We start from the raw sequence: 135,940 nt of genomic DNA on the forward strand, positions 1-135,940 counted from the left end.
GACGGGCAATAAAAGAAAAAAAGAAAATCTCATTTTTAGTTTGAATTTATTTAATTATGAAAGCTAGTTATCATTTCATGTATTTGTGAATTTTATTTCTTAAGAATAGCCTATTTGTAAGTTTTTATTTTTATAACCTTTATTCTGTTCCTCCCAGGCCATTGTCTTTTCATGTACAGTATCTTTTGGTCTATCTCTTTTCATATAGAAGTTTTAATTTTTTATGTATACCAATCTAGCTTGCTTTAAAAAAAATTATCCAGGACCAGCCCAGTGGCTCAGGCGGTTGAAGCTCTGTGCTCCTAACGCCGAAGGCTGCTGGTTCGATTCCCACATGGGCCAGTGGGCTCTCAACCACAAGGTTGCCAGTTCGATTCCTTGACTCCCGCAAGGGATGATGGGCTGTGCCCCCTGCAACTAGCAACGGCAACTGGACCTGGAGCTGAGCTGCACCTTCCACAACTAAGACTGAAAGGACAACCACTTGAAGCTGAACGGCACCCTCCACAACTAAGATTGAAAGGACAACAACTTGACTTGGAAAAAAGCCCTGGAAATACACACTGTTCCCCAATAAAGTCCTGTTCCCCTCCCCCAATAAAATCTTAAAAAAAAAATCCATATATCATTAATTACTTTCCATGACATTAAACATTCCCTTATATTACCATTTCTATTGTCTGAATATTATCTTTGGACCATGATTTACCTTCTTAGATACTATTTCCAGTTTTTCCTTTATTAAAAACTGTGATGAATATCCTTAAAAGTATTATCTTTGATTACATCTGTATCCTTTGGATCCATTCTTAGAAATGGAATTGCTGTTACTAAAAAGAGTATAAAAATTTTTAAGGCTTTTGGTTTTTATTGTGAAACTGCCCTTCAGAAAAGTTGTATTTTCATATTACTAATGTCAAGCTTTGAGACCGCTCAAGAATCTTTTTCCTTTGTCTTCAAATTACAACAGTAATATCCCCCCAATGTAAACAGATGGAAACGTGCTCCATCCCCACACACACTCAGCATTCAACTTCCTAGTGTGTATGTTCTTCCAAAACATGAACACACTGGGAAGGATCTTAACAGCCAAGATGTTGCGTGTTTCTTTGTTCATGCTGGTCCCCTTTTTCTACTCTCTGCTAGAGTTCTACCTCAGGTAGAACTCCTTCATTTTTTGATGACTGTCTCTTCCATCTGTTTTCCTCCATTTCTACTATTGAGTGAAGAATTCTTGAATCAGTAAATGGTCCTGTTTCCTAGAGCATCCTCTCTCCTACGGTATTAGGCTCTTTGAGGGCAGGATGAAAACTAGGACCATCTGTACCATGCCTCACATAGAGTTGGGCACTCAGGTCTCAGTAAAAGCCACCTGAGTAGGGGCTCCGTCAACTGACCCAGATGCTTCCTAGAGGTTCTCAAGTCTCCTTAGTTTTTTAGTGTTTACCTGAGGGAAAGTGGCAGTTCCCCCTCCACCTGCACCTGCAGGAGTCAAGGGACTTTCCCAGAGGTTGGGGTTAGGAATTGAGGGGCATAAGTATGGATTTAGGCTGACTGCAGGTAAGGGTGGCCTGTGGAGGAAGGTGGGCGTAGGTCCTGCTGTGACACTATTTCCTAGCTGTGTCACTTGGAGCAAATTTCCTGATCTGAGTGGTCTCGTCCCCTCTGGTTGTGAGAATTAGTTAGGTAATGTGTATAATGTCCAGAGCACATGGAATGACTCTATAAACATGAGTTGCTGCTACTATACCGATCTGGACTTTTCTAAGAAAAGAGCACACATTGGGAGGTAGACTCCCCCCATCATACATACCAAGGGCGACCAAAGCCCCCCCAACAGACACCTCTCCAGCAATGATCCAGCTTCTTCCAGCACAGACAACTCTACTCCAACAATCAGCATTTTAATGGGGCCCTCCTGTGGCACTGTCCCCTGCCCCCTCTGAGGTTCGCATGCCATGGGCTCGGACTCGATACAAGCACGTGAAACGGGGATGGCCCCAGTTGCTTAGAATCTGGATCTTCACCTTGGGAAAGGCAGTTGGGGGGTCATTCTGGGGAGACAAATGGATCATGACAAGGCCTGCTCTCCCAAGGGATGCCTTCCTTCCCAATCTTCCCTTACTGTCCCACACCCTTAGCACCCTCACCCCTAAAGACAAACACACCTGTAGGTGGAAAGTCTGAATCTCAGATTTCTCCACATCAAAGGTGAATTTCCCCAAGAAAACTTCAGTCTTATCATCAACCTGGAGGCCCTGGTAGGTGAAGAGTGAATGGAGGAACAGTGAGGCACAGGTGAAGGAGGGAGAAATCTTTGTTGAGGACCCACTATGTATTCAATAGCTATACGCATGGTCTCTCATTTATTTTTTGGTGTTAAAATAATGCGGAATGTGGGCTCGAAGAAACCAGGCTGTGAATTTTAGTCTAGCCAATTGTTAGCTATGTGACCTTGGGCAAGTAAGGTCCACTTTCCTCATCTGTGAAGGGGAGATAATAAGGATGTCATAGGTTGTATGGATGCAAGGAGATAAAAAACCATATGCTCAAGAAGCCATAAGTAATATTTGGATATGGTTATAGTTATTTATGAGGTCTGACAATTAAGTTCGTGAACTTGCCACCGTGCACTTCCATTGGCAGCACTGTACAAACAGCTTGCTAAGGTTTCATAACCTTGGTATATCAGTGTCTCATAGCTGTGTTTGTGTCGACATGTGGTGGTGTCTTGCTGAGTGGAGTTCATTATTGTTGTTGCCGTTTTTTGTGTGCCATTGCAAGAATGTCTGAGCTTGAATTAGAGCCACAAACAAACATTAAATTTCTTGTTAAACTTGGCAAGAGTGGAAGTGAAATCAGGGACATGTTAGTCCAAGTTTATGGGGATAATGCCATGAAGAAAATGCAGTGTACAAATAGATTAAACGTTTTTCTGAGGGGAGAGAACGCATCACTGATGAAGAGAGGTCAGGGTGGCCAGTAACGAGCAGAACTGACAAAAACGTTGCAAAAATTTGCCGAATTGTGTGTCAAATTCATTGGCTGACTGTGAAAGGATAGCAAACCAAGTAAACATCGATAAACAGGAAAATCTTAACTGAAAATATTGGCATGAAAAAGGTGTGTGCAGAAATGGTCCCAAAGGAGCTCACTGACGAACAAAAGCAAAGAAGAGTCGAAGTTTGTCAAGACCTTTTGCAGAGGCAAGACGATGTTTTGGGCCATGTTATCAGTGGTGATGAAACGTGGGTGTACCAGTACAACCCTGAAACAAGCATCAAAGTACACAATGGAAGTCAGCCAATTCTCCATGACCAAAACTGTTCTGTCAGTCCAAACATAGAGTCAAAATGATGTTGCTAACCTTTTTTGATATCAGGGGGATTATTCATTATGAATTTGTACCAATTGGACAAACAGTTAACTAAGTTTACTATTTGGAAGTGCTGAAAAGGCTGCGTGAAAAAGTTAGACGACCTGAACTTTTCGCCAACAATTCATAGCTCTTGCATCACAATGCACCAGCTCACACGGCACTGTCTGTGAGGGTTTTTAGCCGGTAAACAACTATATTGGAACACCCTCGCTATTCACCTGCTCTGGCCCCCAATGAATTCTTTCTTTACCTGACGATAAAAGGAAATATTGAAAGGAGGACATTTTGATGACATTCAGGACATCAAGGGTAATACCAGGACAGCTCTGATGGCCATTCCAGAAAGAATTCCAAAATTGCTCTGAAGGGTGGACTAGGCGCTGGCATTGGTGCACAGCTTCCCAAGGGGAGTACTTTGAAGGTGACCATAGTGAAATTCAGCAATGAGGTATGTAGCACTTTTTCTAGGATGAGTTCCCGAACTTAATTGTCAGACCTCATATAACCTACAGCAGCCCTGAGGCAAATGGTAGTATCTCCATTTTATAGATAAGCAAGCGAAGACTCAGATGGTAGCATCAGTTTTCATGACTGCCTGGTGCTTTCTAGGCAAAATCTCCCACCTCCTAGGCCTCCGGTCCACTCACATAGACTACGAAATCGCGGGGGGCGCTGTTGGCTCCCCCAGTGTGTGCCACACTGGCTGGTGGATGCTGCAGGGTGATGTCGCTCAGCTGCACACGACCTGGCAGCCGAATCACCACCTGGCCCTGGTCGCCTTCAAAAGCCCAGCAATTCCCAGGGAACACATCTGGCTGCAGGGGGAAAGTTGGACCATCAGAACCCATGAACCGACAGAGACTGTAGACCTTCCCCACCTTGTGCATTGATTCAGGTAGGCCCCGCCCTCGGCTGGACCTCATCACCGCCACACTCAGTCCTTCACCCCAGCCAGAGTCCCTACCCAGCCAGATCCTACCTGGGGCCCCAATCCCTAGACCTGCCAGCTTTCCCCTTCAGCTCACCGCTGTCCTAGGCCTCGCCCAGCGCCTCACCAGCCAACCCAGACCTGGTCTCCAACCGGACTCATTCTCGGCCCAGCAGGGACCGCTTAGCGCCACATCCTCAGCTCAGCTAGGTCCTACTTCCAAGGAGCTGCTGGGTCCTTTCCCCAGCGTCCCTCCCCTGGTCCCATTCTGGGATCCAGGTTCCAGGCCCACCTCCAGGATAACCGTGGGCGGCCGCGCATAGTTCCAGAAGCTGAAGCGATTCCAGAAGTAGGCAGTGTTTGCATCCTGGTAGTCGTGGGATGTCTTCTCTAGGTCGATGGAGGCTCCTGGAGCAGGGAGAAGCAACCACTGAGGGGGCTCTCAGGTCTGACTGACAACTGGAGCAGGGTCTGTCTGAGGTCGGACTCCTTGGGCTGGTCATGTGCATAGGTCTATATCCGTGTCAATGTCTCCTCAGTCTCTTTCCCTGTCTCTGAGTCTGTCTCTTAGTGTCTCTGGGTCTTACCTACAGAGCTCAGCGCATAATCAGGTTTCTGCACAAAGTCCTCATTCAACCTCTGGAATACAAGCTTGGCCACTCTCTGAAAAGAGGGAGGGTGGAACTTGCCGGCCGGATTTATAGGGGGGTAGAGTTCTCTGGAACTAGGTTCTCTGGGATGGACTTTGTGGGTCCCAAGAGAAATCCCGAAGTTGGAGCTCTAGGGCAGGGCTTTAAGGCTCAGGACCCAGGGAGCAGGGCTCTGCAAAGGGTTTCCAAGCTGGGCCGGGACTTCAGCAGGCTGGGCTCCTGGACACCCCTGGGGAAAGGATGTGAGAGCAGGATGCCCCTGCAGGGCTCACCTCGCTGTTGGCTACACGAACGCTGGACACCTCCCGGTGCAGTTTGTTCAGCTCAGCCTGGAGCTGCTGCAGCTGCTGCCCCTGGGAGCGCACACGCTCGTGGTACTCACTGCAGGAGGGAGGTTGGCACGGTGTGGTTGGCCCCTGTCCCTGGGACACTTCCTGTGAGGCCCCCCACAGAAGCACCTTTGAGTCCCCCAATTCCCCACGCCATCTTTCACCTTACAGTCAGCATCTCCTTAGGTTCCTATTGGAGGGAGGGAGGTACAAGATATAAAGATTGCTCATCACCCACCCAGCCCCTTGCCTACTTCAGTCTGGAAGCAGCCAGAAGCAAAGGGCTTTCTTTTTGAGGACTGCCCCACCTTCCCTGACCTTCCAGGACCCCTCAGAGACCCTCGAGCACCTCTGGACACAGTCTCTCAGAAATTCCCTGTTTAGGTCTAGCCCTTCCAGCAGCCCAGGGGATCCCCCACAACCTCTAGGCTCGTAGGCTTCCTGCCAACCACCCACCCCAGGACACAGTCTCCCTTACTTACATTCTCCAAAGGAGGAACCAGACACAGGAGGCCCCACCAGAGTGCTGGAGAAAGAGGAAGGTAGTTTCAGGGGAAGGGAAGGGAGAGAGTTTCCGTGGCATAAAGGGACAGTGAGGGAGAAGAGGCTTGAGGGTGTTGAGTCTGGGCCGGGACTACTGGGCTCTGAAAGGGACGGTGGGGAGCTGAAGGGCAGAGTGGGCTGAGGGATACAGGAAAAATATACCCAGTTTGGCTCCAAAGCATCCAGGGCTGTGGCCCCAGGGTATTCACCACGTCCTTACCTGTCACAAAGAGGCTCAGCAGTGAAACAGCCGTGAGCAGGAAGCGGATGGAACAGACCTCCCTGAAGAACCGGAGGGAAGCTGAGGCCCCAGGACCCTAGGGAACCCCGCAGCCCCCACCCCAAGCTCCTAGACCCAGCTCTGTGAACACGACTTAACCAGGTCTGAATCGGCTCAGCTGGGTACTGCCCTGCTCCCCACCTCCTCCAAAGAGCAGCCCCTGGGGCTCCCCCTTTCCTCCCTCTGACCTGTACACAATGACAAGCACGTCTCCTAGCCGGGATAACAACGCGCTCAACACCTGAAAAAGTAGACCTGAAGAGAAGAGAGGAAGCTCAGAGACGGGCCTACGGCTTAGAAATGGGGAGATGCAGAGGGGTGAGCTAGGAGAATTAGACCGGGGCAAGGAGCATGAGTTGAGGCTCAGAGACGGTGGATCGGGCTCAGGGAAGCGGCTGGAGACGCAAGCATGGGCCGGGGTTGAGAACGGAGAACAGTGTCTCAGAGATGAGAACTGGAATTCGGGGAGGGAAGCCGGAGGGTCAGAGGGGATCTGGACTGGCCTGGCCATACTTAGGAAGCTCTTGGACACTCGCAGGGGAGGCATCTCCTGCCTCCGGTCCAGGGTCGAGAGAAGGTCGAACTGCTCCTCAGAGACAACGGGAGAGCCAGCCGGTTCTGCAGGAGCCCAAGGGCTCCATTGGGGCCTTGCGTACCCCAAGCCCACTCTTTTCCCGGGGCCCGGCCTCAGGTTCCCCAGCCCAGAAGCGGGGCAGCCTCTCACAGGCTTTGGTTCCGCAGCATCCTAAACCTGGTCTCTCAGCACTCTGAGGCCCCGCCCCTCAGGGCTCAAGATTAGTCCCACCTCCAAACGGAGGCTCCGCCCCCAGCCTTAGGTCTTGATGCTGCCCCAAGTCCCAGGTAGCCACATGCTAAGATGGAGGCCGCGCCTCCTCAGTGATGCTCAATAGTAGGATTTTTCCCTCCCCAGGATTTTCCATCACACTGAGGTCCCGCCCCTAAGAGGATCTTATTTAGTGCCGCCCCTCTTCACCCTATAGGGCCCGCCCCTTGCGAGGTGCCCATATGTAGTTCCATCCCGGTTCCGGGCCCCGCCCCGCCCCTTATGCCCCGCCCCCTCCCTCGGCTTACCCGGGTTCGACCCCGCCCGCACCCGAGGCCCCGCCCCTCACGGTTGCCGCTCCACAGGCGGTCCGCCCATTGTGGCTCCGAGGCGCTGGCTTCTGCCGAGAGCTTCCAGCCCGTGCGGTTCCTCCGGGCACTCCTGAGCTCAAGGCGGGCTCACCGCAGCTCGAGCCCTGGGCTCTTCCGCCCTCGGGCTCCCCGGGCCCCGGCCCAGCTGACCGGTGGCCGCTACTGTCCCCCGACGTGGCGCTCCCTGAGCTGTTGCTGTTGCCGCTGTAGAAGTTGGGCGTGTGCTTGTGCGGGGACGCGACTGAGCCTGGGCGGGGACTCCGCCGCATCCTGACTCCCGGCGGGCCACTCACGGACGCCAAAGTCGCCGCCGCAGCCGCCAAGGCCCTCGGCCCTCCCTCAGCCGATGCGCGCCGCCGAGACCACACAAAGCCTGCGTGCAGCCGGTGGGCCCCGCGGCTGGACCCAACCCTCTCCCCTGTTTCTTGGCCCGGCTGCAGACGTCATAGAGGAGACCACGGTCGCCGCGGAACGCCCTGACGGGGTGTCACAGAGCTGTCGTGACATCATTGGGAGGCATGGAGGTCTCTCTTACTCTTTCTCAGGTTAAAGCAAGCAATGACATCACCGCACTTCCCAGAACACCCTATCTAAAACTGCACTCGGCTTAAAAGAATTTCCACCCCCCTCGGGCTTTGTTTTTCTCCTCGGCACTTATCACTAACATGCTATTCGTTTTATTTCTTCATTGCCTGTCACCCCACCAGCACGAAAACTTTATGATGACAGGGATTTTTGTTTTGTTCACTGCTGTATCCTTTCGCACCTAGACAGGCTTAGCATATAATAGGTTCTCAAAATATTTGTGAATGAATGAATGTTAAGAAGGGGCAGGGGATCACCCAGGGCACTTCTAAATAAACATTTAGTCTCTTTTGCTCTGCAAACGCTTCAGGCCCCTCCTCTCATCCCAGTCATCAAGCCGGAGAACTCTGACCTCGGGATCTGTGGGTCCCCTCTCAGGCCCATATTCACCAAGAGTCTGTGGGGTGAGGATTTAGTACTCACCAATCACCACCGACACTCAGACCAACCCATGTGAGACACTGAGGACAGAGTGAAGAATCACAGATGGTCATAGCCAAGAGACCAGAGGTCCACAGACTCCCAACTGATAGAAATCAGGCATACCTTGAGATTCCACTCCAGCATTTCTGGAGTGGGTGCAGGGGTGTGCATTTTTGACAACCACAGGTGTGATCCTGATTAAGGACCACACTTTGAAAGGCAATGCAGAACATTCTGTGCACATTGCACAGCTAGGCAAACAGGTGCACAGAGGGGAAAGGACGGTCCTAAAACCATACAGTGTGTGATAGAGATTAGAATTCCAAAATCCTGCCCTTGAGACCAGTACTCTTTCTGCCACATAACATCTTCTTTGGAATGTTAGCAAGGGGAAGTGGCAGTTCTTAGAGGTATTGAGGCCCAGGGAGAACCTTCCAGGCTGTGTTCCAGCCCAGAGAGGAGGTGCCAGCGTTAGGTTCCAGATGGGTGGCATCAATACTTTGCTCGATTAGATGCCACAGAGCTCAGGGTAGGAAGAGAGGGAAAGGCCAAGGCACTGCAAGCTAAGAATTCTGGTTCCCCCTCTGCCTTCCTTTGTCCCTGTCTATCAACATCTGGGGGCCTTGAAGTCTAACCTGGACCTTGCTTAGAAACAGAACAACCCATGCCTCTTGTCTGATGTTTTATAGACCCCCAAAACACAGTTGAGTGCCAAATACCTGGGAAATAAGTAGAACAGGGCTTTGTAACCCCGGTATTGACATGGAGAAGCTGAAGCACAAGAAGGCACCATGTCTGGCTCAAGGCCACACAGCAAGGCCCACCTCCTCTGATGGTCTAATCTTATCTGCTGCTGCCGTCCGATACGTTTCTTGCACGCAGGCCAAACTTCACAAATCAGTTTCCAGAACACACCCTGCATTCTTCCCCAGTGCCTGGATATCTATATCTGCTCAGTGCCTTTCCTCAAAGCCCATTTTAAACACTCCCTCCTCAGGGAAGCCCCTCTAGCGTCCCTCCTCTGAGCAACCCAGCCTGACCCTTTCCTGTTCTGATGGGGACTGCAATCCTTCCAGGCTTCGTTTGATGTTGTAGTCCATGAACCTACCGGAAGACAGAGAACATTTCTGATTCATCTCTGTGGCTGCACTCCCTTCCTCCCAGAGGGCATAGCACAAGTCCTGCACATAGGAGGTGTCATTAAATAGAATGATTAAGGGGATGGTCGTGAAATACACTCAACGTAGTTATTGTCACCCATGGGTTCAGACTGAGAGATACATTCATTCCTTCATACATTCAGTAAAAGCGCATCTGTTTAAGGGTAATTAACCTAAGCTAGAAGTTTTATGTCCAGAAAAATGTACAGGTGCTCAGTATTTTACAGAGAATTTCAAGGATTTGCTGACTCCCTGAAGCCCAGAGATAGTCCCATTAGTAAACCCCAAGTTAAGGACCTCTGGATTCTGGTTAAGAAGTGTTTTGAACACCTGTTATGTATAAACTAGGGACACACATTCAGTCACTCGCTAATTTAATAAATGTGTTGAATGCTTATAACCACTAATGCTGGGGGCTAAGGGATTCATTTATTAACCCATCCATTTATTCGGCCAGTGTTTTGAGGGTCTACAGTGTAGCCACACCCTGAGCTGGGCATGAAGACAGAGAGACGAATAGGAACAACGTGAGGCACCGTAAGCTAGCTGGACCAGACTAGGGTGCTGTCCTCTCCCTTCGCCTCCATCCCCACACTGTCCCAATCTCCCCTCCACCCCAGGATCCAGGATGCAGGATGGAGGCTGAAGCTGGTGCAGGCCAGGGGGTCTGAGCTGACCACTGAGTTCTTACCCCACCTCTCAATCCTTGGGCTTCTTTCCCTCCTATGACCCCCCAGGCCTGCTCTCTTGTGTGTTTGACTAAAGGGCAGGGATTGCTGAACCTGCTGGGTGAGTCCAGTGAGTCAGAGGCGATTCAGATGTTCTGAAAGGTGGGCAAAAGGGCAGGCGGGCAGAAGCAGAGCCAGTGGCCCAGGGACAATGGCTCTGACTGTGTGTGTACGGCGATTAACAGGGCTGCCAGGCACCCATGACCGACAAGTGAGGCTCAGCTTTCGAGGTGAGGCTCGCAGGGGTGCTTTAAGGATTTTTGGAATTGAGGGGAGGTCCGTTTTCTCCATTCCCAAGGCTCCCTACCCCATTCCTAGGCATCTCTACAGCGTGTCCCCTTTCTCTCCCTGCTCAGTATCTCCGACTCTCTGCCTCCTCTCCCCATCTTCTACTTTGCTTTAAGGGTGAGTCCAGGAGGACTAGACTCTGGGCTAAGGATTTGGGGGGGGTGATATTTTGGGGGAGGGAGTGATAAACGACTAGATTCTATTCTGAGCAGGATTTACCCAGAAAACGAGGAGAATTCATTGTGGTCAAGAAGCAGATATCGGTGAGGTCAGTGGGGTTGGGTCCTGGATGGGGAGAAGCTGATCTGTGCCTCATCTAAGCCCATGCTGGGGTTAAGGGGCTCATTCTTGGGATTTGAGAGGTATAGTCTTAGGAGGTGGGGTCTGTCTTAGGCTTGAGAGGTCAGACCCAGTTTGGGACAAGTCAGAATGAAGATGGGGGACTGATTCTTGACTGGTAGTTATCCCAGATCAGCCCTAGTATGGAGTCAAACCAGTGTTGGGGGCGTTGGCTCCAGGTTTGGAAAATTAGTCACAGAATTAGCTCCAAGTCTGGATGGTTAGCTCTTGTTTCAGGGTTGGGAATAGGTTCTGGACTGGGGTTCAGGGTTAGCCCAGCATTGGGTGTCACAAAGTTCTTCCCACCCCCAGCTGTTCCGTTGGCCACACTATGGGGCTGCGCTGGCTGGGGAGTGTCTTTCTGTGCAGGTGGTCAACTGCAGCCGTGTGTTCAGCCCCAGGTGAGTAGGCCTAGGGGAGCAAAGGATGCAGGTGGGGCAAGGGGTGGCTTAGGGCATTCCCCTGGGTCATTCTTCTGTTCCATGCCACACTTCCAGGTCTCTGGGGACTCTGGTGATATCCCTGCAGCATCTACAGAGCGCTGGGCATTTGGTGCTGCGGGAGGCCCTAGTGGATAAGAATCTGCGAGCATCTCCGGTGAGTCCCTCCAGCCTCCCACCTGCCACCCCCAAGCCTGAGAGTCCCTCTAAGTAAAGGGTTCTACTTCTCAGAGGAGAAATCCCAGCCCCACATAGGAGTCACAACAAGGCCCCTGGCCAAGGCACCTATGTCTATCATTGCAGCCTCTGCTGAAATCCCACAGAGGCCAAGAACCAGGTTCAGTCCTAAGGGTCAGGGGTGTGTCAATGGGGGCAGGTAAGGAGTTCTGTGCTACTCCCTGACCCTGTACTAGGCTCAATTCTCATAGGAGACAAAGGTAAACCTGGCTGGATTTTCCTGGTGTTTATGGAGGGTCAGTATAGCCTGGGTTAAAACCTCAGATCCACCGTTTCCCAGATGAGAACTTGGACAAGTGATTTAGTCTCTCTAGGCTGTATCCTCATTTATATTGTGTGGAGTCATACAAAATGAGCTTTTCATTCAGTCTGTCATAACTTGTTGTGCTCTCATTATATTGATCCAAGTGCTGTGTGGATCAATGAGGATGGAGTGGTGGGCAAAGCCAGATAAGGGTTTGCCCTCTTACAGCTCCATATCTAAAGAGAGAGGCAAACATTAAACAAATATTTATACAAATAAATGTAAAATTGCCACTGATGAGTCTTACAAAAGAGTTGGTAGGGGGCTGGGAGAGTGTATCACAGAGGAATCTGATCTATTTGGGGGTCAGAAAAGGTTCCCTGAGGAAGTAGTGCCTGAGTTTGGGATTGAAGAATGATAGGAATTAACTAAGTAGAATGTTCCAGGCAGAAGAACCAGCATAGGCAAAAGCCCAGTGTCCTGAGAGAGTATAACTGGGGTGCAGGACAGAAGCAGAGCCCGTAAGAAATGGGGCTGGAAAGGTTGGTAGGGGCCAGACCATGCAGAGCTGTGAAGGCCACTGTAATGGATTTCCAAGAGCAATGAGAGAATTTTGGAGTCCTGTTGGGCCTCTTCAAGAGGTAACCCACACATGGTAAGTTCTTAATAGGTTGTGGGTAATCAATATCTCTAACGATCAGAGAAGAACCACATGTCACCACAGATGCAGGGCAGGAGGGTCTCTGTTTATAGGCGGAGTAAAAGGCAGTCTCCCTGGGCTTCTCTTCGGCCCAGGGCGGTTTGAGTGGCCTGTGGGCACACTGCGTATGAGTACCTGGTTTCAGATCCAAGTGGAGCTTGACCTGAAGTACCTGCCCCCAGAGGGTGCAACTGGAGCCTGGGCAGAGGAGGACTTTGGGGCACCTATCCGGGACAGGTAACCACCCCCCAGCCTAAGCAAGGCCTGGTGGTCCCAGCCCAGACATGCACTGAAAAGGGAGAAGTGGTACCCAGTGCCACTTGGACCCATGCTGCCCAACTTGCAGCTTTGCCGTCAGGCCTGGCCTTCTCATTCCTTTCGTTTTTCTTCCTCCCAGCTTGGAGCTGATCATTCCCAATGTGGGCTTCCAGGAGCTGGAGTAAGTATGTGGGGATGACCTGGGGTTACCTGGTCAGTCTTTAGAGTAAGAGCCAGTGATGTGGGGTCAGTCCCAGGGTCTGGAATCAGTACCGGATCAATTCCAGGGTTAGAAGTCAGTCCTGGAATCAGGGGTCAATTCTGGAAATTGAGGGGTCCCAGGTGAGGGGTCAGTTCTGGGATTAGTGAGGTCAGTCCAAGGGTCAGGAAAGTCAAGGGGTACCCAGAGATGGGTGATGGGTCCCAGACATGTCCTTTGAAGGCCTTTCCTATCAGGCCTGGGGAGGGCCGGTTGGAACGGCGGGCAGTGGCGTTGGGCCGCAGGCTAGCTCAAGGCCGAGCTCAGCAGGACGGTGAGGACGAGCTGGAGCTGGAGCTCGAGCTGGAGGACGAGCCTGATGTGGAGCTTTCCGGTGTTGTGTTCAGCCCACTCAAGAGGTAACTAATACCCACTGTACACCTGCTCCCACACCCCACCAGTGTGTCAACCTCACTCACTCATACACACCGGCCCCGTGCCCATCCACCCTCACAAGCACATGGTCCCGGGTATGGGTGAGGATTGGATATCCTGGGGTCAAGGGTCACTCACTCCTGGGCATAGACACTGCCACATTGACACACGGTTACACTGGCTCACACATAATTTTTGGAACCCATGTAGGTGATGAAAACTTGATGAGGGCAAAGAATTTTGTCTCTTTTTTTCACTGCCATTTCCCAGTGCCTAGAACAGTGTTGGCACATACTAGGTGCTCAATAAATCTTTGTTGAGTGAAAGAATTAATGAATAGTTTTAGGGTTCCAGGAATGAGTCAAATTCTGGGTGTAGAGTTGAGATGGAGGCAAGACAAGATCAGAAGGACTCAGAATCCAAATATTCAGAGGGAGAGATCTTATCCCCAGAACCAAGCAAGAGTATGTGTGGTAGGGGGAAAAAATAAAGTGAGAGCTGACCTTAACCCTCTCCGGCAGCCGAGCTCGGGGTCTGGTCCGCAGGGATCCCTTCCAGGTATCCAGAGCCCAGGACTTCCAGGTACCGTTCTCCCTCCAGGCCCTAACCCTTGGAAATACCACATGCCCTCCACCATGTCAGGTTCTGCCCTCCCTACTTTGGCAGGCTTGGCTTCCTTTTCTCCTTCTTCTGCACCCTTCAGGTGGGGGTCACAGTTCTGGAGGCCCAGAAGTTGGTGGGAGTCAACATTAACCCCTATGTGGCCGTGCGAGTAGGGGAGCAGCGCCGAGTGACTGCCACGCAGCGTGGGACTAATTGCCCCTTCTACAATGAGGTGCGTGTGACCAAGATGGAGCGAGATCCAGGGTAACAACTGTCCGCCGTGGGGGCATGGCCTCGGTGGACAAAGAGGCGCCATGGAGGAGGGGTGAAGAAGAAGGGCATTTTCTTTATATGTGAAACCTTCATATATAATCTTCTCTCAACCTTTCTTGTTTCCCCACTTCAACCCAGTACTTCTTGTTCGAATTTCATGAGACCCGGCTTCACCTCCAAGATTTACTGCTGGAGATCACGGTGAGTGGGGTTGGGGGTGAGAAGTTTCTGTCAGAGAAGGGAGTATGCCTAAACTCCAGGACCAACACCACCTTTCCCAGGCTTTCCATTCTCAGACTCTCCCCTTTATGGCCACCCGGATCGGCAGCTTCAGGATGGACCTGGGCATTATCTGTGACCAGCCAGGTACCGAACCTGCCCCACACTGAGACTCATCTGCACAGACAAGGACAATTGAATCTCTGGGCACTGATACCTACGTGGGAACTTGCGAGACGTCAATCTCTTCCGAAGGCTGACCTCCACGCACTCCGGCTCCCCCCTATTGAGCAGGATATGAACCCCGGCCATTGTCCACCACTCGGATTGTAGCCCCACGACCGCCCCGTGCATCCCGTGGGTCTCTCCTGACCGCTGGTCTGCCCCTCTGCCCCCAGATGGCCACTTCTACCAGAAATGGGCTCCGCTGCACGACCCCCGGGACACTCGCGCCGGGACCAAAGGCTTCATCAAGGTCACTTTGTCTGTGAGGGCGCGCGGGGATCTACCCCCTCCACTGCCACCCCCGTGCCCGGGGCACAGTTCGGACATTGAGAAGTGAGCTGGGGTGAGGTCGGAGGAGGGAGTAGGACCGGGAGTGGCCTCCCGGACGCAAGAAGGGGGAGGGGCCGAGAGTCGGGTTTCTCGGCCCTTCAGCGTCTCCCCGACCCCACCCTAGGAACCTGCTGCTGCCACGCAGGGTGCCGGCTCAGAGACCGTGGGCGCGACTGCGCGTGCGCGTGTACCGCGCTGAGGGGCTTCCCGCCCTGCGCCTCGGGTTGCTGGGCAGCCTGGCCCGCGCCCTGCACGACCAACGCGTCCTCGTGGACCCCTATGTGCGGGTGTCTTTCCTGGGGCAGCAGGTAAGTCCTTTCCGTCCTCGCTTGGCAGAGGCTTAGGCCCTGATCCCGCGCTGACCCCTCTCCGCCTGTCCTCGCCGCCGCGTTCAGGGCGAGACGTCGGTGCGTGGAGAGGCGGCGGCGCCGGAGTGGAACGAGCAACTGAGCTTCGTGGAGCTCTTCCCGCCGCTCACGCGCGGCCTTCGTCTGCAGTTGCGGGACGAGGCTCCCCTGGTCGATGTGGCCCTCGCCACACACGTGCTGGACCTGAGGCAGATCTCACACCCGGGCCGCGCGGGTGAGCGCATCTGGTGTGCAGCCTTCGCTTGGGCCCTGTCTGCCCTGGATCCCGCCCCCGACGGCAAACCCCATCTCGTGATCCAGCTCCGCTAAGAAAATCAGCCCCACCCCACAGGACAAACTGTGCCCCAAGCCGACCCCTCCCTTTGTAGCCTCACCTGTCTGTCACCCCCAGACTACAGACCCCACCCTCGGTTTGGCACCGTTGACAGAATCCTAACTACAGCTGCACATCCAGTAACCACTCCAGCCCTGTGCTCCCCACAGATTTACACGTACATCAACAAGCCCACTGCACATCACCCATTTACCCCAGCCCCTAACGGGATCACCTGTAGCTCCGCTCCAATCCTGACTCCACCTCCCAGGCTCTGGCTCCGCCCCTAGAGCCCTGACTCCAACTGTCCGCAGCGCCTTTGGAGCTGAGCTGGTTCAGAAATGCTTCCATGTCCTCATTCACAGCTGTCCATCTGCAGCTGTAAAAAGACTTCCCAGAGCAGCGAAGGCCCAATCGGACACCCCACCTCTCAAACATGCAGGAAATAAGGGTGTAGTGCATAGACTGACCTAGCACTCACCTGCTCCATGTTCCCCTCCAATACAGTGTTCTTGTCCCCACAGCGGGGTTTAACCCCACCTTCGGCCCGGCCTGGGTGTCTCTCTATGGCTCGCCCCCCAGTGGGGGACTCCGGGATGGTCTTCAAAGTCTCAACGAAGGCCTTGGCCAGGGCATTTGGTACCGTGGTCGCCTGCTGGTGGCTGTGTCCATGGAGGTGTTGGAAGGGAGAGCTGAACCTGAGCCTCTCCAGGCCTCACAGGAGTCCAGGTTGTCCCGGCTCAAGGGAAAGAAGAAGAAAGCCAGGCGGGGCAAGACCCCACCGGGGATTCAGCAGCATCTAGACGCCAGCTCCAGCGCTGATGGGCCTGAGATTCCTAGTGCGATGGACGTGGAGGTGGAGGAGTTGCTGCCGCTGCCAGAGGTGGGGCTGGGGTTTAGCAAAGGGGCAGGATTGCTCTCAGCTCTGGAGTGTGTGACGGGCTCCCAGGCATTAAACACAGGAGTGAGGGTGTGTGTGTCTCAGTTTAGGGGCCTAGGTGAAAACTGCAGTGCGTGTCCGCATGTGTTCTTGTGCATGTGGGGGGCAGGGGACTGACAAATCAGAGGTGGGCCAGAGAGGACTAAGCCCCAAGTCTAGTGGGTTGGTGCTGCAAGTGACAGAAAGGGAGGTAGGATACCTGCAGTGACTCTTCCAGGCTTCGGTTGCAGTGTCTTTCTGTGGGCATTGTGGCCAAGCATAGTGTGGGCTATAGCCTGGGAGGGTGGGGGCTGACTCCAGCCTGACCCACCTTCCCCAGAGCACCCTGGCACCCTGCGAAGACTTCCTGCTTTTTGGTGTGCTCTTCGAGGCTACCATGATTGACCCCACTGTGGCCTCCCAGCCCATCAGCTTGGAGATCTCCATTGGTGTGTGGCTTAGCGGAATCCCTGAGGGTCGTGGGTTTGAGGGTGGCCACCCTTGTTCCAGACTTAGGCCCCCGGAACGCACAGTTGACCTTCAGTAAGGGGTGGGCTCAGATTTCTTTTGAAGCAGAGGAGGTTGAGGGAGGGGTCAGCCCCTCAGCCTGGTGCCCGCTGACTCTTGCTGCTCTGGGCAGGTCGCGCAGGCCGCCAGGAGGAGCAATTGGGCCGAGGGTCCAGGGCTGGGGAGGGAACTGAGGGCGCCGCGGGGGAGGCACAGCTTCTGCTGGAGTCCGATGTGGGAATCAGGCTGGAGGAGGAAGAGGAGAGGAAGCTGGGAACCCCTGCTCAGCGGCCTGAGCCCATGGACGGCAGCGGGTGAGTGTTCCTGGTGGATGGAAGGAGGGCTTTGGGGGATCCCAGCGGCCCAGGACTGCCCCTCGCAGCCTCTTCTCCTCTCCACCGGGACCAGGTCATACCTCTGTCTGCCCCTGCGTCACCGAAAGCCATGCATGCACGTGTGGAGCCGCTGGGAGAATCACACATGGCGCCTGCATAGCAGTAACTGCGTGCGGAAAGTGGCTGAAAGGCTGGTGAGAGAAAGGCGGGCGCCCACAGGGAGAGGCCAGGACGCTGGGGCGTCCGGGAGACCGCAGCCTTTGAAGGGAGCTATGGAGCAGGACTAACGGGTAGAACACCAGGGAACCAGCACCTGATTGGTGCAAGGCCTGAGGGCCAAAGAGCACAGCTCATGGGCGCACTGAGGAGGCCAGAATTGTGGGAGGACGGAGATCCAACATTGTTGGACCCAGGAAGGGGCCGGAGAAGGACATGGGTAGAGCTACTAGGAGCCGGAATCCAGAGGAACGGAGGCAGTGAGGTTCTAGAAAATCGGGTCCACCAACCATTTGGAGCCAAAGACAGGCAGGGCCAAGAGGTGCTGTCGTGAGTGGGGGCGTCCTGGGTGAGAGTGTGGTTTAAAAGAGGTCGGATTCTGGTCCTCTCATGACTCTGACCCTCTCCCTCCGTTGTGCAGGACCAGGGGCTCCAGGAGGTTGAGACTCTGCAGCGCAGGCCGGGGCTTGGCGCCTGCACACGGCTCAAACAGGCGCTGGAAGAGCTGGTGGCTGGGAGCAGGTGAGCTGAGAACCTGTCTCTGGGCCAACTCCAGGGTGAGGGAGACTCGTGTTGGCGGTTTGGATCCAAGGGCGGTTGGAAGCTTCATTTACCTTAGCTTTACCCAAGAATGAGAAGGAGATGATTGTCCAGATGGAGGGAGCTTGATGGGAATTTTGGGGGGTTAGGCCAGTCCCCTCCAATAAACTCCCTTTCCCCATGCTCCTAGAATCTTATGCCTTTTCACCTCTCCTCAAATCTTCCTTGTTCCTTTTCTCCAGATTTGTTGCAGCTAATGATCTCCTCTCTTACTTCATGGAGAAAACAGAAGCCTCACCTTCTTCCATCCATTCTACCACCTTTGCCAATTTGTATCCATCTACTCTCCTTCCTTCTTGCTATAGCTCAGGAAGTATCCCTGCTCCCATAGGCACAGCTGTGGTCTTGATTTCATCTCCTCTCACCTACTGCAGGAATTAGCTCTGCAATTATCCACTTTCTCTCCTGCAGTATCAACTGGTCTCTAGTTACCAGGTCCTTATATAACCATATAAACTTGTTCTAGTCACTTCCGTCTTTGACGTTCACTGACCTGAATTCCATAACCTGCTCCACTTAGGTTCAGTGTTTTTCTGATCCTCTTTGCTCGAAGAACAAAGAGGAACCTAGGAACAAAGAATTATTAATCCATTTATTCAGTAAATATTTATGACACTTACTATGCTAGACACTGTTTTAGGCATAGGAATAGCAGTGAAAAAGCATTCTTGCCCATAAAAATTCCTGAAACTTACATTCTGGTGGTAGAGGCTGGATGGGGACACAGATTAAAAACAGGTATACAAAAAGGTAGAAGTTTAAGAAGTATGATAAGGATAAATGTTAAAGAGAGAGAATAAAGCAAGGAAATAGGAAAGAGAGAGGTGTTGCAATTTTAGAAAGGGTGGCAAGGGGAGGCCACTGTGAAGTTAACATGAAGAAGAGGAAGGAGGAAGCCATGTCTGTAAGAGTGTTCCAAGCAACAGGGACAGCATGTGCAAAGGCCCTGAGGTGAAGCATGCTTTATGTGTTTGAGGAAGACCAAGGGAAACAGTGTGACTACAGCAGAGTGAGCAGAGTAGATGAGACTGGAGGGTGAGGGGAAAGGAGGATGATGATGGGAGAGGCATGTAGGAACCTTGTCGTAATGACCTTGGCTTCTTCTGTGCTTGAGATGAGGAGTCACTGAAGGTTTTGAAAAGAGCAGGGATATGCTCTAAGTTATCCTTTAAAAGGATCAGTGTTGGGGGGGGTGATGATATAAGAGAGGAACCCGAGAGATTACTAAAGAGGGCATTGTAATAATCCAGGTGACCAATGATGATGAATTGAATCTAGGGTGGTTGCAGTGGACGTAGAGTGACATGAATGGATTCAAGAGCAATTTTGGACTTTGGAGGTGACACCTCAGGACTTGCTAATGGATAGGTACAGAGGAATGAGGAAAACATGGTAAGAAGAATCATGAATGACTCCCAAGCTATTGGCTTGCACAACTGTGTAGATTGTGCTATTTACTGAGCTATGGAAAATAAGGTCTGATGGGAGTGAAAGGAATATCAGAAGCTCATTTTTGGATGTGTTAACTTTTAGATAAATATCTGTTAGACTTATAAGTAGACACATCTGCTAGGCAGTTATCTGTATCAGTTGAGTTCTGAGGAGAGTTCTAGGCTGGACTCTCCAAGTTTGGATGGCTCCAAACTTGGGAGCCATCGATATATAGATGGAACTGGATAAGATCATCTAGGGAGCAGAGAAAAGAGAAATATGAGGACCTGGAGAGCTCCAGCCTTTAGAGGCAGAGTGGGGGACTCAGCCAAGGAGCTGGTCGGTGTATGTGATCCCTTTTCTGTCCTCACCTCAGTCAATCTTTCGGTGTCAGGGGACACTGCAGTCCCCACCCTCCTTCTTGAAAAGCTCTGTTATTGACTTCCATGCCCTTGGTTTTCCTTCTGCTTCCCTGCCCATTTCTTCTCATCAGTTTTGCTGCCTTCCTCTCTTCTTCTTCACCTCTAAATGTTCCAAATGTCTGTGTATATATGTCCCAGGGCATCATTGTAAGGCTCTCTTCTCTGTCTATGTTGTCTATGTCTCCTAAAGAGCAACCACCTTTAATCCAATTTAATTCCTTGCTTGATTTTCTATATTTTACAATCAAACTATTTACACTTTCACTTTACTGAACTTATTTTATTACTGAAATTATTCTTTGGCAGCAGGGAAATATCAATAAAAGTTTTGCCCATATCATATTTCACTATTTATAGCTTTGGCCAATGTGGTTTTCTTTTGTGGCTATTATTTCTACCAGATCCAGTTTCCCTGAATCTAGTTTTGTGGATCTGAATCTTGTCAAGATTGGATTCTCCTGTCAATTTTCAATCAATAGCAAATGTTCCTAGGTTCCTCTTTGTTCTTGGAGCAAAGAGCATTAATTGGCTAAAAGTATAACCTCTGGGAGCAGTATCAGGTGGAAAATCCTTGGAGTCATTTATTTTATATATTTTGAAAATTCCCATGACAGAAACTTAAGAAATCATTGGGGGTCAAAACGGGCCTACAATATCATGTCTCAAAAATCATTTTACTTTATCCAACAACTTATTTTGAGCCTCTAGTAGATGCCAGGCCCTGAGGATACAGTGGTAATCAATAGGAAGTCCCTGCTCTGATTTACTTTCTATTTAGAGAGACAGATAAAGCAGGATGTGAGGACAGAGAGAGCAGCAGGGGCTGTTTAGACCAGATGACCAGGGAGGGCCTGTAAGGAGGTAACATTTGAGCAAAGACCTGAATGAAGAAGGAGAGTGAACCATGCAAAGATCTAGGGGTAGAACATTCTAGCAGAGGGAGTGGCTAACCCAAAGGCCCTAAGGTAGTAATGGGCTTGGTGTATTCATGGAGGAGCAAAACGTCTGTAGGGCTGTGCATGAGAGGAGAGTAATGTTTGATGAGGACAAGGAGATAAAGGGAGCCAGATCATGTAGGGCCTTTCAGGCTGTTTTGAAAGCTTTGTTTTGTATTCTGAGATGAGAAACCTCTGGAGAGGAGTGAAATGGTCAGGAGAGCATTGTGGTTGTTGTATTGAGAATATTCTGTAGGAGAGGGAGTAAGAGTGGAAATAGGTAGAGCAGCGAGGAGGCTGTTACAAGAATCCTAGATGAGAAATGATGGTGGCTTGGACAACGGTGGTCCTGGAAAAGGAGAAAAGTGGTCGATTTCAGAAATATTTTGAAGGTAGAGCCTAAATATCATGCTGATGGATTGATGTGGAATGTGAGAGAAAGAAAAAGCAGTAAAGGGTGACTATGAGGTTTTGGAGTAAACCAGGGTTTTTTTTTGGGGGGGTGGGTTGGTGGGGGAGTGTGGGCAGTCATTGGAAATCATGCGTTTGATTAGGGCAGCTAATGTTTGGCTGTATTTAGTCAATGTGTTTGAAATGTCCAGCACAGCCCATCAGAGCCTTTAGTGTGCATATGAGTCCCCCAGGGTGTAAACATTCTGATTCTGACAACAGGTCGGGGATGGGGCTGAAAGTCTGCATTTCTAACTGGGTGCTGCCATGTTGTTGGTCCTGGGCCACACTTTCAGTAGCCACGGTAGGAGATAGTTCAATACTAATGAGTTCTGGGGCTCAAAGGTGAGGCCGGCCTCAATGAATTAGGAGTGGTCTAAACACAGAAGCCATCCTTGGTTGAGGAAGAGTGCCCTTTGAGAGCAAGACTGAGAGGGGCTATGTGGGACTCTGGGTGGGGGAGACCTCCTCTGGGGGAGGTAGCACTAAGGGTCAGTGTTCCCTCCTTTGACTCCCACCTGCCTCTGATGCTGCAGACAGTTTTGCCATGGTGCTGAGCGCAGAACAATGACCCGACCCAACGCCCTGGATCGATGCCGAGGGAAACTGCTGGTGCATAGCCTGGTACGGGCCACCAGGGAGGGACGGGGGATCAAGGGCAGCCAACAGGGCCCTCCACTCATGTTCTTTCCATGCCCTTCCAGAACCTGTTGGCAAAACAAGGACTGCGCCTTTTACGGGGCCTGAGACGGGGCAATGTACAAGAGAAGGTGGCACTGGCCAAGAAGCTCCTGGCAAAACTGCACTTCCTGGCCCAGGAGGTAATGCCTCACCCACTGATTTCCCCACCCTGAATACCCTTTCCCCTAAGCTTTTCAGAGGCCTCTGGGCAGGGGTGACCTAATATTTGTCCTGTGGATTGAAACTAGGCCATGGGACGCCTTGCTCTGGGCATAGGACCAAGTTCCATTTGGAGCAGCTGAGCATGAAGAGTGTTCTAGGGCCCAGCAGGAATGCAGGGAACATGAAGGATCTCTTTGGATGAAGATAGGAGAGTCCGTTTCCTTGGCATGACTTCTCTGGTCTAAAGCTCTGAACACTAAGTGTGTGAAGGGTGAAGGGAGATCACATTTTTGAAATGTTTCCTCTGCTAAGCATTTGCATATGTCATCTTGTGTGATCGTTCCAACAACTTTGGAAAGACATTACTCCTTTTGACAGGTGCAGAAACTGAGGCTTAGAGAGGAAAAATGACTGGTCCACCATGTAGCTGGTTAAGTAGCAGAGCTGGAGTTTAAAGCCAGTTCTGCCTCACTTTGAAGCACAGTGCTTCCAAAGGCACAAGAAGTTTTGACCCCTGGGTCTACTAATGATTATTTCTTCTCTTGACCATGAGTCAGGTGTTTTTATTTTTTATTTTCCTATGCCTTGTAATTTTTTATTATGTACCTAGATTTTTGTATAAAAATAGTAGAGGCTAAAATAAATAACATATTTCCAGAAAGTTTTGATGAAGTCTAAGTTATCTAATATTTCTCTTATATTTGTTTATTGCTTTCTGTTACCTGTATAAGAAAACTTTGCTACCTCTAAGTCTCAAAGATCTAGTGGGAAAAGTACACAGAATTAAAAGATGGGTAACTTCAGCTGGAGCTGGATATTTGGTCCATCCATTCAGTGGAAGCTGTGGAAGCAGGTGGTCTCAGCTCCAAAGCCACCTCAGTGATCCAATTCTCTGCTTGCAGCCCCAGCCTCCCCTCCCAGACGTGCTGGTTTGGATGCTCAGTGGGCAGCGCCGTGTAGCCTGGGCCCGCATCCCAGCCCAGGATGTGCTGTTCTCTGTGGTCGAAGAAGAACGAGGTCAGGACTGTGGGAAGATCCAGACTTTGCTACTCACAGTGAGTGGGGCCTGGCATATGAGGGTGCTGGGATCTGAAGTGGGGGGAAGCTCACAGGGCAGGTGGTCATGAGGTAAAGGCCTGTGGCTCCCAACTGAGAGTTCCCCAAACTCTTTTGCTTTAATTTAGAAATACTTAAAAAAAATTTAATTAAAATTTTTTAATTAAAAAAATTACATTAAAAATTTTTCATTTAAAAAATATGTACAATTTTTAATTATTTTAGAGTTATTATTCTTAATGTATACCCAAACTCTTTTCAATTATCCAAATGCCAAAAGGAGATTGTGCCTTTACCTAGATCAGCTTTGACATGAGATAAATACCAAATTTTGTTAGCTCTGGCCCTGAACTGGCCCTTTTGCTGACTAGGCTCTGACAGATGGGCAGGGTAATGAAAGTGGGCAAGTGATTGGTTAGTTCCTTATTAAGTACAACTGATTTGGGGGCAAAATATTCCTGAATGAGGTGTCCCTGGAAAAGACACCAACAGGGATTCCTAGTGGTGAGAAGCCATGATCACTGGGATAAGGGACAGGGCATCTAAATGTGTTGAGGATGAGGGGACAGAGTGGGTAGAGTGTGGGGTATAGGAGTGCAGAGCTCAGGGTATAGTTTGGGGGTATGGGTTTTGGAGTATAGGAAGTATCAGTGTTAGGCAGGACATATACATAATAGGAGCATCAGGGCAATGGGTATTGGATGGAGAGCATGAAGTGGGGTACAAGGGTGAGGTACAGGGAATGCTCTTTGGATTAGGGAGCTGCGCTGCAGTCTGGCAGTACAGAGAGTAGGGGTACACCCCAGAGGACCAGGGCTATTGGTCTAGCTGGGGTAATAAGAGGTGGGCCCTAACATTGCCTCTTTCTCACAACAGGCACCTGGGGCAGCCCCTGGTGAGGTCTCTGCCAAGCTGGAGCTCTTCCTATGGCTGGGGCTGGGCAAGCAAGCGAAGGCCTGTACCTCAGAGCTCCCTCTGGACCTGCTGCCTGAGCCCTCTGTGGGGCTGCCGCACAGCCTGCACCGGGATGGTGAGAATGGGGGTGGGGCCAGTGCGCCCAGGCTGGGGTCTGGGTAAGGCACTCCAGTGGTCCCCTGAGCAAACATGCCCCTTCCTTCCCGCACCCCAGACTTCAGCTACTTCCAGCTCCGGGCTCACTTGTACCAGGCCCGAGGTGTATTGGCAGCAGATGACAGTGGGCTCTCGGATCCCTTTGCTCGAGTCATCATCTCTACCCAGTGCCAGATGACACGGGTGAGGGCTGGGCTGGGGTGTGAGCAGAGGGGTGCTAGGAGACAAGGTGGGGTAGGTACCGTGCTTTTTTCCACAAGCCCCATATCTCTCTTCCTGCCCTGGATTTTCAGGACAGGAGATTGAATCGGACTGCCCTGATTTAGGGTGTAGTGTAGACCTGGTGGGTCTTTAGGGGTGAAGAGTTGTTCTCTGGGGTTGACTTTAAGACTAGCTCTGAGGTTGGCAGATTACAGGAAGGAGAGACCGGGGCTGGGAGGGCAGGCTCCAACACCAATCTGAAAGATGCTGTCATCTTCACCACATTCTTGTGCTTTTTGTGATAAACAGTTATTTGAAGCATTACTTTAGGGCAGTGCTGTTCACTGCGCTGTGTGTTGGGAGCCTTCTTCGGAGGCCTGCCATTGCCTCTTTCCCTGCATGACCCCCAAGGTCCTGGAGCAGACACTGAGCCCCCTGTGGGATGAGCTCCTGGTGTTCGATCAGTTGATCGTGGACGGGAGAAGGGAGCACCTGCAGCAAGAGCCTCCATTAGTGGTCGTCAATGTCTTTGACCACAATAAGTTTGTGAGTGTGGCCTGGACCCTACCTGGTCCCCGTTCCAGTGCGCCCCCATTCCTTGTCTTGATGCCCCCTCCCTTGGCTCCTGAGCCTCTTCCACTTTTGTCTTCACTGTCTTGCTCCCTGTAGGGCCCCCCTGTGTTTCTAGGCCGGGCATTGGCTGCTCCTAAGGTCAAGCTGATGGAGGATCCTTATCAATGCCCTGAGCTGCAGTTCTTCCCCCTGAGGAAGGGGCCCCGGGCAGCTGGAGAGCTCATCGCCACCTTTGAACTCATTGAACTGGACTACAGTGGCCAGCTGGAGGTCAGAGGGCCGTAACCTAGCTGGTACAGGCTATTCCTCCTGTTATTCAATCAAGTCATCCAACCCCAGGGACTACAGAACATGGGCGTGTTCCAGGGTTATCCCTCCGATTCCCTGACCCCTAAAGAATGCAGGCTGCAAATCTGTCCTGGGGTCACCTCATTGGACCTCCTGACTCCAGATAACACTAGCAGTAGACATTCCCTGGGTTCACCTTGCCAGGCCTCCAACCCTAGAGAACCCAGGCTGTAGTTTGATCCTCATGCCTCCGATACCCACCCACCCTTCCTGTACATGGCTGTTTCCTAGACACCCCCCTCCTGCCAATCCAGCCTGGCCCGGGCCCACTGGAGTTATAGTTCACCAGCAGCTCTTCATTTTTCTTTCCTGAGCCCAGGATTTCCCTGCTTTGGTCTGCTTCCTCTTTCACCTCTGACCTCTTGCCCCTGCAGCCCTCAGTGCCCAGTGATGTGGAGCCTCAGGACCTGACGCCCCTGGTTGAGCCCCTCTCCGGACGCCTGTCCCTGCCACTCCATGTGCGCCCAGTGCTCAGGGAGTTCCGTGTTGAGGTAGCACCAGGCACTCACATCCCCTACCTTCCCCCACATCTGGGGGCCCCTCTGTCGGGTGCAAGCCCCTGAATATCCCACTTCCTGAACCTAGGTGCTGTTCTGGGGTTTGAGGGGCCTCGGCCGCGTGCATCTGTTCGAGGTAGAGCAGCCCCAGGTTGTGCTGGAGGTGGCAGGGCACCGTGTGGAATCCGAGATCCTGGCCAGTTACCGTGAGAACCCCAATTTCACTGAGCTCGTGAGGCATCTGACGGTGGTGAGGACATGAACTGGGGGCAAGAAATGTTGGGCTGAGAAATGAAAGCGGACAGTGGGATAGTGAATTCCAGGCTGGATGTCTTAGATTCAGAAGTCACCACACTTTTTATAAAGGGCCAGATGGTAAATATTTTAGGCTATATGAGCCATACAGTTTCAGCTGCGATTACTTAACTCTGTCATTGTAGCATGTAAACATCGATAGACAACAAGTAAATGAATAAATATGACTCTGTTGCAATAAAACTTTATTTACAAAAACTGGCAGTGAGCCAGATTTGGCTTATAGGTTATAGTTTGCTGATCCCTGGATGAATCCCTGAACTGGTAGTGCTCTCTTGGCTCTGTTGAGTTAGTGGATTAGCCAAGTGTCATGAAGTATGAGTCTGAACGAATGTACCTAGTCTCAGAGACACCAGGGGATGAGAATTAAAATACATTCTTTGTGTGTTCTTTGTAATTTTTGTAGTATTGACCAATTCTGGCATTGTCACTCAGGAACTTGTCAAATCACTTGTCTAATTTAAGCTTCAAGTTTTTTTTGTGTTTTTTTTTTAATTTATAAAAGGGAATAACAAGTACAAAAGGAAAAACGTTGAAGGAAATACACCAAATGCCTCCTTTGAGGGAGAGCTATGAGGAGGCAATGACAGAAAGAATCTTAGCGAAAGGGTTTTGTAAGGGGGTGACGAGGCCAAAACACTGGTACCAGACAGCAAGGAGGCAAACAACAACACAACAATAATAACAGCAGCGATAAGCCCAACACGATTTCATGATTCTGTTCCACATGTAGCAGTTCTCAGTTTGAAAATTTCATTGTGTTATAAGATGATGAAACTGAAAGCAGTTTGCTCATTGAACTTTCATGGCGCATTTCCCCTCATTTCCCATTTTATAGTTCAAATTGGGGAACATGCATCCCTTTTTCCATTGTGTACTTGAAAAAAAAATGTGCTGTCTTCTATAGATGTCAGTGAGGTCAAGATGGTTGACAGTGTTATTCAGCCTTCTTGATGATATTCTGTCTATTTCTTCTATCCATTATTGAGAATATGGTACTGAAGTCTCCAACCGTTGTTGTTGAATGATTTGTTTCTCCCTTTATTTTTGTCACTTTAAAAAAAAAAGTATTGGGGTGACAATTGTTAGTAAAATTACATAGATTTCAGGTGTACAATTCTGTATTACATCATCTATAAATCCCGTTGTGTGTTCACCACCCAGAGTCAGTTCTCCTTCCATCACCATATATTTGATTTTGTCACTTTTTAGTTCTTGTATTTTGAGGTTCTATTATTAGGTACATACATGTTTAAAATCGTTGTAGCTTCCTGATGAATTGACCTGTTTATAAAATGTCCCTCTTTAGTAAACTTTTTTTGTCTTAATTTCTATTTTGTCTAATAGGATAGACAGCTACTGTAGTTCTCTATGGCTATTGTTTGCATGACGTATCTTTCCCCATCCTTTTACTTTCAACCTCTATGTGTCTTTCTAAAGAGTGTCTCTTGGACAGCATGCAGTTGCATCTTGTTTTTTAAATCCAGTAAATAATCTCTGCCTTTCAATTGAAGTGTTTAATATGGGTCACGTTTGATGTTATTTTTTTAATTTATTTTTTTAATTGGGGAATATTGGGGAACAGTATGTTTTTCCAGGACCCATCAGCTTCAACATTGTCCTTCAATCTAGTTGTGGAGGGCGCGGCTCAGCTCCAGGTCCAGTCACCGTTTTCAATCTTAGTTGCAGGGGGCGCAGCCCATCATCCCATGTGGGAATTGAACCGGCAACCTTGTTGTTGAGAGCTCGTGCTCTAACCAACTGAGCCATCCGGCCGCCCCTCCAGCAGCTCAGCGGCAGCTCGTTGTCTTCAATCTAGTTGTGGAGGGCGCAGCTCACTGGCCCATGTGGGAATTGAATCAGCAACCCTGTTGTTAAGGGCTCGCGCTGTAACCATCTGAGTCATCCAGCCGCCCTGATGTTATTTTTTTTATATGGTTGGATTTACATCTGCCATTTTGCTATATGTTTTCTATATGATTCATATTTTTGTTCCTCCTTTGCCACCTTCTTTTGTATTAAATAGATATTTATTAGTGTACTCTTTAATTCCTTTGTTGATCTTTACTTAGTTGTGGTTCTGGGGATTACAATATGCATACTGATTTTTCACAATATACTTCAGATTAATACTAATTTAGTTCCAGTAAAATCATAGAAACTTTTCTCCATTCTAGCTCCATTCTTTTCTGCCTCCTTTGTGCTATAATTGTCACATATATGTAAAATAAGCCCAGCAATACAGTATTACGATTATTGTTCCCCCTTAGGATCCATTGATAGAAATGGAATTCCTGGGTTAAAGGGCATACATAAATTTGTATTAACACATTGAGCGTTGGTCCTTTCCATAATAACAATAACAACACCCACTTCACGTTTCTGATAGCGCGTTGAAGGTGCCAGAGTACTTTTGTATCTATTATATCATTTGATACTTACAACAGTTTTTCAAATCCAGGATTGTGTCTCTTTTTTAGCTGGGAAACAGACTGAGAAGGCAATGGCTAATCAGGGATGACGCAATGAGTTGGGGATAGACCTGGGCTGAGAATGCAGATTTAAATGTATGGTTTTCCATCTGTCTTTGCTGGAGCCTCGCCCACCTCCCCAGGTCTTCAGAGACACAGGCAATCCCTCCTCCCCTAGGATTTGCCAGAGCAGACTTATCTGCAGCCCCCACTCAGCATCCTGGTGATTGAGCGCCGGGCCTTTGGGCGTACAGTGCTCGTGGGTTCCCACATTGTCCCCCACATGCTGCGATTCACACTCCGGGGTCATGAGGATCCCCTCGAGGAGGAAGGAGAGGAGGAGACAGGAGACCTGGTGCCCAAGGGACTTCAAGGTGAGGGCATTTCTCTGGTTTCTGGCCGAGAGGGCTCCAGGGGACCCGCAGGTAGGGCATGGAGTCTGACTTCTACTCACCGACCACCTCCTGTTCTCATTTCCCCTCTCTCAGGACAGAAGGCCCTGCATCCCTTAGTGGCTGAAGCAGGAATGCCCAGCCAGCTCCTGAAGGTGATGACGTGATGGCATATGGGAGATGGGTGGAGGAGGGGCTGGCAGGGCTGGAGGTGGTGCTGGGTTATGGGTGCTGAGTTCACTCTCCCGCAGGCTCCTCTGCAGAAGCTGCCCTTGAGAGGCCTTCTGGATCAAGGCCCAGAGCTGGAGCAGGACATCCCAGATCCTGAAGAGCTCGACTGGTGGTCCAAATACTATGCATCGCTACAGGAGCTCCAGGGGCAGGTGGGGGAGAGGAGGGTCTCAGGGTGAGGGCTGGAGGCAGAGCAGGCTAAATGGCAAGAAGGATCTCTTCAAATGTGGAGCTCTACAGTTTTTCAGAGCTCTACATTACAGTTGTTTTTTTTTATCATCACAACAATTCTAAAAGCTGGGGATTATCAACTTCGTGATCTAAAGCTGTGTTGTCCAACAGAAATATCATGAGAGCACATATGTAATTAACATTTGGCGTAGCCATCTTTAAAAAAAGTAAACAGGCAAAATTAATTTTAATAATATATTTTATTTAACCTAATGTATCTGAGAGAAAAAGATGTATCATATCTGAAAAAATCATTTCCATAAGTAACCATTATAGAAATTAATGAGATGTTGTACATTCTTATTTTATACTGTATTTTTTAAAAAAAATTTTATTAAATAGCTAACATACAATATTACAGTTAGTTTCAGGTGTATACCATAGTTATTCAGCATTGATATATGTGAGGAAGTGATCTCCATGATAAGTTCAGCAACCATCTGACACCATACCAGGCTACCACAATATAATTGACTATATTCAATATAGTTACATTATATTGAATTTACATTATATTATATTATATTATATTATAGTTACATTACATCCCCATGACTTATTTGTTTTACACCTGGAAATTTGAACCTCTTATTCCCCTTCACCTTTTCCCCCCCCTTTTAAATTTTTCAATTACAGTTGACCATCAACATTATTTTGTATTAATTTCAGGTGTACAGCATAGTGGTTGGACATTTATATAATTTAAGAAGAGATTCCCCTGACTAGTCTAGGATCCACCTGGCACTATACATAGTTATTACCATACTATCAACTACATTCCCATACTTCACTTTACATCTCCATGACTATTTTGTAACTACCAATTCATACTTCTTAATCCCTTCCCTTTTTTCACCTTTCCCCCAAACCCCTCCCATCTGGCAACTATCAAACTGTTCTCTATCTATGAGATTTTTTCTGTTTTGTTGGTTTGTTTATTTTGTTCTTTAGATTCCACATACAAGCAAAATCACATTGCATCTGACTTTCTCTGTCTGACAAACTCCACTCAGCACAATACCCTGCAGGTCCATCCATGCTGCTGAAGATGCCAAGAACACGTTCCCTTCCACGGCTGCGTAATATTCCATTGTATATATATACCACCTCCTTTTGTCCATTCATTCTATGGACACCCAGGCTGCCTATACTAAGTCTTTAAAATGTGTATTTTATACTTATAGCACATCTCAGTTTGGACTAACCACATTCCAAGTGTTCAACGGACACACGTAGCCAGAGGTTACCATCTTGATCAGTGCAGGAGTAGATGATAAGCTGATGCTTTGAAAATGCAAGTGGCTTACCCAGCTAGAACTTGAACTAGGGTTTCCCAACTCCCTATCCTGGAAAAGGGGTAGACTAAGGAGGTGAGGGGAGGGAAAGAATCTCTGACCTGGCCTTTGATTTCAGCCCAACTTTGATGAGGATGAAATAGATGATCCTGGGGATTCAGGTAAGAATTCTTGCTCTTTCTTGCTCTTGTTCCATGTCTCCCCTCTGCCCCCCACACACGTATTTCTAACTGGGACATTTCTGCTGTTCCCAGATGGAGTCACCCTCACTTCTGTGGATGGGGAAGCCCAAGGCCAGGGTGAGACTGAAGTCAAAGGCTCCACGCCCCAGAAAAAAGCAATTGCCACTCTGAAGGTGACTAGAGGTCAGGGAGAGGGGATTCTGCGTGGATTCTGGACATCAGGCTATCACTGAGGACCGTGCCTTTCAGATCTACAACAGCTCTCTGGAGGAAGAGTTTAACCACTTTGAAGACTGGCTGAACGTGTTTGCCCTGTACCGAGGGCAAGGGGGTCAGGATGGAGATGGAGAGGAAGAAGGGTCTGGGCACCTTGTGGGCAAATTCAAGGTGTGTTTGGGAAAGGAAGGAAGGGAGGACCAGGGAGCACAGGTGGAGATTTGAGAGGATTATCTTACCAGGGCCTTGTCTGTCCTCCCCCCACTCCAGGGCTCCTTCCTCATTTACCCTGAATCAGAGGCAGTATCATTCTCTGAGCCCCAAATCTCCCGAGGGATCCCACAGAACCGGCCCATCAAGCTCTTGGTCAGAGTCTATGTCGTAAAGGTGAGCGTCCCTCATCCCAGCACACCTCCAACTCCCGCAAAGGAAATGTACGTGAAACCTATAGACTGAAGATTTGGAGGGAACTTCAGCGATCCGTGACCACCTTCTTCATTTTGCAGGGAGGAAATCTTAAGCACTAAGTTAACAGACGCCCCAGGGTTACAAAGCTTGCTCATGGCAGCACCAGAATTTAGAGATGAGGTCTTCTGACTTCTTGTTCCTAGTTCTAGTCTCCCAGAGTGGGGAGTATAATTCCAGGAAGAGCACAACTCTGAGTCTCAAGCTTCACGATGGCTTGTAGTCACACACCTTTGTACAGGTCCTTCCATTGCTGCACTTTTCAGGCAGCACTTAGCTGAAGGGCTCTGAAGTTTCCTTAAAGGCGTCTCAGAGAGTAGAGCAATGAGTGGGTTGCTCTGCCCCTTCACTCCCAGCACCAGAACAGATGCTGTACTTCTATCTGGTTTACATATAGGTATTCTAAGATGTCTTTTAAAGAAACGTTCTATGGCACTATTCTACTAAACTCCAAGAATCCTAGCGCGTAATTCCATAGCAGGAGTCATGTTGACCTTCTGCTTCTTACAGACTAGATGGTCTGACATATCTTCCTGATATAATACACCTCGAAATGCTAGATCAACAGTCTTAAATGAACGCTAAGCTCATGAGAAAGGGAATTCTCAATGGGCCCCAGATGAAGCGGGAAGCCCAAGACAAGCCCTGAAGTTCAGGTTGTCTCCAGAGGTTTTGTCCACACGTGGGCCTCGAGCCTTGGGTTCTTACAGCCAATCCAAGGTGGGAGCCACAACCAAGACCCTCACAGGGACTCTGCTTTCAGTGAAAGTGGGTAAGAGGAAGCCCACCCACTGGGAGAAGAGCCTGTAAGCTAAATGGTCTGTCTCAACCTCTGTTTCAATTGGGAGAAATAGAGAAAAATGTCTTTCCTGAGAATTTGTTATTAGAATTTTGCCCTCACATTGATTTAAGACTTGAATTGGTATTATCTGCTTAATCCAGAAAACTCAAAGATCAGAGGTTGGCATAAAGAGATCCCAAATCAGGCCTCACAGGTTCCATACATTGAGATAACCAAATTCACAAACTCCAAATTATAAAATATATAGGAAAACAATCTATCAGGAAAAAAGTCAGGAAAAAAAAATAACACAAAGGAGAATTAGACCCCTAAGGGTTTTGAGGCTAGAATTTTCAAATATTAGAGATATAAAACAACTATTTAAAATATTTCACAAGCAGAGAACAAGAGGCTATCAAATGTGACTGGGAAGTCTTGAAAATAATCAAATAAAATTTCTAAAACTGGAAGGCCATTAAAAATGAAATCTTATTAGATGCCCACACAAAGCAGAATGATATGTCTACACAACAGAGTACTGTGTGGCTATAAAAAAGAATGAGGAAGATTTTTATGAACTGATAGGGAGTGATTTCCAGGACATAGTATTATGTGAAAAAAGCAAAGTGTAAGATTACCTATAGTATACTACTCTCCATGTAGGAAAAGAAGATACAGGAAAATACACGTTTGCTCTTTTGTACACCAGAAACACATGAAATATAAACTATAAAGTAAAGAGACTGGTTCTAGAAAGTAAAGAGGGTGAATGGTAAAGGGGTAGAAAGGAAGGGAGAAAGGGAACAGGGTAGCATTCAAATAGTATAGTGTCTGCCATAAACCAGGCATGAGGCTAAGAACTGCTACCCTGGAATTAACAAGGTACGTAATTCTAAAATTTCTATAAAAGAACAAACTGCCAAGAATAGCCAAGACAATTTTGAAGAACAATGTAGGGAGACAAGAGTTGTTATAAAGCTATAGTAATTAAGATAGTGTGGTTCTGGCTCGGGAATAGATAACTAGACCAATGAGATAGGGTAGAGATTTAACAAAACAGACACAGATATAGATGGAAACTTACACCAGAGTTGGCACTGCTGATTAGTGGGGGAGGAAATGGAACTGTCCTATAAGTGGTCCCATGAAAATTGATTATCCATGTGGAAAAAATAAAATTAGACTCCTAACTTATGGCATCCACAAAAAATTCAGCCAAACCAAATATTTGATTATGAAAAAGCAAAACTCTAAGGAAATATTAATATATCTTTGTGATTTTGGGGTTGGGGGAAGTTTTCTTAATATGTAAAAGAGTGAAAACTATAAATTAGGATGCAAATAACACAAGTTGAGATTAAACCTCTGAGCATCCATTAGCACTTTAAAATAAGTGACCAGACTGGCCACAGATGGGGGTAAGGGGCTTACCATATGCATTATCAATAAAGGGTTAATGTCCACAATATGAATAAGTAACTCCCACAAATCTGCAAGAAGCAGACAAAAGAGAAAAATTGAGAAAAATATGAAAATTTAGAAAAAAAAGAGGAAAATTGGCCAAAGAAGAAACTCCAATGGCCAATAAACATATAAAAAATCCTAAATCTTAATAGTAATCAGGATATTCAAATAATTGAAACCATGAGAAAGTAATTCCTACTCCCTACCTTCAGGTGAAGCCAAGATTAGAAGTGCTGCCAAACGAGAGCTGGGAGGCTGTGGAAGCCTGCCGCAGCGCTGGTGGAAAGGTGGATTAGTTTCCTACTGCTGCTGTAACAAATGCCACAAACTTAAACAACAAACATTTTCCTGCAGGTTTTGGGGTACAGGGGCTGTCTTGCTATCTCCAGTTGTCTGGTACCTGGTCCTGGGGATGATGAGGGCAGGGGAATATTACTTCCTGGAGTATAAGAGCCAGATAAAGGAGGTGGGTCGGAGTATGGGCTCTGAATTGGTTGGTTTGCAGATGAAGGGTGCTCTGGCAGGTGCCCTGTTTGTTAACTTTAGGAATAAGCGAGCCCTGGGAGGGGCGGTCTCTCCAGGATCACGTAAGGCCATAGATAGCAAAGCATCAATACAGACTATTAGAAAATATAGCTTATACAGGAGCCTAGGGAGATAAGTGAGGGCTAAAGCTGACTTTCTCTCAATAGTTACTGCTTCCCTTGGATGGCTGGCCGACAGGCAGTGGGGACGGAGGATGAAGCCTGGGGGTCACCTAGGGGAGGAGTCTGACTGGAAGGTCTCATATGAAGTGGAGCCCCAAAAGCTATACCCTCAGCATAAAGATGAACAAAAACCCGAACTGCAAGGCAGAAGGGGACACTGAGGAAACTTGCCTGCCTTAACCTTGGCACTGGTTAGAGGGGAAACAATTTCCACTAAGCATTCATGTCCACAAGTTGGTTCTCATGCAGTTCTGGGCCCACGTTCCCACCATCTGAGTGATCCCCAAAACCTCAACTGGAATATTTCATTTAAAGTGGTTGCAGGTTTGGTACTTTGCCCAAGAAGCTGGCGGAAGTGAAAGCAAGCCCTCTCCAGCAAGCCCTCTATAATTTAGGATGAGTTCAACCAAACATGAGTCCTGATCAAAAGTACCAAACTACAAAGAAATAAGCCACTGTGAATAAGAATTAGCAAAAATAACAGATTCAGATCCCCAGGGTTGTTGAAATTGGAATGAGTAAACAGAGACTGTTTACTATAAAATAACTATATGTGAAATTTTTAAAGAAATAAAAGAATGTATGTAAAACGAGCAAGGAACAAGAGACTATTAAAAATAAACAGCAAGTTTAAAGGACTGGATAGAATTTTTAGAAATTAAAAATAACGTGTAAAATGAAAAACTCAGTGGAGCAAAATATGTGTACAGTCACTTCACAAAAGAAAATCTACATAAGGCCAATAAGACATGCAAAAATGGTTAACGTGCTTAGTTATCAGCGAAATGCAAATAAAAGCCACAATGAACCAGCAGTTTCACATACATTAGAATAATTAAAATAGAAAGATTAATAATGCCAAGTGTTGATAAAAGTGTGGAGCATCTGGAACTCCCATACATTGCAGCTAGGAGTGTAAAAAAAACACTAAAAATATATTGCTATATATAAATTATACAGCAATAATTTATGCATGTTACATATTTACTAAATTATATACTTATCAAAACAGAAAAAGTAAGTTTAATACATACAGTTTAAAAACATGCAAAGTGGTGCTATGTATTGCTTAGGGATTCGTACATATATAGTAAAAGTATTTTTACTTTTTTTGTGAGTGCTAAACCCCAAATAAAGGGTTTTGGCTACTTTAGGGATAGAAAGGGAATTAAATTAAGTAAAGGGACTCAGCGGGCTTCCATTTGATGGTAGTGTTTTATTTATTAAACTGGGCACATATGTTCATTGTATTATTCTTTTATTTAGTTAAAATATTATTAATTTAAAAAGCAAAATATACTCATCATAAAAAAGAAAAGTCAAACCATACAGAAAGTTACAAATTGATTAGTAAGGTCTTATACATCTTTCCACATATTTTCTGTTTCATTATGTTTTTTGTTATATCTATTTGTATGTCTTAAGTATTTCACAATTAATTTAAAAGAAAAGAAAAGTCATCTTGTCCAAACTCTCAGTTAACTCCTTGTGGTGGGAGATCTCTCCTTGGTAACTTCCTGCTTACACTCAATCTGAGATTAGGGCCAGCTAGGGTACCCTTGGGTTATGACAATGACACTTCTCTCAGTTCCACTCCATATCACCCCTCTAGGCTACCAACCTGGCTCCCGCGGACCCCAATGGCAAAGCAGACCCCTATGTGGTGGTGAGCGCTGGCCGGGAGCGGCGGGACACCAAGGAGCGCTACATCCCCAAGCAGTTGAACCCCATCTTTGGAGAGTGAGGCTGGGCCCTGGGGTTTGGGAATGGGGAGCAACTTTGCCATCCAGCCCTGTGGCCCAAGGGCACTCACTCAGACAGCTGGCATGCTGGTGGTGGGGGAATGGACAGAGGCTGCTGAGACCCCTGGAGCCCCTCCCCGCACAAGACCACCTCCTAGGGCAAGGAGATATCCTCAGCCATTCTCCCTCCTGGCCAGGGTCCTGGAGCTCAGCATCTCTCTCCCTGCCGAGCCAGAGCTGACGGTGGCTGTATTTGATCATGACCTTGTGGGTTCTGATGACCTCATCGGGGAGACCCACATTGATCTGGAGAACCGATTCTATAGCCACCACAGGGCGAACTGTGGACTGGCCTCTCAGTATGATGTGTGAGTCTGACAGGGCCCTCAAGGAGCCATCCTGAGTCTGACCAAAGACATTCAAGTTCACATGCCCATTGGGGTGTCCACAGCCTTTGATTTCATAGAAGGGGACCTCCCCATGACCAAGACCTTATAGCTTAGTGGTCAAGACCTAGGTAGGCTTGGGCGTTGGGATCCTGTAACTAATGAGTCACACTCAACCTCTCTGAGTCTCAGTTTCCTCATCTGCAAAATGGAAGTAATACTACCAGTATCTCCTTCATAGGAGCCCCTGGCATACATCTTTGATTTTCATAGTTACCGTAAGTGATGAGGAGGCTGCCTTCCATTGGAGTTATGAACCCGGATCCCATGTCTTCACGGGTTCTCATCCCTGCCCCTGTGTCCAGCTGTGTCCAGCTGTGTCCATTGCTGGCCCCAACTGAGGCATCTTCCTTTTCTGCCTACAGGGACGGGTACAATGCCTGGCGAGACGCATTCCGGCCTTCTCAGATCCTGGCAGGGCTGTGCCAACGCTGTGGCCTCCCCGCCCCTGAATACCGAGCCGGGGCTGTCAAGGTGGGCAGCAAAGTCTTTCTGACACCGCCTGAGATCCTGCCTCCAGGTAACAGCCCCTCTCTGCTGGACAGTCCAGAGGGAGCAAGATGGTAGAACAAAGGCCAGGGGGCCCCTGGTGCCCAGTCTAATGTGCCCCGCAAGGAGCCTGCCTCCTTCTGCAAACAGAGGAGGTGAGTTTGGCTGAGTAAAGAGGAGGTTCTTGGATGGTGGGGAGAAAAATGGTCTTTGTGTGAGACCCCAAAGGAGCCAAAATGGATCCCTCAGGGCTATAGCTAATCGAGTTCCCAGAACACAGGGTGGCCCATGGCGGGTCCCCTACAACAGAATGTGGTTGCCGAATGGAGCTCAGGACTCATAAATGGCTGGTGGTCCGTCTCTAAACAGGGTCGGCACAAAGGCCACCACCCCTCCAATCCCACTGTTCTCCTGACTGCTGGCTTTTTACTGGCAAAAGTTGTTACAGCAGCAGCCCCCCATTTTCTGTCATTGTGGACTTGCTCTCCCAGCCCACGGACTTTGTCCCTCCCAGCAGCTGCCTCCGCTTAGAGCTTCTATTGAAGGGCAGAAGGAGGAAGAGAGGAGAGTTGGGAGCAGTGAGGAACCCAAACTCACACACCTCTTGTTGCAGATAGTGGGGGGCCCAAGGTGGCAAGTGAGGTCCTTGAGGAAGCCCAGGCATTGCTGGTGCTGTGGCAGTGGCAGGAGATGCCAGGTCTTGGGATCCAGCTGGTACCTGAGCACGTAGAAACGCGGCCCCTCTACCATCCCCGCAGCCCGGGGCTGCTGCAGGTGAGGGAGGGCTCAGCACCCAACTCCAGAAGCCCAGGACTCCCACCCAGTCCTGGATCCCAGGAGCCCTGTTCGCCAAGACCTCCACCTGGCTATGCTGCTGCTTCTCATCCTGCTCCCCAGCCATCCCCACTCCAGTCTTGGACCTCCATCCTGGACCCCGGACCCTTTCCTTCACTCTGGTCCTGCAGGATTTCCACCCTTGGGCCACCAAGGCTCAGACTTGGCACTCCCAACTGGACACCAGTTCCCTAGGATCTGGATCTCAGGAACACCAGATCTTATTTCTGCTCTCAACCTCTCACTTCTGAGGCCTCCTCCCCAAAACCCTAACCTCAACCCTGGAACCTCCCTTTCAGACTCCACCTTCCTCCTCATCCAGCTGGATCTGCCTAACCATGCTCTCTTGACCCCAGCTCTTCTTTCCGCCTCTGGCAAGGCACAGCCTCTGGCCACGGGGCTGTTAGGGGATTTGGGGACCCCAGCAAGACCCTTCAGCCTGGTCCTATTTTGCATGTGTCCCCAGGGATCCCTTCACATGTGGATTGACATCTTCCCCCGCGATATGCCTGCGCCACCCCCAGTTGACATCAAGCCTCGGCAGCCAATCAGGTGAGAGAGAGAGTCCTGGCTCCTCCTCCCATGGGGCGGGCACATCTTGGACTACCATACCAAGGCCCTCTGAAAACCTGGGCCCCCAGTGAAGCAGGAAGAGGCTGCTTGCTGATTCAGGCTTTTCAGTTAGGTGAGCCATTAAATCCCCCCCCCCCTTTTTTTTTATAAGCCGTTATAGGTTGGGTGTCTGTCACTTGCAACTGAAAGAGTCCAAATACCAATAAGCCCCCTTCCTCCCTGAACTACTCAGAGTAGAGGTCTGTGTAGGGTTTATGCACATCAAATGTTGTCAGCAATCTGTCATTTTCCACCTCTGGACTCTGTTTTCCTTGGTGTCATTCTCAGGGAGACTTTCAAAGTCTGGGGGCAAGGTGGCTTCTAATGGTGCCAGGTTTACATCTAACCAACTAGACTACTTGAGCAGAAAAATTCACACCTCTTTCCCAGTTGGAGCAAAAGTCTCAGGGCAGATTCTCATTGGACCAGCTTAGGTCAACTGCTGATCCTTGAACCAATCAGTGTGGTCAGGGGGCTGTAATAGGTTGATCAGCCAGTCCTGGATGATGTTCTAGGTGATGTACTCACCTCCAGAGCCAGGTAGAGGTCTGTCTGTCCCACCAGAATCACATAGATTGACAGTAGTGGGAGTTGGGGGGGGGTCACCAACAGAAAATCAGGGTGCTGTCAATGAATGAGGGGAAATTGATACTGGGCAAGAGAAAACAGATGTACACCATGACAGCCGAGGACAGGGCGATTTAGGGTAGGATCAAGAATGTTGCAACCCCTCGTTTTGTCCCTCAGGGGCTGTATGCTGTCATGGCCACTCTGTCTCTCCTCCCACTTCTCTCTTCACACTGGCTTTCTCTGTTCACCTGCCACTCCTCTGCACCCCAGAACTTCAGCTGGGATGTCACTTTGGCTTACAGTGGCTCCATCTCTGCATCTGAGGCTACATGACTTAACTTTTCAGGGTCCTGATTCCAAATGTATGGGAGGGAGAACCTTGCTGACCGAGGTGGGTCAGCAGACCATTCCTGGTGTCATCTGCTGTGGCTGGGGTGCTTTTCAAGGGACCATGGACATCCTGATCACTCAGCTGGGCACACAGGTGTTCAGTGAATGTCAGTGGCTCTGGCCCAGGTCCTTCCTGCTTCCTGCAGCCCCTCCCAGCACTTCTGTCAAGAGTCTGAAACCCCTCCCCTGATACATCCCCCAGCTATGAGCTCAGAGTCATCATCTGGAACACGGAGGATGTGGTTCTGGATGATGTGAACCCGCTCACTGGAGAGATGTCGAGTGACATCTATGTGAAAAGGTAGGCCTGCTGGCTGGGCTGGACAAATGGCCATATACTGAGGTGAGATTGCCAACGGGGCTTTGGGCCCTCGGGCTGAGTCAGAGCCCTGTCCCCTAAACCCTCAAAGGTGCCTGGACCTGGATAGAGGGACTGGCCTGGTGGGGGAGCTGAGAGGCAAGCTGGGTAAGGAGCCAGGTTCTGGGCTTGGTCTCAACTGAGGCCCAGTCAGCCTGCACCTTTCTCCCGGCTCCAGCTGGGTGAAGGGGCTGGAGCACGACAAGCAGGAGACAGATGTTCACTTCAACTCCCTGACCGGGGAAGGGAACTTCAACTGGCGCTTCGTGTTCCACTTTGACTACCTGCCCACTGAGCGGGAGGTGAGCGTCCGGCGCCGGCCTGGACCCTTCGCCCTGGAGGAAGCCGAGTTCCGGCAGCCGGCAGTGCTGGTCCTGCAGGTCTGGGACTATGACCGCATCTCTGCCAACGACTTCCTGGGTACAAGGACTTCCTTGGTATCGTGTAGCTTTCCTCTGACCTCATCCTAGCTCTGATTTCTGTTCTCATTGGCCTTCCCCCCACCTGTCACCCGGAGGGCCCTTGGTTCCCTACCCTAATGCAGCCCTGGATCCTGGATTTCAGACCCTAGGTCACTAACCTTTGCTCTCTGGCCTAATTACTGAACTTAGCCCCGAGAACCATGACCTCCATTGCCCCCCAAAATTCCTGACTCAGTCCTCTGACTTGATCCCAGCTCAGGTCGCTCTGGACTCCAAGTCCATGGCCTTGGTCCTTGCTTTGGCAATCTGGTCCTGCCCTTGGCCCTGTTTCTTCTGGGGCTGTGGTGTGTGGTCCATAACTGTGGCCTGACCACCACATTCTAACTTCTGATGCCCGATTTAAAATCCAAAATCCGGCTGTGCTGCTTCCTCCCCCCGCCCCCGTGGCCCAGATAGACCTTGATCTCCTGCCTAACCCAGAGGGTTCTGGTCTTACAGGGTCCCTGGAGCTGCAGCTACCAGACATGGTGCGGGGGGTCCGGGGCCCTGAGCTCTGTTCGGTGCGTCTGGCCCGCGACGGGGCCGGGCCGCGGTGCAATCTGTTTCGCTGCCGCCGCTTGCGCGGCTGGTGGCCTGTAGTGAAGCTGCGGGAGCCTGAGGACGAGGAGCGGGAGCAGCGGGAGGGTCAGGCTGGCAAAAAGCGGCGGCGGCGGCGGGGCCGGCCAGAAGACTTAGAGTTCACAGACCCGGGAGGCAACGTCTACATCCTCACGGTGGGTGTAGCCAGGGCAGGGACCCGGGCCATGGAGCCAGGCCTGAGCCACCTAACAGCTCAGCCTCTGTTCCTCCCTTTTCTAGGGGAAGGTGGAGGCAGAGTTTGAACTGCTGACTGTGGAGGAGGCCGAGAAACGGCCAGTGGGGAAGGGGCGGAAGGAGCCTGAGCCCTTGGAGAAGCCCAGGTGAGTGGGCGGCAGGGAGGCGGCCCGCGCCGGAGGACAGGGCGTGGGCTGGCCCAGGGCTTCCTCCTCATTCTGACACCACCTTCTCCCTCCCACCCCCACAGTCGCCCCAGAACCTCCTTCAACTGGTTTGTGAACCCGCTGAAGACCTTTGTCTTCTTCATCTGGCGCCGGTACTGGCGCATCCTGGTGCTCCTGCTGCTGCTGGCGTTGATCACCATCTTTCTCCTCCTGGTCTTCTACACCATGCCGGGCCAGATCAGCCAGGTCATCTTCCGCCCCCTCCACCACCCGCCCCCGGACTCCAACTGACCTCGGACACTCATCCCATAGCGCCCTGGACGTCCTTACCGTTACCAATATGAGCTATTCGAGTTCACTGCTTTCTTTGAATAAACCTTAGCACCAACCACTCTGATGCCTGAACACAGGCTGTGCATAGACCAGGGGGCAGAGAACAGACGTTCTTGGGTGACCTCAGGTGCTGGGGACTCACTGGACGACTGGAGCCACAGGGATGGGAGGCTGCCCACATGGACCTGGCAGGAGGTTCAGGGCCAAGGAGACCTGGCTGAGGAGACCTGACCACAGGGGTGACATGCCATCTGAGCAGCCCACCTGTTGCTCCTGCCAATGCTTGGGACCCCTCTCACCTAAGCTGCTTACGGCTTGTGCTATTCCATGAGTGCTAAGCACCAAGTCAAATTGTTGTTTTCAGTCTAATTGTGGAGGACGCAGCTCACTGGCCCATGGGGGAATCGAACCGGTGACATTGGTGTTAGCACAGCGCTCCAACCACCTGAGCCACCTGGCAGCCCACAAATTTCATTGTTTATTCTTCACTAACTCTGAGAGTGGGCATACCAGTTAGGACACTTTGGATTGCAAGTAATAATCCCAACCCAAACTGGTTTAAGGAAAAGGAATATCTTGGCTTGCTGAGAGTCTGCTGAGATGCTGTCAGCAGAAAGGGGAGAAGGGGGCTTAGGAAGGATTAGGCCCCAGCCCAGGGCGGACAAGAGACCCTGTAATTCCCAGGGTTTAGCTGGCTGGCTACAGGTGTAGTTTGTCACAGGGTCCAAATGATGTCACCAAGACAAGTTCTCTGCCACTGGGCTCAGCTCTGCTGTCCTCTGGGAGCAGCTCATTCACCGATAGGTCTCTCCTTGGAACTGCAAGACGACTGCAGCAACTTGTCTCCCCATAGTTACATCCGTAAGGAAAGCCTTCCTACTCCTGATAGAGCCTGGCTAGTACTGGGTCATTGTGGCCTGGGGGGTGGGATGTGCTGATGGGGTCCTCCCCTGGAGCTCAGGGTGGGAGACTGACCCTCCTCCCCAACCACTAAGCTGACAGGGTGGACAGGGAGGTTCCCAGAGGAATTTCAGGACACTGTTAACAAGCAGGAATGGTTCTTGGCACTTGCAATTTATAGACGAGACTGGTGCCACCACAGGGATTAAAATAACAGCTCGCAGTGATCACATCAGAGCTGGAGCTCAGGTCTGTCTGCCTGCCTCCAAGGCTTTCGCTATCGCTGCCCTACTTCGCTTTCTGTCCTCTCTCCGCTTCTACTGTCTTACCCTGAAACTCCCTGAGAAATGAGCGGATCATTTGACCAGCTGTTAATGTCCCTGGTTCCCTGGACTGGGGAGTTTTGAGGTCTTAGAGCTTGGTGCTCCACAGGTATTAAGGGCTGTATGGGGAGCCCTGACAAAGTCCAGAGCTGGGGTCTGATGCTAGCCCTGCTCCAGAATGGCCACTGCTCCCGCCCCTCTGTTCTTCAGTTCTGCCTCCACCAAGGACACTGGCTGGACCTGTCTTGGCACCAGAAGCCAGCAAGAGCTTGGCACAGAGCAGGGTCGGAGATCCAGATGACTGGGCCCCAGGTGGCAGGGACCCCCGCTTTAGCCATCACTGCAGAGGTGGCAAGCCCTGGCCTGCACCCAGGAAACAGCCTGGAAAGGTTGGTCTCAGCCCTGGGGCTGAAACCAGAAGGCCCAAAGACCACAGCGGAAGAGGAGACATCAGTATGGTTTGAGTAAAGCCCTATTAACCAGGCGATGTCCACGTAGGGCTTGCAGAGGGCATCTGGCCTGATGTCGTCCTGACGGCCTTCAATAAGTGGCTGTGATAAGGGGTTTTCCCAGGCTCCGGCCAGACCCAAGAACCACACAGAGATCAGCGAGTATTATCACAACCAGTAGATTTATTAACCTGGGTTGTGCCGGACTCTGAATAAGGGGTGGGGGAAGGTTGAGAAAACCGTGAAGCCAGAGGAACAGGAGAAAGAGGGAACGGGGTGGGGGATGAACAACTACGTTGTCTTCCCTAGATCAATTTTCTTCTGGATGGCGCGTGCCGAGTGGTAGATGAGTGAATCGATGAGTCCCGCCACTGGGGAGAGAGACAGGGGCTGGCAATGGCCCAGTTCGGCCCTGGGCTTGATCTCCAGAGCCTTACTGGCCAGGCCAGCATCTCCCTTTGGTCCTTGACATGCCCCTCTTCCCCCAGTCAAAACCGGGAGGGGGCGGGGGAGCCCAGGTGTTACACTCCCCATCCCGCCCCAGCCTCCAACAGACGCCCTTGAGCTTCTACCTGTGAACATGCCCCCGATGATAGCGCACACGCCCGTCAGGAAGTGCGTGAAGGACCTGGCAGAGGGGCACAGGGATCAGCAGGCACCCCGACCCCTGCCAGGCCCCGGCCCCTCCCGTTCCCCACCCTCACCTGTGCTTCTCTGTCAGCTTCACCATCATGGGCGAGAGTTCGTAGAGCACAAAGACTCCAGGAAGCCCCTGGTCGCCCAGCAGCCCGTTGGCAACCTTCTCATGTCTGGTCACAGAGAACTGATTTGTCCTCAGCACCTGGGCCGGGAGGGGAGACTGAGCCAGGGCCAGACCTACAGCCTGACTCCCAACCCCCGTCCATCCTATCCCTGCTCCTGCCCTGTGTCTTGTGGCACCTTGAGTGTCGTGGAGAAAACGAGGCCCCATGTTGGTAACGAACACTGAAAGGTCTGGGGACCCCCAAAATGCCCTCTCCCAGCCTAACCACCCCAGCTTCCCCTCCGGTCACCAGCTCTTTACGGTGTACAAGTCCCCGCTATATTTGGTGTATCTCTAAACGGAGGTCCATGGATGAGAAGCAACTCTCCGCGGCTACCCCGTGAGCTCTGGCAAAGCTGGGCCTGACTTCCTGTGCTCCTCAGTCCCATGCATTCTACCAGTCTGCTGAGATGCTGTTCCACAGCAGAAAGGGGAGGAGGGGGTTCAGGAAGGGTTAGGCCCCAGCCCAGGGCGGACGACGAGGGACAGTGAGGCAGACAGACAATGGGCACTGGAGGAATGGATGGACGCAGTTTGAGCAAGTAGAAGGAGCAAGGGCTTTGAAATCCAACAGCCCAGGGCTGCCCAGGGCTGAGGGCAAATCACCCACCCTCACTGAGCCTCAGCTTGTCGCCCGTCACATGGGATAAGAGCAGCACTTCACTTCCCAGGCTGAAGGGACTCGAGTGCTTGGCACCAAGAGGGGCTCTGCTTTCTGCTCAGAAAGCGGACTCACCTCGCCATCGAGCTTCATGTACACTGTGGGTACCACCTTCACAAAGTACTGGAACATCATGGAAGCTGCAGGGAGAAGAGAGCACTGGGCATGGGTGCCGGGCAGGGCTTTGGGAGCTGGGGGCTACCTCCCAGGGGGGTACCTTGAGGGGCAGTGACGTTGGTGCGGTCCAGGGGGTTCACAATGCCCGGGTAGTCCTCCCCAAACGACAGGTGCCGGATGTAGTGGGTCATGTTGATCTGTAAGCAACACCAGGGCCCGGGCCTCAGAGCATGAGGCCCCAGCAGGCCCCACGCCACCAGAAGCTCCACAGGACAGTAGCACACAGGGACGCCTGGGTCTAGGGAGCAGATGTATGGAGCTGGGGGGGAGGGAGGGAAAGAGGGAGGGTCCCTGTCTGGGAGCATCTGACCGGGACAGGCATCTCTTTCTTTACAGAGTCTGTGCGTTCCTGGGGCTCTGGAGTTTGAGGTTCCGGAGCTGCGTCCATACCTCAGGCAAACGGACTGGGCAAGGGCCCTTTGTGGCAGGTGCCAGCTTCCCCTGAGGTCTCAAGCCAGGGAAGCCTAGGCTGGAGGAGCCACAGATTGCCCAGCTCTGGCCCCCGTCTTGCTCCAGTCTGTATCAAACTCAGCCACTGGAGGGATGTTTAACACTATGCAAATCTGATTACGTCACGACCCTGGCTAAAGCAGGCTAGCAGCCTGAAACGGCTATCTCCAGCCTGCACAGATCTCAGTTCAACGGTCACTCCCAGTTACTCAACCCTCAGGCTAGATCCCGTCAGAATGGGGTATAGTTCTCTTTCTCTGCGCCCCCACCCCAGGATGTCCCTACAGAGAAACGAAGGCAGCACCCATCTCCCACCCCATCCGCCCTCCATGGTTTCCAGCTAGTACGTACGTTGTCAAGGCCGAAGCTCTGCAAGTCGTGGACTAGGAGAGAAAGGGGAAGTGTCACCAGGCAGAGCAGGAGAGGCTACCTGGCTCTCCAGAGCCCTCACTCGGGCCTCCTCACTCCTCCGGCTGAAGTGTGACCTGCCCGACTCTTTTCTGACCCCTCGTCAGCCCCCTGCCCTCCTCCCTCCCACCAAGGCCTTGCTGGAGGGCAGCAAGAAAGGGCCTGCCTTAGGCCTGGGGATCGTAAAAACACAGACCCCAGTTCTTCCCTGACGTACAGGAGCCTTTTACGGGCATCAATCCAGGCCTTCACTCCCACCGAGGCCCTGCTTGCACCTCAGGAAACAAAACCCACTGACTTCGGTCTCTCGTTAAATAGAGCCGATAGCCCATCATCGAACCCCAAAGTGAGGCGGGACCTGAGAATGCTATCCAAGCTTTTTCCCTGACTCCCCTACCCCCACCTGCAGAGCCCCTGCAAAGGAAATCCTATGGGTTCCCTGTACCGTCTGTCCCACAGTAAGTTCTTCCAGCCCTCTGACCTTGACCCTCCTGCTGCGAGGAACCCCATGTCAAAGATATGTCCCAGTGCTTTTCAGTCACCCAGCAGCCAGGCCAGGGAAGGTGTCAAACCTAGGCCCACCCAAACCTCCCCCCATCCTGGGAGGTAGGCTGCCCCCCAGGGGGCAGGGCCACTTACTCTCCACAGCATGTACTGCAGCATGGGGGAGGGAAGGGGAGAGAAGGGAGGGAGAGAAAAGAGGTTCAGAGCTTCACAATGAGAACTATGGAGCAAGATAAGTGGTAGAAGGGAAGACTGGAATATTCTTGCCTCAGGAGCAGGGTCTGGACCCAGCTAACAAGGCCTCTTCCTAGTTGAACGGAGCCCTTCCCTGGCCAGGAAAGAGGGCAAGAGGGCTTGGGGGTAGAAGTATGGTGGCCTAGGAAGACCAACAGACGAGAGCCCAAACAGCCCCTTTCCTAGTTGTGACCTTCGTCAAATCACTCGCCCTGCCTGGCTCAGTGATCTCCTCTGCACCTGGCTGTCCTGAGGACCAGGTAGAATCTAAGACGGAAAAGGACTTGGTAAAACTTTATAATCTTTCCTCCTCCCCTGTCCAAATCAACCAAGATGTCAGGAACTCGCTCCCTGGCCTTCGACTCAGCCAGATCTCTGGCCTTGGGCAACCATGGCTTTGTGCTTTGAACATCCTTCCAGGAGACAGAACACCCTTTGTCTTGGGCGCCCGACTGACAAAAGCCCAGGAGGTGAAGCACAGACGCTGCTGCCATCCCCAGCCCACCTCCTGTTGAGCGCCCTGTGCCCACAGCTCCACACTGACCACGTCCCCTCAATCCCAGTGAGTGAGTGCACCCTTCCCCGGCCCCCTCCAGAGTAAAGGGGGGACCCACCTACCTGCCCCTCTCCCATACTGTGCTGACGACTAGCAGGTCTGTCTCCGCTGGGCCTGTACTCCTGCTCCCCGTGGTCACTGGGCAGCTCAGGACTGCCAGGTCATTTCTCAGGCTCTGCACTCTTGTCACCACGTGGTTCTGTATGTCCCCTAAGGTGATCCCGACTCCCATCCCTCCTAGACCTTCTGTGGGTCCTGCTACTCATCAGCAAAAACCCCACATGTTCAACCTCCAAATAGTCCTCTCATCTCCTTGCTCCAACCAGAGCCTGGCTCTCCCCAGAAGGCACTATTTCCCTTGCAGCGCCGAACGGGTGACTACTCTCCCACACACGTCCTCCTCCTCATTCCTGAAGGCCCCTCCCAGATCACTACCCCTCGATCTTCTCGAACAATCCCCAGCTTTGCAGCTCATAGCCAACTGTACCACCACCACGCAGCCCTACTTGTTTTAGTTACTCAGAGCTCCACACAGGTCAGCCCTCCCACACCGCTTCTCAAAGGTGTAGCCTTTGGCCTACACTGGCCACCAGTGTACACCTAAAGCCACTGGCCACCACTCTGTCTTATACGATCCTGTCACAATTTCTGCTGATTTCCATGTCACCCCTGGTGATATCTGTATCACCCCGCTGCGCGGTCTGCCTTTCCTCCTGTTGCCAAGTTTGAGCTTTCTACACTTTCGAGGGACTAGATTCTGTTTTCGTTTTCCTTCTTAAGGTCCTCACTCCAATAATTGCCCCTCTCATCTCTGGGGCATCACTTTTTCTCTGTTTAGTAGATCATTTCTGACAGGATCACATGCTGCCACATCACACATCTTACAAAACCGTCCCTTGAGCTCTCTTCTTCTCCATCTACCCTCACCTCCAGGGTGATTTCATCAGTCCTATGGGTTTAAAGATGCTGATGACTCTAACATTTGATTCCCCAGGCCAGGTCACTTCCCTGAACTCCAGACTTAAACAGCTAATTGCTAACTTGGTATCTGGAATCTGATTTAGGCGTCTGGCTCCTCAGCCTGTGCTCTTAACTGTTGTACTAACCTGCTGCCCTGAGATGAGGGGCCAGGGACAAAAAAACAGGCAGGTAAAGGGGCACGCAAACTTGCCAAGGTGTCCAGGGCCCAAGCCTCCCGGCTGATGCATCACTCACCATGCACATGGGACTGCTGGAAGCTCTTCCCGGGGGCAAAGTGGAAGTTTCCAGCCACCTGTAGGAGATATTCCCTCTCATTCTCCAATTCTCCCCTCCCTTGGTCTCCTGAAGGCCCAATGGACCCTCGATTCACAGAGTGGGGCCCGCCCACAGCCCAGCGGGCCGTGCGCGGCCTCAGTGCCCCCGGTACCTTGTTGACTTCCAAGAAGCCATACACCTGGCAGCCTTCATTCTTCTGCTCCTGCATCTTCTGGCTGAAGCCCTCTCGCCGGCACTGCTCGATAGTGTCTGGGTTCTTGAAGGCCCAGCCTCGACGGCGATACGCCTCTCGCACATCCTCACAGGTGTTACAGCACCTGGAGGAGAGGGGCAGCAGGGGAGACTGTCAAGGAGACACGAAAACCGTGCTGGCACCGTGGGAAATAAAGACTGAGCAGGTCTGCCCGCTCATGTAGCCTCCGCCAGCCTCATCCCTGACCACCAAATGTTCTCAAAGGGCGTTTCCTCAGTGGCAGCAGAACTGTTAAAAATACATACTCCCATTCTGTTTGGGGTGATGAAAAGTTTTAGGACAGCGGTAATGGTTGCAATGCTATGGATGTAGTTAGTGCCACTGAACTGTACACCTGAAATGGTTAAAATAGGAGATTTTATGTCACATATATTTTACCACGATAAAAAATATGTGAAAATACATACTCCTAGGACCCAGCCCAGACCTGCTGAATCAGCCTCTCAGGGATCAGGGCCTGGGAAACGTAATACAGGTCCCATCTATCGAGGGCTTAATAATCTGAGCTGGGTCTTCCATCTCCGTGCTTTACATACAGTCTACATTCAACCCTGAGAGGCTCGTACAAGAACGGTGTTATAATCATCCCCCTTTACAAGAGCAGAACTTGTGGGGCTCGGCCCAAGGACACCTGGGTGGAACTAGGTAGTTGGTCTCCAGAGACCACTCTGAACCAGATCAGGGACCATTTCAGCCTCGTCCGCAGCTTTGCAGGCCTCAGGTAGGGCCTGGGCACAGAGCTTCAATCACTCACACCAATGATCGAGGCACGTACCCCATGCCCTCTAAATTCTTGGTCCAATCTCCCCACCTGACGGAGAGTCCGCCAGAGGCTAAGGATGGCTGACAAACACCCGGAGCCACGCTCCCCTCAAGCCCCGGCCCCGGCCCCAGGGTCTGGCTCACTTGATGTCTTCTGTCTCAGCACCATAGCAGCTCTCACAGCGATCAGGGTCCAGGGAGTCAGGGTCAAACACTTTCACCTCGACTTTCCCGAGCTCTAAGGAGAGGGCGGAGGCGGGGCATCAGCTGGGGGCAGACACACTGAAGTCTACACTCCCAAGCCCTGCACAGGTCTTTGGGCCTGTGACTTGGGACTAATAAGAGTTATAATAATAGCTAACATTTATATAGGGCATACTGTGTCAGGCACTAAGCACTTCTACACATTATTTCGTTTAATAATAGTAGTAGTAATAAAACAATGACAGTAAATTCTAAATGTCAGCTGGGTGCAGGGTGCTGTACTTTATGTGCAGCATCATCTCCTTTCATCCCACAGTGACTCTACGGACGTGAGGTTATTATCCTCCTCATACGTGAGAATATGCTGAGGCTCAGAGAGGAGGAGTGATTTTGCTCAATACAACATAGTAAGTGGCAGATTTCAGCTCTAATTCCAAAGTGTATGCTCTGAAGCGCTTTGCTATTGTGCTTCTCAGACCTCTCTTCCCGCCTGGCTCCCTGCCTCTCTACCTGTCCAACACTAAGTGGGGATTTCAGTATTCAACACCCTGACATCCCGGCAGTCTGTCAGCCCACCTCAGCCACCCCTTTCCATGCTCATACCTAGCCTCTGTCACCACCAATGACTTCAAACTTTCTAAAACTCGGTTTCAAGTATCCCAGCCTTCCACTGGGATTCCTTATTCTCCCAGTTCACTATCTCTGGTGCACAGACTACACCAATTCTTTGACACCACTGACACTATCACCGCTTCACGTCCTCATTTCCCTACGTCAAGTCCATGGTCCAACTGGGGAAAGGACAGTCTCTTCAACAAATGGTGCTGGGAAAACTGGATATTCACATGCAAAAGCACGAAACAGGACCCCTGTCTACACCATGAACAAATAATGGATTAACGACTTAAATGGAAGACTTGATACCATAAAACTCCTAGAAGAAAACACAGGGAAAAAGCTCCTGGACATTGGTCTTGGCAATGATTTTTGGGATATGACACCAAAAGCACAGGCAACAAAAGCAAAAATAACACAAGTGGGACTACATCAAAATAAAGTTTCTGCACAGCAAAAACAATGAACAAAATGAAAAGGTAACCTACAGAATGGGAGAAAATATTTGCAAATGATGTATCTGATAAGGGGTTAATCTTCAAAATATATAAGGAACTCATATAACTCAACAGCAAAAACCCAAATAATCCAATTAAAAATGGGTAAAGGACCTGAATCGACATTTTAAAAAAAAATACATACGAGTACAGACGGTTAATAGGTACATGAAAAGGCACTTAACATCATTCATCATCAGGGAAATGCAAATCAAAATCAGGAGATATCACCTCATACCTGTTAGAGTTGCTATTAATAAACAAAGATACAAAAAATAACAAGTATGGGCGAGGAGGTGGAAAAAAGGGAACGCTGTGCACTGCTGATGGGAATATAAATTGGTACAGTTATTATGGAAAACACTATGGAAGTTCCTCAAAAAATTAAAAATGGAACTACCATATGTTCCAGCAATTCCATTTCTGGTTATATATCCAAAAAAATTAAATCAGTATTTCAAAGAGATTATCTGTAATGCCACGTTCTTTGCAGTATTGTCAGAATAGCCGAGACATGGAAACAACCTGTCTATCAACAGATGAATGGGTAAAGAAAATCTGGTATATGTAAACGGAACATTATTCAGCCATTAAAAAGTAGAAAATTCTATTTGCAACAACCTGGAGAAACCTTGAGGACATTATGCTAAGTGAAATAAGTCAGAGAAAGACAAATATTGTATGATCTCACTTATGTGTGGATTCCAAAAAAGCCAAACTCATAGAAACACAGAGTAGACGGGTGGGTGCCAGGGGCTGGGGGAAAGGAGCGATGAGTTTGTCAGAGTACAAACTTCCAGTTACAAGATAAGTGAGTTCTGGGGATCTACTGGTGACGACCGTTAACAATGCTGTATTGTACATTTGTATTACAAGTTGCTAAGAGAGTAGATCTTAAAAGTTCTCATTTTACACAGAAAAATGGCAACTATATGAGGTGATAAATGTGTTAGTTAACATTGTGGGAATCATTTCACAATATATACGTACATCAAATCACACATTAAACTTACATAATTTATATTTCAACTGTATCTCCACAAAGCTGGGAAATAAATTCCACGGTCCACTGTTGTTAATTATTCTCTTGTACATAACCATGACTCATTAGTTCCTCTTTCTCGTCATTGTACAAGCCTAACAAACCTCAAACCTGTTAAATTCAACTCTGACTGCTTGCCTGTGCCTCCCTTACGAATCCCTGGCCATCAGACTTCATTTCACTAATCAGTTCGCTCTCCCATTCTTTGAGATGACCAATTTATATATTTTCCTCTCTCCTTAAGGCTTCCAAAATCCCTTCCTCTTTCTTCATTCTTAGCTAATACCTTGCTCTCAATTTCCACTAAGAAAAGAGAAGCAACAGAATCTCAGTTAATCTCAACACTAAACCCACCCCCACTTCCTCACTCTCCTCCAGCCCTCCCCCACCTCTCTGCTCTCTTCCAGCAAAACTCCTGAAAGGGTCATCTATATTTGTGTCTCCACATCCTTTTCTGCTCTTTGATTAGATTTTCATTCCTAAAAGTATCAAAACAATTCCTTTCAAAGTTTCCAGTGACCAGGGTTGCCAATTGCAATGGTCAATTCTCACTCATTTTACTGGACTATCAGTAGCTTTTGACACAGTTGCTCACTCTCTCTTCTTGAAACTCTTCCTCTAGTTGGTTTTTGGTACATCTCTTGGTTCTCTTCTACCTTAATGGTAATCCCTCTCAGTCTTCCTTCCTGGGTCCTCATTTCCTGACTTTTAAATATTGGAGGAGCTCAGGGTACCATCCCTCAACTTCTCCTCTACCTACTTTCCCTTCCTAGGTTTTATCATTTAGTCCAATGGCTTTAAATACCATCTACATTCTGATAACAGCTATTTATTTCTCCAGCCCTCCTCTAAAGTCTAGACTAGTACATCTAAGTACCTCTTTGATATCACTAAGATATAAAATGGGCATGCCAAATTTAACATGCCTCAAACCTGAAATCTCCCCCCAAATCCTGACCCTCCCCTGTGGAACCACTCTCCACGATGTTCCCAATGATGCCCACCTCCTGGTACTCACACCCTTATGTATTCCCCTTCCACAATGAATAGGGCTGACCTGTGTAACCATTAGTGTATTGCAGAAATATTCTGCAACTTCTGAGGCTAATTCATAAAAGAAGTGTGGTTGCCACCTCTTTCCTGGCTCCCTTGCACAGGGCGAAGCCAGCTGCTATGTTGTGAGGACGTTCAAGCAGCCCTACTGAGATGAGAGGCTCATGTGGTGAAGGCACTGAGGCATCTTGCCAACAGGCATATCCGTGAGCCCTTTTAGATGCAGATCCTCCAGCCCCGGTCAAGCCTTCAGATGACTACAGCCCCAGCCAACAGCTTGACTGCAATCTCACAAGACCTGAAGCCAGAACCACCCAATCAAGCCACTCTTAAATTCCAGACCTACAGAATTGAAAAACCAAATGTTTGCTGTATTAAGTCACAACTTTTGGGGCAATTTGCTGCACAGTAGTGAATATATAATATTTTCCCACCTCTCCCCCTCAAAATCCTCTTCCCCCTCTGTGGTCATTCCTATCTCAAGTCATTCATTTGCTCAGGTCAAAAGCCTTGGAATTAAAGCCTTGACTGCTCTCTTACACCACATCCAAATCCTACAGCAAATTCTATTGGTTTTACTGGTGTTCAACACTTAAATGGATGATAAAGCTCACCAACACAGCAATGCCTAAGGTATGAAAAGTCATAGCTTTGAAGAGGGTTTAGTATAGTGGGAAACTGAGTCAATGGAGGCATTGGGAGGCTGCCTAGAGAGAGGAAAAGACACTAAAAGTGAACAGCCACTCTACTCTACTAGACATTGTACACATATTATTTCATTTGATCCTACAATTCCCATGTGGTGGGTACTATTGTTTGTCACCCCTTTATAGCCGAGGTCACAGACTGCGAGAGACAAAGCTACATCTGAACTCAGGTAGTCTAACTTGAGAATGTAAACTCTGAAACCACCCGACATTCCAAAAGGGAACAGCATTAAGGGCTGAATTCAGCCAATGAAATGGGAAAGCAAACACCCAGAGAAGCTTGGGTCCACCTAGAAGAGTTCTGCCAAGGCAACAGCACATAGATCCTATCCTCAAACTTAGGACTCACACCATGATAGGCAAGGATTGGGGACCTCTGAGAATGATAGACAGGCAGAGTACTCTGCTCAATACAGAGAAGTTAGAAGCTGAATGTCAGCCTACTCTGATTAATAGCTCAGGGACTCTAGGCAAGCCACTTGACTTCTCTGGGTCTTAGCTCTTCACTGGTCACTGGGCCAGCCACAGCCTACTTGCCAGAAGGAAGAGCTTGGGCATGTCCCGCTCTCATGTCCAGATCTCATCTGAGATCTGGCCCCCTCCCCCAATTACCATGCCGCTCAGCCTCTGAGCTCACGGGGATGCCATCCTTATCAAGCCTTTGCTTGAACAGGTTGTGTTCCACATCCAGCTGCTGCTCCCCAGCCACATCCATGGCATCGATGCTCAGATCTGAAAGCAGGAAGTCAGGGTTAAGGTACTGGGATCCTAGAGGCAAAGGAACCTGGGTTTTGGAGGGTAAGGGCATGCTGGGTGTGTCTTGGGGCAGCAGTGGGTTGGGGGAAGCAGGTTGTCCTGGGGTCCAGTCCAGAACCTAAAGGCTGGAGTTGTGAATCTGGAAGCCCACCTGAGAATCCAGGACTTCCAGCTCCCACCTACGGTAAGGTACTCACAGGCACAAGGCATGTGCGGGAAGAATACATCGATGTTGATCTTCAGTTTATCTCCCCGTGACTTGTCCACGTAGAGTTCAGGATGCACCTGGGGCAGCACTACCTCAGTAAGATGTGACCTTATGCCTCTTTTCCCCACTCCCATCCCTGAAGATCCTTTTCCTAGAAAGTAAGGCCCCCCCACGCACGTCCTGGGCCCCACCACTGACCTCTGTAGTTAGGTAATACTGCAGCTCGGACAGGAACAGTAGCAGCATGAGAAGGCCACTGACAATGGTCACTGCAGGGCAGGGAGCGAGGGTCAGAATGGCTTCTGTTCAGCGCCCTCAGCCCCTGGCAGGCCAGACACTCTAGGAGCCTCGGCCAAGCTCCAGGGCACCCCTCTCCCCGAGACCCGGTCCCGGCCGCCACCTACCCGTGGCGCCCCCGCAGGTCTTGACACGGAAGTCCTCCAAAGTCTTAGGATAGGCATCGAACTGCTTCAGCTTCCCCAGCGCCTCCATAGGTACCAGCCGGAAAGGGGATGCCAGCCAACCCGCCCCTGCGGCCTCCCGTTTCCGATCCGGAGCTTGAACCACGCCCCCCCCTCTCTTACGCACGCAGGCGCAGCAATGCGCACGCTTGGCCCCACCCCTTAGCCGCGTTCTCACTCTGTCCGCCCCGCCCACAGGTGTTTCCGGCCGCAGTGTTTGGACGCCGAGCGCCGGCAAAGGCTCTCTCAGTAAGGGTGGACCTGTGTGGACCACGGTTCCTGGAGGAAGTGTCTGCGGGGTAGAAACAATAATAGCAGCATTCGCTTGCCTACCTTATGCTAGGGACTGCACCAAGAGTTTCACATCAGACTCTTGGAACAATCAGCAGCCTCATTATCACCTGGAAACTTCAGGAATCCAAATTGTGAGCCCCACCACAGACCTGCTGAATCAGAAACTCTAGGAATGGCTCCCAGGTGATTTCCGGCGGTTACAGTGTGACAATCACCGCTGTAACAAGTAGGTGTGACTTTCTATTTCCATTTTCTGGAGAAACTGTGGCCTGGAGAAGCTAGGTAACTTGCCCAGCCGATTAATTAATGCCAGAGTCTGACTGATCCAACCTATTTCTTCTGGACACAGGGCCTTTGGGTTAGTTTCCTCAAACAGCATCTCAGTGCATGTGCTGAGCATGGCTCATGGTAGTGCATAGCCTAAATCATTTCAGTGATGTAAGACCAGGGCTTTAATAAGAGGTGGCACAGGGCACTGTGGGAGTCTGTTGGAGAAAGTGACTGACACGCTGAGTTAGAAGGCTTCCAGGAAGTGGAGGAAGAACACGAGCTGGGTGCCTCGTGGCAGTCTGACTCAAGAGAAGCTGGACAATGCCAGAGTTCCCTCTCTGCCCTCAGGTTGTAGTTTGCTAGGGAGGGGGAGAAGGAAAGGACTAACTCATACTAGCTGAAAATCGACAATATTTCAATTTCAGCCAACTGCGGAAATCCGTTCTACCATCAGAACAACCCTGGAAAGGAGGTGCTATTTCAAACCCCATTTTATAGATGAGCAAGCCAGGAAGTGAATTGACTTTACTCAAGGTTGCAGGTGTAGTTAATGGGGCAAAGCTGGGATCCAGGGCCTGTTTTTTTCTGGCCTGGGGTGTTTAACACGCATTAGCCACCACCTCCAAGTGTGAGAGTCATCTCTTCTCAGATGGATGCCCAGGAACTACATGAGCAGAAATTGTCCTCCTCTCTGACCTGTCTCCATTCTGTGCCCTTCCCTGTTTGACTTCCTAGCCCTACTTTCTCAGTGGGGCTCCAGACTAAATGACTTACTCCTTCCACACGTATTTATCAAGCTTTTTCTATTTCTCAGTTCTCTTCTGGGTTTTGGGAATACCGTGGTGAATAAGGGTATGTCAGGGGGTGTCTCAGGGCTCAATTAGGAGAGCCTCTTAGGGACTTCAATAATACAGGGGTCAGGGAAGGAACCCCAAAATGAGTGACATTAAAAGTGAGATTTTAAGAAAGGGAAGGAATTAGGGAGGTGAAGTGTTGAGGGTAGGAGTGGGAGGGAGTAATGTATTCTAGGAAGAGAAACTGCAAGTGCAAAGGTCCTGGGGCAAGATGGAACTTGGAAAGTTCTAGGAACAGAAAAAAGCCAGAATGGCTGGAAAATGTGTGAGATGAGTGATTTTGGATTTTATTCTGAGTACCATGGGATGCCATTTTAAGGATCCAAGCAGGAAGTTAGTTTAAGATCACGTCAGTTTCTGGGTGAAGAATGGATGAGGGATGAATAGAACAAAAGCTGAGACCAGTTAGGAAGCTGTTGTAGGCTGTGGAAGGAAAACATTATAAGCCCCTTTTTAGAAAGGAAAAATATAATTAGAACGTGAACTTCCATCTTAATAAAGAAATCAGTTTTTCTCTGCAAAATACTTTGCTGGCTGGATATGTTAAGCTAAGGCCGTTGTTTCTCAAAGTGTGGTCCCTGGACCAGGAGTATTGGTACCACCTGGAAACTTGTTAGAAATGCAAATTCTCAGTCCCCACCCCAGAAAAATTGAATCAGAAACTCTGGGGATGAGACCCAGCACTCTGTGTTTTTATTAAACCTTGTTTAAAGATAGTTTCACAAAGTAATTTTTAATTAGTGTAGCCTGAACTTCCTATGACTATGTTGTATTTGCTTTATAATCACTGTCAAATAGATGGTGGTGGTGGAGGGGTCTTCTTTGGGTATTGGATATTAATGCTTATATGGGAAATGGAGATGACACCCTGAGGCCTCAATAAAAAGATGGGATCTTGACAGAGATAGACCCATAGGAAAACGGTAGGCTAGAAACAAAATTATCCACTGGTACAGAGAAAGAGAATGCTTGAGATTGTCTGTCTTAACTTGTGTCCTGGATGGAAAGACAAAAACATAAAAAGAAAACATTGCTGAGACATCATAATCATACTATGTAATTCCATTTATTTATTTATGAATTTTTATGAGTGTATTTGAGCCAAACTGATGACATATACCGGGGAGCAAGATCTCAAATGCTCCCGTATGACTCTATATGAAATGATCGAACAAGGCAAACCTGTAGAGAAAATAATTTAGTAGTTGCTTAAAATGAGGAGTGGGATTAACTGCAAATGTGAATAAGGGATCTCTGATAGAAAAGTTCTAAAACTGGAGTGTGCTGATGTGTGCACAACTGTCTACATTTACTAAAAATCATTGAATCATACACTTAAAATGTGTGACTTTTCTGGTACGTATACGTAAATTGTGCCTCGATAAAGTTGTTGAAAAGCAAAGCTAACATTTTCAGATGTTTTAACTTTTAAAAAGATCCTGTCTTTCCAAGGGGTAAAGAAGAGAAAAATGGGGAATGAGTACTTAATGGATATGGGGTTTCCTTTTGGGGTAATCATTATATTCTGGAACTAGATAGTGTGATGTTGTATAACATTGTAAATATACGAAGTGTCACTGAATTGTCCACTTTAAAATAGTTAAAATGGTAAAGTTTTTTTATTATTTTACAACAATAAAAAAAATTATACCAGTTGATATAAATAAAACAGAAATAAAGCTTACTATGCATCCTTTTCTAAGTGATTTTTAAAACCTTTTTATTTTGAAATAACTATAGGCACATAAGAAATTGTGAAAATAGTAAAGAGAGGCCCCATGTACCCATCATCCAGTTTCTCTTAATGGTAGCATCTTACCATCTAGTAGCAATAGTACTTTATCCAAAGGAAATTGACAGGGGTACAATACATTCAACTGGACTACAGACTTTATTCAGATTTTTTTTGGTGAGTTGTTTTAAAAGCTATAAAATACCCAGTGCAGATTTTCGCTAGTTAAGATGAACTATTTCACTGTTCTCATCCCATGGAAGAAAACATTTTGATTAAAAAAAAAAAGGGGGTTTCTGACTCTTTTCTTCCCCGGAAACAAAAACAACTTAAAGTTTTTCATTTTAAAAAAAAAGTATCTTCCACAGGCTAGGATTGAATTAAGGAGTGAGAGTGGAGATGAAAAGTAGGTGATTTGGAGATTGAAGCAAATGGATTCAAAACTGGATCTGGAAATCATAGGAGAGGGAGAAATCAAGGATAGCATGTGGGCTCCTGGCTTTTGCAGCTGGGTGAATGGTGGGACCACTTATTGAGATTGAGAAGTCTTGGGAAGGAATTGGTTTAAAGGAAAAATCATGAGGTCAGTCTCAGGCTTGTTCAGCATGAGAAGTCTCTGAGACACCTTAGTGGAAGTCCTAGAGACATAGGGTATGGGGTGTAGAGAATAGAAGAAAGGTCTGAGCCAAAGTTATACAATTGGAGAAGGGACATCACACATAAATAGTATTTAAGTTCCCTCTCAACTCTGTTCATGTATCTCATAAATATTTATTAAATGATTCTGAGTCTTGGGTGGCTGGATGGTTCAGTTGGTTAGAGCACAAGTTCTGAACAACAGGGTTGCCGGTTCGATTCCCTCATGGGTCAGTGAGCTGCGCCCTCCACAACTAGATTGAAAGACAACAACTTGGAGCTGATGTGCCCTGGAGAAACACACTGTTCCCCAATATTCCCCAATTAAAAAAAAAATGAACAAGGTTGGTCCCTGTCCTTGGGGAGCTTACATTCCGTGTAGGCACTTTGTACATTATACACAGGCGAGGCTGGTGGCTTTGTGCAGGCAGGCTAAAGGAAGGAGGTCACAATGTGTACTTTGTGATGAGATCTGTGATATAACTGGGTGGTATGAGGACCCCCATGAGAGCCTAGCTTTCCTCCTGTGGGAGGATACAGGACACATTATGTATTATTCTTTTTCTGCTCTCACACCTTCCATCCCAGGCCCAGCCAGATTCTTCTTTGGAGGTAAGAAAATAGATAGGGAGGCAGGAGATGAGGATTTGGGAGGAGGTGTGGTGTGGAGAATTGGGGAGCCATGGAAGCCAACAGAACAGAGTGCTGCGGGGTTGTTTGTGGCCTCATACCTCTTCCTTCCCGGTCCCAGGTAAAGAATCCAGTCTGCTGCCTGCCACGGAAACCATTGCCTGGACCAGACATGAAGCGCTTATGGCAGATTTTTGTCCTGTGTGTATTCTGGGGTTTCATCTTGTGGCTGATGGCCCCTTGCCTAGATCGGAAACCTGAATTGGAACCCCAGGAAAAGCTGACATACTTAGTACCAAGGCGTTGCAGCTGTCTTTGGTTGAAATTCAGAAAGTGTGGCTGCTTCTCTGGGACCCTCAACTACACCCTGTGCCATCCCACAGTCAGAGAACAGAACTGGTTTGCCGCATGCTATGAGAAGACGATGGGGTACCTGATGGGGGCAACAGACTCCGTGACTCCCGATGCTGTGCTCTGGTGGTTGGTCAGTGGTCAACACTGGGCCCAATCCCATCCCCTGTCTTTTCTAGGCCTGGCCCATGTCCCACTTTCGGGCCCAAACCCCTGCCTTTGGCCCTGGCTTAGTTCACCTCCCATCTTCACAGCTTCAGCCCCTGACCTCCCGACAGAGATCTCACCCACCCAGGTCTTCCTTCCTTCCATCGGGTGCTGAAACCTGGGTCCCAGCACCCAGTCTCCTCCCTTCGGCTGTTTCTAGGGCATGAACTCAGCAAGCGAGCTGGGCAAACTGTGGAAGAAGCTGTGGAAGGTGATTCCCAGACCCTCGGTGAGACATTTTGAGCTCTACTGTGGGACTTGTATGCTGGGGGGGAACTTGAAGATCCTGCGGGCCTCCAGCCTCGGGAACGTCACTCAACATGGCACGGTCTTCAGGTGGGCGCTGAGGAGCAGGCAGAGAGCAGGAAGGTCCAGGCCCGTCCCCAGAGTTCTGTCAGTTCCTGCTCTCCTTCCCAGGATGAACCAGGCCCCTGTTCAGGGATTCAAGATGGTAGGGAACCAAACCATGGGACTCTTCACGTGCCGCAGGAAGGCTAGGGTCCAGGGTTCCTGGAGACAGCTGCTGCTACTTCTGCTGAACCTTTCCAGTCTGGCATGGACTTCAGATGCTCTGAGCGAAGAGGTGATGGTCTGGGAACCCAGACATTCTTAGTATGGGAGTGAGAGGAGGTCACTGCAAAGACAGAGGGGGCTCCAGGGAGACCCTCTGCTGGCCTATTGGGGCACCTGTAGGACCTTCCCAGGTCTCAGGGGCTGCTGAAACACCCCCAATTCGTTCTTAGATTTCAGAAGATGATCCACTTCCCTCGTGGAATGGAAGATAGCAAAGACCAGGTAAGGGGATGGGAGGGAGTAAGATGTGGCTGTGGGTTGCTGTGGGTAGGACCCCACGTAGGCCACCTCCCTCTTCTTCCCAGGCTCTGGTGACCAGCCCAGCCTTCCTCAGATACAACCAGGGCAACAGGCTGGATAACCAGGGTCAGTATCTATCTCTGGGGCTCGTGGCCTGTCCATCTGTGACCCAATTAAGATTCTTATCCTTTCCTCACTTAAAACTCTTCCCCCATACCTTCAGCACAGAGTCTAAAAATTTCTGCCAGGTTTCAAGACCCTGCATGCTCTGACCCCCCTCCCCTCCCCTCCTCTTCCCCAGGCTCACATACTGGTCTTCTTGGCATTCCCCAAATATACCAGCTGCCTCGTGCCTTCTCACGTTCTGCTGCCTCTGCCTGGAATGCCCTTGGCTCCCTCGGGAATCCTCTCTCTTCCTCTAATAGGAGTAGGAGTAGGAGGAGTAGATGATGCTCTTTTTTGGGCTTCTGGGTCACTGTGTGTTCAGAGTCTGTCTTCCTTAGAGAAAGTGAGCTCTGTTCTCCCAGTTCCAGGAGGGAGGCAGCCTGTCTCACTGGATGTTCAGTGAGTGTTGCTCAAAGAATGGTAGATAGGCACGGAGGCAAGAAAGGATCCAGCCTGCTACCCTTTGGCCCTTTCCTGTCTTACCCATCTCCCAGCTGTCTTTGTTTGGTTTGGGACAGACTGGTTTATGAAGTGGTCCCATTACTGGGATGATAAATATTGGTTCATGAGCAACATGCATGGTTTCAAAAGAGAGCAATAATAGGTCATCTCTAAGCTGCAGTGTGAAGGGAAGGTTGTTATCTACAGCTGAGCTAGTTCCCAGCCTGTTCTTCCCTCTGGAGGCTGCAGGAGGCTGATAGGTAGTCAAGGGGACCTTGGAGTGTCAGAGAGGCACTGGGGCTTCAACAGACCCTGGAAAGAGATCACTCACCTGCTGAGTAAAACCACAGCTTTCTCTCCTTCGATTGCTGGTGGCGTTAGAGGGCTACGTTCTATTCCAGCTTTTCAACAACAAACATATCACTATGTGATTCATTATATATTTACCGTATCACAAAATAAAATTAAATGAAAAAGGGTAGAATCAAACCCTAAATTTGAAGAGCAATCAAATAGACCTAACTATATATCAAATTGATAGCATAACCACCAGAGAAAGAATTATTTCAAGTTCCTTTAGAACTCCATATACTATCCTTCGTAGGAGATATTCTCAGACAAAAAGTACTACAAAGAAATTTTAAACTTCGTTCAGTAGATTTATTATAATATTGGTATTTTTTGAAACTATATAATATGGAATAAAGTAAATAAGTTATTATGTTAATATTATTAGGAGCCAAACACACAATCAGACAGATACAGTAAAAGCCCTGTGACATTAAATTCAAACTGGAAATACCAGTATGTACTCAATTTTAAAATTATTTTTCTTGTGGTAAAAATATACATAAAATTTACCATTTTGACCATTTTTTTTCTTCTTTTACCCATCCTCCACCTCCTCCCCTTTGGCAACCAACCATCAGCTTGTTCTTTGTATCAATGGGCCTATTTCTATGGGTTTATTTTTTGATTCCATGGTATTTCCAAGTGAAATCATATGGTATTTGTCTATCTCTGTCTGACTTATTTCACTTAGCATAATACCCTATAAGGTCCATCCATGTTGTAAATGGCAAGATTTCGTTCTTTTTTTATGGCTAAGTAATATTCCATTGTAAAGATGTGCCACATCTTTATTCAATCATCTATTGAGGGACACTTAGATTGCTTCCATATCTTGGCTATTGCAAATAATGCTGCAATCAACATAAAGGGTGCACATATCTTTTCTAATTAGTGTTTTTGTTTTCTTTGGAAAAATACCCAGAAGTAGTATTGCTGGGTCTGTATGGCAGCTCTATTTTATTTTTTTTGAGGAATATCCATACTGTTTACCGTAGAGGCTGCACCAGTTTACATTCCCACTAATGGTGCACAAGGGTTCCCTTTTCTCCACATCCTAGTCAGCACTTGTTATTTGTTGATTTTTTTAAAAAAAAATTTATTGGGGAACTGTGTTTCTCCAGGGCTCATCAGCTCCATGCTGTTGTCTTTCAATCTAGTTGTGGAGGGTGCAGCTGAGCTCCAAGTCCAGTCGCCGTTTTCAGTCTTTAGTTGCAGGGGGCACAGGCTTCCACCCCATGTGGGAATTGAACTGGCAACCCTCCTGTTGAGAGCTCGCGCTCTAACCAACTGAGCCATCCGGCTGCCCCTCTGAAAGCTCAGCGGCAGCTCATTGTCTTCAATCTAGTTGTGGAGGGCGCAGCTCACTGGCCCATGTGGGAATTGAACCGGTGACCCTGTTGTTAAGAGCTCATGCTCTAACTGAGCCACCCGGCCACCCTTATTTGTTGATTTTTTTGATGATAGCCATTCTGACAGTGTGAGGTGATATCTCATTGTGGTTTTAATTTGCATTTCCCTGATGATTAGTGACGTTGAGCATCTTTTCATATGTCGGTTGGCCATCTGTATGTCTTCTTTGGGGAAATAGCTATCCAGGTCTTCTGCCCATTTTTTAAATTGGATTACTTGGTGTGTGTGTGTGTGTGTGTGTGTGTAAATTGTAGGAGTTCCTTATATATTTTGGATATTAACCACTTATCAGATATATCATTTGTGAGTAACTTCCATTCATTGGTGGTTTCCTTTGCTGTACAAAACCTTTTAAATCTGATGTAGTTGCATTATTTTTGCTTTGTTGCCCTTGCCTGAGGAAACATATCAAAAAACATATTGCTAAAGATCAATCAATATTAAAGGGTTTACAGCCTATGTTTTTTCTAGAACTTTTATGGTTTCAGGTCTTACATTTAAGTCTTTAATCCATTTTGAGTTTAATTTTTGTATGGTGTAAGAAAGTGGTCCAGTTTCTTTCTTTCTTCTTCCTTTTTTTTTTCCATGTGTCTGTCCAGTTTCCCCAACTCCACTTATTGAAAAGTCTGTCTTCACCCCACTGTATATTCTTGCCTCCTTTATCATAGAGTAATGAACCATATAAATGAGGATTTATTTCTGGGCATTCTGTTCCCATGATCTATATATCTGTTTTGATTATTGTAGGTTTGTAGTGTAGTTTGAAATCAGGAAGCATGATACCTCCCACTTTGTTCTTTTTCAAGATTTCTTTGGCTATTTGGGGGACTTCTGTGGTTCCATTTAAATTTCAGGATTAGTTTTTCTAGCCATTTGAACCATTTTAAAATAAGTGTATAGTTCAGTGGCATTAAGTATCACATTGTTATGCAAGCATCACCACCTTGAACCCACAATTTTCAAAGTACATTTTCTGTTTTGTCATCTGCATGGTCTAAAAGTCATAACAACCCAGTAGCAATGATCAACCCCAGAACTCACATTTTGTTTTCTAAACATTTTTTTCCCACTAAAAGATTCCAGGTTTGGACAAGAAAAGTACAAGAATAACCTGGACATCAAATTTGGGACAATACGAGCATCAAAAATGTCAGTTGTCATGATTGTGTCATAGTAAATATATAAAAATCCTCGAGTCCATAATGATACTTAAAGAGAAATAAAAACTTTCCATTGGAGGAACTGGAAGGTTTCCAACGTCAACTGGAAGGTGGACCGTTTATCCTGCTTTTTTTGGTAGAAACAATAGTTCAAGGTAATCAAATAGCCTCACTTAATGAGGGTTTTCAGTGGCTGGGTATCCACTGAAGTATCCACTATATGCAACAAACACATGCAATCTAAGAAAATGCAAACATCCCTTATACAACTGAGAGCACATTACTGCTTTCCCAAGGACACTGAGGTGTACTGGGTGTCTGGTTCAGAGCCAGATTCCAAGAATCCCCAAAGGTTTGGCCTGTGCAGCTACCCATCACCGTCTTGTTCCAGAAACTGAAGCCATATGGCTTCATATACACATATTATTTAGAGGAATAAAGTTACCCACTACAAAAAATCGAAGAGTTTTAAAAAATTGGTTGCTCCTGGAGAGAGGTTGGAAAAGAATGGAGTGGGAGATTGCTGCCTTCTTTTCTATTTAATAATGTAACCATGTACACGCATTTGTTTCATTTTAAATAAATGAAATCTACCAAAAAAAAAAAGTTTGATTGGATAGAAATTTACTTTTAACCATATGACAAAATTTTCCTGTAAGTTTTCTTTTCTCAAGAGGGGCCCAAAGGCTTTCTTTCTCCTCTCCGCCTCATGCTTAACCACCTGCATTGGGAACAGGTGGCTCCCCTCTCAAGACAGATGCACAACACCAGCCTCGGCACGTATCCTTGCCCTTTTCATTTGTCTCCATTACCCTTGATTTCCACGCCCTCCCTTTGCCAGCTGGACCCTGGGCTGAATGCCAAGGTGAAGGCAGTCTTATCCACGAAGCCGACATACAGGAACTCACAATGTGACTTGTGTGGTGGGGTCCCCGATATAACGGCTGGCATGAAGAACCCCACGGCGCATCAACCCCCTTCACAGGACACACCGGGTGTCCCCTCTCTCCTCCTTCCTCTCAGCCTCCAGCAGAGCACCTCGTAGGGCTTACCAGGTGGCTGTGGAGGTAAGAGGTGAAGTGCTGGAAGGAAGTGTGGTGAGAAGGGTTGAAGAAGCGGTGGTATCTCTGACTATAGCTTCCGACTTTCCCCAGTGCTTTGTACTTCAGTCATCCTGCCACTTGTCCCGTGCCTTGTCCCTTAGGACAGGAATAAAGCCTTAATGCTGGGTTTTAGGCTTGTGGGTTGCCCCGATGCTCGCCTGAGGCTGATGTTTCTGCTCTTTGGTCAGAAAGGTCTAACCTGAGTGGGCAGCTGGTACAACTCCCAGAGGCAGCCATTGCTCCCTGGACCCACAGGTACACCCCTGGACTCCATGTACCCAGGGTATCCAATTGACAACCACTTTGAAAGGGCCCTCAAACCTCCTGTTCCTCTAAGATGTTCTGTGACACTCCCTGGTCTCATCCTGAGCGGCCAGTGAGTCTTCTGGGCATCCGGGTTATTCTGCAAGTGTCTGTGTATGTCCAGGCTCTGTGGCCCCTGGAGGTGAGCTAGTCTTTTCAGTGCCTATTGTGGAGCATTGTGACACAGCTGAGCTCTATTAATGAGTATTTACTAGATGAATGAAAAGCCGGATTAGAGACCAGCAACCAGCCCATCTTATCCACAATGCTTTTCTACTTGGGGTTGGGCAGACAAGCTGAAGATGGGGGTTAACATCCAAAGGCTCCAGCATGACTCGAGTCCTAAAGCAACAGCAAAAGGTGAGGTAATCAACCAGCTCGAAGGTAAGACTACTCTTGGCCAGTAACAAGCATTAGACTCCTGGATCTGACTGGTAGGGCTGGAATATTCAGATACAGAAATGATGACAGGAAACCAAGATAGGAGGTGCGGGAGCAATGTACGGATTATCAGGCACTGAATAGGAGGCTTCCCTGATTCTATCACCTCAACAGCTAGTCCTAATTAAGGTAGAAGCAAATCTGAATACCAATTTGCATCCCCCTCCCTGCCTCACCAAACGGCCATGTGCTGGGAACATCACACAGCTTTCACAGAGACTCTGCATCTCTCCACTGACCTCTGACCCGTTCAACTTTTTACGTCCAAGGTCTCCCATGGTGTTGAAACTTCAGGTCCTATGAAGGCATGGAAAGAGCTGGTGGCGTTGGTAACAAAGGACTCTGTGACAGGCTGCTGATGTCAATGAATTGAGTCAGATCAGCAGGGCCAGGAGCATGTTCCTGCTCCGGAGAAGCCTCCCTTCCCATCTTCACCTCCTTTAGGGTCTAGGCAAACTCCCATTCCAGGAGGATAGAGGCAGTCAAATCCAGGCCCCCAGGGCCACGAGACCCCATGTTCTTGTTCCTCCCCCTGCCTTGCCCACTCTGTGGTGAGCCCAGCTGAGCCTACGCCAGTCCTTACTGCACTCCTGGATCACACGGGGATAACACTGCTTGGAGCACAGTGACCGCCCCCGCTTTCTCCCCTCCCTGGCCTTGACCACCATTCCCCCTGCTCTTCAGGACTTAGTGTTTGCATAGAGCTCAGCTACTCCTTTCCTTGCCTCCCGTATTGCAGGAAGGGGACAGCTGCAAGTAGCATCTGTCCTAAGGCCAAACTAAACCAACCAACTGCCTGATAAAGGACCTGTCCTATGGGCTGAGATGACGCCTGCATGTAGTCTTACATTGAAAGATTGCTTTGCTGCTTTTGTGGGTGAGGTATCCCCCTCTCCATAGGTACTTTTGTTGGTTCTGCTGCTGGCTCCAGAGTTACAGAGGCTCTGGGGTTTCTTACCAGGTGCCATAGCTACCTAGCTTGCCTCCACCTGTAGGGTGTCTGTTTGGTTTTACCAGCGTGTCCAGATGGGCCCTGAAGCTCCTCATGGTGGGAGACCATCGCGTCTCCAGAGGTCCTGGGCCCTGGGCTGCATCCCCTCCCTGACTGCTTTCTCTGCTACAATGGGGTTCAGCCTCCTCTCTGTGCTAGAACATGGGAGCCAGGTGAGAAGTGGTCTGTGCTCCTCTGCATAGGCAGCGATGCAAGGAAACCTAACCCAATTCCAGCTGACCAAGGAGGACCATGCCAGCTGATCCCCAGGCCACAGCCAGACCTTGAGACCCATGCATGTCAATCCTTTGCTATCCAGTAGGGGAACTCAGGGAATCTAAAGTCTTTGGAATATGGGCTAACCATTGATGAGGCCCACATTGTGCTCCGGTGAGGGCAGGAGGGGGAGGGTGGTGAGCAGTGCCAGGCTGTGAGCCCCAGTACCTTCCTGACTTCCTTTCCTATTTCTGCAGAACGAACCAGGCCCTCCTTCTAGGCTCTGAGAACGTAGCCGGCAGACCTCCCTGCACATACGTAACACACCTGAGAATGCCACGACCCAGCAAGAACACCCACATGCCGCTGGCATCATTGAAGCCTCCAGATGTAGGATGGGTAGCAATGGTCCTGAGCCAAGGTGGAAAAGGGCATCTTCCATCAGGTCGTGTGACTGGTGGAGGCCCCAGGCCTGGAGGGGAGCAGACAGCCCTTGGGCTTTTGGTGTAAATGCTCTTGCCCTCACTCTGCAGCCCGGGATTGGACACTGCCCTCGTCCCCAACACACACCACCAGCTTTTCCTTCTCTACTTTGGGATGCGTAGCTGCTCTGCCTTCCAGCTACTGCCTGTCCCATGTGGGGAAGTAAGTGAGCAAAGGTAATTAGGTTGTGATGTGGTGGTTATGCCTCCAACACACAAAGCGTGGAAGCTTATTGGAAGAACAGGGTGACGCACCCACCAGACCCAGGCACTCCCTGGAAATGACACTGTCCAGACACTGACTCAACTCTTGTCCCTTTCTGCTCTCAGGACTTTTTGGCCTGTACCAGCCTCTATCAAAACAGTTAAGGAGAAGGTCGGAGGAAGAGGGGAAGTTTTGAGAAAGGAGAAGACCTCTGCACTCAACTCTGACCTTTTTGCCCCCCAGGTTCTGGTCAATCACACTATTCATGAGATCATCCAGCAGGCACATCCACAAGAACTGGCTGGGTGGTCAGAGGCATTTCCCATCTCCCAGATTTGTTGCTCTGTTGCATGTGATAAGGGAAGGAAGGGAAGCTCTGCCTGATGCCCTTAGGCAGGGTTGGGTCCTGCCTGGAAGACTTTCCTTTATGCTTCTCCACTTCAGGTCTCTCTCTTTGGATTTGGAGCTGGAGAAGAGCAGTTGGCCAGAGATGAGCAATTGGCACCATTACTGGTGGAACCTACTACACAGACGATCCTACTATTTGTCAAGGAAAGTGTGTATTAGAAAGTCGGAGTAGAAAATCACCCACAAGCTGTAGTGTGAGAGCAAGATCACAGTCTACTTGAACTGAAGGCCAACCCTACCCTGAATATCTGATGGTGAAGGGGGACCCTAGCCTGAGGTCTAGGGTGGGGGTGGGGGGCTAATGAAGGTTGGATGGGGAGGGAAGAGCAAATAGGGATTAGTTTATTATTGAATAAAGACCTTGCTTGGCAGCTTCCAAAAGGCCTTTCATCTGCTGGAAGCATCTGTTGCTGAGTCCCATTCATGGGTTTTTGGAATAAAGCTCTAGCAGATGTGAACAGCCAGCCCCATTTCCACTCTGTGTGGTGTGACAGGATATACTGGGGACTAAGCTCTGAGTAAGCAGGTCTGCATGAGTGGGGTGCTGCTTTCAAACCCCCACATTATTAGCTGGACCTTGCCTCTGGCCCCAGGCTTAGGTAAGAAGAATTCCAGATTATGGTTGGAGTGCCAGAGGAAAGTCATGCCCTGCTTCTTTAAAGAAAACTTTTCTCTCTTAGGTTTGGAAGAAGTTGCCAATAGGTCTTAATGAAGCCTGTGAACTAGGTTCAATCCAGACTGCCTCCAGCAGGACCAGTCCATAAGTGACAAGTCCTGCCACTGTCCATCCTCCTTACTGGTTTGATACGTGGTTGGACTACAGGGGACCTGAGTTGGTTCCAGCTGATATGCCCCGGAAGGGATACCCCAAAGATATTCACCCAGAGCAGAAGGGGAATGAGGCCAGACTGAGTTGAATTTTAGAGACTGACTTTAGCCAAAGATCAACTCAGTGTTTTTGAAGCTCCAGAATGTGTTTCCAGTCAGGAACATATGATGGGTCCTCATTATCCATGAGTTCAAATCTAGATCCCAAGGCCCTCCATCATCTTGCTCCCTACCCATCCAACCTCAGTCCCACCACTCTGCCAAAGACCAGTCTTCTCACCAATATGCTTAGCAACCCCTCCCAACGCCTCTCCATCCTTCAAGCGCCAGTTCGTGACTTCCTTCCTCAGCCCCTGGAATTTCTACAGCACTTATACTCAGCACACAATCTGACTCGTTGGTGAGTCTCCGTCTGTTCTTAGCAGCTGGATTCCGGCTCCCAGTGGACAGTGGCTGTGGGGACAGAGCCAGGAGTGGTTTCCAGGCTGTCGCCCTCACGTGGTGCTCATTCGGGTAGTAAATAGCCATCAACTGTGATTGGATGGCCGTCAGTTGTAACCAGTGAGCCAATAGCCACTAATATAACTGCTGTGGCTACGCTAGCAGCAAATGGGGGCGAGCAAGGAGATGGTGGCTGAGCTAGCAGGTGGTGGAGTGCAGATTGTGGATTGCGAATTGCAGAGAGGCGGATTGCAGTTAGCAAGTGAGGTTGGTTGGCAGAGAAGCAGACGGCGGGTTGTGGAGCACGTGGCTTCTGCTTCCTGTGTCTCCAACCCAGCCACCAGCGAGACTAGAGTGGTATGACTCCCCTATCTATGTGTGGGGACAGAGCCCCAAAAAGCAGTTTCCAGGCTCTCGGCCTCACATAGAAAGGTGCTGGCTCAGGTAGTAAATGGCCGTCGACTGTGATCAAATGGCCATCAGCTGTGGCTAGTTGGCCGTCAGCTGTAACCATTGAGCCATTGGCCACTGATATAACTGCCGTGGCTAGGCTAGCAGAAAAAGGGGGAGCTAGCAAGAAGATGGTGGCTGAGCCTGCAAGCGGTGCAGTGAGGGTTGAGAATTGTGTGCTCCTGTTTCCTGTTTCTCCAACCCAGCCGCCAGTGAGAGTATAGTGGTATGACTCCCCTACCTATGGCTCCGTGGGTGTTCCTTTTTGGCCTCACCATGTCCTGCGTTCTTGTGTGGGGAGCGGGAGCAGAGACCCCGCCGGACGCCCCGCATGACACATGGCGAAGTCGGCAGGATCTCCTGCACGACACATGGCGCAGCGAGCAGGGTTCCCCGCATGACAAATGGTGCAGCGAGCAGGGTACTGTGCCGGCCAAAGCTCTCCGAAAGGCATGGAGCAGCTTGTGCATATGAACACTCAGTCTCAGGAAGACCAGGAGGAGCAGCTGCTGGAGAGCTGGACCCCGTGGAGGGGTGGAAAGACATGGACGGTTCCCCAACCAGCATAGGCCGGAGAAAGCGAAGGTGGTTGCAGCCCTGTGAGCTGAGAAGTGCTTGCTGAGGCAGCCCGGATGCAGGACTTGTAGTCCCAGGAGGAAACGCTTGCTGAGTCCTCCGTGGGAGATAAGGGTGAGGTCAAGGTCATCCCTCACCCCCAGGACAGCCCTAGCAAACGACTATGGACTATGGGGAATTGCCTTCCATCCTTAATTTAATGGACCGCTTGACTGTTTGGGAACATACCACCATGTAGTGGAACTGGCGGATGTTTGCTTTTGTGTCTTGACCGGTCACCATTGAGAATACGTAAGCACTGTGACTGTGAGTTGCTGTTGTTCCAGCACGGTACCCTGAGAGGCCCAGAGAGAGTGGCAGTGCCCTGAGAGGCCCTCTTGTGCCCTGGGAGACTAGTGGTACCCTAAGAAGTCCAGGAAGTCTGGCTGTGCCCAGAAGTACTGGTGGTGCCCTGAGAAACCCTGGCTGTGACCAGAGAGCTTGGCTGTGTCCAGGAAATAGCATTCACCTCCAGGCTCCTCGCACAGGGCCCCTCGCGGAAGACGCTTGTCGCGTAGATTGTGAGGCGAGAGCCTGTAGGGGTGGAGTGTGGGGACAGAGCCCCAAAAAGCAGTTTCCAGGCTCTCGGCCTCACATAGAAAGGTGCTGGCTCAGGTAGTAAATGGCCGTCGACTGTGATCAAATGGCCATCAGCTGTGGCTCGTTGGCCATCAGCTGTAACCAGTGAGCCATTGGGCACTAATATAACTGCCGTGGCTACGCTAGCAGAAAATGGGGGCCAGCAAGAAGATGGTGGCTGAGCCTGCAAGCGGTGCAGTGAGGGTTGAGAATTGTGTGCTCCTGTTTCCTGTTTCTCCAACCCAGCCGCCAGAGAGTATAGTGGTGTGACTCCCTTACCTATGGCTCCGTGGGTGTTCCTTTTTGGCCTCACCATGTCCTGCGTTCTTGTGTAGGGAGCGGGACCAGAAACCCTGCACGACACTATGGCTCTGTGGGTGTTCCTTTTTGGCCTCACCATGTCCTGCGTTCTTATGTGGGGAGCAGGACCAGAGACCCCGCATGACACCCTGCATGACAGTGGCCTTGTCTTTGTATCTTCTGTAACCCATCTCTATCAGAATGTAGGCAGATGATAAATTCATGCCACCTGACAGGAATCTTTAGCAAATTCTTCCTGAATAGATGCCCTTTGTGTTAATGCTGCCAAACTACAGCGGTGGAGACAGGCAGAGAACAAATGCAAATATCCAGAATTTATTGTTGAAAGGGAAGGTGAAAGAAAGGGTGAAGTGCTGGGATAATAAATTCTAGACAAGAGCTGGGAGTTGCTCCCTGGCCAGGAGCCTGGGTGACTGCAGGCTAGCAGGTAATTGTAGTTTGCCTCATTCCCACGCGAATTGGGGCCTTCCCCCAGCCTTGCAGGTTTCCTTCCCTCTTCCTGGGAATGCCAGCTGACCTGGGCTCCCAGGTTGGGTGACGACAGAGCCAGACCTTTCCTTTGGCAGTCCTGCCGTGGAGGAGTCATGACCCATTCTGCAGCCGTCTGTCTGTCTGTGTGCTCCCAGGCTGGCCCGTATCCTGCCCTGGCTGAGGCTGCTACCTGGAGGTGGCTTGGGAAGCGCCGGGGCTGGGGCATAGCAGGACTGGCCCTGGGGATGTCAGACTTTGAGTCAGAGACTCGTCCAGCTTGCGGGTCTCAGCCTCCAGGACAGTGGCCTCAGGGGCCTGGGCCACGGCAAGAAGGGAGTGGGAGAGGCTGTGGTGCAGGCCCGCTAGCTCACGGCTGGTCTGGACTGAGCGGGCGATGTAGTCTTGCTTCTGCTTCCGCTCCAAGGCCAGCTGGGCTCGCAGCAGGGCCACCTGGTGGGCAGGGAAACCAAGAGGGAGAGAGCAGTAGAGGGCCTTGAAGCTGCCCCAACTCTTCCTGCTCTGCTTCTGTAGCTCTGGTCAGACCAGCACTTGAACCAACTCTATCACATCAGTGAATCTCAGGGTCAGGCTTTACTGTGTTTGCGGGAAGGGTCCCTGGGGATCATAGAATCCAGTGACTGTCGAGCCTGGCTGCACAGGAGACAAATAGGGAGCTTGAACAGCAACAACAAAACTATTCCTCAACCTTATCGAGGGATAACTGACATGTAATAAAAGGCCCAGGTTTTAAGTGTACATACCCACGTCTAACCATTATCCCAATCAAGATACAGAACATTTTAATCACTGCAGAAAGTTCTGTCGTGCTCCTTTCGGAAGCTTTCAAGAACTGTTCGGCCTTAGATTCTGATAAGGCCTGGGCACCAGTATTTTTTTCCCAAAGCTTCGCAGGTGGTTCTAATGTGCAGCCGGGGCTGAGAATCAGTGATTAATCCTTCCATTTCTCAGATGGGTATACTGAGACTACCAGGAGGGGAAGTATTGGGAGCTCAGGGCAGATACAGGACTAGGGTGAGGCAAGAGAGCTTCCCAGGGTGCACAATTAAAGGAGGCACTCCAGGTCGACAGTGAGGGCTTCCTTAAATTCTACACACCAGGTGCCTTTCTTGCCTCACCCTATTCCAGCCTCATCTGCCAGATTGCTTTGTATGAACTCAAAATCATAGCTAAGAGTCAGACCCTGCCAGGAATGACTACTGATTTCTGAAACAGGCTTAGAAATTAAAATTCCACAGTTCTTATTACTCCTGGGCCTTGAAAGACAGGGAGAACCTTTAGGCGAGGCCTAAGAGGCAAGAAGGCACTTTATACCTTTTCCCTGAGTGTGGTGGCTTGACCTGAGCTCTGAGGGATGGATCTTGGCTCTGGTGCCAGGCTACTCTGCCTGCTGTGCTGGCAATAGTCCTGCCTGCAAGGGTGCATGTGAGGGCAGAGGAGGCCAGGATGCTTTTGCTTGCTTTAGCCTGTCCTCCTAGACTCTTCTTCTGATCCTCAGCCCTTTTCCCTGTCTTTGCTTTCCTAAGTAGGAACCTGGAGGTCTGGGGCCTGGGGCATGCTTTATTCCCCACTCCCACCCCAACTGTATGGGAGATTGAGTTGGAGCTGGACTCATCTTGTCTCCCACAGAGACTGAAGTTCTCTGAGGCAGGAACTTCCTGGAAGTGCACAAAGGGCCAAGCACACAGTGGACGCTACAGCCTGTGCCTGAGTGCAAAGGAGGGAAAGGAGGCTTAGAAAACAGATCCTTTCAGAATGTACCTCTTTCTGCAGTTCAACCATGTGCTTGGCATCTAAGGACACCGTCTGTCCTCTTCCATTCTGTGGAAGACAAATGCCATTCCTATTAGAAGAGGGGGTTCTGCAGGCATCCTATGCCAGCTCATTACAATTCGGGGGGCCAGGGCAAAGGCTATGGGCCAGACGTGCCTTCACTCAGACTGAACTCTATGGGGCACCATGGCCCTGGGCAAGGAGAGGCCCAAATCAGCCCAATGGGTGATGCCCACGGAGACCTGATGCTGAACTTCCAAAGGCTTGGATGGCACTGGCTTCACTGAGGCACCTTTTCATTTACAGACATGCGCCATGCACCTGCTAGCCCTGGCCTATGAGCTGAGCATGCAGAGAGGAAGTAAAACAAGGTGCCTGTGGTTGGGAAGCTCTTATTACAGGATGGGGAAGGAGACCTGGGAGACTCTTAGCCACCAGAGACAGTCTCTTCCTGCCAGGCTGCAGGGCTGTCTACTGATGGGCGTAACTTGTTAAAGGAGTGCCGGTGTGGGGAGGCTTCTCCAAACTCCTTACCCCAAAAACAGACTCTGGCCCCAGGAAATACCATGCACACTGAGCTTGTAAACTTGATATTGCAAGGGGCAAGGGGGTCTAAGAGGTCTGCAAAGCTGCATCACCCAACACCCATGTACCTGGGATTTTGACCAGAAGCCCAACGAGCCCAGCTCCCAGGTGAGCCTGAGGTGCTGTTCTGGGAGCAGGCAGACTAGACATCAGTGAAGGCTGAGTTCCTCAGAGTGCAGGGCAGCCTGGACTCCCTCCCCCCACCCCCCGATGCTGGGCCTCTTTCCTGGGTCAGGGGCAGACTGGGCCTTGCTGGGTGGGGCAGAACCCAGGCAGGAGGGGCTCTCTGGACTGGCAGAAGTGGCTGTCTCCCCTTGCAAGGGTAATCGGGGATATGCATGGAGGAGGGTTGTTTCTGGTGGCTGAGGTTGGGCTCTCCTGAGGCTGTAGTCAATGAAAAGAGGTAAACCTGTAGTATGGGTGACGACGCTGTGGCTTCACTGATCTCCGGGATCCCTGTCCGTGATGCGCGCAGGAAATCCTTCTTCAGCTTCCTCCGCTCTCGCTCTACCTGCCAAGATGCAAGTGAGAAATCAGGGCTCGGCTTGGCTCTGGGGCTGGAGCGCAGCCGCCTTTCTCGAGAGGCCTGTGCACGTATGAGTGTGAGAAGACAGCAATGACGGCATGCTAACCTCCTGGGCTGGGGGGAGAACATGCTAAGCAGCTCCAAGTTCAAGGATGTGCTCCTGGGGCCAAAGACGTACGGCCAGCCTCTCAGGACTTTGGAGCAAACGTCAGCAAACACTGTCCATACTATTCGTAACTATTTGGGCTTTGTGGGCCATAGATCCCTGTCACAACTATTCTACCCCACTACTGAAGCCTGCAAGCAGCTGTAGACTACATAAACGAATGGGCATGGGTGTGCTCACATAAAACTTTATCTTCAAAAATAGGTGGCAGGCTGAATTTGGCCCTCGGGCTATAGTTTACCAAGCCCTGCTCTGGGGGCTGCATGAGGAGTAGAGGTGCATGCACACTGGACCCTGGAGGAGAGAGCTGAGGACAGGAGAAGTTACTTACCTGCTCCAAGGTGGTCCGCAGCTGGATATTGTGGCGCTGCAGCCGGCTCCGGTCAATCTCCAGCTGTGCCACCGCTCGCTGTAGGTGTTCAAGCCTTTGTCCCCACGGCTGCTTCTCCTCTATCTCAGGACTAGGCTCAGCTTCCACTCCTGAGACCTGTGGGAGAGACCTGTGAATCCCACCTGGGCAGCCCCTTAGACAGGTGGGGAACAGATAGGGGGCAAAGGGACCAATCTGGCAGGACTGAGCTTAAGGACCCAATTCCCAGGAGAAGACGACCAGTCGCTGGACAGGAGCTCCCTCCTGGGCCATCTGTTCCCACCAGGCCCCCAGCTCACCTCCTCCAGCTGTACACCTGCCTCTCCTCTGGGCCCCCGTTCTGCTCTGCTGGTCGGGCCAGGGCTGTGGAGCTGTTCTTTCTCCAGAGCCGATCTGGTGAGCTCCAACTCCTCCTGGGGTATCAAGGTGTGGAGCGAAACAACATCGTGAAAATCTCATATCCTCACCCACTCTACCCCCTCCTCAGTTCAGTTTTCTCATCAGGTTTCTCATCTTATGTGTCCTGGAGTCTCTGAGCTATTTTAGTGCAGAAACTTCCTTCTACAGATGGACAAGACAAAGGAGCAGAGAGGGCTGTATCCAAGGATACACGGTGGGATAGGACTGAAACCTGTCTCGTTTTAGGTCTCCCATAATAAGGGATAACTTGGAGCACTGAGGTGTTGTAGAAAAAGCATGGACTCTGGAGCCACACAGAGCTGGGTATTATGTCACCACTTATTGGCTAGACGACTTTGGTCAGGATATGAGCTCTCTCCAAACCGCAACTTCCTTGTTTGTGAAATGACTACCGTACATGCTCCATGAAGCATAGATCAAGCCTTTGGGGTTAAATCCCTTAGATAACGGGGAACTTAGTGCTAGATATATTGTAGGCACATTATGTTTCATAAATGATAACAGTCAAGGAGAGAGACAGGTAAGAGAAGATGGGAGAACGTGTGGGTGGAGGTTGTCTGAGAGAGAAGAGCTTCGTGGTAAAAGGATTGCTTAGATCTAGCTCTGGTTCTGCCACTTACTAGCCATATAACCTTGGACAAGCTACTCAGCCTCTCTGAACTGCCAGTCCTCAACTATAAAACGAAGATAATAACAGCTCCTACTTTTCATGGTTGTTGTGGAAGAAAAAGAGTAACAGCGCCTCGTATATAAAATGTTTGAAATAAAAAATGGTACTGTGGTGAAGGGCTGCATCTGAAAGATGTCCTGGAGTGTGGACGGGAGGGAGACCCTGACCCGAGCTACACCGAGGAAATACTGCTCAGTCACCCAAGAGTATGGACAGGAAGTGCCCTCCTGCTCAGCTGCATACCTTACTTTTTCTGTGCCGGTAAGAACGGGCCTGGAAATAGGAAAGTTGTTCCACTGATCGCCAAACTGAACCCACCATTCTACTACTCTTCCCCAAACCTGCCTTTCTTCATCTCCTGAAGAAACCTGGGGGTTTGGTTTCTTTTCGTCCTTTCTTTACACTCCCCACCCCCTTGCCATCTCTTAGCCAATCAACTGCCAGAAGTCTTATGATCACCTAGGTCCAGCCACGTGCCTCCATCCACACTTACAGTCTCAGGTCACTCTCTCTCCTGGACTTCTATGACAGCCTCCTAATTGGTCTCTCAGGATCTACCATTGCTCCACACAGCAGCCTGAGCGCTCTTTCTGAACTGTGTATCTGATTGTGTCGTTCCCCTGCTCCGAACCCTTCGTCCACTTCCCACTGGTCACCCGGGTCCATGACTTACAAGCCCTCAGTGATGGAGACCCTGCTGTCCTCTCCTCTTGCCAACTCCATTTCTACTTCCCAGCGTGCACTACCTACACAGATACTCCATGTTCCCTCTCTCATCCAGAAAGCCCCTCCCCTACCTGTACTTGGCTAATTCCTTGCTGTTCCCTTCAGATCTAACCATAAACACCACTTTTACCTGGAAGCCTTTTGGGACTCAACCCCAGGAAAGGTAGGGTGTCCCTCTAGTATGCTCAGAGCACACTAAAATTTCCCCAACGAGGCACTAATTACATAATCAGGCACTGCATTCTAATTGCTTATCCACTAAATTATAAGCTCTCTGAGGGCAGGGACTGTGGGTGTCTTATTCTCTTTGTATCCCCCCAGACTAGCACAATAACCTGGATTCCACTTATGTTGAGGTGCTTGTGCACTCAGCTTTCCCACACCCTGGCTACAAGCAGCCTGAGCTCAGATACACAGGGCTTTGCCCCCCCCCCCCCCGCTGCCCTTACCACCCGTGCAGTGACTCACCTGTAGCCTCTGCTGCTCCGAGTCCCGCTCCAGGATAGAGGCTTGTAGGAACATGGCGACCTCCTGCAGATTGCTGACACTGGCCTTGCTCTGGGCCAGGGACAGCGCCAAGTCCTGGGCCTTCTCCCTCCACTCGATCTCCCTGGCTTCCGTCTGCCTCAGGGCTGCCTGTAGTCGCTCCAGCTCCTGCTGCAGCCTGGGCCCTAAAGAATCAAATTTTGTAGATGGCTCCTCCGCTGGGGAGGCTTTGTGGCTGTGGGCTGAGTCCTCCAGATTCTTTCTTTGCTCCCTCAGCTCCAGGATCTCCTCTTCCTTTCGGGCTAGAGTCAGCTGTAGCTCCCTTAGGCTCTCACGAAGGCCCCTCACCTCTTCCTCTGTCCTCTTCTGCCCTGGGTCCTGCTTCTCTTGGGTCACATCCTCTCGGACTCTCTGGGCCAGAGACTTCTCCAGCAGCTGCCTCTGTTTCTTCCGACGTCTCAGATCTTCATCCCTCTGGGCAAGTGCCTGCTGGAGCTCCTGCACGGCCTCCTGGTGTCGGAGATCCCGGTCCTGGATCTCGCCTTCCCGCTTCCTCAGGGCCTCCTCCAGCTGCCGTGCTTGTGCCTGGCATGAGTCCAGGGCAGCCTGCAAGGTAGTGATGCTGGCCTCCAGGCTGCGGCTCAGGGCTGCCTGCTCAAGGAGATGCTGCTCTTTCTCCTGCAGGGCAGCTTGAGCCTTGCCGAGGGCCTTCTGCAGAGCCTCAGCCTGGCCCCGGGCAGCCTCCTCGCGGTGCTGCGAGGACTGGCTGTCTGCCTGCAGGGCCTGCAGCTCCTGGTCCCGTTCCTTGAGCGTTGCCTGTGCCTGCAGCCAGCTGTCTCGCAGGGCCTTGGCCTCTGCCTCGTGCTCCTGTGCTTGCTCTGTGCACTGCTGCTGGAGGGCCAGCAAAGCCTTCTCCTGCTCCCGAGACTCAGCTCTTAGGTCACCCAACACCTCCTCCAGGGCCTGTACTCGCTGTCCCTCCACTGCCAGCTCTTCCTGGAGCCTTCGCACGTGTTCCCTGTGGTCCTCGAGCTCTCCCTGGCGCTCATTCAGTGTCACATGGGCCTGCTCCAGAGCGCCCTGCAGGGCACTTGCCTTCTCCTTCACATTCTCCTCCTGCCCCTGCGCCTGCTGCTGTTGGTGCTGCAGGGCCTCGAGTTCCTGGTCCCTCTGGGCCAGGGCTCTCTGGGCCTCTTCCAGCTGAGCCTGAAGTGACTGTTCTTTCAGCTCCCCCTCTTCCCTGGCTTCCTGCAGGTGCCGCTGCAGTGCCACTATCTCCTGTTCTCGCTGGGTCAGGAGTAGGCTGGTCTCCCCTACCTTCCTGTGTAAGCCCTGGAGCTGCTGATCCAGCTGGTCTTTGTGCACCTGAAGTTCCTGGATACGCTCCTGCTGGCATTCCACCTCCTTCTCCTTATCGCGCAGGATCAGCTTCATGTGCTCCAGGCTCCCGCGCTGTGCTTTACTCGGGCCCTTCCCTTCCTCAGTCCGCTCCTGCATCAGCTGCCTCTGAGAGGCCAGCTCCCGGCCTCGCTCTCGCAAGGACAGCTTGATCTGTTCCAGGTCCTCCTCTAGGATCTTGGTCTGTAGTGTCCTCTGATCTTCCAGGACCTGAATCCTCTCCTTCTGCAGCACCATCTCCTGATCCCTTTTCTCGAGGTCCTGAGTCAGATGTTCTTTCTGCCTCTGCAGCAACTCGACCTGTTCTCGCTGGGACTTCACCTCCTGGTCCTTCTCCTGGAGCTCTCTCGCCAGGAGGCTGCTGTGGCTCTCCAGTTCATGGATCTGGCTGCTTTGCGCTTGCAGCTCCTGACTCTTTTCCTCCAGGTCCAGGGTAAGGTGGGTCAGAGCCACCCTTTGCATTTCCCTCTGTCCCTCCAGCTCCTCAATTGCCTTTTGCTGGCACTCCATTTTATGATGGTTTTCCTCTAGTTCCAGGGCCAGGCATTCCAGAGTGACCAACTGCTTCTTCAGATCCTGAATCTGTGTTTTCTGGGACTCGATCACTTGGGCCTTCTTCTCGAGTTCTAGAAGCTGATGCTCCAAGATGTTCCTCTGTGTCTCTCGATCCTTCTCGAGCTCTTTGATCTGCTCCCTCTGCATAGTCAGCTTCTGCTCTCGCTCCTGGACGGCCATGGGCAGATGCTCTAAAACAGACCTACATTTCTCCAGCTCCTGAATCTGTTCCTGCTGCAGATCTACCTCTTGGTTCCTCTTCTTTAGGTCCAGAGACAGCAATTCCAAAGCAGCCTTTTGCATTTCCCGCTGCTTCTCCAGTTCCCGGATATTTTCCTGCAAGGCCTCCACCTCCCCTTCTCTTTCAGACAGGGCCTGGGCCAGGATAGCCAAATTCTCCTGTAGAGCCTTCCCGTGGGCCACCTTCAGCTCTCCCTGCTCTTGCAGAGCCTGGGCTCTCTCGCGTTCACTCTCCACCTCCTCATTTTTCAGTTTCAGAGCTGAGCGAGCCGTTCTCAGGTCTTCTTCCAGGACCCCAGCAGCACTTGCCTGGGCCCTGGCTTCTGCAACAGATGCTTGCAGATGTTGCACCTGGGCTGTCAGGTTCTCCTTGGCTGTCTGAAGTAACTCTCGCTCATTCTGGAAAACAAGATGCACAACAACCTTAGGCTATACTCCCTCGATACCGTCACCCCAACATAGGCCCTTTCTTTCCTTACTTTGTATTATAGCACCATGATCAAGGACTTGGAGAAAACAAACAAACAAACAAACAACAACAAACTAGTGCATTCCACTTAAGCTAATACTGTGAAAGAACGTCCTTACCATATCCCAGGGCCCTGGTACAAATGAACCAGCCCAGACTCTGGTCCTTTGGAGCAAGGGACAAAAATCTCAACCTCAATTTGGAACAATTAATTGTAGGAGGATTCGCTGGGACTTTCATGATGGCCTTCGGGGATGTGGGGACAGCCAGAGAAACTGAGACACTGCTGAGGGATGTTGGGTGCTACATATGGATGGGGTACGGCCATTGGCCAAGATGGATCTGGGAGCTGGAGCCTGAGCTCTGAGGAACCTCCTCCCTGAAGCAACGCCCTCCCCCAAACCAGCACTGCCTTACCTGGGCTTCCATTCCCTGCAGCTCTGCTCGCCGTAGGCGACTCTGTAAGGATGCCACAGTTTCGTGCAGTTCCATCAGCTCACTCTCCAGGGAGTTCTGTTTTCCTTCCCACCTGGATTTCTCTTTGGGAAGAGAGGTAGTGGAGCAGGGCCCATGGTTGGGGGTGGAGAAAAAGAGGGATGTAGACACAGATGGGGGATGGGGAACAGAATCAAAGGGGGAAAAGGCCAAGAAGGAGAGAATTACATCCAGTTTCACAGAGACATCACCCATCTGCCAGCTGCTCTTGTTCGTCTAGGATTTTTGCTGCGTCCAGACTCATGTCTGTATCAGCTGCCCAGCTCCAGCACAGCCAGATAGTCATCCCAACACGTCGTCATCCTCGTTACCTAGAGATCCTCAACACTGGATTCCAGCCAGGTTAGAGCTAGATGACACTGGAGGTCCTTGCCAGTCCCCGATTCTATTATTTTTCAGGGGTTCCTAGAGATGAGGTTTGCTCTGCTGGCTGTCCCCTGACCCCTGATGTGTATGGCTCTCAGGGAGCCCTCTGGGATATTTGCAAGACCCAGACCCACTCCCCACGTTGTCCTCTTCCACAGCAGAGCCTTGAGCCTCAAGACCCTCCCCTCTCCTTTCCTTTCCAAGTTCACCACCCTTTTCCAGCCCTCGGCTGTGGCACAGATACGTTCTCCCCAGAATCCCACTCCTTCTATCTCCCAAACAAGCCCATAATCCTGCTGTCAAAGGTTAATCTTTTGAGGACATAGTTGGAGAGGACAAAAATAAATAATGTGTATAAATGACAAAAGACACAGAACTTTATAATGTTCTCACAGTCTTGGCCCTGGGTTGCCAGTTTTTAAATCTGCAGACAGAGAAAATAGAAGCCTAGACAGCAACTTTTCTCAGTTCAGCAAATCTGTTCCTCCTAATCCCTTCTGCCAGGATGGCCCACAAAGGCCAAGCAAAGCAGAAAAATAGTCCTATTTAGCAGAAAAAGGGTGATGGGGTCATCACCCTTTGGAGATGCCTCTAAGTTTCTTCTCAGGAGGGAGTGGCTGTGAGGCCTGTTCCTGCCCCTTCTGGGCTTCCCGCCTCTCCGCTCTCCTCCCTCCAAATCCCTCTGCCTGCCTTGAGCTTCTCACCTTCCTGGTTCTGAGAGAGCTGTTTCTGCAGATCCTGCAATTCTGCGTAGCCCTGGCTCTTCTCAGCCTCTGTATCAGTGAGACGCTGTTCCAGCTTCTTCACCTGATCCCGCAGGTCGTCCTGGGAAAGAAAGGGCATGGCTAACCTCAAGTCCCTCATCGTCCACAAAGCTATGCCCGTCCAGGGCTCAAGCCCTCTCCTTCCCCTCAGCCTCTGTGGGGGTCTGCCATCGTGGACCTACTCCCACATTGCTGGGTTCTTTATCTCTGAACTCGTGTGCATTTGGCTTCCCAAAGTGATGGCAGGCTCTGCTCTGACTTGAGCCTAGAATCCCCTTCTGTCCCATCTGTTATTTGAAATATAAAATCTTAGCCCAAGGTCACCTCTCTTCTTCCTGAACTCCTACTTCAAAGCTTGCCTCAAAGGTCACTTCTTCCTTCCTTCCTCTGACCTTCCCCAAATCAGAACGAATTGTCCCTTCCTCCTAGTATCATGTGCATCTGTTATTGTTCCAACTAATTCTATCAGTTCTGCTTCATCTTAGGATGCGGCTTGGCTCCTCAACCACGTCACAAGCCTTCTTGAGTGTCATGAGCCTTCCTGAGGGCAGAAATCAGGTCTTTCTGCTTTTTGTGTCCCCAGCTCAGAGTGGCTGGCAAAATGGTTGCACTCAATTTTTATTTTTATTTTTTTTATTGGGGAACATTGGGGAACAGTGTGTTTCTCCAGGACTCATCAGCTCCAAGTTAAGTCATTGTTTTCAATCTAGTTGTGGAGTCATTGTTTTCAATCTAGTTGTGGAGGGCGCAGCTCACTGGCCCATGTGGGAATCGAACTGGCGACCTGGGTGTTATGAGCACTACGCTCTAACCAACTGAGCCAACCGGCTGCCCTGCACTCAATTTTTATTGACTGAGAAGTTCACTGTGTGGTGGAATTTGCAGGACATTTAGTTCAGTCTTAGGCCTACAGTGTTCCCATAAATATGGCAATCTCTGATCTCAGTGGTCCCCAGTGTGTTGGGTTTTTCTTGGAGGTTTTGAAACCAAGAATAACTGATGGCTGAGAGGAAAATGATGCAAAACTCCATCACACATCTGTAAGGGATTTTCAGTTTACAGGGCTCCCATAAGTCCCTCACTCACTTCATCCTCACAACCCTCTGAGGCAGGAATGATTTTCCCTAATTGACCAGGAAAACCAAGGCCCAGGAAACCACATGCTTTATGCATGGTGGCCATGATATAGATGGAACTCATCCCAACCTGACCTCAAGAAGAAAACAGGTCAAACTACTTTATGAGTTTTTTGGGAGGGGAGGGGAAGAAGTCAAGGAAGGACAGCGGGGAAACATACCCGGGCCTGCCGAGTCTTCCAAAGGTCTTGGTGGAGCTTGTGGAGGGCAGACGCCACCGCCTCAGCCGAAAGAGCTGTCAGGAGTGGCCCTCTTTTAAAGAGGATTCTCGCTCCATTCTGGTCTGAACAAATGAGGAAACACCTCCTGACTTGGTTGTACTATGAAAAGAAACAGCCATACCTCCCCAGACATGGCCTTGGCTTTCCCACTGATCCCTCCTCTCCTCAAAGAAGCCCTTGTCAGCAGTTCACTCATCATGCACTTTCTGCACACCTATGTGTCAGGCACTGCGCTGGGTACGAGGTAACACTAGCTGTCATTTGTTAGGCATTTAGTAAGTGCCAGGAACTGTGGGAGCTATTTCACCTCTGTAATCTCATTAACTCCTTAGAAAAATCCTGAGAGGTGGGTACTTTTAACATCCTCATTCTATAGTTTAGAAAATCAAACTCAGAGAGGACAGGTGACTTGCCCAAGGTTACACCCATCTAGCAAATGGCAGAGCTGGGATTCAAACTCTGACTGAATTAATTCCAGAGTCTGTGGCCTTAGCCTCAATGCATATTGCCTAAGGAACCACATTCCCCCCTTTCCTTCTTCCCTGGGAGGCTAGGCCTGGCTTTGACCCAAAGGACTGAGTTCTTGGGTGGCTGCCTCACCTGGCTCAGGGCCCCAGAGGGAGGGAGCAGAATCTCCCCCACCACTCAGCTCAGGCCTGCTCTCACAACCAGACCCCAGGGCCTGCTGCAGGACAGAATAGAGACTGGCTAGCTGGGCCTGGGCATGGTGCCCCGGCTGCTGTTCTGCAGCCAGTGCCTCCAGCTGGCTCTCCATGCTGTGCAGTTGCAGCTGTAGTTGGGCTGCCTTGGCTTCTTGGGCCCACAGGGAAGCTCGCAGCTGCTGCTCTGTTACTCGCGATGTCTCTAGGTCTTCCAGCAGCTGTGCTTCCTGGGCCAGAAAGTCAGTCTCCTTCTCCTTCACCTCCTGCTTCAGTAATTCCACCTGCGGGGAAGAAGTCAGTCATTCTCTGGAGGGCGTGGATATCCTCCCATCAGACCCTCTCCGGCCTGACCCCACTCAATCCCTGTGCAAACCTTGATCAATGGCAAAATTTCAGTAGGCTCAGCTCTCCAGCAGGTAGGGAGGGCTCTGGAATGAGTGTGACCCTAGATCTGCCCTGCATGCCTACCTACTGACTCCTGACACGTGGGCATGGGCTATGCAAATGGGCTTTGGCCCTGGTCTCCTTGGCAACTATGCCAGCTCCCTGCTGCTGTGATGAGAACTCGGCCTCAAACCCTGACACTGAGCGTAATAAGATCAGTCACAATAAAAATGGCTACCATTTATTGAATGCTTATTGTAATCATGACACTTTATATATTCCTATAATGTTTAAGGATCAGCATCCTTGTTTTATGAAGAAACTGAAGCTCACACAACGTGGAAGCAGTGTGTCCTGGAGTCCTGGGACTCCAGTCAAACCCAGGACTGACTACCAACCAGACGTGGGTCTTTACCTGCTGCAGTCAGCTATCTGTCTGCTACTTCTTCACTCTTCCCCTCCCTGTCCCACCTTTCCTCTGGACCCAAGGTCTGGGGTCCTCCTGTGAGCAAACGGAGTCCCTGGAAGTCCTGCTGCTGCTTCCTGTGTCTTGCCAAGCAGACCAAGCATACAGGGACGTGGCCGTGCTTGAACCAGGCTTGTATGAGCTCTGCCCCTTTGGGGACTATGTTCTGGGCTGCCAGTTTCCCCACAGGGGTCTGTTCCCAACTCGGGGTCAGGTTCCCAAGCCCCAACCCTGCCTAGTCTTGGCTTCCCCTCCTGCCAGGCTGCTGAAATGCCAGCATACCATGTAATGAGGCAAGAAGAGAAAGGTCCTCTTTATGCGAGGACTCTGAACAATTACCACCCCCACTCCCCACACACACATTTCGGGAGCAGGCTTCCACCAAGGAACAGGGTCATAACCAGGGTGGGTCGTACCTGGGCACTGAGCTCCTTCTGCCCTTCCTGGGCCTCCTGCATATCCTGGCGCAGGGAGCTCAGCTCTTGTTGTCGAACGGAGTCAGCTTCTTGTAAAACAAGGAGTCTCTGTTCCTTTTCCACCAGCGACAGGGTCAGGCTAAAAAGAGAGGGGTCAGAGGGCTAGACCATTCTCTCAGGGAATGAAGAACTACCTTCTCATCTGATTGTTCTAAACACAGCATTGATAATTAAAATAGAAACAGTAATGTGTAGCAATAAAAGCTACCATTTATTGAGCTCCTAGGTACTTCATGAATATGATGCTTCATTTCAACTTCATAGTTTATTCTTCTTTGGGAAATTCCAAAAATATCTATACAATACCTCAGATTCAACATGTTCAATTCTTCCCATCCCCTCTGTACCTCCCCTCCCCTAACCATCCCCTACCGGGTTCCCTAGCTCAGTGAATGCACCTCCATCTACTCAGTGACCCAACTCAGAAGCCTTGACCATCTCAGAATTCTCCCTTCATCCTACCTTTATCGAATCTATGACTACATATAACTATTCCAACCTCCATAACGTCCCTTGAGCCCCTTTCCTCCCCCCCGTCCCATGACCCTACCCTGGTTCAGCTTTAGTAACCTCTCATCAAGACAACTGTACCAGTCTCCTAACTTGTCTTCCTGCCACTAAGTTTCATCAACTAAAGGATTTGCCCTTCTCCAAACTCCTATAGCCCAGAGAATACACATTGCTTTTCATTCTGGGTGGTCTTATCTCATTCCTGATGTTTTGTGTCATCACTATCCCTTTTAATATATCATAAATTGAATTGTGTTGCGTTCCCTGATTAAAACCCTCCAATGGTTTCCCACTAAACCTAAAATAACTACAAACTGCTTCCTGTGACTTACAAAATCCTGAATGATATGGCCCTGTTTCACTCATGTCACTCTCTCTCATCAGTCCCCAGGCTCCAGTCACACCGTACTTTCAGTTTCACCAAACACCCAAGCTTTGGTCTGCCTCAGAGCCACTGCGTGTGATTTCCATCCCTACCATATAGGACTCTCCCACCCCTTTGCATGGTGGCTCCATTTCATCCTTCAGCGCTCAGTGTAAATGCGACTCCTGAGGAAGGCCTGCCCAAGCATGTAAAGTAGATCTCCCCCACCCGCCCACATTTCTATTGCAGCATTCTCTTTCTTCCCTCCACACCATGTAACGTAACCTGCAACAATTTAATTTGGGGATTACTTGGTTCATGTCTTCCCCACAAACCTGTAAGTTCTGTTGAAGCAGGGACCATACTATCTTGTTTATCACTGTATGCTCGGCCCCTTGCATAGTGCCTGATGCATAATGCATGTTATCTAAATATTTACTAAATAAATGAAGTGTAGGCTTTGAAGACAGGGACCACATTCTCTCCACATGGCTACCTGTACAGCCTAGAACTGGGGACATGAAAGGCTAGGTGACGTGAGCAGAGAACTGTCAACCTCACAGTGACCACTGCAGCCAGAGAGGCAAAAGCCAACTCCATAGCCTGTGTAGCCTACCTGGCTTTCTCTCTCTCCAGCTCCTTCTGAACTCGGCTGCCCTCCTGGGCTTCTCTCAGCTTCTCCTGAAACTCCTGCTCCACCAGCCTCCGGGAGTCATCCTGGGAAAGCAGCTGAGACTTCAAGTCCTCCACCTGGACAAGTTCAGGGCATGAGGACCAAGGGCAGGGGGGCAGTGGGAGGATGCTTCTCACCTAAGGCTTTAGGGTCCTTAAAGGTTTACCACAATCACCGGCTCATTTCCAGTGTTCTAGAGGGTCCACCGATCCTTACACATTCTTCTTAACCACACCCCTCCCCAAACAGCACCCAGCCTACTCATCTGTCTCCCCGGCCTCACATATGCTGGATAAAGGCAGGCACAGAAAAAATCTTGGCTGAATATAACCAAGCCCAAAGGCAAAGTGATGGGCAAGTGTATAAGGATTGTATTTGTTTAAAATGAATAATCAGAACACCATCTGATACAGGATTCAGAGAAGGAAAAGCGATCAGAATAAGAAAAGCAACCTGGTATGTAAGAATAGTGGGTCTATGCGGAAGATGGAAAGCACAGCTGACTGGGGCTGCCCGAGAAAATATAAGTTCTGTGGTCATCACAGAGAGATTACTATCCAGGGCTGAGAGGCACGTGCTCAACTGTGAGCGCCCTTCAATCTTCCACTCAGTGCTGAGGCCTGCCCTTCCTCTCCCCAGCTCAGGCAGCAGGACCAAGGTTCCCCCTGTCTTGCAGGAGGGAGTCGGGGAGCCTGGTGATGCTGGGGAAGGGCTGTGGGGCTGGGAGGAAGGAGGGACCTGCTTCTGCAGGTCTATCTTATCCTGCAGCAGGGTGCTGCCCTCTTTCCGGAGGGCAGCGAGGTCGTCTCTGTGCTGCTCGGCTCCCTGCTCCAGCTCCTGCTGAGCCTCCCGGAGCTGGGTCTGCAGCATCCCAGTGGTCTCCTGCAAAGGGAGAAGACAGCTGAGCATAGAAGAAAGCTTCCACAGGGTCCTTGGTCTTGAAATTTGTGTTGTTGAAATCTGTGTCGTATAAATACTGTTATTTTCAGTTGGGCTGGAAGAAGCTGAGGAGGGCGCAACAATCCACATTGTTTCCATGATACCCTACGACCTCAGCTCCTCACTTGTTATTTCCTCTCCTCCCTCACAAAGTATGCTGGCTCCCCTGGGCTTTCTTGGTCAGGGTCCCTGAGTTGGCAGCAGTGCCTCACCCAGAAAATCATAACAGCCTCCTGTTGCATAGCCCTACTTCCATTTCATACCACCACCCCTACACACACACACACTCCACTCAGCAGCTAAAGTATTTTAAATACAGTCCAACAGTTTCTCACTGCCCTTAGAACAAAGTCCAGGCTCCGACCATGGCTGACAAAGGGCACTTGCCTACCTTTCCACTTGCCCAAGCTTATCACGCTGGAGATACGCTGCCTCCTTTCTTTCCTTGAACTTCCCAAACCCTTTGCTGTCGTTCCCAGGGCCTTCCTGATGCCTCTTTCCTCTGCCTAAACTGTTCTCCAAATGGCTGGCTTCTTTTCTTTCTTTTTAATGGTTTTATTGGTATAGTTCACATACCATACATTTCACCCAATTAGAGTGTACTATTCAGTAGTTTATAGTATATTCACAGAATTGTGCAACTATCACCATGATCAATTTTAGAACCTCTTTATCACCTCAGAAAGAAATCCTGTATCCTCCCCATTCCCTATTCCCGTCCCAACCACTCATCTACTTTCTGTCTCTATAGTTTTGCCTATTCTGGACATTTCCTATAAATGGAATCATACACCGTGTGGCCTCTTGTGACTGGCTTCTTTCACTTAGCATGTTTTCAAGGTTCATCACTGTTGTTCCACGGGGCTGACTCCTTTTAACTTTCATGTCTCAGCTCAAATGTCACCTTCTCAGTGAGGTTCTCCCTGACCACCTTGTCCAAAATGGTCTCCTTTAATCACTCTCGATTATATCACCCTATCCATTTCCTTTATAGCACTTACTACACAACCTGTGATTATCTCATTTATTTTGTGTCTGCTCATCTTCATCTGTCTCTGCTACTAGAATGGAAGTTCCTTGAGGGCAGGAACCACGTCTGTCATGTTCACTGCGTGCTACACCTATATGCTTGTCATGTGTCAGCATGTAGCACAGGGCCTGGTGCCAAGAAGTGCCAAAGAACTGGTCAGTGTTGAATGAGTAAATCAATGCTCCTTTTCCCTCCCTGCTCAAGACCACCCTCCATACCTGTTCCTTTAACTTCTGAACCTTTATGTCCTGCCTCAGCCGTTCCAGTTGTTGGCTGGCATCTGCCAGCTCCTTCTGGGTCTGTAGCAGTGTCTCCAGGAGAGACACTCTCTCCTTCTCTGTTTCGAGCTGCATCTGTGGGGGAGCAGGAGGGCTAGGGCTTGTTGGATCAGTCGTCACCATGCTCACCCACTAGACCACCCGCACATTCCAGGTGCTTTGGGCTCTTCCGGCAAACGGGGTGGGGACTGAGGGCAAAGGAAGGTCTGAACCCACTAACTGAGAACCAGGAAGTGCAAAGATTGCCACTGGTTTGCAAGCCGACAGGAAGTGGTAAACGTTAGCCCTCCCTCAGGAAGTATGATATACTGCCGGCCCTGTGGCTAATGGTGCCAAGCACCCTGCTCACTGGGAGCAAAGTGGGTAGCTATATTCTCTTCTAGAAGCCACTACAGCACTGCTCTTGGGAGTAGAAAAGGAAGTGGTAAAAGGTAAGGGTACCACAGGTTGGACATGCAGCTCCAATCCTCTCAGCCTCTCACCTGGCATAGGGCGCTCTCGGCCTCGGCCCGTTCTTCTTCCCTCTGCGTCCGGAGGGCCTCGGTTTCCGCCTGCTGCTCCCTCAGCTGGATTTCCAGCTCCATTTTCTCCCTCTCTAGCCTCTCCAGCGCCTTACCCAGTTCTTGCTGGTGCTGGGTGCGCTCTTTCTCCTGGTCATACAAAGGAAACACTGTTAGAACCAAATAGGTGCGGAGAGGAGGCAGAAAGAGAACTGGATTAGAATAACAAGCCCACGGCTCACCAGCTGTGTGACCTCGGTACTGCTCTAAGCCTGCTTCGTCTGTAAAGTGACGCTAATAATCCCTGCCTTACCTATCTCTCCAAACTTCATGAGCATCAGATGAGATTTACCAAAAAAATCAAATGGTATCATACATGTAAAAGTGCTTTCTAAAGTGCAATTGTCCCTAATAATAAGCCGCAAGTATCTGTTATTTTAAAGCAACCCCAGCATGGTTGACGGTTGTAACAAGGAACTAAGGTGGGAGACTCACTCTCTGCTGCCCACTCTCCCCTGCTCAGGGTGGCGGAGTTAGCCTTCCGATAAGTTGGGCCCAGCCTAGCGAGGATAACTCCTGTATTATATACATGAGCGTTAGGACGGGGCAGCCTGATCCTCCCAAAGGTACAGCTGTGACCAAAGCCGACCCTGATCTCCCAGACGAATCCAACACCCTCTATTAGGTTCCCAGGATAGTGGTGAAGGCTCTGCAGCCAGGCTCTGGGTTCCAGTCTAGTCCGACACTACTAATGTGACCTCCGTCATTTCTATCACCTCTCCACGCCTCAGTTTCCTCGTCTATAAAAAGGGGAATAACAACAGTGTCCTCCTAGGATTGCTTTGAGGATTAAGATAAGTCATGTAAAGCACGTTAAAAGGTGTATAGCACACAGACAACATTCGGAATTTAATACTATCTATCATTATCACCATGAATAAAATAGTACATAGGTCGAGAGGAGTGAATGCAGGTAAAATGTTCTGAACATTCCCTGTGTCATTCAGGAAAAAGGTAAATATACTGGTTAACTTGAGGTGTTTTTAAAAAATTAAACTTATTGAGATAACATTGGTTAATAACATTACATAAATTTCAGGTGTGAGACATTATAATTCGATATCTGTATACTCCATTGCATGCTCACCACCAAAAGTCTAGCGTCCTACTGTTAACCTATATTTTGACCTAACTTGAGATTTTATTATGTATTTTAAAATATTAAAGGAAACTAAAAGAAAAAAAAAATAGAGTATATATCATCCAAAATAACAGAGAGAAAAAAAGAGGTGAGAAAAGACAACAACTTAATCATCGAATTGAACCCTCTAAAAGAAGTTAAGAAAGGTGACCTCCCCTCCCAAAAAGATACAAAAGGGCAGGACAAACAGCTTAAGATGGTGAAAATAAATCCAAATATATCTAGAATCACAATAAAAGCAAATGGACTAAGTTGCGTAATTAAAAGACAAAAGAAACACAGTTTTGAATTGGGCAAGAATGGGTCCAAGGCGATTCCTCTGCTCCCTTGACATCCTGGGCCCAGTGAAACAATTCTAAATCCTGGGCTTGTCTTAAGTCTCTGTCCATACCCAAACAGCAATAATACTACTAACACACATATAGAACTCACTACATGCCAGGAACTATTCTTTGTATTTTTCACGTATTATTAACTCATTAAACAGCTAGAAGCTGGATTTTGCAGCTTAGTGACGAGGCTAGTCCTGTTCAGATTTCACTCTCATGAGAAGCAATATCTGCACCAGGAGTCAGCAGGTGGGGTGCTCAATGAAGGGAGGCCAGGTGTGCCTGGCCCACCCCCCAGCCACCCCCACCACTTACCCATTTCTCCTGGAGCCGCTTCATCTCCTCCTCGTGCGCTGACTTCTGCTGCTGCACGGCAGTCTGCCCCTCTTGCTCAGCCTGGGCCAGCTGTCTGGCTGCCGTCTCCCGCTCCTGCTCTGCCTGGCTCCGTTCAGTGTCCAGTTCCAGCTTCAGGCACCTCACTTCCCCTAAGGTGCCAGGGACAGGATCTGGTCTCTAAGCCTCTGCCCTCCTCCCTTCACCCCTCTGCGCAGACCTCACAAGCAACTCCCACCTCAGAGGCCCTGGGCCTGGCTGGAGAAGGACCTTTGAGAGCTTCCCGCTGCCTTCCTGGCTTTCAACATCCCCGTGGAAAGGACTATGCCCTTTCCAGTTGGGTTCTCACCTTGGATGACTTCCTTGGCTTGAGTGACAGTTTGAATCTGGACCTCCAGCTGCCCCTTCGTGACCTCTATCAGAGAATATTGTTGTTGGACCTCAAACAGACTGCTCTCCAGGAGCTCCTTGGCTGAGCTGTCAGGTTCAGGAATCAGGAAGAGTTCTTACCCATCAAGCCCCTTACCCTTCCTTAAAAGAAGTTGGGTTCTAAGTACTGGCTACCTGGAGAAGTTAGGGGGGTAATTACAAATTCATGACTCATTTAGAACCCGTATACTTTGGGCAGGGCACTTAGCTTGGCTACCCGCTGCCTCGCAAAGCTCGCTCTGCTCTTGGCTGAACTGGGTCTGGGCCCTACCTGAGCGCCAGCAGTTGTTCAGAGAGGTCCTGCCGGTCCCGCTCCACAGCCTGCAGCCGCACCTCTAGAGCTGCCCTCTCCCGCACTAGGGCCTCCTTCTCCTGCACTTCCCGGGCCAGCACTTCTTCCTGTCGCCTTGCCTCCAGATGCAGCTGCTCCAGCTGAGCTGAGGCTGCCTCCTGCTGGTGACGTGCCTGAGGGCAAGAAATTGGTGAGAGAGCAGAGGCAGGATTGCCTCAGGGCTGCTGTCACTCACAGCTTACTCACAGCTTAGGGCCACTGGCTCTTCAGAGAGTCTGGATCCAGCTCTGTGAGCCCTGCACATGGCCCATTCATACCAAAGTGGCATTTATATATTTCCGTGATCAACCCAGACAGCTCCCAGCCCAGAAGCATGCTCTCCTTGGAGCAAGACCCTGTGCTAGGGCTGCACGAGACCTACCTCTAAGGAGCTTTTGGTCTTAAGGAGAAGAGAGTGATCAGTGCCCTAAGAAAGGGACTCTGAGAAGGAAGATTATGTATAAGTATTAGGGCAATGAGAAGTTTGGTGAAGGAGAAGGATGACCTTTGAGCCTGATCATTGGTTCAGAAAAAATTCACTGAGCCCGTTATGTGTTAGCCACTGTGCTAAAAGCTGGAGGAATAACAACAAATAAAACATAGCCTTGCCTTCAAAGAGCTTTTGATCTAATGGTGGAGACATGTAAACAGATAACTATAATATAGTATGAAGGGTGTGGTGGTTGAAATATGCACAAGGAACTATCAGAGCATACAGGAGAGGCATCTAATTCTGGGGTGGGGGTGTGTAGTGGGGAAATCACTGAAGGATTCCTATAGGAATTCTTTCAAAAAATTGGAAGATATAACCCAAACTAGTAACACTGGCCATTTCTAGGAAGTAAGACTTTTTCACTTTCTGAATCATTTCTGTAGTGTTTTACAATGAGTGTGTATTCTACCTGAATGTGATATCAATTGTCTTCTCACCTCGCTTAGTTTCTCTTGAAGTTCTTCCTTCTCTTCTTGGATGCCCCTGAGGTCTGCCTGCAGCTCAGCCCCGGTCTCCTCCGCTTTCTGCAGCTGAGCCTCCAGGTGAGTGTTCTTTTCCCACAGGGCTTCCGTGCTCCTCTCTGCCTCTGCCAGGCCCACCTGCAAAGCGTTTCTCGCCTGCTCTGCTGCCTCCATTCTGTTACACATACACTGGTTCTCCTGTTCTAACTACTGGTCAAAAAAGGAAAGGGCATCAAAGACAAATGGTTACAGTGCAGAGGGCAAGTGCTGAAACAAGTGAGATATGACTGTTCTCCAAAGATGGACATAGGAGTACTTCTAAGACAGGAGGACTACGCATTCATTTGGTCTGATGCCTGTATTCCACGTACTACATGGACTGGTGCTCGGGATAAAGATAAAAAGGCAAAATCCTGTTCCCAAAAAATTCAGAAAAAGGAAACACAAGATTTCTGGGGCTCAAGGGAACGGGTAGCAGAGACATGTTAAATTTGCCACCTATAGAAAAGATTCTTTGCGACTTAGGCTCTTCAGCAGATCCTTTTCTGGTGATTGCTGTTATCTGCTGCGACAGGATTAAAAACCTGGTCTTCCTTCCTGAGGACATGGGCCTCCTTCCTCGCCCTGGTGATTTTGCCGTAAAGCTCAAAGGTGGTTCTGCTGTAGGTGTGGGAGGGGACTTTTAATGGCTAAGCCCAGTCCTTACAATCTGCTCTCCTCTGCACCATAAATGTTCCTTCTGCTCATTTCAGGACTACATTTGGGAGCGGATCTGTCTTCGGCTGATCCATTTAAGGGCTCTTCCTTGTCATGGGCATCAGCTCCTTCAGTCCCCAGCCCACCCTCAGTCAGGGCCCAGCCCCACCCTGCGGATCAGAGAAATCTTTGCTCACCTGGAGAAGCTGCTGGTTAAGGCCAACTTTATCTAAGGCCAAAGCCTCATTTAAGGCACTGAGCTTGGCAGCTGCAGCCCGAAGATCAGCTACCTCAGTCTTCAGGCTGTGCTCAGAACTCGACAGCTCTGCAATGGACTGTTCTGCCTGAAAACAAAGGCAGTTAAAGGGTTTCCTATTTCCAGTTTTCCTGCAATAGCTCACAGCTCACACCCCAACACCCACTGCTTTCCTCCTTCAGACAGTTAACACTCCATTCCTTCCCTTACATTCTGAACAAGCTTCCCTTCGTTCATTCATTCACTAATTCATATCTTCATTCATGAGGAGTAAGAGAGGAGCTCACAATATAGAGGCACAGACATCAGGATGTGTAAATAACTACAACTGTAATGACAGCATAGACAATGTAAACACAAAGTGCTCTGGGAACTCAAAGCATTCAGTTTGGGAGAATCAAAATTGCTCGGTAGAAGAGTTGACGGTTAAGTTGGGTATTCCTGAAAGATGAGGAACAGAATGTGGTTAAAGGGAAGGAAAGAAGCAGTCCGGGCAAAGGGAAGAGTACGTGAAAAGATGCAGAGTCATGGAGGAACACAGTGAAGCTGAGATTGCATATGGTGCTGTGTGGCAGGAGTAAAGGCCTATGGGATTAGGACAAGGATTTGGAGTGAAGCGGGGCTGGAAACAGTTTGGGGCAGATGGCAGAGTTTCGCATGCGGCAACAAGGAGCTGGGAAGCCACTAAGTGGTTTTAGGGAAGACACTGACAAAATAAGATTTGTACTTTAGGAAACCATTCTAATTCCAATATAGAGAGTATGTTGGGAGGGAAAGGACCCAACAGCAGAGACTAGTAATTGAGGCAAGAAATATAAACGGTCATGGATTGCAGGGTGAAGAATGAGGCAGGCTGCATGGCCTTTTCCTAGAAACACAACTTTTTAAGCGGCCCACCCTACCCCGCATATGAGGGGGAGACCTACATACCCTCGCCAGTGCTGCGGTCACTTCTGCTTGCTCTTGCCTCAGCAACTCCCCTTCTAGGCGACTTGACTCCAGGGTTTCGCGAAGAGTGATCAGTTCACTGAGTGATTCTGACTGTTTGGCTTCCAGGCCTGCGAGTGTCTCCTGACTAAGATGGGAAGGAGAGGTGGCTAGAGGAAATCTTAGGGAGGGACCAAACCCCAAAACGTAACAGGAATATAATTACCTTTGCTATGCAAAAGAATGAAGGTCTCTAAAAACTGTTAAGATCTCTAAAACATATAAAGTGATAAAAAGCAAGGTGCAGAACAGTGTATGTAGTTTATTACCCTTTATGCAAAAAATTGGGGGAAATAAGAATTATGCATATGTTTGCATAAAGCAACACTGGAAAGACAAACAAGAACTTAATTTCAATGATTACCTACAGAGGAAGGGAAATGGGATGAATGAAGCAGAGGGGAGTAAGACTTCTTTGTGTGTATCTTTTTAAATAGTTTTGACTTCTGACACATAAATATTGATGAAAGTATTATCGATTCAAACAAATTAAATTTAAAAGCATATAATTATTTTTGTGGATTGTCTGTTCTTCCCCTTGGTACAGGAGAAACCATTCTTTGCACAGGTCATGGTCCTTATAGCAGTCCTTTCAGATTCCATTATTCATGCCTACTAGGTGGAAGGAGCTAGGGCACAGGAGAGGAGGGGTTATGCCAAAGGTGAAGAAGATACAGTCCTTGCCACCAGTTACTCAGAACCTACCATATGCCAGGCTCTATACTGGCATTTGCAAAACACTGACCTAATCTTGCCAACGACCCTTCAAGATAAATATTAGCACTCCCATTTTACAAATAAAGCAATCTGTTCAAGTAACAGAGCTATAATTTAAACCAAACTTCTGCCCAGCTGTAAAGTCCTTGCTTTTTCTGTGATCTTATTATACAGGGGGAATTTATAGATTAGCTGGGTCCTTTTGCTTTGGAAACTTTCTTAACCAGCTCATTTCCCATTGCTTATCCCAGGATAAGTCCTACCCTTTAGCCAATCCAGCCTACTCTGAACATACCTCCGTTTCCTTTTCTTTGCTAATCTGTTCCCTTAACCTTTCTCCCACTCTCTACCAATCAAAATATGTCAAGGCCCAGACCAAAGGCTACCATCTCCTCCATGAAGCTTTCAATAATTACCTGTTACTCCTATGCTTCCAAAGGACCTAGGGTGAAGCTCTCTCTATTTAGCTCATACTTCATCTAGCCTCATGCCACAGTTGCTTCTTTACTTGTCTGTCTGTCTTCCTCATTAGACTGCAAACTGCTTGAGGTGAGGACCTGTGTCTTATTGATTTCTGCATCCACCACAGTGCCTCATCCCTTATGGGTGCTCATCAAAGCCTGGATAAACTTTCTGTATCCATCTTTCTGCAAAGGAAGGAGCAGTAAGCTAAGCTGAATGCAGTGTATGCCAGGTTTCAATTTACTCCATGTTCTGAGCGGGGGGAGTGGGTGGTGGAAGGTGTGGAATTGAAGGGAAGGGCAAGCCCCAGTGCAGAGGAGACAGGTGACACTTACAGGCGCTCCCTTTCGCGCACAACCAGGTGCAGCTCCTCCTGCTGCTCCTCCTTCTCGCCCTGAGCGGAGTCCCCCTGCAGCTGCAGTTCCATGTTTGTCCTTCGCAGTCGCCATGCCTCCTGTTCCAGCACCTCCAGCTGCTGCTGCAGCTCCTCCCTGGTCTTCTGCAGGAGCTCTCGCTCCCTGAAAGGACACCAGAGATGAGCAGAGACCTTGGAACCTAAAGTCCTTCCTGGAAGCAGACATCGCAGGGTTGAAGGAGAGAGGTGCCTATTTTGTTTAAATAGCTCATCTTCCCTTTTGAGTGGGAAACTCATTTTTATCATCACAAAAACCCAAAATGGATTGAGCAGAAACAAGCAGAGCACAAAGCGAGGCAGCCATGAGCAGCCCTGGGTCTCAGGGAGAGCAGGGTCCGCCTACCAGAAGCACGAAGCGAGTGGGTAAATGGCCGGAGATGACTGAGCCCGGGGAGGACGCGTGGGAGGAACCGCCCCATGCTCACTTGCTGAGGGAGTCCACTTCTCCCTGGAGGTCCACGGTCTGCCCCGCCAGAGTGTCCCGCTCCCCCGTGAGCGTCTCTAACCGCTGCCTCAAGGCCTCGCCCTCTTCCTCCCACTGGTGATGCTGCTGCTGCAAGACGCTCACAGCTTCCTGACAGCCTGAAAGCTGCTGCTTTAGGTCCTGTGGAGGGAGAGTGACAGAAGTGAGATGGTGAGCAAGAGAGCAGGGCAAGGGAGGAATGTCAGAAGCCTAAAAGTAGGGCTGGGCTAGGGGTTTGGGGGCTGCTGCAACAAGGGTAAGCTGAGATGTGACCAGTTGAGAAGACAGAGGATCCGAGATCACCATTACTGGGCTTCTGTGCCTCCTACAGCCTCGGGGTTCATCATCTTCAAATGTACAGTGTGTGTGTCAGGGGCAGGGGGAATGGTAAAGCCACACTTACCCTTACTCTCCCAGGGCTCCCACTGCCAATCTTTGCAAAGTACTATGCAAAGTGAAGCAAGCCAGTGGCACGGAAAATGTGTCTATTACCCACAAGGACAGGTGGGCAGACAGATTCTAATGGGCACATTGGGGTGTTAACAAAACGCCTCATGACTGGTCAACATAGTGAAAGGAGCAGTCCAGGCTAGGAGGGTCCCTGGGGAACAAATTACTTTAGACATCCACCACAGTGGCTGGGGTTCTCACCTGCACAGCCTGGTGTCGCCGAGTCAGTACTGAACGCACCAGAGTGAGAGCTGTGTCTGGGTCTTGGGAATTAAACTGGAAGGAGAAGTCCCAGGTGCTCTCATGACCAGAGCCTTGGGCCATATGGTCCCCTTCTTCCGCCAGGACCTAGAACACAACACAGCAGGCTCACTACCCTAGTGACCAAGGCCTAGCGTCCACACGGGGGCTAACCCGACAGCCGGGACAAACCTGATGGTTTCCTTTTCAGGTCCTCTCCCTGGGGAGTGGGAGGAGGGCAGCTAAGAACAAAACAAGGCTGATTCCTTCCACTCGTTACCTTTGCTCACCCAAACCTGGGACTCACAACAAGGCTAGAGCACTGTCTGAGGTAACAATAAATGAAGAAATGAAGGACAAAGAGGCGCTTGAGGTAATGCGCACCAGAACCCAGGCACGGCCTGAGAACTGCAGCTGGTAATAACAAAAGAGGGCCTGTTCCAGCAGGCAGTGCTAGCACAAGAATGCTTAGCTACCCCTTAGGCTCCAGTCTTCAAATACACTCAGAGCAATCATCCCCACAAGACCCTAAGCCCCAACACCTCATAGAGTGGAAATCTCGGCATGACGGAGAAGACCTGGAGGCCTGGGGAGGAGTGAGGCATAGCCTGATTACCGGGAACAGGAGGCTTACCAGGACCTGGGTTATGTCCTTGATCACCTGCTGGAAAGAGAGCTTCTCCTCTTGGGCATTCCTAGTAAGGGATGCCTCCTGTTCCATTAATTCTGCATGATTTGTCTCCTGAACAGGGAACAAAATAGAGCCTAAGAGCCAAACTCTTAGAAGAGCATTTATCTTTCCAGGCCCCAAATCAACCAGAGTCTCATTCTGTCCGTTCAGTCAACCCCACTTTTCCCCTGACCACATGTGAATGCTAACGTTGTCCCAGGATGCTAAAGACAATGTGATACAGTGATTAAGAACTCAGATTAAGTGATTAAGAGCTCCAAATTAGACTGCCTAGATTATAGTTCTTGCTCTATCACTCATTAGCTTGGTAACCTTAGACAACTGTTTCTTTGAGCTTCCTTCTCCTTAAAATAGGAATAATGAACAGCAGCTACTTTACAGGTTTGTTTTGAGGCTTAAAAGGAAAAAATAATCCATGTAAATTACTCAACATAGTACCTGGCACAAAGCAAATGCTCAATAAGTAAATGTGAACTATCACTGGATGGAATGGCTGCTGTCTCTAAACAGCAAATTGATGCTTGAGACCTATGGTTAAACCAGAGAAACCTGTGGCCCCAAAGCTAGCAAGCAACTTGAAGACTCAAGATTTCCTCTCTTCCTTCCTATCATATTGTGTTAATGAAGGCTTGAAGACACAGACCTGCAGTTGTGTTTTGTTGTACCGATATTTACAAACTGAGAGATTTTGAGAGATTTTATGAATTGAGACCTGAACTTCTGGCTTCTCTCAAAAAGTTAACAAGTGGGTCACTCCAGCCCCCATTCCTACATGGCAATAATTTTTTGAAGTTGAACAGTAGATGCCTCCTCCAATGAGACATATATTCTTCAAGTTCCTGAAGTCCCTACTCCCCCTTGTTGTCTCCTTAATATTGAGATCAAGTGTCCACTCAGTACTGAAAACTAAACACAACAGCGCTGGCAAACAGGAATTCTTACCACTGACTCTCTCCACTCATTTACCCTATCTGGGCCCTGCGGACACTGGATTTGCAAATTCCTGACCAAAAGGAACCAAAAAGGCACAGACAAGTCTGGCTCCCAGCTGATCCGAGTTTGGATGAGAAGACATATGGATAAGGGTTCAGGATCTGCCTAAACTCACAGATCTGAAAATTCAGAGATGAAAGGAAATGTGGAACCAAGTCCAACCTTAGAGAATCCCAAGATAGACTGTTAAACTACTGAACAGCTCTAGCTGTTAGCCAACTCTACCACTCTGTAACTTCTAGTCATTTTCATTGCTTGTGCCACCTGGAAAACATTAAACAAGTCAACTCTCTTCCCCAATGTCAGTCCTTCAGATACGTAAAGGCAGCCATCATGGCTTCCGCAAGCCCTTTCTTCTCCAGGCTTACCATTGCCATACTGTCAGTCATTTCCGTTCTGAGTAGGCTCTGGATCTCTCCACACATCCTCTTCCTAGTTTGTCAGTGTGCCCCTCAACGTGTGTCCCACTTTCTCTGATAAGGACACACTGCATGCATATACCACTGTAGTTTCCCCAGGAATACAGCAGGGATAGTAGAGAGTTACGTTTATTGAATGAATGAATGAATGAATGAATGAATGAGTTAATTAATTTTCAGGTTTGCCCAAATTTATTTTTTAGCTTTAGAGGATTTCATCGAGGAACGTTTAACTGGTACCCTGCACAACCTGTCCATAAAGAATGAGGTATCTACAGGCCCACTCCCCACTTCTTTCAGAACAAAGGATCATGTACCAGGATCTCCACTGTCTCTCTCAGCGCCTTCACCATCTTTTCATAATCTTCATTTTGCTTCTGAGACTGCGTCAGAAGAGCAGAGAGCTCAGTCACCCTAAAGAGAAAAGCACGGCAGTCACCTTGGCAGTCCACTGATGTGGGCATGCAGTATTCCCCAGCCCGAACACAGACACTCCCACTGCAGCCTTCCCAGAGTCCCGGGTGCCATCAGCCCTGCACTCCCTGAATACCATAAGACGCTAGTCTTGAACTGGGGGGAAGCCAAAGCCACTCAGACACATGCAAGGATTTACCACATCTCAAGGCTGGAGCACGTATTTGGGGGTCTGAGAACTGAAGGGAAGCCCTGGCCCAGGCCCTTCCAGGCCCCGCTTGATCTTGAAGTCAAGCACCCTGAAGTCAATAAGAACATCAGAATTGCCATATGGGATAGTCCCAAGGTCCTTCCAGCCCAAGGTTCTCACAATGAAAGGGAAAAAGGAGGGCCACCTTGGGGGTGATTATGGTCAACCTCCTTGATAGTAACTTGAAAGTTCAGGAAAGCCGCCATAAATCTTCACCACTGAACATTAGGTCCTGGAGCTCAGTACCTGGCATTTTAGGGGAAGCTACATAAACATTTCTTGAATGAATATCATCCAGAAGTCTACATTTTTTTCTCCAAGTCTTAATAATTTATTCTGTACCATCTCTAAGAGCCTTAACTCACTGCATGGTCATTCATTTAATTATTGTATCATTCAACCAACATTTATTGAGTGTCTACTATATGGCAGATGAAGTGGAAAGCTCTAGAGACACAAAACTTACTAAGACAAGGTTTCTGTCCTTGTGCTTCCAAGTGTCTTCACGACCGACACCACCCATAGATGGTAATACAATTCTAACCATGGAGTATAAAACTGAACTTGGCCCTGAGATTCAAATGGGCTTCTTTGCTTATGTCCCTGGTCTTCTCATCAATTAAAAAAAAAAAATCTATTTTATTTTAATCCAAAAAATAAGAAAGCCTAACAAAAAATCCTAAATAATCAATGAGATCAATGCTGTAACAAGCAGGTCAAAAGACCATATCCAGGCATAGTAATTTGATAGGCTATTGAGGTCAGAGAAGGCTTCACAGAAGAGGTGACATTTGAACTATATCTTAAAGGATAAGGCAGAGAGAGAAGAGGAAGCAGCATTCCAGGCTGAGGTCGGCATGTACAAAGGCAGGAAAGCATGGAAGAGGTTGGCTGGTCTGGAAATGCCAAGTAGTTTGGTGTTGATAGACGACAGAATCACAGCTAGCTCTATAAGTCAACAGGAGAGAAACTGAGCTACAAGATAGTCTGAGGGCAGAGGGCAGTGACATGGCCCCAAATGTGGCACTGGGTTTCAAACTGGACTCTCTGTGGCATATCTCCTTCCCCTCTCATGGGAGGAATGCTCTTCACCTCTCCCCCGCCTATCTCTAACACACTACAGGAGTCAACTTTCCCTCACTGCCCCTTCTTAGGACCCCAGTCCATCTCACCGATCCTGAAGCTCAGCCTTCTCTAGATCCCCTTGACTCTTCAGCTGTATTAACTCCTGGCTCCTTTCATAGGCTTCCTTCTCCAGCTCCTGGGTCTTGGCTAGTAGCAGTAGCAGCTGGGTTGGCTCTCTCCCATCTGGTTTCCCAGGTCCATCAGATTCCCGAGATTGTGCTCCCACAGTCAAGCGCAGACAACAGGTCAACAGAGACCCTGAAAGCCTCACGTGCTCAGCCTTGAGCTCCGTCAGGTCTCTGAATACAAGCAAGGAAAGAGCAGACTCCAATAGGGACCAGGGAAGGGGAACATGGAGACCAGGCCCAGAGAAGCCCGAGGGGCAATTCTGGGAGAAATCATCTGAATCCAAAACACCATCCCCCGCCAACTCTTCCCCCCACCCCCCGCCATCTGATCCCCTTCGACAGCAGCCCACTGTCACAAGTATACAATCAGTAGCGGCAGACCTCCCCCCTCCTTAATGCCACACCGACCTGTCAGTGGCTGACTTCATTTCCAGGAAGTGGCGTCGGAAGGTCACCACCTCCCGCCATAGACTGAGAAGGCGGCCATGCTCCCCTTTTAGGTAGCCCTTGAAGAACTGTGTGTTCAGAAACCCAGGTCATACCAAAGGGCAGAGGGCTACCTTTTGCCAACACGGGAGTCTTGGATTCCTCCTGACTACTGAGGGGGAAGGCAAGGAGGGGCTTATACGAGATAGCTTATGAATGGGTGTCTACACACAGGTTATGCTGAAGAGTTTAATAAAGTTAGCAGTGGGATTCAAGAGGTCAAAGGGCCTGGGATATATGGCCTGGATCTATGACCTTCTTCTGAGCTAGATTAGAAAAGGATAAACAGTAGCTCAACAAATGGGAGCTATTACCATTATTATCAGACTTATAAGGAGGATTAAATGACATGACATACGTAAATCACCTAGTGTACTATTGGCACAGATCAAAAGCTCAGAAAACATTAGTTTCCTTTAGCGGGAATCTGATCACTCCCCAGGGTCCATATCTGGTCTTTCTTTCCCATTCAATTTCAATAGCTACCTCCTTAGCATTTAGATATGCAGATCTCCAGACAAGGGGAGTCAGTAGGCTTTCAGATGCATCTAAAACCTAAGCTGGTCACTTATACAGGAACAGAGTTGCTTTGAGTGTCATGCCATCGGCCAGCAAAACCTTGACTAGGCAGGTAAGGGCAGAACTAAGCTGAAGGCCCAAGCAGGGCAAAGCTGCCAGCTGAGTAGTAAGGATGGCCAGACACGTTGAGGACAACATCCAGTTCCCGTCCAAGTCCTGAAGTAAACCCTTTCCAGCACTGACCAGGGTAGTGCCCAGAATGCAAGCCCTCCTCTCACAGTTCAGCCCCATGTCCCTCCTACCTCCTGCTCCATCCGCCACTGGCTCTCTTTCCTCATTAGCTCATCCCGGGACCGGCTCCAATCTACTGTCAATTTTTCCACATCTTCCCGGAGCGCTTTATTTACCACATCAGCTTTTTCCATGTGCAGCCGAAGCTGGGTGTTCACTTCTGCTAGACTGTCACACCTGCACTGGGGACGGGTAGGAGCAAGTGCAAAATAAAGGTCTGGTCCAATCCTTGGACCTCTTGGAGGAAAATGACAACCACTGGAATTTTCCATTGCCAGGCATTGGAGGGCTGAGGCTGAAGTCCATGGTTCTAATCCATGGTACATAGCTCTCAGGACAGAGGTTTCCCGTCATCCTTCTCCACCCACTGGCCGAGCACCCAGGCCAGAGAATTTGGGATCCATCACCTCTGTTGCTCCTCCTCCAATTGGATTAGCAGCTGTTCCAGGTTTGGCTCCTCCACACTTTCCCACCTCTGAGGGATCGGTCCCTTTGCCAGACAGAGACAAGCCTTATTTACCTCCAAAGGGATATCACTCAGCTCAATTCCCGGATGTCCCCTTTTACAGCAGCCACTTTCTTTTTATTCTTTCTCCCCTTTGATAGCAATATGTCTCTTTCCTCAGTCACTTCCTCCTGAAAGTAAATCCACTGCATTCCTCTTACCAAAGATGAACCTGTGACTTCTCCTGAAAGATGGCACTTGGTAGTGAAAAGAACTTTCAACCTAAGAAGTATAAGATGTATCTTCCACTGATGGCCTTGACTTCTACTACACTAAATTTTAGACCTTGGGAAGTTACTTAACTTTTCTGCACCACAAAAATCTTCAGCTACAAAACAAAGGCAATATCACTCCCCTCAGAAAGTTGCTTTGCACGTTAAGTGTCGTAATTATATGACCATGTCTAATGGTGCCTGGTCTGCATAGAATAGTGCTCAATAAGTTTGGGTTCTTTCCTTCTTTTGAGAGACCTTTCTGAGAGGAATGTGAGAAGGAGCTTAGAGGGAACTGGAACAAAGGCAAACGGGTCTTTTAAAGCCAGTTCTACCCAGCCCACAGCACAAACAAATCCCTCTGCCACAAACAAGTTTTTCAGGCCTGCAAAGGCACACGTCTTTCTAAGACAGATCAACACTGACACCTTCTGGAGGAAAAATGCATTTCTTCCCTTTGATTCCACATCCCTTCCAATCTAAGTCTCCCAAAGCTGCACTTTGTCCTTAAAGAGCCAAGGGCTGGAGTCTGATAGGCCAGGAATAGCTAGGTCCAATGAAGATATATGCGATAAAACTCTCAGCAGCTGAAGAAAGAGAGGTTTCTCCCCAACACTGCTTTATCACACCCAACCTCTCTTAGCCAGCAAATGAAGTCTAACAAGTATATTCACAGAGGACTCACGGGGAACACAGAACAGCCTCACTCACCCCAGTGGCTTCCAGCTGCTTCTCTAGCTCTTGGCACCAGCTCCGGTACTGCAACACCTGAAGCAAACAGAGCAGGACGTAAGCAATGGGCACGACTGGTACAAACTGCCCAATCCAAAGTCCCTTGAGAACTTTGGGCAAACCTGCTGTGAAGGGGGGACTGGGTGATGATATAAGGCCATAGCATTTTGCAGTTTCCATGTGGGCATCTAAATAATACTTTCTCTGTGCCTTATGTATCAGAGAGACTAGATCATAGGCTTTGGAACCAGAAAACCTAGGGTCAGGAGAGCAAACCTAGACAACTAATTTAACCCTCATGTGTCATGCCATTTTTCAAAGGGAGATAATAAGTGTGTATCTCCTGGAGTAGGTGTGAGCATCAAAGGAGAGGCTGTTTGGGACATTCCCACCCGTGGTTCTGCCTCCGGCAACCCTTATTCCACCTTGGCACCCAACTCTGGGAGGTGTTCTCCTCTCTTCCCCTCCCTCAAAGGGCAGCTGCCTCACCTTGGCCTGCAGCTTCCTCACAAGGGCTGCTTGCTTCTGCTGGGCCTCCTGGGAACTCTTCAGCTTTCTCCAGGAGGCTGCCTGGTTCTCTGCCATCTGCTGCTGTAGTGCGAGCACTTGCTCCTCCAGCATCAGCTGCAGTGACTGAGGCTTCATGCTGTTCAACCCAAGGCCTCCTGTCTCCATGGGGGCACCAGACAATAAGCCCACAAGCCACTATGCAGCCAGAGGCTGTTCACTCCCAGCAGGGTCTCTACTCATTGTCGGTGCCACTTAAACCTCCTCTTGAGCTGAGGACCAAAGCACACAATGGAGTTAAAAGGACTGTCTACATGACTCAGATTTACTCATCAAATACTCATTAAGTCTGACAATGCTGGGTTGGACAAAGTAAAATAGGTTCCTTTACTACAGGACCGCTCAGAGCCTTTAAAATACTAAGATGGACCCTAATCTCTAAGGGGGGCTATAAGGAGCCTCAGTTCCTGAATTTCTTTGATCATGAAACAAGTTCACAGGACTAGTGTTTCCTGGCACGTCCTTTGGAACTCTGCACTAGAACAAGAGCTCCTCGTTTACCATTGCCTGGCATGGTACCTAATAAACCCTTGTCAAATGAATCACTGAAGGTGCTTAGTCTAACAGCAGAGATAGACACGATTACAACCCACGAAGTCCTCAGTTAACGTCATTGATAGGTCCTATGACTTCAAGTGAAATGCTGTATATCAAAAGTAATTTACCACAGGCTAATTGATATACACAAGAGTTAAGCTCCTTTCGCATCTTATCATTATAAGGAAACAATGTTGAACTATGTTATTTGAGGACCTGCAGTACAATGTAATATGTTCAATAATAATAATAGAGACATCGCAGGATAGTATGGGAAAACAAAGGAAAGGCATTTAACCCAACGGGGTGGGAGAGGGCTGTGAACTGTATGAATTATCAATGTCATACTTAATGCTTGCTAAATGCTCCTATGGGTCAGTCACTTTGTAGGTTCTTTACAAGCACTAGGTCATTTTGTCATCACCAGAACCTTGAAACATTCCAATGTTTTCCTATCACATTTCTGTGTAGGTATGATTATGACTGTATATATGTATGAGGAAACTTAGAAAAATTAAGCAATTTGTCTTAGTTCATGTAGGTGGCATTTGGTTGATTAGGGATTTGAACACAAATTTGTTTGACTCCTGACAAAGAAATGGAGCAGCAGGCATTTCCGGCAAGGGATCCAACAGAGAGAAGGAAGAAGGAACCAACGTCAGCACAATGGCAAACCCTCCTCACCCACCAGGAGCTGGGCCAAAACAGGGCAATGGGCCAACCTGCAGGCAGGGGAGGCCAGCCTAGGAGAGGGGGAGGCATGGTGGTCAAGAAGAGTTTGGGGTGCTCGTCCAAGCTCTGCCTCTAATGGGCTCTGTGACCTCCAGCATGCCATTTCCTTTTCAGTCTCCTCATGCAAAAATTAGGGCAACCAGCTACATGACCTCTGAATTTCTCAGGCCTCTAAAACACATGATAATCCTATAATCTGAGGGTAGGGGGATAGGTTAGAATTCTCTCATTTATTAACCCTGAGATTCACACCAGTAGGGCTAAGGAATATCCATATCTCCAACTACCCATCAAGAAAATGGTATCTACAGCAAATGCAAATCTAACATTTGCATATACAGTGGGAGTTTCAGGGGCCCCAAAAATCTCTTTATGCGTCAAACATCACTTTCTATCATGTCCTCCCAGCTGTAGCTACATACACACACACACACACACACACACACACACACACACACACACACAGCCTAATGTCTATATTACATTTTATCATTATTATTTATCTATTTTCTCTACTAATCTGTGAGTGCCTCAAAGGCAAGAGCTAATTCATTGTAGTCATTAGTAGGTTATCAACAATGAATGCATAATGAAGAAATGCATGTGGGCCTCATTCCTGGCAGATCTAAACTCTTGGCCAGACGTCACAAATGTGGACTGCTGGCTCTTTTCAACCATCGTGTGGCCCATACAATAGTTTTTAAGAATTCAAGTTAGGTGCCAACATTTACCATTGGGAAAATGCATATAAAAATTCATATGTCTGGAAAATCGGAATAGCTAGTGACCCCTGACCCACATTCCCACAAGGCAACAACCCCCTGCGGTTGAACAGTCTCTGTCCCTTTTAGATCGAGCATATGCTCTCCATTTCACCAGTCTCCGCCCTCACCCCTGGCCTATTCTCTCCCTCACATTGACAGCAGACTTCAGTTGTCATTTATCATTTCACTAGTGCTGTTGTTTTTCTTACATCAGAGGAAAACTCTGTTTCTTAACTCCCATTACCTCCCGGGAAACTGAAGATAACTGAGTTTGCAGAGCTTGTACAAGATAGTAAGGAAAGCGCATCAAGCAGGAAGAGCTGAGTGGCACCAATAAAGGCTTAGTGGCATTAATCCTCCAGGCTGCCTCTTCTCAGCCTATAACGGAGGTAACACAGCTTTCCTCTGCACTCCAAACATTTTCCTTTTCTGCCCTTCCTTTCCACTACGGCTGTGTCAAGCAACTCACCATGGCTCTGCGAAACACTGGCTCAATCTCTCTCTGCTACTTGGAAGCACAAATCTCCTGGGAGACAGCTCTCATTGCCAACACCGCCACCACCAAGAGTACTTTGAAGAGACCTGAGGGGCCTTTTCTTTCCTGATACTGTAGGGTTAGGTGAGGCATCTGCACACAGTGGGAGGCTCAGGGGACCCAAAGACTCCCTCGCCCTTCTTTGAATCCTCCCCCCGCAAATATTAGGTTGAACCATATGAAATTACCAATATTTGCCCTTTTCTACCTATAAAAGTGATCATTTCATGTAGTTCAACCTAATACCTCTGTAAGCAACCCTGCCGCAGTTCCCAGAATTCTCACATTAAATCCTCTTTTAGAATAAGGCTGCTGTTAACATAGAAATATTATTTGAGGTCACAATCATACTTCAGCAAAGAAATGGAATTATATTAGAAGTATAGGATTGTTTTACATTAGCAGATACTTTAAAATTTTTAGAGTTATTTAAAAATTTACTTCAACCCTCTCATTTTACAGATAAGGAAACTGAGGCCTACACAGATGAAGTAACTTCACTTTGTTCACATTTTATTTATATGCCCCATTTACCTCAAAAAAATGATTTGAAATTACAGCGAATGTACCATACAAATATAAGAGGGGATACTCTCTGTATTATGCACTTTTTCTGTAAATCTAAAATTGTTCTTAAAAATAAAGCTTATTCTTAAAATGGTCTGAAGTGTTGTATGATTAAAAAAAAATCCTCACAGAAGGGAAATTCACTATAACAGGAATAAAAAGAGATAGGGAATAGAGAAAAATTACACCGGGAATCTTTCTGAAATTGAGATTTAGTTCCAAGCCTCCTGAAGACGCAGTTCAGTCCCATTTTATTAACATACTGTCAGATCAGCCAGAGAATAAACTAGCACAGCTCCAAAAACAGGGAGGTTTCGATGTCCCTCAGTAAAGGAAAAGGTCAGTAGTTGGCAAATGGTAACAGACTGGATGGCATTCAAATGAGATAATGGATGTCACTGTGCTTTGTAAACTGTAAACCACTGAAGAGATATTATCATCACTGTAGGAAAAGGAAAAAGAATCACTTCTTTTCTACATTAATTTATTCCATCGACATTCATGAATTCCAGCTCAGTTATCAGGCAGTCTGCCACAGTGACACAGAAATGAACCAGACCGACTTCCTACTCTCGCTAGGAACCGGGCTGGGAAGGGCAGTAACCGCTGCACCTATGACGGAAAGTGGCAGGAGAGTGATATAAATTATGTATTTTGTCTCCCTTCATTCAAAATACTCTAACATGAGTATTTAAATGAAGTTTAAAGTAGAAGCAACATCACCTACACTTGGAGTAGAGGTGTACGCGGAAATGCTTAGCATGGACCGAGATGTGGACTGGTATTATTATTAGGTGGGTGCCAAAGGAATTGCGGTTTTGGCAATTATTTTTAACCTTTAAAATGGCAATTACTTTGGCACCAACCTGATAAATAGAATTTGTCACTTAAAGCAAAAAAGGAAAAACACTTCAGGGCTCAAACGTTTTATTTCCCTGAGCAAAGAAATTATATTTATTTGTCTGCAGAGATAATTTGTTTCTTATTCCAGAAAAACAAAAGAAAAATTAGCATGCGGCTCCTTATATAAATCTCATACGTGGGGTCTCTCTCTGTTCTCCTCCCACCTCTCTGGCCTCTCCCTTCAGTCTCCTTTGCTGGTTCCTCCTCATCTCCCCAAAATCTAAGGTTGGAGGTCCCAGGGCTCAGGCTTCAGACCTCTTCTCCCTCTACCTTCATTTCCTAGGTTAATCTTATCCAGTTTCATGGCTTAAAATAGCACCAATACACCGAGGACTCCCATGGTTACACTTCCCTCTGGAACGTCACACTTCTATACTAAATCCAAACATCTATTTAACTTCTCCACATAGATGTCTAACAGGCATCTCAAAGTTAACTTGTCTAAAAATGAACTCCTACTTCTCCTCTCTTCCCCATTTCAGTAAATGACAATTCCATCGTTCTGGATGCTCAAGCCAAAAGCCTTAAAGTCATACTTACTCCACTGTCCCACACCCTATAACCAATCCATCAGCAAATCCTGTTGGCTCTATCAGATCCTATCACTTTTTGACCCCTCACCACCACCATCCTACACCAAGCCACTCTCTTGCCTGGTGTGGTAGCTTTAAGGTATGCCCACAAATTCTTTGATGCTCCTCCCTTTAAGAGGTGGAGCCTAATTCCTCTTAAGAGTGAGCGGGAATAAAATTAATGAAGCTAAATAAAGTAGAAATGGCTTCCAAGACAAGGTCATAAAAGGCACTACAGCTCCCCCTGCCCCCAACCCCATTTTATTCTCTCTGCTGTGTCCTGTGGACACTCAGGCAACCCTGTGAAGAGGCCCAGTGGTAAGGAACCATCTTGGGAGCAGATCACCCATCAGCTTGACTGCAATCTCCTGAGAGACCCTAAGCCAGAAACACCCAGCTCAGCTGCTTGCTCCTGAATTTCTGAACCATACTGTATGAGATAATAAATGATTGTTCTTTCAAGCTGCTAAGTTTTGGGGTAATTCCTTGCACAGCAATAGATAACTCATACATCTGGATTACTGCAAAAGCTTCCTAGACGGTAGCGATATTTTCACCCTTGCTTCCAAATTTACTTTTTCTCAACAGAGTAGTCAGAGTGATCCTTTTAAAAATGACAGATGATGCCATTCAGAACCTTCCAACGGCTATTCAGAATAAACCCCCAAATCATTATAAGGGCCTACAGTGTCCTAATTATTTGATCCTAGCCTCCAATTCCACTTCTTACTCCTCTCCCCTTTACTCACACCCTCCTTGGAACATAACAAGTCACTCACTCATCTCAGGGTCTCACCTTCATGATTCAATTCCTTACCAGATTCAGGTCTGTCTGTTCAAATGTTACCTTCTCAGTAAGTTGTTTCCTAACGACCCAGTATAAAACACCCCCACCCTTCACACATACTGATATTTCTGTTTACCATGACTTATCTGTCCCCATCCGATTGTGTGTAATATACCTATCAGAATGTAAATTTCCCAAGTGCGACAACATTGTTTTATTGACTGCTGTATTCCCAGTTCCTAAAACAGTGCCTGGTATATAGCAGATACCTAAATATTTGACTGAATGAATGCACATAAAGACTTTAGGTAACATGATCCATATCACCAAGGGTCTTGCAAAATGCTGACAGTTCTATAACCATCTATAATGTAAAAAGCAGATCACGTAGTTTGTGCAGCACTTTCCTCTCTCACAACAATCACAGCAACCTTCTAAAAAACCCTTTGAAATAAAGTTATCCTCATTTTACAGACAAGAAAACTGAGGTTCAAAAAATAAAAAGGGTACAACTGGTCAGTGGCAGAGCAAAGATTAAATCCCAAACTGCTTCCAAACTCTATGCCCTCTCTGTTACAATAATTTGCCTCCTAATTTATGAAATATGAAATCAAATTTCTGGGAGGGGCACTTCCTAAAGGGTGAAATAATGAGGTTTAGGTCTGCGGATCGCTGATGGAAAAGGAGCAAAGAAAGTTAGAGTGTGACTGAAGGAACAGAGACGGCTAGCAGCAGCTTCTAGCCTGGGTTTTGTCATGACCTCACTTTATATATTCGAGAACATTAATTCTCCTTTCTAAGCCTTCTCAGTAAAATGTGTGCATCACAATCCTGGGACTACCTGTCTCCATGAGTCATGGGGCTAATGTAATGACCAAATCAACAGACATCTACTGAACCCAAAGGCAATTTAGTGAAATTATCACATGCTCTGCAGACAGCCTAGAATTCATTTCCCAGCACCATTTACTGATTTGTGGGACTCTAGGCAAATTGAGCTGAGTGCCTCAGCTTCTTCCTGCATAAAATTTGAAGATATAGGAGTAGGTTGGTGCAAAAGTAATTGCGTTTTAAAAGGTTAAAAACAATTGCAATAACTGCAATTACTTTTGCATCAACTTAATGAACCCACCTTGTGGAATTGCTGAGATTAAATGGTACTTTACATGTAATGCATTTAGTAGCACCTGACACTTTAATATTCAATAAATATTAGCTATTATCATCATGTGCTAGCCCCTGGGATAGAGAGATGAAAAATGCAAGGCATAACGCCCCAACAAGTGCATGGGTGTAAAAGACGGGCAGGAAAAGTAACTCGGTACAATGAGTGCAAAAACCAAGCAGCGAGATGAACTCTACAAGCAGAAAGGCTGGGAAAGCTTTCCGAGAAAGTGATATTTGAGTGGGGTCGCGAAGAATGAGTTCCAGAGCGGGGTGGCGGGTAAGACTGGGCTTTCGGACAGATCTCGTGCAAAACCCTAAGGGCAGAGGGAGCCGCAAAATTCCGGGAGCCCGGAGCGAGATGGGCCGCAGAGCGCAGCACCTCATCCTGACAACCCCGGGCTCGTCGGCTGTTGGAATCGAGGATCGGGAAGATCCCTTTCTGCGCGTACTGGAGCCTACAGTGGTGGCGGCAGCAGGACGCGGAGGCAGGGGCCGGAGCCCTAGGGCAGGTCCCGATCCCTCTCTGGGCCTCGGGTTCCTCCCGGGGAACCGAAGGCCGCTGCCCGAACGGGATTCCCTAAGGCGCCCTAAGCGGGCCGGACTCTGGGCCTCGGACCGTTAACCCGAGCACCTCCCGCCTGCCCTTGAGGCCCCTCCTCACCACGCTCGGGTTCCGCAGAATCCTAGCCTGTTCCTCCGCGCAGGAGCCGCCGAAGCCGCGGCTAAGGCCGGGCGGGGGGCGGGGGGCGGGGGCCCACCACCCCACTGGGGCCCAGACCCCGCCCCCCAAACTCCCGCCCTTTCGGAGGGCCCCGCCCCCCCAGTAGTGTGCCTATAGGCGGAGGCGCCACTTGGAGGCCTCCCGCCATGTTGAGTACTGGCATCCGATTTACTGCAGTGGCCCAGAAGGAGAGGGGGATTACATTAAGAGAAGCAAGATTCCCTAGACAGGATGAGGACAGCCATGGCTTCTGGGTTCGAGCAAGGGAAGTTTTGGTAACAGGAAAAAACTTGCCCTCAATCATCCCACTTTTGGCTTTGGGGTTACACACTGCGCATGTGTGTGGTCACCTGGTTTTAGGTGCGCCTGCGCACTGCTCCACCCACAAACGGAGTGCAATTAACAGCTGCGTGAAGAATTAGGGAATGACTCCTGGGTGGCAATAAAAACTTCAGGGCAACCAGGTCTGGGGTTTTCTTACCTTCAGAGCCGAAGCTCCAAGCCGCCTCAGGCAACACAGCACTCACAGCACAGTGTCGTTTGAACACACAGCACTGTTTTCTCCCACGATTTTGCGCAGGGTGTTTTCTTTGCTGAATGTCTGGAGAACAGCAGTTTGTCTAATTTAATGCGTAAACCTTACTTGAGTCTAGAGGATTCTTCTTCTATGACCCACTCAGGCGTTATTTTCATAGCATTTTGTAGATAAATTATTAATGTACTTTCTTAAGAGTTGTAAATTCCATTTACCTTATACTCAGTCGTTATAAATTTTTAGTTGGGATTAAAAACAACACCCCCCACCACCCCACACACAAAACTGGGGAACGTCTTAAAATTCAGACACTCGGATTCCACCCCTAGAGAGTCGGGTGGAGCCCAGAAATCCGCATTTCAGCAAATACCCCAGGTGATTCTGATGCAGCAGAAACACATTTTGAGAAGCACTACATGAGGATGCATTTCTAGTACCCATCATAAGGCTTGGTACAAAATAGGTGCTCAGTAAGTCCTAAGTGAGTAAATGGATGGATGGATGAATAGATAGCAGGAGTGAAACAGGAAATGCACAGCAGAAGGAAACACTTTGATAAGAGCTATATTGTATCTTTTCTCCTGTAAGAACACAAAAAGTTCTTAATAGTTACTTTGAGAAAAAGATAAAGTAAATGGGGCTTAAAGGGAGGGAGGGCACTGATTCTGAAAGGCAAACAATTTAGAGAGGGAAGATGAAATATGCCAGACACTGCATAGAGAAAAAGATGCAAAGAATCAGTGGTGTGGGAATCCCTCCCAGGGAAATACTCACACAACAGGTACCGTGTAAGAATGTTCAGTACAACAGTATATGGAATGGAGAGAAATGAAACAACCTGAATGTCACACCAAACTCTTCTGTCTCAGGGCCTTTGCCCTCTACTTCGACCACTTACCCCCTGGCTCTTGGCTTAGCTGATAGCTTCCTCTCTTTCACGTCTCATCTTAAATGATACTTCCTCAGCTAGGTCTTCCCTGATCATGCTATCTAAAGTAACGCGTTATCATATTCTATCACAGTATTCTGTTTCTTTCATAGTACTTTCCAATTTTCGTTTGTTTATTTACATATTATCTTTCCCCCACTTCTAAAATTAAAACTTCATGAGGATGGGAGACTATGTTTGACTTATTCCTAGCATTTAGCCCAGAGCCCGACACATGATGCTAATAAATAAGCATCCATTGAATGAATGAATCAAGTCAACCTCAGTGTTACAAAGGTTAATGACATAAAATCCATCAGCAAATACACAATACATTTTAAGACCATAAAGAGCAAACATAGCTTTCAGATTACCAAGACAAGGGTAAATAGAGTAGAAAGGTATTAAAACCAAACAGTAATCTTTGATCTTTGTAAACGGGGATTCATTCATTCACACCCTTATTGATTTATTCATTCACCAGCAAGCATTTAATGAACATCTACTGTGTACTAGTACTGGATAATACAATGTATTAACGTCAAGTTAGAAATTGTATTAAAACATAACAAACTAGAACAATGGGGTATTTTGTCTGGACCAAAGAAGGCTCTGAGAATACATCAGCTTTCAAATGTCCTACAAAGTGCCAGGAACATTTGGGACAAAGAAACAGGTGTACATATACATCACTTGAATTGCTTGGGAATTGAAGAGACATATGGGAAAAGACTTAATCCAGACACAAATAGAGTCTGGCCATGTTCAAACCTGTCTAATAAACCAGAATGGGGAGAAGGCTTCAAATGAGGCTGCAGTGGACGGACAGACAATGGGTTAGTTGAAAGAAAACCAACCCTGGTCCCCTCTGGGTGAACTAGGCTTCTTCCTCTATGTCCTAAATTCCATTTCTGGGAACATACTTTATATCCTAACCCTCTCCCAGGGGCTGTAATATGGATCCTGTACCCCAGCCCAGCTCATTATTTATAGATATTTCCTCTGTCCCATGCCAAGAAGCTGCCCTGACTGACTGATTTTCTTTCTTTTTAAAATTATATATGTGAAATTTCAAAGTGAGGTGCTAAAAAAACTATACATATTTTTTCTAATAGCCTAAAATCTGTTTTAATGTTCTTAGATCCCTTATCTATAGGGTCAGGAGAGTGAAGGATAGAGAATGTACGTGGAGATATTTCTGGCAGTGAGTCCCCACCCTTCTTGGGGAAGGTCATGGGAGTGTTACTTTTAACTGCTCCAGCCAAGTGATCTGGGGAGAGGACTTCCATGAGAGTTTGAGGTGCCAAATCTGTCCCCATTGCAATTGGGGAGCATAGTGACTGGATATATACCTCCTGCCTGGGAAATCTAGCAACAAGAGACAAACATGCCAACTTCTTTGATGGCAGACCCAGGAGGTTGCTGCTTTGTTGGGGTTGGCCTGCTCTCCCAAAATTTGTCAGGGAATGTTTTCTGTAAGCCAGATGTGGGCTACGTGAGAAAAAGAGAGACTGCATAGGCCCACCCTGGGTCCTGTTCAGTAGGGCCTCCTACTGGGGTAAAGGGACCCCAGAAGTAAGAAAAAAAATTGCCATTGGTAATAGTGATGTCTTTACTAAGGGAAAGGGCCCAGCAGAACCTCTAAAAGCACCCCATGATGCTTTGATGGTGCACAGGAATAGCTATAAACATCTTCCAGACCCAGAAAGCACAAAGCTAGCTACAGTACTAGTTCAAAGAAGACTTTTCCACCCCTTTCCCCACGTTCCTCTCCATGTCAGCACCCTGAGTGACTGAAGTGAGCTGAGGATGACAGAGGGGAAAAATTAAGGGAAAACCCCCAATCATCCCCCTCTTTCTTATTGTAGGCTAACAGTCTGAAGCAGAGCCAGAGGCACCAAAAGAATACAGTCTCTTGTCGTAGATTGTGAACTTGCTGCTGTCCATATGAGTCCATTCATTCATCATTAAACAGCTATTGATTGAGTACCTACTATGTGCCGAATCCTGAGTTAGACACAGGGAGAGACACAAAGAACAATAGCACGTAAACCCTGCCTAGGGCCTCAGTTCACAAACTCACACGGGAGGCAGGTGAGTAAACAAGTATTTCACATACATGTAGTTTGGTAAATTCTATGAAGACGGAGTGGCTGGCTTCATAGAGACGGTGACATTATACCCGATGATGAAGGATAAATCTTCCCAGCAGACAAAGGCGGGAAGGGCATTCCAAGCTGTGTGTATGTGCTGTGCAAGAGCTTGGGATGTTTGAGGGATGCCAAGAATTTCCTCTGGGCCCTATTCTTGATGATTCTGCTCCCTGGTTGGATTGAATCTCCTTGGATTGGATAATCAGGTGATAATACAATACCCTCCATCAGATGGACATTTTCCTCTTGTCCTGAACCTGCCTCGGTGGGCAGGTCTCATTCCAGTCCTGTTAATTTAATAAACTTCGGTATTGTTTGAATTTTTAAAAATAAGCATGATTTAATTTTGTGATTAAAATATATTTAGTATGCATACTTCAATAAAACGCTTTTTAAAAAGCTTATATTGCATAGAAAGTCATCCAGGAGAGTGATAAGAGTGGTTGCTTCTGAGAAGGACTTGAAAGAACTGGGGACTGGGGTTGGATAGAAACTTCCTGTGTATTCTTTTGTACTGTTTGAAACTTTATCATCATGAATTTGCATTACTTTTCTATCTAATGAGTATTCCTTTTTAAAAGTGTTAAAATCATTTTTAAGATAAAGAAAAAATATTTTAAATAAAGAATAAAAGTGAAAAAAATGTATGGTTACTTTGTTCACACTCCATACCCACAACAGACAGAAACACACATTCACAGTTTCCAGATGGTAGTATGTACAGTATGTGCGGCTAATGGAATGGACTGACTTAGGACAGAAGGCCCACGCTTGGACAGGGTGCAGTTCCCGAGGAGCTCAGCTGGGGGAGCCATTGAGAGCTCACCAGACGAAAGCCCAGAGCACTGGCAACTCCGGCAGTTTAAACAATACAAACCAGACTGGAGGCTGGGAAGAGGATTAGGCTGCTGTCCTCTTGCATGGGCTCCCTGGATGGGGACAGGCCAGACGCCACAGATTAGAAGAAATGCAGATGGAGGGTCCGGGACTCTGGGCCCTCCTCCGAGCCAACCCCTAACATGTGGTGTGATAAAGTTAGAAAGGTCAGTTCTCCCTCGCTGTGGGAAGAGCGCTGATTTCAGAGTCAGGTGCCTGGGTCCAATCCTACCTCCGTCATTTCTAGCTTAAAAAGAAAAAAAAAAAATTCAATTTTGTGCCAGTCATTTAACTTCTCTGAGACTCAATTTCCTCATTTGTGAAGCAGGGACAATATTAACAATGGAATCTTTTTTAAACTATAATTTATGGAGCACCTACTATATACTGGTCACTGAAAGAAAGGTGCTTTACATAGGTAAATAAATTTAGCTCTTATAACCCGTCTGTGAAGCAGATATTTTTATCCTCATTTTAGATGTAAAGAAACAGGTTCAGAGAAATGGTTTTTTAAAAATGTAAATAATAGCTAACATTTGTGTAGTGTTTACTGTGCATGTGGTCACTGTCCTAACTTGACTCACAACTTAACTCATAACGACTCTATGAAATAGGTGTATTATTATTATCATTCTTATTATTCTCATTTTGTACATGAGGAAACTGAGGCACAGAGAGTTTAAATAATTAGCCTGAAATTACATAGCTGGTGAATTGGGGAGCTAGGATTTGAAGGCAAGTAGCTCAGCTGTTACAAATTAGACAACTCTCCTATTTAAAACCCTCCACTGGGTTTCCCACTGCACTAAAAATAAAATCCAGCTTCCTTTCTCTGGCTTGGAAGGTCATACACGATGTGGTCCTGGCATGATCTGACCTCATCTCCTGTCACTCCCCTCTTCATTCACCAACCTCACACCAACTTCTCATGGTTCCTCAGATATGCCAAGCATATTCCTACCTCAGGGCCTTTGTATTTGCTGTGCTCTCCACCTGGAATGACCATCCCCCGACTCTTGTATAGCTCACTCCACCAATACATCTGGATCTCTGCTCAAATGTCACCCCTCTCAAAGAGACATTCCTATCTACGAGTACAAGAGACATCCCTTTGACTCTGCTGAATTTTTCTTCACAGCACTTAGAATTCTCCAAAGTTATGCATTTGTTTGCTTATTTGTCTATCTCTTCCACCAGATTGTTAGCACAGACTTGGTTGTCTTGTCCACTGCTAGAGATCCGGTGCCCAGACCTGGGACTTACCCGTGGTAGACAGCCAGTATATAGTTGCTAGATAATTAAGTACATAAATGAATGAATACCCAAGGTCACGCAATTGGTTAGTGGCAGAGCCAGGCCACAGACTGAGTTGTCTGATGCTGGAGCCTATGCTCTTAGTCACTGCGATGTATTGGACTGACTCCGAGAGATCACAGGACGTTCTGACAGTATCATGAATGTCAAACCACTTCGAAAATTGCTAAGTGTTTGCGGGGAAAAAAGCAAAGGATTATTATTATTATCATTATGCAGTTTACTGTTTGCTTATCTGTGAAATGGGATAATCATACTCTGGCCTGCCTGTTTTAAGAGGATGTTTTGTGAAATGCCAGTGAGATAATGGATGGGGAAGCATGTATAAGAGTTATAGGCTTTACATGGTAGAAGGGACTGTAAAGATTATTTCCATGCCAGTGGCTTCCCAAGGCTCCCATCCTCTGCCTTGCGTTTGACATTAATATTGCTGACAGGAGAGGGGGAGGTAGGGGGACAAGGGGGCCTGAGGGACTCTGCGTCCCAGTAATTAAACATGTTGGGACTGAAGCGCTGCCAGCAGCAGCATCTGGTTGCAATTACCAGAGGGGACCGAAGTGATTAGTCACCTTTATAGTGAGAGCCAGGCTGGTCCCCTGGGCTCCTCCCTGGAGAGGGCCTTCTAAGCAAGCTCTGAGTCCCTTTTCCCTGCTTCCACCCCACTTCTGGGTTCCCTGGTCCTCAAACAATAGCCCCTGATCTGAGACTCCTCCATGTCCCCAAAGTCCCAGCGCGTTTGGATGAGACCTTGACTGAAAGCCAAGAATACTGTAATTGCCTTTACCACCCTTTTACTGCTTGTTGTGTTTCTAGGGCCAGGTTAGGACTCTTGGGTAAAAAATGTGTCAAAGCAGGAATTGAGCCTAAAAAGTAATTTAACCTTTCTGAACGTCAATTTCTTTACCTGCAAATTGTGGGACTAACAGTACCTTCATCATAGGGTTGTTGTGAATATAAATAAGATAAAAATGTGGTGGGATACAAAGGCCAAAGTCTAATTTACTAGAGTATGTGCTCAGTAAATAGTAGCTGTTATTAATATTTGCCAGGCGCTAGGCTAATCACTTTTTATGATTCATTTCATTGAATCCCCATAAAAGCCCTGTGAGTAGGTACTGTCATGATGCTTGTTCAGAGTCTCAGAGAGGTTTAGAGGGTTCCAAAGATTATACAATGCACCAAACCATATAGCAGAACTGGAATTCAAAATCTGGTATTCTCATCTCCAGAGTCCTTGCTCTTTATCAAACACTGGGTAGAGGTGGCTTGGTTGTTTGATTTATTCATTCCTTCCTTTATTCACTCACTTGAGCTTAGAAAGTGCCTACTAGATGGCAAGAGAGAATCCCTCCCTTTAAGAAACTCAGAGTCCAGCAGGGAAGGCACAATATGTCCACAAATAACTATATCTTAAAGCAGAAAATGATAGCTTTTATATATAAGGGCTCATTAGCGATTTCTTCATCCATTCAACACATACTGAGAATTTGCTATGTGCTGGGCCCTGTGCCCAGCACTGGGAATAATTGAAAGATAATTATAGTACAGTCTAGTCATAATCTAATGGGGGAGACAGATATATAAATAAATTATTACAGTTATAAGGAATTAAGTTATGATTTAAAAAAAAACATGAAAAAGTACACAGAGTGGAAGAAATGAACTGTGTTCAAGGCAGGGGGCGGGGGCAGACTGGATAATCTTTGAGTTACCAAAGTGGAAAGGGGTGCAGAAAATGCGCGATGATAATTCAGGAGTGGGTGTTTTCTGGTGGATGAGGGAAGGCTTCATGGAAGAGAGGGCTCATGAGTTGGCACTTTTCTTTTTTTTTTTTTTTTAAAGATTTTATTGGGGAAGGGAAACAGGACTTTATTGGGGAACAGTGTGTACTTCCAGGCATTTTTTCCAAGTCAAGTTGTTGTCCTTTCAATCTTAGTTGTGGAGGGCGCAGCTCAGCTCCAGGTCCAGTTGCCATTTTCTAGTTGCAGGGGGCAGAGCCCACCATCCCTTGCGGGACTTGAGGAATTGAACTGGCAACCTTGTGGTTGAGAGCCCACTGGCCCATGTGGGAATGGAACCGGTAGCCTTCGGAGTTAGGAGCATGGAGTTCTAACCACCTGAGCCACCGGGCCGGCCCGAGTTGGCACTTTTCAAAGCGTATGTTTTAGAGAGAAGGGTTGGAACAGAGCAATCCTAAAGGCAGAGAGGAGGATTGAGACAGTGAGATGGGGGTGGGAAGGGGTTGGAGATGGGAGGTTGGGGGGGGGGGGGTGGAGAAGAGGGAAAAATGCCAGAGATGACTGCTTAAATGGGGACAAGTCCAAAGGGAAGTCAAGTGTTGAGCACTTGGGCAGCTGGAGGGATAGTAATGAATTTAGCTCTTCCTTAAAGCTCTCCCAAAGAGTGCCTGGTGGTGCATTTGTCCTTTGAGAAGGGAAGATGGAGCTCTACTGGTTTTTCTGACTCAGGTGCACCAGATGAAGCCTGACATGCCAAGTTCTGCTGCTGTGCTCTGAAGATCATCAGGGATCTAGGAGTGTCATGGTGAAAGGGCTGATCGGGCACCTGGACATTCCCAGCTGTGAGTTTCATCTTCTTTCATTCATCAAGCATTTACTGAACTTCTACTCTGTGCCAGCTTATGCTGGGAAACCAATCTGGGGACTTTAGAGTATGCACAGATCTCTGTTAGGCAGGCTCAAAGAATCTCACATTAAGAAGAAAGCCTGCCTGACTACTGCTTCCACTGCTGCTATACCTTTTACAATGTGACAAGTGTAGCCAAACGCACAAGAGGAGGTAATTGGCTCTGTCTGGGGATCAGGGAAGGCTTCCCTGAGGAGGCGAATTTTCAGCTGAAGTTTTCAGGATGAGGAGGACCTCCTCCAGTTGTAGGAGTGAAAGGAGGGTATTCCAGGCGAAGGGAGCAGCTTTCCCCCATGAGTCCAGCTGGAATTCAGACTTCTTTCAGACCTACCAGAAAAGTATCATTGTGGGAAATCATTTTTCCAGCCTCCTGCAGGGGCCGCTGCTGCCCCAGGCTGGGTCAGCCACTGCCGGTCCTATCCAACAAAACTACAAGTCTGGCTTTGCTGGGGGGTGGTAGTGAGGTACACCCTGGACCTGCCTCCATCCAAGGAGTGTGCTCTGAAGTGGCAGTGTCCCCCAAAGCCTGAAAAAATCATCTGAGTTCAGTCAATGGCATTTGGGGGGAGGGGTGTAGTGGGTACTGATAGTACTCTCTCTGGGTCACCACAAGTTTATTAAAATAAAAGAAACTGTGGGTAAATGCTGCCATCTGTGCTGCCCCCCCAACAACAAATCAGGCCCCAGACTAGACACAGGGTTTGAAACTGCTTTAAAAACACCCCAAGGACTTAGCTGAAAACCCACACTCCCCATGCTTCTGGGGCTTAAGATCTTTGAGCTCATGCCTCAGCATCTCTCTCTCCTAAAGAAGGTGGGGTGGGCTGCCCCGTGAGGTGGAGGTGAAGACCCCTGAGTCTGCTCCATGGACCGAGGGGCCCCCTAAGCCTAGAGTCAAGCTTCGGGGCTCTGTGCCAAGAGCCCCCGTGAGCCATGGCCTCGAAAGGGCAGCGGTGATTTTTTTCACATAAATATATCGCACTTAAATGAGTTTAGACAGCATGACATCAGAGAGTAATTAAATTGGTTTGGGTTGGAATTCCGTTTCCAATTCCTGAGTTCAGGTTTGTAAAAGATTTTTCTGAGCACCTGCAGGCGTGTGTGTGTGTGTGTGTGTGTGTGTGTGTGTGTGAAGTATTTTCACTGGAAAGGATTCAAAACTTAAAAAAAAAAAAAACTGGAGCACACAGGCAGCATTACGCCATTCTTCCTTCTTGGAAAAATCCCTCAGCCTTATACAAGCCTCCTTCAAGCCCTCAGTCAGTTGTGCAGGAGAAAGGGGGCGGTCGGCTTTCTCCTTTCAAGAACGAGTTATTTTCAGCTGCTGACTGGAGACGGTGCACGTCTGGATACGAGAGCATTTCCACTATGGGACTGGATACAAACACACACCCGGCAGACTTAAAGAGTCTCAGACTGAGGAGAAAGCCTTTCCTTCTGCTGCTACTGCTGCTGCCGCTGCTTTTGAGGGTCCACTCCTTTCATGGTTTTTCCTGCCAAACCAGAGGCACCTTCGCTGCTGCCGCCGTTCTCTTTGGTGTCATTCAGCGGCTGGCCAGAGGATGAGACTCTCCAAACTCCTCACTTTCTTGCTTTGGCACCTGGCTTGGCTGGACCTGGAATTTATCTGCACTGTGTTGGGGGCCCCTGACTTGGGCCAGAGACCCCAGGGGGCCAGGCCAGGATTGACCAAAGCAGAAGCCAAGGAGAGGCCCCCTCTGGCTCGGAACATCTTCAGGCCAGGGGGTCACAGCTATGGTGGGGGGGCCACCAATGCCAGGGCAAAGGGAGGCACCGGGCAGGCAGGAGGCCTGACACAGCCCAAGAAGGATGAACCCAAAAAGCTGCCCCCCAGATCTGGTGGCCCTGAACCCAAGCCAGGACACCCTCCCCAGACAAGGCAGGCTGCAACGCGGACTGTGACCCCAAAAGGACAGCTTCCTGGGGGTAAGGCACCCCCAAAGGCAGGAGCTGTCCCCAGCCCCTTCCTGCTGAAGAAGGCCAGGGAGCCTGGGCCCCCTCGAGAGCCCAAGGAGCCATTCCGCCCGCCCCCCATCACGCCCCACGAGTACATGCTCTCGCTGTACAGGACGCTGTCCGATGCTGACAGAAAGGGAGGCAACAGCAGCGTGAAGTTGGAGGCTGGCCTGGCCAACACCATCACCAGCTTTATTGACAAAGGGCAAGGTGAGGGGGCGGGGTGGCAGGGGCATGGCTCAGAGGGAGGGGCATGCATGGAGGGGCCTTTCGGAGCCCTGACACTGCACTGGTGGGAGATGGCGTGTGCATCTGGCCTGGGTGGTATCTGGGACTATCTCATACATACCAGGTCCCAGGCTGCTGGCATGTCAGGGCTGGAGGGCACCTGGGGATAACCAAGTCCATTTCCTGCAAGGTGCAGAGGGGATGACTGAAGCCCAGAGAGGAGACAAGACCTGCGAGTTGGTGGCAGAGTTGGGGACCAGACTCTAAGACCTTTGGTCACCAGGCCATGCTCTGTTCCTATGTGGGTTGGCCAAACTTTCTAGGTTCCAGGGGGTTGTAGGTTTTCTCAGGTGGCAGAGAGAGAAATTAATCTCTAGCTTCCCATGGTTCTGAAACTTTGCCCTCAGGGTAGGGGGCAGCGGAGGCAGGATAGATGAAGACAGTAAATGAGGCATCTTGGAGTCATAGAATGACATTTAGATATATAGAATTTGGGAGTGGGCAACAGACCTAAGGTTCAACACTGTGACCTTGGGAAAGCCCCTTCGCCCTTCAGGGTCTGAGTTTCCCCATCTATACAACTATACGGGGGTTGAACTGGGCAATTTCTGAGAGCCCTTCAAATATGAAACTTTATGTTCTCTCCGAAACACAGATCATTTTGATCATTAACCCAGGAGAATAACTGCTCGCCTCATTTCTCCCTCTGCCCACCTGGTATTACTGTCTTGGCTTTTCCCCTCAACTTGCTGCGTGAGCTCAGCAAGTCCCTTCCCCTTTCAGGGCCTCAGTTTCTCCCTAAATGTGAAGAGAGAGGTGGACCACTGATTGCTAGGGTTGATTACAGCTCATATGGTCTGGTTCTGTGACTCTTAGGACTTTGGCTGGCAGGATGGGGGAGGGGTCAGAGAGTGGGAGAGGCTCCTCGTTAGAGCTGGCCTGTGGGGGACTGACAGAGGGCGGGGGGAGGCACAGAGGCAGCAGGTCTGGCTGAGGTGGGGGAGGTGGCCTGGCTGCCTGCCCAGCCAGGGAAAGCTGTGACCCCTCGGGGGCTCATAAAGTAAGTCTTTGTGCCCCCCAGCACTAAGGGATCTCAGAGTGGGGGAGATGGGGAGTTTAAAGGCCTAATTAGTCACCTTCTAGAGCAATATATGAATGCTTCCCAATGGCAAATTGGTATTTAGGAAGGAGGGCATGCTGATTTGGACATACTACTGAGCTTCTTGTACATACACACAACTTTATATTTGTACACACACGCTGAATCACACACATACACACTTGCACACACACTTTCTTACATACACATATACACAAAATCTTACATATATACACACACACATCCTTTATATTTTCACATGAGCCCGATCATGCATACACATAACATGTCACTCACATATGTCACTTTCTTATTCACATATGAACCCAATCATACACATCAACACACGAACTGTCACACACACACATACACACACACAAACTTGTATATTCAGCAGGGTAAGACATGCATACAACAAAATCATTAGACTGGGAAGCCAGAGAAATTGGATTGCTGACCAGCTTTGTCATTAACTTGCTGTGTTACCTTAGGCAAGGCACACCCCCTCTCTGTGCCTAACTTGCTGTGTTACCTTAGGCAAGGCACACCCCCTCTCTGTGCCTCATCTATAAAATGAGAAGATTAATATCTTCTTTCAGGTACAGCGGAAGTAGCTCAGGATAGGATATGAAAAGTTCTAGGCTAGAGTTCCAACTCTGCTTGTTCCTAGCTGGTTGACTTTGAGTGAGTCTCACCTAACTTCTCTGAGCCTGGGATTCCCCCTCTGGAGAAAACAAGGGTAATTATAATGCCCACCCCACCTGTTTCACCAGTGAGATCTCATATTAGATAATAGATAAGGGAGAGAGAAGGTAGAAGGCAGTTCTAAGGCTGATGGATCTCAGGTTCACATAGTGATTGACACAAACACCCAGAATTGCCCACAGCCACCCTACTTGCTGGGCTGTGTAGGACGCTCCCTTATTCTGAAAAAGGCTCTCAGTGGTTTGGGTCTTGGCCTCTGTCTGAGTGGGGAAGAGGTTAAAGAAAGCTCTCTGGAGAGGGAAAGAGCTGTGGCCCTCCCTTGAGTCCTGGAGATGATTAGCTTTCTTGATAAAGTTTCAGGGAATGACTTCTGGGTGTTCTTTCTAGATGACCGAGGTCCTGCGGTCAGGAAGCAGAGGTACGTGTTTGACATTAGCGCCTTGGAGAAGGATGGGCTGCTAGGGGCGGAGCTGCGGATCTTGCGGAAGAAGCCCTCAGACACAGCCAAGCCAGTGGCCCCCGGTAGCGGGCGAGCTGCCCAGCTGAAGCTGTCCAGCTGCCCCAGCGGCCGGCAGCCGGCAGCCTTGCTGGATGTGCGCTCCGTGCCAGGCCTGGACGGATCTGGCTGGGAGGTGTTCGACATCTGGAAGCTCTTCCGAAACTTTAAGAACTCGGCCCAGCTGTGTCTGGAGCTGGAGGCCTGGGAACGGGGCCGGGCTGTGGACCTCCGTGGTCTGGGCTTTGACCGGGCTGCCCGTCAGGTCCATGAGAAGGCCCTGTTCCTGGTGTTTGGCCGCACCAAGAAGCGGGACCTGTTCTTTAATGAGATTAAGGCTCGCTCTGGCCAGGATGATAAGACTGTATATGAATACCTGTTCAGCCAGCGGCGAAAACGGAGGGCTCCACTGGCCACACGCCAGGGCAAGAGGCCCAGCAAGAACCCCAAGGCCCGTTGCAGTCGGAAGGCGCTGCATGTCAATTTCAAGGACATGGGCTGGGACGACTGGATCATTGCCCCCCTTGAGTACGAGGCCTTCCACTGTGAGGGGCTATGTGAGTTCCCCTTGCGCTCCCACCTGGAGCCCACGAACCATGCAGTCATCCAGACCCTGATGAACTCCATGGACCCTGAGTCCACGCCACCCACCTGCTGTGTGCCCACGCGGCTGAGTCCCATCAGCATTCTCTTCATTGACTCCGCCAACAACGTGGTCTATAAACAGTATGAAGACATGGTCGTGGAGTCTTGTGGCTGCAGGTAGCAGCGCTTGCCCTCTATCTTCCTGGGTGGCACATTCCCAAGATGCTGGTCACAAGAGCCCCTCTCCACACTTGTGGGGTCACAGAGGGGTCAGGAAGCTGCAGCCAGGAGCATCTGCTCAGCATCCATGAAAGGGGATTCCAACAGCCTTGCTCACCATCCGAGTGGGACTTGGGCTAAAGGTCCCTTTCTACCCACAAGTCCCCCTGTCTGAGGATTTCTGCCCTTTTGCTGCTCTGATTGGCAGGGACAGGCCCAGGGAGACAGACTCTGAATGAGACTGAGATCCAGCAGACCTGGTTTTCCAATGAGACTCAGCCCGCGACCTCTCCTTACCTGGGCCTCCTTGGACTCTGACTCTCCAGGGAGGGTTCCTCTTGGGACAGCAACAGGTGCCACCTCCTCCGTGAATCGCCAGTGTGCCTGGTGACTTTCTGCCCCTGGGGTAAATGAGATGCTGATTGGGCAGGGGTGGGAAAGAGGGGGAGAGGGCTTGGGCAGGGGTGAGGAATGTGGGGCTGTTAGACTGTTAGATTAAAATGTACATTGATGAGATAAAATGCAAAACTGTGCCTAAGACTGTGGCAAATTTATTGTTTACTCCAGGGGACCCAGTTACCCCTCAAAGAATGACTGACCCAGGGAGGGGAGTTGGGTTGTCTCGTGTATAAACCTGGTTTCCAGGGCCCAGTCCCCGTTCCCAGTCCTGGAAACTGAAACAGAATGGGGCAGAGAGTACAGGCTGAGCAGGGCCGGTGCTACCTCTAACCCCATTCCAGTTCCTTCCAAAGGCCCATGGCTCTGGAGCTCCATCTGCTCCACTGGGGCCTGGCAACAGAGTTAAGTTTTCTTTTTGGCATTTCTTAGTCAAGCTGGTTGTCTCTGAAATGAATCCTTAAATGGGAGGGAAATGGGGGATTTCATTTCCTCTAAAATCATCCCCACTTCATTCACCAGTATTTGTCCCCCCCCTCCCTCCAGTTTCACAGAATGAAATGACCACTATTTAAAAGGCCCTCTACCTCTCACTGGGGAACCTGGGCTGCCAGACGTCTCCTCCCCTCTTGAGGCATTTCCTTTTTGCCACTGACCACTGTTTCTCACGTAATCATATCCGTGGCCTTGCTACCCTCACTGCTCACTCATCACCTCCTACCTCCTCACCCCCATCTCCAGAAACAGAGCTAGAGGTGCTCTCCTCTACATTCTATATTATATAAATACATAATTATACATTAGATAAATAACTTCCCCAGTAACTTCAGATAGACCAGTGCCAACCACATCCTGACAATGTTTCCTGCTTGGGGCTTGGCCCAGACTAAATGCCCACTTTCTTTTCTCCACTAGAGTCTTTGGGGATGGTGGGGGGCAGGAACGAGACATGAACTCTTGGGAGGGGAGCAGAACCCTCTGATAGGGAAACTTGGGCACCTGAGTTCTTGTTCTAAGGGCTCAAGACCAGGCTCTGCCTGGTTGAAGAGAGGAAGGACAAGGAGAAGGGAGTCTACGCCTCTGCTTCTCACCCAGGGGGCCTCCAAATTTTCCCCACCTCTCTCCAGCTGAGTCTTTGATTCCCAGGGCTTCTAGCCAAAGCTATTTCAACAGTGGGCATTCCTGCCCAGTTATGGGCAGATCTTGTGTCCCTTCCCTCTAGACTTGAAACCTGGGTTGTCAGGACCCAAAGCAAGAGCCCCATGCAGGGGGCAACCTACCTTCGAGCTGCCTTCTTGGTTTGGAGGCCACTACCTGTCCCTGAGGGGCCAACCTGAGCCTGGAGCCTTGCCCTCCCTGGCCGGGCTTCGTTGTGTTTGGCTGGTGGCAGGCCTGCGAGCTCTGGAAGTAAACAAAGGAGCTGCCACTGCAGACAAGAGTTCTGGTGTGTATGAGAGAGTTAGCCTGGAAGGGAGGTGCCAAGGAAGCCAAGTCGTGGGCTGTGGATACAGGGAGTGCTGTGTAAAAAGTGGGTGGCTGGAAACCCAAGGGCAGAGAGGCAAGGGATGAAGGGGTCACAGGTGGGGCTGGCTCCTACACACACGTTTTCTGGGCTGTGTGTCCTTAGTTTCTTGGAAAGTCTGACAGAACTGGAGTTGCTCCCTGCCGTTTCCACATCAGAGAGCTTCATGTCATCTCAGCCACTGTGCTCTCCCTGCTGAAGGGCTGGGCATTGAATTAACTGTTGTGGCTCTGGCTTGATACCCAGGGAGCTTCCTCTCCCATTTCCACCTGCCCTAAGACTGTCTTTCACAAAAGAGCCACTCAGACCTTGTACCCTCCCCCTTTCCCACCCAAACTGTGGTGATCCAATCAGATAATTGTGGGGTGGCTAGGAACAGCCCTTCCACCCTACCCATCTGATCTATTCAACTGCCTCCTTGGAAAATTATCTCTACCAGGCACCCTCCTCCAGTCCTAATCATAACAAGCTACATACTTGTCCAGTACATTCTTATGCAAAAGGGTACAAGGCTTATATCATTCCTTAGGGATCACAAACACTCTCCCAGCTGTGATCTCGCAGCCCTGAAGGGCTCAAAAGGCAGCTCAGTTTCAAATTTCAGAATTGTCACTTAGAGTTAGAGGCCTTGGGCAAGTAACTTAATTCCATAAACCTTGGTTTCCTCATTTGTGAGAGAAAAAAAAGTGGCAGGAGGTATCAACAATATACCTTTTCATAGGGCCAACTGTGAGGATACGAAAGACACTCAACACAGAAGTAGCTGGCACAGAGGTGGCACTCCATAAATATTAGCTGTTATCATTAATGTGCCTCAAACAGTCCCATGAAGCAGGCAGGGCAAGAAATATTTTTACAGATAAGGAAACTGACACCCAAAGTTGTAACTACAGGTCTCCTACAGGTCTCAGTGTTCTTTGTACCATTCTTGCTTCTTTTCTTGGCCCCCAACTCCACTGACCTCAGTGGTGGCAAGCAGTAGAATTACGTACCTAGGGCTTGGCTGCCTGGTCTTACAGTACCCCTCTAGGGACACACAGTGTTGTTAGTTCCTAGGGAGAAACACTTAGGGCAGGGAAAATGGGAGGCCCATAGGGGAGGGAAGAGGGGAGGCTCCCAGTGCTCTGATACCCATCTCTTGGCCTCTTCCACTATCCCGTGTTCCAGGGCCACAAGCAAATGAATCAACTTTTCTAAAGCTTGGGACACAAAATCTTGGGAAGCCTCTCAGACTTCATTCTGACTTCACAACTAGTTCTTCTGATCTGAATATAGATGTGAGAAAGCAGAGTAGGGAGGGGTTAGTCACAGATGCTTGAGAGTCAGGCAGACAGACATAGGTTCCAGTCTTGGTTCCACCACTTTCCAGCTGAGTAACTTTGGACAAGTTACTTAACCTCTCTGAGCCTCAATTTCCCTATCTGTAAAAGAGGGATAATAATATCAAATTTACTGGGCTTGGGATTCAGGCAAGGGGATATTCACTCATTCCATCAATCTTTGATTCATTTATTCATTCATTAATAAATATTTATTGAGGGTCTACTATGGCTCAGACTCTGTTGAGTGTTGGAATAATAACAACAACCACAACTGTTAATGTTTATTGAGGGCTTATTATGTGCCAGGTACCGTGCTTAGCACTTTACATGAATTCTCTGATCTTGCAATGATCATGTTCTTAAGTTCCATGCATGAATGAAAGAGAAAAATCAAGATCCCAAAGGATGCTAGGATGCTAAACTTATGATAGGCTGAATCAAAGGAGATGACATAATAGGGGGAAAAGTCAAATTATATATCTGAATGCATGAAACCAACCGTACAAATACAGGGTGTGAAAACAATGTGATTTCCCAACTTCAGATGGGAAAGAGTTGTTGTAAGTAGTAGTGAACTCATTTGAATCAGTTGAATATGATGATGGTGCCTAAATGTGAATCCGAGTGTGGGTAATAGACATGTAGCGTACACACCCAAGGAAACTGTGTTTCTGCTCTGTTAAGCAGGACTGGGGGAATATTGGGATGGAAAGAGTAAGGGAGAAGCCGTGTCAAGGGCAAATCCTGTGGTTGTTTTTTTTTTTTACTGTGCAACTGGGTAAATCGTGTGCTATTCAATAACAACCAAAGAGACCACAGAAGGAGGAATAGATTTGGAGAGGATGATGATAAGGTCAGTTTTTGACATGTCAAGTTTGAAAAACTCTTAAGAAATTAGCTTTAAATAGGAAAAGCAGCAATTCTTTTATGAAATGATAAAAAGAAAGGATACATGCACACGATAAAAGCAGGTTTGTTGGGTTAGTGTTGGGAAGTTGAGTTTCCTTCAGAAGTCTCATAATTTCTATTTTTCTCTGTGAAGTAGCAGGTTAAGCCATCTGTTCAGAGCAGGAGGCAGAGGTCAGAGTCAAGGTTTGAGGAATGTGGGAAAGGTTCCTGTTATGCGTTGAATTGTGTCCCTCAAAAAGATATGGTGAATTCCTACCCCCACAACTGTGAATATGACCTTTGGAAGAAAAGGTCTTTGCAGATGTAATAAAGTTAAGATAAGGGTGGGATGGGCCTAATTAGGGTGAGCCTAATCCAATATGACTGGGGTCCTTATAAGAGGAGAAGAAATACAGCGTGTGATGACAGAAGTAGAGATTGGCGTTATGCAGCTGTAAAAAGCAAGAAATGTAAGGATTGCTGGAAAATGCCAGAAGCTAGGAAGAGCAAGAAAATATCCTCCCCGAGAGTCTTCTTCAGATAAAGCATGGTCCTGTCAACGTCTTGATTTTGGTCTTCTAGCCTCCAGAACTGTGAAACAATACATTTTCATTGTTTTAAGCCATCTGGTTTGTGGGTTTTTGTTTGTTTGTTATGGCAGGCCTAGGAATCTAGTTCAGTTACAAATAGTAGTTTTAGAGAAGGAGACAGAGTTGAGCATAATAGAGGTTGGTAATCATATTTGGTCGTTCCAATATGCCCCTTGCATAATTTTCTCCAATAGTACTCAATAATCTAGATGCCAGCATGGAATAAATTGACAATTATAGGGTTGGGGTCTTTCTAGGTGGGCAGGATAGAAAGACATTTGAGCAAAGGAGTTGATACTGGCAAGAGAACAATTAAAGTGACAGACCATATAATCTGAGCTTGATAGGAGAAGAAAAGAGAGGAGAGGGTTGACAGACTATAAATAGAAGAGTTAAAAAGTATGGAGGTCTCAACAGTGTAGAATGACAGGTGTTACTGGAGTAATGAATGAAGGAGTAATGAATGAAAGCTGAAATAACAGGATAGTGAGAACGCAGAATGACATTAATTAAAAATTTCAGAATTAAAACAATTCTGGTAATGAAGTCCAGGAATTACTCATGAGAGTGGGGGGCTGGGCTCTTCATAGACATGGAATCATACTCATACAATATGTAGCCTCTTGTGATTGACTTCTTTTACTAAGCATAATGTTTTCGAAGGTCATCTATGTAGCATGTCTCAGTTCATGTTTTTTTATTGCTGTATAATTATCTGTTTTCTGGATATACCACATTTTATTTAGCCATTTATCAGTTGATGGCCATTTAGGTTGTTTCCACTTTTTGACTATTGTGAATAATGCAGTGATGAACAGTAAGTTTTTGTGTGGACATATGTTTTTATCTTGAATATATGCATAGGAATGGGATCACAGGGTCATATAGTAATTTTATGTTTATCATTCTGAGGAACAGCCAGACTGTTTTCCACAGCAGCTACACCATTTTATAGTCCCATCAGCAGTATATGAGGGATCCATTTTTTTACATCCTTGCCAGCACTTTGTATTATATGTCTGCTTGATTATAGCCATCTAGTGGATGTGTAAAGTGGTGTCTCAGTGTGTGTGGTATGTGTGTGTATTTCCCTAGTGATTAATGATGTTGATTATCTTTTCATTAGCTTATTGGCCATTTATATATCTTCTTTGGAGAAATGGCTATTCAAATTCTTTGCCCATTTTTATTTGGGTGTTTATTTTTTTATTATTGAGTTGTAGAGTTCTTTATATATTCTGGATACAAGTCCCTTATCGGATATAAGATTTGCAAGTATTTTCTCCCATTCCATCTCTTTTCACTTTCTCTCTTTTTTTTTTTTAAAGATTTTATTGGGGGAGGGGAACAGGACTTTATTGGGGAACAGTGTGTAGTTCCAGGACTTTTTTCCAAGTCAAGTTGTTGTCCTTTCAATCTTAGCTGTGGAGGGTGCCGTTCAGCTTCAAGTTGTTGTCCTTTCAGTCTTAGTTGTGGAGGGCGCAGCTCAGCTCCAGGTCCAGTTGCCATTTTCTAGTTGCAGGGGGTACAGCCCACCATCCCTTGCGGGAGTCGAACCAGCAACCTTGTGGTTGAGAGGACACGCTCCAACCAACTGAGACATCCGGGAGTTCAGCAGCAGCTCAGCTCAAGGTGCCGTGTTCAATCTTAGTTGTAGGGGGTGCAGCCCACCATCCTTTTTGGGACTCAAGGAGTTGAACCGGCAAATCTTGTGGTTGAGATCCCACTGGCCCATGTGGGAATGGAACCGGCAGCCTTCGGAGTTAGGAGCACGGAGCTCCAACTGCCTGAGCCACCAGGCCGGCCCTCTTTTCACTTTCTTGATGGTATCTTTTGCAACTCAAAAGCTTGCATGTTTATGTAGTCTAAGTTATCTATTTTTTCTTTCATTACCTGTGCTTTTGATGTTGCATCTAAGAAGGCTTTTCCTAACACAAGGTTATGAAGATTTACTCGTGTTTTCTTTTAAGAATTTTATAGTTTAACTCTTACATTTAAGTCTATGTTCCATTTTGAGTTAATTTTTTATATAGTGTGAGATAGGAGTCCAAATTCATTTTTTGAATTTTTTAAAAAATTCTGAATATGTATTATATACCCCACAACTGTAATATCCTGAGAGCAAGGATCAAGTTCTACTTCTTTGTATTTTCCATAAAACCAATGAGTAAATTTATTTCAGAATAAGATTTTGAGAGTGACATGGATGTTTTTATTTCAATTTTTTTTTTATTATTGGGGAACAGTGTGTTTTTCCAGGGCCCATCAGCTCCAAGTCAAGTCACTGTCCTTCAATCTAGTTGTGGACGGCGCAGCTCACAGGCCCATGTGAGAATCGAACCAGCAACCCTGTTCTTCAGAGCTTGTGCTCTAACCAACTGAGCCTTCCAACCGCCCGTTTTTATTTCAATTTTAAAGGTAATAATTATATAGATATGGAACAAACTTCAAATAAGACAAAAAGATATATAGTGAGAAGTATGGTATGTGTCCCTTCCATACCTGACATCCTGGTGCTCCAGCCCTCTTGCTCAGAATCATCAACCATAACCACCATTACTGTTTCTTGTGTACTCTTCCAGTGATTTTCTGTACCTATACTAGCACACATTTAGACTAGAATCCAAAACCTTAGCCAACAATGTCCCCCATGATTTGCTTTCTAGGGCAACCTTGTCAACCTCTTTTCCTATTTTACTCTTTTTTATTTGATTCTAGCCATAATAACCTCCTTGCTCTTCTTTAGAAAGACCAAGCATTCTCCATGTTTGGGCCTTGATATTTGCTGTTTTCTCTGCCAAGAATGCTCTTTTCTGAGATACTGACATGGGTCATTCTCTTATTTCACCCACATTTCTGATTAACTTCAGTGAGGTCTTGACTGATCACCCTAATAGCACCTTGCCCTCTCACTTTTTATTCTTACCTGACATTAAATTATATTTATTTGCCTATTGTTTGTCTCCCTTTATTGGAATATAAACTCCATGAAAGCAGGAACTTTGTTTTATTCTCTACTGTATCTTCAGCATCTAGATCTGAACCTGGATCACGGTAAGTGCTCAGCAAATACAGTTTTTAAATAAATGACTGAATTTCAGTGTGGTGTCTACAAAGAAGTATGGGAATTCTGAGGGGTAGAGGCAATGTAAAGAGAAAAATGAAAGTAGAGAGGGAGCTTTAGGAAAACAGTGGAAATTGCTGGGGCTTCAGGCTGAGTGTTTAGGGGACAAGTAGCTGATGAGCCCCGGCAGTGGCCGGAAGCTCAGCAGCCCTGGGGAGTTAAGGCCAAGGGGCAGGGGGAGCACTGTGAGGGGCCTGTGGAATCTGCGATCCCCCTGAACTCCAAGATAGATAAACTAGCCTATTCCCTCAACCTGTTCCCACAAAGTTCCTTCTACTTCCTGCCTTAACTGAAACCTGGCTTCCTCTTTGAATATTATTTCCCCTGTAGGCTTCCTTCTCTGGGATGTTGCTTGCCATTATTCTATACCCTGTGTGTGTGAAGACTGACAGAGTCTTCATTCATTAGTTTTCTAACACCACTTTCAAGCCTTACATCTACCTGTTGCTCCTTTAAGGCTCATGCTATATGTTTATGCTACCACCAACCTCGTGGAACACTCTCTGCTTATCGTAGGCTTCGGCATCAGACACAGAGTGTGACTCTTCATTCCCAATCTAGCCATCATCCTAGGTAACCTAAATGTCTGTGTAAATGACCCACCCTAAATGGTAAGCTCTCAATTCTTTGAATCCACTCCAGGGATTTTTCACCTTCACCTCACTGCAGGCACTTTTTTCCATAGTCACCCCCTATCATTTCCACTCTTCTAAACTACAACCTCATACCATCTGCACTCCTATTAATAAAAAAACTCTCCCCTCTAGTTCACAGAGAAAATAGACGCTATCAGAAAGGAAATTAAGTATCAATCTTTTCAATCTTCTTTTCTTGTCTCCATCATCTTAGTTTATTATCTCTTGTGTAATTATTTACTTGGTCTTAAATTTACAGTTTTTGTATTGCATTTGCTTCTTGAACTTGATTAATTAGAATGTTTCTCTTATCTTTTTTTAATATGTCATGCCACTGTCCTAACTTATGTGTAGGAACACTACATCACTGTTGTCCTACACATAAGTTAGGACATTATGTGTCTAAGTCACGTAAGGGACTCACTTAAGTGTAGAAAGCATCTTCATTTCGGTTTACAAAATCCTTCATATGGAAGATTAATGAGGGAGATCTTTATATTCTTCATAAAAACAAAACTAAGTTTATATACTAAAATCATAGTGTTCAGAGGCCATTAGCTTACTAATTGGTCTTCCATTTTCACATTTAACTCGCTCTGATCCATTCTACATAAAATAGTTCAAGTTAGCTTCTTAAACATGAACTAGTTAGCCCTCCCCTGCTTAATATCCTCCAACGGCTTCCTAGTATACTTAAAATAAAATCCAGACTTCATCCAGAAGTCCTTGCCTAATTTAGCTCTGTCTA

At 48.5% G+C, this 135,940-nt stretch overlaps 6 protein-coding genes across 16 annotated transcripts; 3 read left to right on the forward strand and 3 right to left on the reverse strand.

The window, feature by feature from the left end:
* Positions 1–510: 510 nt before the first annotated feature.
* Positions 511–7,773, reverse strand: SPAG4 (sperm associated antigen 4). 2 transcript variants are annotated; one of them, XM_033094327.1, is made up of 12 exons: positions 7,224–7,773; positions 6,623–6,727; positions 6,298–6,364; positions 6,050–6,111; positions 5,769–5,812; positions 5,451–5,476; positions 5,230–5,338; positions 4,895–4,970; positions 4,600–4,715; positions 4,027–4,194; positions 2,169–2,258; positions 511–2,054 (listed from the first exon to the last, which is right to left on the reverse strand). In XM_033094327.1, the coding sequence occupies exons 1-12, from the start codon at positions 7,531–7,533 to the stop codon at positions 1,905–1,907; spliced, it is 1,323 nt and encodes a 440-aa protein (XP_032950218.1). In that variant the 5' UTR covers positions 7,534–7,773; the 3' UTR covers positions 511–1,904. The 2 variants fall into 2 exon arrangements, with proteins under 2 accessions (XP_032950218.1, XP_032950217.1); XM_033094326.1 differs by lacking the exon at positions 6,623–6,727 and having other exon boundaries at positions 7,224–7,772.
* A 2,538-nt stretch (positions 7,774–10,311) lies between these two features.
* LOC117016049 (fer-1-like protein 4) lies at positions 10,312–42,008 on the forward strand. Its single transcript, XM_033095074.1, has 45 exons — positions 10,312–10,390; positions 10,661–10,716; positions 11,100–11,188; positions 11,285–11,384; positions 12,554–12,645; positions 12,806–12,847; positions 13,123–13,284; positions 13,822–13,882; positions 14,004–14,135; positions 14,315–14,377; positions 14,458–14,542; positions 14,794–14,953; positions 15,075–15,258; positions 15,346–15,532; positions 16,156–16,514; positions 16,891–16,999; positions 17,191–17,371; positions 17,466–17,586; positions 18,030–18,130; positions 21,983–22,070; positions 22,151–22,267; positions 23,192–23,344; positions 24,222–24,375; positions 24,475–24,599; positions 25,029–25,163; positions 25,287–25,460; positions 25,913–26,029; positions 26,124–26,285; positions 29,000–29,195; positions 29,310–29,368; positions 29,465–29,596; positions 31,089–31,131; positions 31,225–31,325; positions 31,402–31,539; positions 31,639–31,755; positions 36,398–36,525; positions 36,725–36,895; positions 37,339–37,493; positions 38,076–38,236; positions 38,763–38,848; positions 40,071–40,169; positions 40,405–40,646; positions 41,147–41,421; positions 41,507–41,607; positions 41,712–42,008. The coding sequence occupies exons 1-45, from the start codon at positions 10,312–10,314 to the stop codon at positions 41,917–41,919; spliced, it is 6,000 nt and encodes a 1,999-aa protein (XP_032950965.1). The 3' UTR covers positions 41,920–42,008.
* Positions 42,009–43,796: 1,788 nt separating this feature from the next.
* Positions 43,797–55,348, reverse strand: ERGIC3 (ERGIC and golgi 3). Of its 2 annotated transcripts, XM_033095333.1 has the most exons (14): positions 55,184–55,348; positions 54,978–55,048; positions 54,769–54,856; positions 54,428–54,547; positions 49,842–49,935; positions 48,834–48,999; positions 48,641–48,698; positions 46,771–46,785; positions 46,075–46,106; positions 45,314–45,410; positions 45,172–45,236; positions 44,338–44,474; positions 44,206–44,261; positions 43,797–44,004 (listed from the first exon to the last, which is right to left on the reverse strand). In XM_033095333.1, exons 1-14 carry the CDS (start codon positions 55,269–55,271, stop codon positions 43,925–43,927), a joined length of 1,167 nt encoding a protein of 388 aa, XP_032951224.1. In that variant the 5' UTR covers positions 55,272–55,348; the 3' UTR covers positions 43,797–43,924. The 2 variants fall into 2 exon arrangements, with proteins under 2 accessions (XP_032951224.1, XP_032951225.1); XM_033095334.1 differs by lacking the exon at positions 46,771–46,785.
* A 100-nt stretch (positions 55,349–55,448) lies between these two features.
* C23H20orf173 (chromosome 23 C20orf173 homolog) lies at positions 55,449–70,260 on the forward strand. 2 transcript variants are annotated; one of them, XM_033094287.1, is made up of 3 exons: positions 55,449–55,760; positions 59,778–60,140; positions 60,375–62,693. In XM_033094287.1, the coding sequence occupies exons 2-3, from the start codon at positions 59,829–59,831 to the stop codon at positions 60,825–60,827; spliced, it is 765 nt and encodes a 254-aa protein (XP_032950178.1). In that variant the 5' UTR covers positions 55,449–55,760; positions 59,778–59,828; the 3' UTR covers positions 60,828–62,693. The 2 variants fall into 2 exon arrangements, 1 of the variants encoding a protein (XP_032950178.1); XR_004421769.1 differs by lacking the exon at positions 55,449–55,760 and adding an exon at positions 67,866–70,260 and having other exon boundaries at positions 59,763–60,140; positions 60,375–61,009.
* A 1,967-nt stretch (positions 70,261–72,227) lies between these two features.
* Positions 72,228–112,994, reverse strand: CEP250 (centrosomal protein 250). Of its 8 annotated transcripts, none has more exons than XM_033094490.1 (33): positions 112,895–112,994; positions 105,592–105,881; positions 105,082–105,138; positions 104,061–104,143; positions 103,665–103,830; positions 102,766–102,872; positions 102,277–102,528; positions 100,758–100,854; positions 98,999–99,079; positions 98,299–98,445; positions 97,610–97,788; positions 97,105–97,287; positions 95,534–95,678; positions 94,545–94,691; positions 93,628–93,858; positions 92,638–92,831; positions 92,287–92,414; positions 91,920–92,089; positions 90,057–90,224; positions 89,515–89,649; positions 88,066–88,209; positions 87,271–87,404; positions 85,721–85,859; positions 84,393–84,735; positions 83,733–83,854; positions 82,376–82,496; positions 81,228–81,349; positions 78,131–80,740; positions 76,146–76,259; positions 75,808–75,963; positions 75,194–75,295; positions 74,188–74,247; positions 72,228–72,858 (listed from the first exon to the last, which is right to left on the reverse strand). In XM_033094490.1, the coding sequence occupies exons 2-33, from the start codon at positions 105,775–105,777 to the stop codon at positions 72,595–72,597; spliced, it is 7,287 nt and encodes a 2,428-aa protein (XP_032950381.1). In that variant the 5' UTR covers positions 105,778–105,881; positions 112,895–112,994; the 3' UTR covers positions 72,228–72,594. The 8 variants fall into 8 exon arrangements, with proteins under 8 accessions (XP_032950381.1, XP_032950380.1, XP_032950382.1 ...); XM_033094489.1 differs by having other exon boundaries at positions 98,972–99,079; XM_033094491.1 differs by lacking the exon at positions 104,061–104,143 and having other exon boundaries at positions 98,972–99,079; positions 103,665–103,835.
* Positions 112,995–122,628: 9,634 nt separating this feature from the next.
* On the forward strand, positions 122,629–127,253 carry GDF5 (growth differentiation factor 5). The gene is made up of 2 exons (XM_033094965.1): positions 122,629–123,593; positions 125,803–127,253. Exons 1-2 carry the CDS (start codon positions 122,969–122,971, stop codon positions 126,675–126,677), a joined length of 1,500 nt encoding a protein of 499 aa, XP_032950856.1. The 5' UTR covers positions 122,629–122,968; the 3' UTR covers positions 126,678–127,253.
* The last annotated feature ends 8,687 nt before the right edge of the window (positions 127,254–135,940 follow it).

The sequence above is a fragment of the Rhinolophus ferrumequinum genome, chromosome 23, assembly GCF_004115265.2.
Source record: "Rhinolophus ferrumequinum isolate MPI-CBG mRhiFer1 chromosome 23, mRhiFer1_v1.p, whole genome shotgun sequence".
Taxonomy (NCBI): Eukaryota; Metazoa; Chordata; class Mammalia; order Chiroptera; family Rhinolophidae; genus Rhinolophus; species Rhinolophus ferrumequinum.

Excerpts from the sequence above, each read along its gene's own strand:
- C23H20orf173 (XM_033094287.1), top strand. The coding sequence starts at position 59,829 with ATGAAGCGCTTATGGCAGATTTTTGTCCTGTGTGTATTCTGGGGTTTC. Across the intron at positions 60,141-60,374 it reads ATGCTGTGCTCTGGTGGTTG|GGCATGAACTCAGCAAGCGA; the intron begins GTCAGTGGTCAA and ends GGCTGTTTCTAG.
- SPAG4 (XM_033094327.1), bottom strand. The coding sequence starts at position 7,533 with ATGCGGCGGAGTCCCCGCCCAGGCTCAGTCGCGTCCCCGCACAAGCAC. Across the intron at positions 6,365-6,622 it reads AGTGTCCAAGAGCTTCCTAA|GTCTACTTTTTCAGGTGTTG; the intron begins GTATGGCCAGGC and ends TCTTCTCTTCAG. Across the intron at positions 2,055-2,168 it reads TTCAGACTTTCCACCTACAG|AATGACCCCCCAACTGCCTT; the intron begins GTGTGTTTGTCT and ends TTGTCTCCCCAG.
- LOC117016049 (XM_033095074.1), top strand. The coding sequence starts at position 10,312 with ATGGCTCTGACTGTGTGTGTACGGCGATTAACAGGGCTGCCAGGCACC. Across the intron at positions 14,543-14,793 it reads CATTATCTGTGACCAGCCAG|ATGGCCACTTCTACCAGAAA; the intron begins GTACCGAACCTG and ends CTCTGCCCCCAG. Across the intron at positions 25,164-25,286 it reads TCTTTGACCACAATAAGTTT|GGCCCCCCTGTGTTTCTAGG; the intron begins GTGAGTGTGGCC and ends TGCTCCCTGTAG.
- ERGIC3 (XM_033095333.1), bottom strand. The coding sequence starts at position 55,271 with ATGGAGGCGCTGGGGAAGCTGAAGCAGTTCGATGCCTATCCTAAGACT. Across the intron at positions 49,936-54,427 it reads CTCAGAGGCTGAGCGGCATG|AGCTCGGGAAAGTCGAGGTG; the intron begins GTAATTGGGGGA and ends CCCTCTCCTTAG. Across the intron at positions 44,475-45,171 it reads ACATGAAGCTCGATGGCGAG|GTGCTGAGGACAAATCAGTT; the intron begins GTGAGTCCGCTT and ends CTCCCGGCCCAG.
- CEP250 (XM_033094489.1), bottom strand. The coding sequence starts at position 105,777 with ATGGAGACAGGAGGCCTTGGGTTGAACAGCATGAAGCCTCAGTCACTG. Across the intron at positions 97,288-97,609 it reads GAAGTGGACTCCCTCAGCAA|GGAGCGAGAGCTCCTGCAGA; the intron begins GTGAGCATGGGG and ends GTGTCCTTTCAG. Across the intron at positions 90,225-91,919 it reads AGCGGCTCCAGGAGAAATGG|GAGAAAGAGCGCACCCAGCA; the intron begins GTAAGTGGTGGG and ends TTGTATGACCAG.
- GDF5 (XM_033094965.1), top strand. The coding sequence starts at position 122,969 with ATGAGACTCTCCAAACTCCTCACTTTCTTGCTTTGGCACCTGGCTTGG. Across the intron at positions 123,594-125,802 it reads CTTTATTGACAAAGGGCAAG|ATGACCGAGGTCCTGCGGTC; the intron begins GTGAGGGGGCGG and ends TGTTCTTTCTAG.